This window comes from Balearica regulorum, chromosome Z (genome assembly GCF_011004875.1).
Source record: "Balearica regulorum gibbericeps isolate bBalReg1 chromosome Z, bBalReg1.pri, whole genome shotgun sequence".
NCBI lineage: Eukaryota > Metazoa > Chordata > Aves > Gruiformes > Gruidae > Balearica > Balearica regulorum.
This window is the reverse complement of record NC_046220.1, coordinates 65,226,458-65,370,636: the sequence shown is the minus strand read 5'-3', so window position 1 is coordinate 65,370,636 and position 144,179 is coordinate 65,226,458. Positions and strand designations below refer to the sequence as shown.

The 144,179-nt window shown below is 39.9% G+C and overlaps 2 protein-coding genes across 6 annotated transcripts; both read right to left on the bottom strand.

The window, feature by feature from the left end:
- Nucleotides 1–81,932: 81,932 nt before the first annotated feature.
- Nucleotides 81,933–106,014, bottom strand: DEPDC1B (DEP domain containing 1B). Of its 2 annotated transcripts, XM_075740437.1 has the most exons (12): nt 105,875–106,014; nt 104,990–105,255; nt 102,628–102,684; nt 99,828–99,963; nt 97,473–97,600; nt 92,543–92,673; nt 91,506–91,553; nt 90,934–91,074; nt 86,235–86,401; nt 84,628–84,804; nt 83,786–83,971; nt 81,933–83,465 (listed from the first exon to the last, which is right to left on the bottom strand). In XM_075740437.1, exons 1-12 carry the CDS (start codon nt 105,920–105,922, stop codon nt 83,304–83,306), a joined length of 1,647 nt encoding a protein of 548 aa, XP_075596552.1. In that variant the 5' UTR covers nt 105,923–106,014; the 3' UTR covers nt 81,933–83,303. The 2 variants fall into 2 exon arrangements, with proteins under 2 accessions (XP_075596552.1, XP_075596553.1); XM_075740438.1 differs by lacking the exon at nt 102,628–102,684.
- A 3,510-nt stretch (nt 106,015–109,524) lies between these two features.
- On the bottom strand, nt 109,525–142,498 carry ELOVL7 (ELOVL fatty acid elongase 7). Of its 4 annotated transcripts, none has more exons than XM_075740472.1 (8): nt 142,354–142,498; nt 121,270–121,363; nt 118,780–118,970; nt 116,375–116,455; nt 115,919–115,975; nt 114,086–114,191; nt 111,129–111,265; nt 109,525–109,896 (listed from the first exon to the last, which is right to left on the bottom strand). In XM_075740472.1, the coding sequence occupies exons 2-8, from the start codon at nt 121,331–121,333 to the stop codon at nt 109,693–109,695; spliced, it is 840 nt and encodes a 279-aa protein (XP_075596587.1). In that variant the 5' UTR covers nt 121,334–121,363; nt 142,354–142,498; the 3' UTR covers nt 109,525–109,692. The 4 variants fall into 4 exon arrangements, with proteins under 4 accessions (XP_075596587.1, XP_075596589.1, XP_075596590.1 ...); XM_075740474.1 differs by lacking the exon at nt 142,354–142,498 and adding an exon at nt 141,495–142,234; XM_075740475.1 differs by lacking the exon at nt 142,354–142,498 and adding an exon at nt 141,517–142,234.
- Nucleotides 142,499–144,179: the final 1,681 nt, after the last annotated feature.

Here is a 144,179-nt window from a genome sequence, read left to right as displayed (position 1 = left end):
CACTTATCTCTACTCAACACCTCTATCCACCAGGAATAAAAAGACTGCCTTTCGTACCCATATATTTTCTCTTGGCCTATCTGGACCCTAAATTCCAATTACAAAAGGCCAAACTCCAAGCACTAATTTCTGGATTTAAAAAAAAAAAAAAAAACAAAAACCAAAACCAAAACAAAACAAACCAAACCATCAAAATTTGATAAACAAAAAAGCCTTTGTAGTTTTCCATAATTCAAACTTGCAAAGGAAATCACCACATTGAATGATTCACAAGTAACTTCAAGATTCTTCCCTCAATATTTAACACAAATAATATTTAAAGTAAACGTAATTTAAATAGTTGAATGCCTTCCTTGCAAGACTATGACCAGTTTTGGAGCACTGAATTTAATCCATTTATTTCAGTAAGAAAGATAAAGATCTGATAATAGCTCAACTTTAACAGCAAAGAAGGCAGTGTAGTGAGATACGCTTCCTGGAAACACCATGGCCTCCTTCTTGGGAGGCCTCCTAGAAAAACTTCTGTTTTGAGTGGAAAAATAGGTATGTTTAACTGTGCCATGGGACAGCAGCAGAAGCCAACAAATTCTCTTCCAGCTCAGTGACTCCACCATCATACTGTGGGCTAGTTAAATCCCAGGCAGATAACTGCTCGGTGCAAACTCCTGCACTTAGAAGTTCCCTACACGTTAAGCACAGCCCAACAGATTCAGACAGAGAAATGAACTATGTTCAGCCTTAACACACAAAGTTTTTATTTCTATTCACCTCCAAATCACATGCAATTGCAGAGTGTCTCAAGAAAGTAGTGGAAACACTCAATGATAGCAGGTGAAGATCTGCCTCCCAGCCTACCTGAACAAGCAAGAACACTATATTGAAATTTATCCTATCTTCCTTAGGTTCACAACATAACTATGCAAAGCCCAACCTGCAAGCTGAATTGACTGTTCTTAGCACCTACAAGCTAATGAGATATCCGTTAACCTGTCTTTAAAGTAGGGGGACAGGGGCATACAACCCCAACCAAAAAAGCCAACCACACTGTGTCACTTCCAGGTGCCTCCATCCCTACCACTCAGCTAAGCTCAGACATCATTGCCACGTTTTGTCCTCAGAAGTAAGTGGTTAATAGTTTCCTTGCTCCTGAGCCGGCTAGGGGTTATTTTGACACTTCAGGCTGGTCCTCTGCTCCTACGCTGGTTTTAGCAACAGTCCTTTAACCTTGCATTATAATCATGCATATATTGAATATGCTCTTTGAGCCTCTGCAAGTGTAGATAGAAGTTAAGTCCATATTTTTCCTTTTTACAAGCTCCAAATGATCAACTTCTCGGTGAAGAGGCAGCTAAGTACGTTAGTTGAGTGAAGAAGCGATTGAGTTGTGCCGAGATAATGGTCTGGTACCATCCCATAATTCCTAAGCGTTGCATATTCCAAGTGCTTCCCACTCTACTGCCTACACCTGAAGACACTTTCTAGTTCATACACAGTCGGCATTTAACCCTTCATTTTATGCAGCACGCCTGCATTTTTCAAACGGCCCACTGCAATTCACTCAGCAAAAGCCTGCCAAGCAGGCTGCCAGCTGAGCAGGGACGCACAGGAACAGCCTGGGTTTGCACGCTTAGTTAGAGCCTCCTTGTTACAGTGCAAGCGTTAGCCGTAACTCACAGACTGTTCAAACAGCCTTGGCCCTCCATCCAGCCCTCTGAAGAGCATGGCATCTGAAATGAGTCAGCTGTCCTTGGGGAGGCTGAACTCCCCGTATGTGCAGTTCTTTGGACGGTGATTCACATCATCTGACATTTAATCACCAAGACCAATCTCTGTCCATGCGAGTGCTTTTCTTCCGTTTCAGCACAAAATCCAAGAGACTAACCTGTCTGACCATGCAGTGGAAGAGAGCAGAGCAGTATAAGCACCAGAGGGAGCAGTTATAACTAAAATACCTTAAATACCGTCCAGTCTGAAACTGTCTCAGAAAAGACAGTGAAAGTGGAGATGAAGCAGAGTACCTGTTATAGGTTAGGGGCAATAAAGAGCCAAGGTTAAGTTAATTTGATTTATTAAAGCAAGCGACAGCAAGCAAAACAGCGCTGGGCGGCCGGGGAAGTCTCTGCTCCCACCAACGGCTCGCACCTTCCCTCCCAGACCCCAGAGTTCTTATAGTCTTCTTAGTTCCGGCTGGTTGCACTCTGCGTCTAGGTGGCCTGTTGTTAGGTGGTCGTGATTTGCCCTCCGGTGGTCGGGGGGGGGGGGGGGGCGGGAAGGTGCTCCTTTTCCTAGCAACTGAGTCCTTGACCTAAAACTTCCATATTTGGTTATTACATTTGTTACATTTAAGCTAACTATACTGCTCAACAAAAGGCCTGCAAGCTAGGTATATTGCTGCAGTTTTGTTAGTTCTGCTTTATAAGTTCCTGTTATTTTACTTAACCCCTTTATTTCTTCATTTTATGAACAAACCTATATATATGTTTATTACAGTACCTTACAGCGTAAATAACACCTACCACAAATGTAAAGGTGGCAGCCAAAACTCCTTACCTGCCACTGTACTAAAAGGTTTGACCTTTTACTTCACCATTACCTTCTCAGTAGGAACTTTTTTATGCTTTTTTTTAATGCTTAAGTTTTTATGCTTTGAAACACTTAAGACTGAAACAGCAACAGAAAAGACAAAGAAATTAGATACAGATCACACTGTACAAAGTACCCCGAGGCTTTAGTGTCCTGGATGGGTAGGTGAACAGGAATCTTGCATTCATAGTCAGAAAATCTATTCAAGGCTAAACATGGAGAATCATTTATACAGCAGGCAAATGCTGCTGCTCCAGTGTTGCCAGAGGTACAGTTAAGTCGGAGCTACCATTTTCAATTTCTATTACAAGAAAACTTGCAATAAGTATGGGAGGAGTTTCCTGGTTTTAACCAACAAAAATTACTATTCTGGAGGGTGCTGCATGCAGTGAAATTATCTTTCATTATGAGGAAAAGAAAAATATATATTTGCAATGAAGTACCTAGGCCAGCACAATCTGTCATTCTCCGCGCAGTCTTTGAAACTCTGCTGCACCAATCAGTTGCAGTTTCTAGCACTGAAGCTTTGCTCCCGGCAACCTGCATTATATGGTCTTAGTGTTGTATCTTTTGAAAAAGAGGAAATTTTTTTTGTGATGTGTGTGCTTGCCTGCTCAGATTTATCTGTGGTGTGACGTTTGGGGAACAGCCGCAGTTCAGCTGTTAGCAGCTTTCTGCAACATTCCCCACACTGTCCCCATTGGTGACACATGCTGCTAAATTTGACTGCAGATAAACCTGAGATGCTTAAAGAGACTTTGTGGTGAGGGTATGGCTCCATAGCTTCAAGAAGAGAGTGGATGGAGCTGCTAGCAGCTCCATTAGTATTTATTTCATTTGACAGAAAGCAGGCCTTCTTTAGTTAAGCAGGTAAACAGCAGACCTCTTTGGCAAAAATGCTATCCCACACTTTCCCAGAGATTTCTGTGGTGGTGTTCATTTATCTGCCTTTGTGGTTGTTTGAGGTCTATCCAGAAGCTCTTGTGCCAAAAAACACACTACAAGTTTACCTTTCTTGTTCTCTGAATGCAAACGATAACTAAGAGATGTTCATCCTGTCCAGGATCCTACTCAGAGTCCATGTAAACCACTAAAGGTTCAGATTCAGGGTAGTTTTGCCAGATATCTAAAACCAGTGAAAAGAAAACCTGTATTTTTGTACACATGGGACCACAGATTGACACTTCCACTTGTCTTTCATTAAACCGTTAACACAGGTAACGGTTGCAAGACTGCTGCTTTCAGTAGAGAGATCCGCAAAGCAGAAATGTAAAACTATCAACTCATTTCAACGTGGCCTGCAAGTAGTTTTAAGGGGGCAATGATTTTCTGTAGCTATTGAATCAGGTTGTATTAAAGTAACTGACATGTTCTTATTCAACAGTATATTGCATCATCTTTTCCTGATGCATTCCTGCCCTGATTAAAAATTCCTCTGAAACTTCTGTAATCACTGTTTTTATTTCCTATGCAACAGGAAAATATGTAGAAAATAAGGTATACAGTTGTGGTGAATTGAAAAGATATGTCTTTAAAGGGAGCAAAAAGGAACATAGACATTTCAGTTATGAAACACAACCAGTACATTTCGGATGCTTTATCCCGGTCTTAGAGCACACACATACATGCTTCTATTCTCTGGTACAAATCTTTATAAGAATAGAATTTTAATCACACATCCTCAATATGATGCAGATCACGCCAACTTCATTACATCTCTGGTATGAGAATTGGCTGATTATCTGATAACAAGTCTTCTTTCACACTTAAAAAAAACACAATATGTTAATATAAGCCACATTTGCTTTCTGAATATTTTAGCTGTCTGGTGTGAGGGAAAGCCCAGGAAGAAGAGAGTCTGCATATCTCCAGAGACTCTACTTAGGGTTTTCAGTAGAAGTCTATTTTAGTAAAGTACATTGCTCATTATGATATGTCCAGATGTTCCCTTCTTCCTTGCCCTCACACCAAGTATTCTATATTCTTTTTGGATTAGGACACTTCAGGGGGCGTGTTCAAGGACAGAGGGCACTTGTGACATAACGAGGGCCACACAGCTGATTAGCACACTTGCAGCTCTACACCCACGTTCTGCCAGTATGTCTGCTACATAACAGCCTGGAGTGCCTTGGAGCAGCAGGGAGCTGCCAGAGAGAAACGACCAGAGAGAACTTGTGGGTGGTCAGAAGAAAAAGATAACTTGAAATAGACAACAGAGAAATATAGAGCAATTCCAGCTCAGACTAAATTCCAATTTCCACCTCACAAAAAAATCAAAGGTTACATGTAAAGGGGCACACACCCTGTGGAGATCATTTCTGAAGCATGTTAAAGCTTCCCAGTAGATGTAAACACTGAAATCTGCAATATTTTGTTTTATCACTACAGGCTCAGTAGATTTTAAAAGTGCAGATGGAGAAGACACCAAACTACATACTTTAGCTGCTGCTGTGAATGAAAAACTGAATATGAGCTGGCAATGTGCACTAGCAGCCCAGAAAGCCAACTGTATCCTGGGCTGCATCAAAAAGAAGTGTGACCAGCAGCTCGAGGGAGGTGATCCTGCCCCTCTGCTCTGCTCTCGTGAGACCCCACCTGGAGTACTGCATCCAGCTCTGGGGGCCTCAACATAGGGAAGACATGGAGGTGTTGGAGCAAGTCCAGAGGAGGGCCACGAGGCTGATCAGAGGGCTGGAGCACCTCTCCTGTGAGGACAGGCTGAGAGAGTTGGGGTTGTTCAGCCTGGAGAAGAGAAGGCTCCAGGGAGACCTTATAGCAGCCTTCCAGTACCTGAAAGGGGCCTACAGGAAAGCTGGTGAGGGACTGTTTACAAGGGCATGGAGTGACAGGATGAGGGGTAATGGGTTTAAGCTGAAGGAGGGTCAATTTAGATTAGATGTTAGAAAGAAATTCTTTACTGTGAGGGTGATGAGGCACTGGAACAGAGAGGTTCAGTTGTTGTCTCTCTCTCAACAACTGCCCAGAGAGGTTGTGGAGGCCCCATCCCTGGAAGTGTTCAAGGCCAGGTTGGATGGGGCTTTGGGCAACGTGGTCTAGTGGAAGGTGTCTCTGCCCATGGCAGAGGGGTTGGAACTAGATCATCCTTAAGGTCCCTTCCAACCCAAACCATTCTATGATTCTAAATGTAGATAAAGTGAATATGTTGAAAACCATTCACAGACTTACGAACATATTTGCAGTTCATACTTATGAGCCATGTTTTCTGTCACATGCATATTATTGATCTGGCTCGCCACCACAATACAGGTTTTATATCCCATTCTGCCAAGTTAAAAGGTTGAAAGCCTCAAGTAAGAACATTTTGCTGCTGACTGCTCCTGTAGGCACAGTAATAAATAAGCAAAAATACATTGGATATTGGAGACTCCAATGAAAAATCTAAAACTCATTCAGAAAACAGATTTTTCATGAATATTTTTATAGCAAAGATTCTGCTGATTTTGCATTAAATAAGCAAAGAGTTACTACCCAAAAATAGATGTGCCAAGTTCTATAGTTCTGCTATGGAACAAGTGTATTAAAATTATTTGATAAGGCAAGGTACAGAGACACAACCTGAAAGCATTTACAATAATGTCTCCTTTCTATTCAACCAGCTAATACAATGTTGTCTACTACACACTAACAAATACACACACACTCTACATAGACAACTATAGAGGACGTGAAAGTCCGCCCTTAACACATGTCTCTATTTATAGGTCTTTCTTGAATCTACCTGTGGAAGAGTAGTGAAGAGACACCTATACCATAACAAAACCCAAGAACAATGCATGTCATAGTTTTACAGCTATAAATAGAAAGTATAAATTCATACAATATTTTCAGAGATCTATGAATATCTGGAAGAATTGGTTGAACTCTATAAGAAATGTCAGTGCAAAGCAGAAACCACTTCCAACTGGTGTCTAAGGCTCCTTCTGAATTCGAGTGTTTTCAAATTTGAGTTACACAGTGACAAGCAAAGGGAACAAATCCAGCCAAAAGAGAACTAGAAAGAAAACCAAATTAATTTATAGCAAGATTTCCAATCCACAAGGCTCTGACATTAAGATTTGTGACCTTCACCACCGTGGCTAAGAGAAATCTTTCAGTGAATAGCAAGTTTCAGTGAACAGCAAGACCTTCAGTAGGATCAATATTATCTGTGAATTCTTATCAAATTCAGTCATCAGTTTCAGGTTAAAGAAATGGGGCATATCCTTTAATACAAGCAGAAACATGGATTATAGTGGTAAAATTCACTTTACATAAAGGTTCCATAGCATTTAAATAGGTTACACCCACCTGTTAAATCTAAAAATTGTATCAATACCATTGCTTCTGTTCCTCAGTTAATGAGTTTTTCAGGGACTAGATAGGAATCATTATGTGTAATGGATTTCCGTGATGTAGAAGGTTTAGAAACCTGCTAAAACAGCAGGACCCTGGTGCTAGTCAGCTCTCCTCACCATGCCCAGAAAACACGTAGAGGAAGCAGCAGGTCGTGTTGCCAGCTGCCTGTTTCCTCAGATATTAAACACTGCCTACTTGCTGCTGCCTCTTCAGTCACCTTCACCTGGGAATACACTCAATAAAACATGATTTCTGACAGTCTGACAAAATTAAACTGCATCATGATCTATTCACACTGAGGCAGCACGCAAGTAAATCCAAACTTTGGCCTGGGACATTACAATCACTTTAAATAGCAGCTTTCTACATTATTACTTCTGCCATAGTCCAACTACCCTGTTAATTTTCATAAAAATAATAGTATTTTCAATCTCAGTGTTAAGTGGTTTGCATAAAAATAGATTCAGAGTAGTGTCAACCTTGATTGACAGTAAATGGGACGCTGCACAGAGACTATTTTGGCTTAAGCCAGGAAGAGTGCAGGTTGCCACCTTAACTAGAACTGTAATCTCTTCTTCCCAGCTTCTTAGACACACAGCAGGGCTAGCTTTCCTATCTGAACACAAAATTCTGAGTTCATAACAAGAATTTTATCTCCCCATATTGGGTTTGCGTGGTAAGGTTTTGGTAGTGGGGGGCTAGAGGGGTGGCTTCTGTGAGAACCTGCCAGAAGCTTCCGCCAGGTCCAACAGAGCCAATGCCAGCTGGCTCCAAGATGGACCCACCACTGGCCAAGGCTGAGCCCATCAGCCATGGTGGTAGTGCCTCTGGGGTACCCTGTTTACAAAAGGGTAAAAACTGCTGTACAACAGCAGCCAGAGAGGAGTAACGCTGCAGACTCCCAGGTCAGTGCAGAAGGAGGGGGAGGAGGCGCTCCAGGGCCCCACACCAGAGCAGGTGGAGGCACCCAAAGGAGGCTGTGACCCTGTGGGAAGCCCACGCTGGAGCAGGTTTGCTGGCAGGACTTGTGACCCCGTGGGAGAGACCCACGCTGGAGCAGTCGGTGAAGAACTGCAGCCCGTGGGAAGGACTCACGTTGGAGAAGTTGGTGGAGGACTGTCTCCTGTGGGAGGGACCCCAGGCTGGAGCAGGGGCAGAGTGTGAGGAGTCCTCCCCCTGAGGAGGAAGGAGCAGCAGAGACACCGTGTGATGAACTGACCACAACCCCCAGTGCCCATCCCCCTGTGGTGCTGGGGGGGGAGGAGGGAGAGAAATGGGGAGTGAAGTTGAACCTGGGAAGAAGGGAGGGGTGGGGGGAGGTGGTTTAGGATTTGGTTTTATTTCTCATTGCTCTGATTTGATTGGTAATAAATTAAATTATTTTTCCCCGAGTTGAGCCTGTTTTGCCCATGACGGTATCTGGTGAGTGATCTCTCCCTGCCCTTACCTCGACCCAGGAGCCTTTCGTTCTATTTTCTCTCCCCTGTGCAGCTGAGGAGGGCAGTGATAGAGATACTTGGTGCAGTAGACCCAGCCAGAGTCACCCACCACACTCCTCATGACAGGAGATAACAGATGCAGCACTATTATAAAGGTTTGTCACACCCATCAATTTCAGATCACGAGGCCATTCCTCTCTACCCCGCAGAAAAGCTGTGTTTACTTCCAACCCCGCTCTGCACTAAAAGCACACAGAGTGCAAGCCAGAGCTTTCTAAATTCCTTTTTCTTAAAGGAGAGGAAGGTGGAGGAGAAAAGTGGTTCCTCCTGCCTGTCCCCCATAAAACAAGCTCTTAACCAGCTTTCATTTTTTTTTTTTTCCCCCAAGTTCTAGTGGTGCTTCTTAAAACAATCCAGAGGGAAAACATTTTTTGAAAATATCACCGCTCCCGTACATGGCTGTTACACATGATAGAGCATTTCCAAAGGGCTACCAAGTGCATCAGAGAAGGTGGCACCTGCCTTGAGGCCTGTGGGACAGGAGTTCTGGTTACTCCTTCGTTTGCCTATAGACACATGGGGTTGCATAAAGGCAGCTCCATCTGTTGTTAAGAGAGTAACTCACTGCCAGCAGTGATTGTCAGAAATGGGTCCCCTCGAGTGGTATCTTTTTTCCTCGTCACTTCAGAAAGAATTAAATGTGGGTTAACTAGCAATTTAAGCAGCATTGCATGCTTGTTGCTTGCAAACGTATATTGAAAACCTTGTAAAAATTGTTGCAGTTGCTATTATTAACTGTCCCAGAAAATGTTTGTTAATAAGGTGGAGCATTTGCAAACAAAACATATACCCCAAACAGGCCAGTGAAGGACACTACATTGAGTACATTTTATGTATTAATAGCCTTTTTAAACAGCTTTCCCCTTGCCCTTCCTTCATTCCCCAAGTCTCTATCACATCTCTGAGGGGAAGACGAAACAGTCATGAACAACTTTACACAAGCTGCTTGACTGAGATTGAAAGACACTATGCTGAACAGCACCAGCCATCAGAAGCAGTGGGCTGCTCTCCTAAACAAGGTTGATGTGCCAAAAACCTAACACAGTAGGAGTTGCATGAAATTGACGTGGCTTGTGTTTCAAGGACATGAGCATGGCTGGGTGCAAAGGCAGTTTGAAAGTGTGAATATCCCAGTTACATGGTTGAAGAGTCAGCACAGGATCAATACTGTAGAAAAGAAACAGAATTGGGTGGAGAATCGATAAGCAAGAAAATGAAATTTGTGCAAGGCAACATGGCAGAAGTTAAGGACTGCTTGCTATCATTGCCTTTTGTCTCAACTTGCGGGGTTTTTGGTCATTTTTGTCCAATATAAAAAGGACTTTGAAGCAGACTCCAAAAATGGCACATGCAAGCATAAATTATACACTACACTCTCCAGATGTGAACACAGCACAGGTCAAAAATGCTATAAACCTAAAGAAGCGTTAAGTGTTTCCTAGTGAATCAACACCCAGCTTAGCAAATACCAGTGCTAACTGAAAGTGTGACCTGTCCCTCAGCTCTTTTTTTACTATCTATGGTAAAACTGGCTTTGCCAGTGGAAGGGATGCATTAGGAGGCACTCACACAATTCAGGCCAATTAAGATAACTCAAACCATCTTCATCAGGTGTTTAATCTTGTCCAGCTGACTTTTCCTGAAGCAATATAAGAAGCAGTTTTACAACCCTTTCTTTCAGCAGTAGACTTGTAGGTCAATACTGGAGACAAGATGATGAGCAACACAGCAGGGTTGCCTTCAGCTGGCATAGCTGGATCCAAGGGAGGGCGTTTGTAGCCTTCTACAGACCTCTCAGCCTGAAGACAAGGGAGCTCATTAGAAGCTTAGCTTTGACACTACATGGGGTTGCACAGGGAGCTTTAATTTTCTTAGTAGTTCCTGGCATACTAAACCACAGAAAATCATTAATAACAGAGCGATAGTCTGTTGTGCCTCTGTATGTCATTTCACTCAGAGCGTACCCTCTTCCTCTCCTTAGGTTAGGTGCTAGGGATAACTGCTGTAAGAGGCAGCTGAGCATTTCTGCAAGTTCTTACAGTTTTTCTTCAAGAAATGTATTGAGAATTGGTATTAAATCCCATATAAGAAGATAATCCTAAATGCATACTTATTTTGGGACTAAGGAGGAATGAATCATTGGTCTTTACAAACAAATTCCAAACAAAACACTCCTCATTACAAGCAGACACAACTCTGTCATCCCTTTATTTTGGTTATATATTCCCATTCCTTGGACTACATTTCTTTTTCCCTTAACAGGTCAGTTCACATGCAAAGAGGTGTTTATTAGGCTTTTAAGTGGACTTATATGAGATATATGGTCTTTAAGCAAATATGCTTACAGAGGTGAATACTGCTATGAACAATGCACGTTACTTCACCTTCATATAACAAGAGAAAAAGAAATAAGAGGCTAAAAAAAAAAAAGATAAAATGGAATTACATTAATAAAAATCCAGGCCCAAAACCCAACATCAGCAGGGAGTCATACTAACCACTAGTCAAACACTATGTTTTATATAGAAAATATAGGGTCTGGTGTATTTCTATTGTTGATTAAGTCTCTATCTAGAGAATAATAACCAAGCCAGCCATGCAAAACCAGAGAATTATCCCTATGCAACAATTAATTAATCAGACATTCACTAAAATCTGCTAGCTGATTATCAGAAAGACCAAGTGAGAAAGTGAGTGTATTTCAGTCACATGCACTTCCTAGATGCATACAGCATTAGGTATACTCAGAATTCCTCCCCCAACCCCGCCCAAAATTTGAACTCTCCTATACCCTTAAAATTTCATCACACTAGGCATTTACTAATAAAACAGAGAAGAACAAAGAGTCCAGGAGTTCTTGAAGGAGCAAGTCTGGAATGAAAGCAAGAAAGCACACAGCTCCTAACAACTCTTCACTACCAGGGCTCTGAGGCTACTCAGCTTGGGTTGCCGCATTACACCAGCTATGGGTCTTTTCCAGCCTTGAAAAGACTGAAATGATTCAGGAGATTGGATTCTTTACTCCCGTTCCTCCTCCTTCTCTCTCTTTCTTCACTTATGTTTTTTTTGTTGTGTTTTTGTTGGTTTTTTTTTAGCTGTTACTGTTTTTTCTTCTTAGCATAGAAAAACACAAGGAATAAATAAGCAAGAGGAAAAAGAATGAGTAGAAAACAACAAATTTTTGATTTCAGAAAGTCAAGATTAAGGTTTGCATTTCTCCATATCCAGAAAAAGAATGTAAAAAGAAGCTACTGAAATGTCTTCTAAGAACCAGCCATTTTAAAGTTTTAACTGAAACTAGCTTTATCTGGCCAATTTTTACTACTCAGAGATAGCAGGAAGGCTACTTTCATACTTATCAGGTGGACAGTTAATAAATCTGTGGCATTTTTAAAGATTTTTCCTTCAACTTCCAGCACGTCTTGTTTGCAAATAGATGCTTGCTCATGAAACAGCTAATTTCTCCTTATTTTAATGGTTATTATGTTATAACAACTCAAGTTATGAAAAGCTTAGCATATTGCAATCATTAAGAGACATATTTCAGCCCAAACCTGCCAGAGAAGAAAGCCAAGAAGAAGCAAGTCTTCTTCCTGAGCAGGAAAAAAAGAGAAATCACAAACTTGTGTCTGGTTTGGTAGGGCAGAGGAACATGAATGCACTTTATTCCAATAAAGACTCTCCTAAAAGGAATAATTTTAAAAAGGTAACATTCATTTCACCAAAGAGGAGAAATTCAGATGGTGGGCACTTGACTGCAAAAGATTCATACTAATTATTTTCTGCATAAGATGCTAAGTTGTCACCATTAAAAATTATCAAAGGTTACAAGTATCCAGTTTTTCAACATGTGATAGTTTGTCATCTTCAATCTTTCAGGCATCCATTACTCATCTCTATGCCTGAATGGCTTTAAAATTGTAAGGACAAGTTGCTTATAAATATGTGTCAAGAATTAAAGCACCATGGCTTTAAAAACACATCTTGTGTGATTCCTTCTCATTCTCAACTAATTTTGCATTTTTTTTAATACTGTTTGTTTCAAAATACTGTTTTGACTCCATCACTGTGATCAGCAGAATCCATAAAAATATTCTCCTTGCCATCTTGTTCAGGAGGCAGACATGGCAAACAAATCTTATTTTACTGTCAATTCCAAAACTTGTCATTCTTCTGCAAGCTGTTTTCTAACAAAGGTGCTTCATCTGCAGCCAGACACTGGTAAAAGAGCTCACTCTGCAACTGGATGGTCAGTGTGAAAATAACTTGGAAATGGTGTAGGACAACAGATAACAAGAAGGAACGCTCTTTAATAGTTAGCTATACAACTGTAGCTGCATTTTCTGGATCAATAGCATTTCTTTTCCAAGTTGCAGCCTTTTCTGATTTCGGACAGCTTAGTGCTTTCTCCATTTTCTCAGCAAAAATTCGCTGAAAGATGACTTCCTCGTACTGAGGAGAAATGAGTCTGAATTGCTGCCATTCTTTTCTTCACCGGCTTTTCCAAAAAGTCAAATACTTCACGTTGACTTACTTAAACCACCACACAAGAAAGCTAAAATGTTACCAATGATTTTGTAAAGTCTATATGCTAGAATACACTTTTACTCCCCCAAAATTAGTGTTTATTCTGCGCATCATGTCACTTCTTTGAATATTAGCTGCCTGGAAACTATCACGCTTTTTTTTACCCTCCCTGAGTCCCCTGCTTCCCCCACACCGTTACCTTTAAAACTAGCTAACTTTTTTCTGGCAGAAGTAAATACTGCAATTTCCAGAAAGCACAACAATATCCAGCCATGACTTTCCAAATTTCCAACAATAAGCCATAAATCCTTTGGGGTTCTTTAGTCTTTTTCACCAAGTAGTTAGTTATTTTAAAGAGCATCAAGATTTTTGAGACATCTTCCAGTACAAATTTAGGAAGTTCACCACAGAGATTGAATAAAGAAAATGAAATGACATACTAACACTGTTTGATGGGGCAAGCTGTTTCCAGATATATACTATAGTTAACAAAAAGTCACTTTGACTCATCCTATTGAGCTGCCATGTATTTTTTTTTTTAAGAGGAATACACCCTATACAAGTTTTATATCCTTATTTATTAACATTTCAAAATAATTGTAGCCAAAATGAGGCTGCATTGCAGTTACATTACCAAAGAGTCTCACGACACTTTTTAATTTTGTAAATTCCTCAACAATGCATTTTCTCATGAGCTTTGGAAATAAACAGCTCTGGTAACTATATCAACACAGAACACTTTCTTTAAATGTGACAAAACATACATGTTAATCAAAGGCAAAAAGCTGAAGAAAACAGCAAGAGACTGGTATATTGATCACAGTGAATATTCAGGAACAGTACCACAGATTTTGTAAAAGTCAAGAAAGTACTTGACACTGCATATTTCCAATCAGTATTCATAGGCAACATTTAATACTCTTGATCTAATGGGTACAGAAATGCTACAGTGCTTCAGGCATCAAACACTGAGTGAGCAAATAAGGCCTGCAATCAACAGGCTAGCAAGCCTGCATTTGAAGCATGAAAAAATTAATGAGAACACAGGAAAAAAGGATGCAAGAAGGTATTAAACAAGAGCTGAAAGTCTTCTCAATGACATTGAAAATACTGAAGATGACATGTGCCAGACATGTCCTGGATGTGCTGAAACAGCTTCATTTAGCTGAGTTATTTTATATTACAGCAGAAACTCACTGATAACACATATAAGCTCTAAAATAGAGATACAGAAGAAATTTTCATATAAGCTATAAATTTTTTTAGGAATAAAAGGGGCATTCACCTGCTTCTGTTATCTCATGTTGGCAAGGCTAACTTTGCTACCATAGAGATCTCTTAATGAAATGGGAAATGCCCTCACTTTCTTTCCCCCTTACTGGAGTGATGATAACCGCAGACAGCTGAATAATTCTCATTTCATCAAATACAAAGCAATGCTATCTCCCACCAACACTTTGCTACCTTTCCTACAGTTGTTCTTACCTTGGTACCTTTATGCTCCATTCAGTAGAATTACAACAGCTGCTATTTCAACACTCTGTAATGTCTAATTGCTTGCAGCTGTTACAGGTTGATTGTTGAAGGAGCATGCAACATGTCATAAAGAAGCCTACCACATGTCAGCAGTAGGCTGACATCAGGCTGAAGGCCCTGCTGCATGAATTTTGACTATGTTATTCAAGTAGTATCCTTCATTCTTTTCAGTAGAAGTATAGACTACCAGGATTTTCCTCTCATCATTTTGTTAGAGCACTCAGTCAAATACATTAAATGTTGAAAGTACTTGGGGAGATGCTCAGAGAGTCATGTGTTCTCCCCTGTTGCTGAGCTCAGTTTTGCCTTCTCTACGGCGGGGGGGGCGGGGAGGAAGAATCCTCAGGCAGTAGAAATTATTTGGAGGACTTCTTGATCCTCCACTATCAAGAACTATGAAAAAATAAAATTATGGTCTTGATAGCACTTCCTTGGGCAAGTATTAACAGCACAAAACCATCCAACCTTTTCCACAAAAATCACGCAAATGTGGACTTACTGTGAATGATAAGTAGCTCCACTTCAGCAGCCTCTCAACAGCAAGGCAAAGATACAATGACAAAATAGAGTGAGGAAACAACAGCCGTTACTGCCACCACTGAAGTTCTCCTGTGGAGGAGAAAGGGATTTAATGCCACTCACTGAGTATTGTTTTTAAAGTACAGAAATACTATTTCTGGAGTACTTACTTCAGCTTAGAAATAGAAGCTTAAAATTTATCTTACTCTGTTTTAATGGTTCTCACACAAATTGGCTTGTGACTCATTTGGGAGGTTTCCTGTAGGTTTCAGCAATTACTGAGCCACACCTGCTGCCACAGAGAAACCCTCAAACCAGCCAGCAGCAAACTGGGACAGAGCCTGCGTCTGTGGCAGAAAACCATCATCACAAACCACAGCCACATGCAAGTTTCTTATTGCACATCCTCTCCCCCAGGAAAACTATGCCTTACAGCTTACTTTTTTTGTGTGACAAATGTCAGGTTGGATAAAGAAAAGGAACATCAGTAGACTTAAACCTCTGATGCTGAGGCATTCATTAAAATTCAGGGCTGCTCTCCCTCATGTAGACCATGACATTAGCTACCAGCTGCCCGAGGAAGGTTACTATATTCACATGCAGCCAAAATTAAACAAGGAGTCTCGGAAAACAAGCCATGATTTTCATTTAGCTTAGCCCTCCTTCAAAAGTATGTCCTTTAAATAATAGTTTAGTTAAAGTACATAAATGTCATATATACTAAACCAGCTTGGACATATCAAGTGATAGCAAGACAGCTAAAACCAAATCAATATTAAATGTTAGTATGTATAAATATACTAGTTGCAGTCCTATCTCTTTCTTCCTTGTGCAATTATATTGTCATTCTGTTTTGGAGAGGAGTGAGGAGTTGTTTGTTTTTAATGCAGAACGAGATGGATAAATGATTAGTCACATAATAAGACAATTTTGTTATATATCACTTGGCTTTAGGGTCTAATTCTGCATAGTTTTTCACATCCTTTACACTATCAAATAAAAGCTGTTTGGTGGCCTCTGAGAAATGTGTAGAATACCTAATCCAGTTCCTTGTTCTCTGCTTTTATAGTTGACACAAATTAGCTAGAATTCACAAAGACCAACCGGTTTTCATTCAAGAGCAGTGAAGACACAGGACTCAGCTCCAATCAAAATTACAAACCCCTTTAAAATCTGTTTCTTTGCCAAATACTAGAGTGGGGGGAAACAGAGATTGAGACAGACAGACTGACTTAAAAGTGATATAAAGAAAAGAGAACTTGGAAATTAGGCACTGAAGCTTATACTTCCTTATGAGGTTAGCCATCTGAATTCTCTGTTAAAGGTGATCATCAAAATCCCCAATTTAAATATCAGGTTTACACAAAAGGCAAGCATGCTTATCACGAAACTTAGATACTCCACACTACTTGCCTAGACAAACCAAGATATAGAAAGATATAGAAAGCTATATGAATAATAAGAACATGCACAGATATACTATATATGTGGATTTTCAGAACAATTTTTAAGCCAACTACTAATAAATTCATAAGGAAAAAACCAGACCTGTGAGTATTCATTACAAGGACTCCTGCCTTAGCAGGAATTTTGTTGATTTTCAAGTAAATATGCCCACAAAGATGACATTATATGAACTATTTTAGGACACATGTAAAATGATTACACTGTGTTCCACTGACAAGATGCCACAGGCGTAGTGCTATGGCAGCGTGCCTCAGCAATTGCTGTTATCGTACCTGTTCGAACACAGATTATTTCATCAAGCTGTTAATCCAGAGTCCATCTGAGTTGATTTCTTGCAAGTCTTGTGAAGAAATATGTATAATAAAGCTCAAAACTGTACATGTTTATTTGTATTCTAAATACAAGTTCTGGAAAAGTAGCATGAACTCGGATACTAGATAATAAGCAGCATGAAATTCCATATTTTAATAGGTATGGTATAACAAATAATTTTATTTTCATCCAGCAGAAATAAAGACCTCATTGTTCATATTGCATTCTCTAATCATATGAAGCACCAGGGAACTTATTCTGCAACCTGTGAAGCACTAACATAACTAACATTTTACTAATAAAAAAAAAATATTTATATTTGTTGTTCATTTTTATTGGAAAAGCCTGTGTTCTCCTGCAGATGATACCGTATTGAAACACACTATTAAGTGAAAGGATATTCACAACATTTAGAGGACTTCCTTGTAATGCCTGCAAAGCAACAATGCTTTACTTATCAAGAGGTGGAGACTGTTTTCATATTTAGAATTGTAAAAATCTACTCATTTGTTATTTTCCTTTTTGGGGCATTTCTGGAATTAATCCAAAACAAAGCAGATATTTGGAATTCAAACCACTAGTTTAATTTGCAATGCATATCACTATGCCAGAAGCTGTGAGGCTGTGTCAGAGAAAGCATTGTTCTATACATGCCTTCTTCTACTCTTCTGTAAGCATCAGCTTCAGGCCATCGTCAAATGGAGAATACAGCACTCAGTGTAGCTTTAGGGTGACCAAGACTTTTATGGTTAACAGGTAGCACCGCTGAGACAGGAGAGAAGAGGGAAAGAACAAATGGGTAAAAAGTAATATAAAAAGGAAACAGCAGAAAAAAGTAATATTGATTATTTTTGTCCCTGGAGTTCTTAATAGATTCCACAAAAGCACCTTTCAGAATCAGTTGGTCTAATCCAATTTTTTGCAGTGAGCTCAAAAAGGGACATTTATAAGGAGCAGTGACCCATACGCTTGCACCACTAAAACTGGAGAACAGATAAGAAAGACTTCTCCTCCCTCAGAAGCTGACAGTATCATGAGGTGAAACCTCCTAAAATGTTTCAAGTTTAAAGCTGAAGTTTTTCCACTTCTGTCATAAATAAATTCTACACAAACTGAGAGGCTAAACAGGGGCCGTTTCAAAATATAACTTCACTGTCACTAATTGGATTCGCCTCCACTTCATTACATTCATCCAACAACGAACAACATACCTTAAATGGAACTATATTGGCTTTTCTGCTCAGTCCTTGGTAAACCATGAAATTAAACTACCAAATTTAATAGCACAAGTAACACTTTTTCATCGAGCAGCAGAATGATAAAAGAGAAGCCCAAACAATGCCTGCCCAAGGAGAAGGAATACACACTACAGATACATCTAGGAATAGTTTTGAATTGCCTGTACTATGCCTGCCATATTTGTATCCATATGTGTATATATCATGGCTTTTTTATTTAAACCCTTGATCCCTCACAACCATTCACACTGGAACAGCAGCATTTAATGTAATCTTTAATGACCAAGAAGCACGTAATACAGAATTTTTGCATGTCCTGGATACTCGTGGACCATTGATCCTCAGGACTATGCCAGGAGGAATGCATTGGCCAAGACAGAGAAGTAGAAGAAAAGCAATCGCCTGGCAAGTACTGCAGAAGCCATCTGGTACTGCACCATGCTTAGACCAAGTCTGAAGTCATGAAAACACAAGAAGGTACCACCCCAGCTGAGAGAGTCCTTGTCCTTGCCTTGTATTCAATGTAAGTTTTTTCTCCAACCTGAACATGCTAATTGCATGTTGATTAAGAACTTTTTAGTCCATTTATTCTTTTCTTCTTAAACAGAGTTGCCCGGACTTCATTTGTTCCTGCTATTTTGCCCTCTTACTATTCTAATGTTCCAAAGCAAAACAGTATTTCTTCCGGAGGAATATGTATCAGTTACAAGCTGTTTCATGAAAACAAGACGGGGATGTACACAAAAGAGAGTAGTCAAAAAATTACCTCCCAACAGAATTTTTTCAGGGTTTCTATACTCAGCTGTTGAATTGTAAAATTATAAAAATGGCATAAATTCAGCATCAGAAAAAAATTTCCATGCTGATCTAGTAATCTTGAGACTAATAATTCCTAGTTATATATCAATTTCACAAAGAGTTCAGCGTGACACTCATAGCAGAGTGCCGTGCTGACAGGTGCTGTTTAGTAACTTCAGTGTAACACTGAGGTGGCAGTTGGGCACCCAACACCAAGAGGAAAAAGCTGTTCTATTGGAAAAGTTTACTTATTCATTAAACTCATTACTCTGATGGCTCTGAAGCTGTACCTGATTCTGTCGAGTTGAGCAGCTGAAGATAATCTGTCTGGGACAAGGACTTTCCCCTGACTATCTTCCATGTTATTCTTTCAAGATCCAATATACACCAGCATCTTAGCAACTCAAATATTTAATGAAATCTGAGCTGAGACTTTGGGGAATTAACTAAGTTCATTTCCTCTGGCAGTTTATAAGCTTTTATTTTCTCTTAAAGAAAACACACATGCCTTCCCTACACACATGATCTGGTTAATGCATCCCTTGTGCACCTACTTTTCAGTGTGAACTGATAATGAAATCCATTGCTATGAAGTGTGTAATGAAAGTAGTACAATTTAAAATCATCAATCCAATTAAAACATTTTAATAAAATATCTAGAGTTTAATAAATCTATCTTCCTAACTAAAGTATTCAGCAGTATTTGCATTTAAGTGACTGCCCAATTTTAGAGAAGTATCAGAATAGCTTTACCTTGTAGATTAAAAAAAAAAAAAAAAATCCAGAAATAGGCAACAGGAAGAAGTACTTGGAATTGGAGTTTCTCAGCTCTGATTCAACATTTGCATTAATTCTCCCTTAAACTGTCTGACTTACAGAAAGAGTACACAGACAGCACACATTTTCAAAAATAATATTTTTGTACAAATTGCTGAATTCAGAGAAGAGTCACCAACAAAAATACAGCATAAGAAAGAATAAATCCTTTAAATAAGCTAGCATAATAAGTGGGTAATTTGGGGCTTTCCCAAAAATCATGAAAAATTAGAGGAAAAAATGAGCAATTGCAGGAAAACAAAAAGGTGTTTCACAATTTCATGTCCTATGAAAAGTATAGCAGCAGGAAGCTGCTATTCTACATGTTAAAAAGAGTTTGCATTTTTAAATCAAAACAGCATTATCAATGCTAAGGACTTTATATCAGTGATAACACACACATGAGTGCCTATGAGTTACTGCTTTATCACCTCTTAGGTGGTAACATTTCTCAATGGAAGAAAGCAACTAAAGATGGTTCATGAAACACAGTTTAAAAATCCATTAATATAAGTATTGGCATATTTCATGTTCCATTTCAGACAACTCCTGCAATTTGGTCTATAGGGCATACATACTGATCTACTGGATGAAAGTAAAAACCAGAGATGAGGTACAGAATACAGTCCTTACCAAGCTAAATTCAAAAGGAAAGAGGATTCTGTACATTTTCTGAATATATATCAGAGCCATTGCACGTGAATCAGTGAAACTGAGTACAGCTTTACTTCTGTGCTATTTTCACTATTCTAGCATTTCTTTTTTCTTTTTAAACTAAATTAATCTAGTGATCATTGACCCTTCCAATTTAACAGTCTCGAAAAACAATGTTTTCAATTTATAAATCCAATTATTTAAGTTTCAGTTCTCTAATGAGGTTGCACTCTGAAGCGTCCTTCTGGCCTCACACTGCAAAGAGAATATTACCTTGGAAAGAAATTGGCACAAACTTTTACCCTTCCCACATTTGCATTGAGCTGAAGAATAATTTCTACAAAAGCTTGTCTGGTCATACCAAACGGTTGGTATTCAATATCCAAGCAATCAGCACAGGGATTTTATATACACCCCAACCACTATTTCGGTGGGCAAAGATCTTAACCTAACTCAGTAGAGTTGCATCTTATCTTCAATTCAAGCAGCTGCATGTGGCACATAGGACTGATGCATAATCCAGCAAAAATATATCTGCAGCTACCTGTAAATGAAATTTTTATACTCCATATTTTTCCTGAGTTTTACAAATAGTCTCTTATCCTTGTCTCAAAATCATTACAATGCTACACCCAGAGAGGAGGAAGGAAGAAAGCAGCCAGATACAGGTTTTAATTTAACTTTTGTTTCTTAGAATTTTATTTTTTTCAAATTCTTTTATCCCTTTATTATTGGCTGATTTTTATCCACTTTCTGTTCCATCAGTGATGATTCTGACAATAGTTCCTTCTTTAACAAAGCTTAATAAAAACAAAACAGGTCTCTACCTTTTCATGTTAGTAATGTGAAGACAATAGACATAGAGGATACTGCAGGCAGAAAAACATCCCAGCTGAAAGTTAAGTAGTACAGCAATGGAGCTTACAGAAGGCAACATTTCATGTGTGGCAATGCCTAACATTCACTGCTCAATGCAAATCAATGAATTTGAGTAAGGTTCCCTAGCAAAGATGCAAACAAGTGAACGCTGAGTTATATTACTGTATGTGTTACAGTAAAGCAACAGGTTGTTAGCCTTGTATATCCACTGCCCTTGTAGTCCTAAACTCGACTTCTCAGCTCACTGAGCTGGTCAAAAATGTCAGAAAACTGCTTGTGCACACAGCAGAAATTGCAGGCTTATGCTAGAACATGCCATAAGAAGCAATGCAAAGGATTTGAGAAAGAAGTGTCCCATCCCAAGTTGTCATGGAAATTGAGCAAGCAATGAATTAAGCTATACCGCGAATTGGTTGAGAAATGGGAACTTTCCCGAAGTTTCTAATGTAACAAAATAATTCTTATTCAAATGAAGTATAAGCCTGTTTTTCCCTTTCAATGGAAAACAAAAGGGGACAATGATAAGAAAGATACAGCAAGGCGAACAAGAGCACACTGTCATATGTGCACACAATATTTGGGGGGAGGGGGTACTTTATTAAATTATACTCGCAACAGCAAGTCCAACTTTGTCCTTTCCATCAGGCAAGTCTCAACACTAACCTGTGCTGCTGCCAGTGTTGTACCAGCTTTGTAAAGGATGAGGGGTAGGATGGATTACTGTGCTATCCATAGGCAGGGTACAGAGAGGTTAGATTAAAATCAGTTTTAAGACAGCCTGTCAGACACAGAAAGGAGCACGGTCATCCAAGAAAATGGGTGAGGGACAAAATTCATAAACAGGTTTTTAACAGAAAAAAAAAATTAAAAAATTGCAATTCAGATTTGAGGCTGTTTTTCAATGGCATCCACACTACATAGCCACAGCTTTCTGTCCAGGAATTCTCATCGAAAGCAATTCTATCCCTGCATTATGGAAGATGCCGTACTAATTTACTGTCAGCATGATCCCACACAGGGAAGCTTCCAATACATGACAGCAGAAGTCAGGACACAGCAACCATTTAAGAAAAAATGGGAAGAATCATATGGTCTAGGCATAGACAAGAAAGCCAGGGTCTTCTACTTTTGATTTCTATACCACCTCCAGAATGACTGTGCAATTTATCTCACAAAAACTTATAAAATCTAGTTGATTTAAGGAAGTTATTGCAATATTGAATGCCAATAGGGTGATATATACAATTTTGCTACCTAGTACCAGAGACTTCAAATTTCTACAAGATGGAGACAAGGCAAACTCAGTCCTAATGCCTACCATTGGGATGGTCACAACACAGAAAACCAGAAAACCTGGAATCAATGAAACCAGGTTTGTCCTCCCTTGTCTATAAGGACAAGAAGGGGCACAGGGAGGAGAGAAGTAGAATTTTCCTGGAAGGGCTGAAGTCTATGTATTTAGGAAATGGAAAAGGGACCCAGAAAAATGGAGGATAAAAAAAGGAAAATTCAGACACTGAGGAGGTCAAAGACGAATTATGTGATTTAGAGATGCTCGGCACACCAAAGGAGATCTGAAAATTTGAAAGGAACCTGATTCGAAGTCTGAAGGGCACACAGAAATATGAACTAACTAGCTACAAGGAATGGCAGACACGTACATTACTCCTTTACCCAGTCTAAAATGAATCTAAAATGTCTAAAATGAATCACTGTTCTTCAGTGCAAAGTCTCGATTTGGTTTAACAATCTTCTGTTCTTGGAAACCACACACCAGAATAACCTCAGTGGGGCCACCTATCCTCATAGAGGTATCTTTCAGGAATAACACATGCTCACTGCCACTGAGTCAGAAGGTCCCACTTCAGCAAGGGCTGTGACAAACTCTACTCGCAGGAGAGAAGAGGTCAGTGGCCACTGTACATTCAATAGCTATGGGGCTGATCCACAAACCAGAGTGAGTTTAAAAACCCAGGCACACAGCACACAGTCTGAACAGCAGCCTGTCAAAGTGCCATTGGGAGATTTTGAGCAGAGCGGCAAAAGAGCACAAATGATAGTTTGATTTGGATGTGGTCGAAGTGATAGCACAGGGGCCAAACTGCCTTGCTTAAAAAAAAATAACCCATTCAGCTCAATCTTTCCCCTCATCAGTAAGGAGGAGCTGATGTTTTGGAACATGTGTTAATCACCAGCTAAATAACCACTCCCAAACCTACACATGGCTACCTGCTCAGAGCCCAAAGAGCCTGATGCAGAGCAGAGAAAGGAGAAAGTTAGAGTCTTCATATCCCTGTGGCACACAATGTGTAGAAACTGGAGAGTACAAAATCTGTGATTCAGTTTCTGCAACTTGTCCACCCTGCACAAGTCACTGGAAGGTTCAACTAATCCTCACAAATGACTTTGGAAATGGGAAGGGGTTTTTTTGTTTGTTTTATTTTTTAAATGACTTTATAAAAAGTGCCAACAATGCCAATTCTTACTCCTCCTTTTTGAAAAAAAATTACCAAATGGAAAATGAGAGCTTATGAAATGCAAGGCAATCATGCAAATTCTGCATTGACAAGTTAGACATCTGATGGCCAGGGCTGAGAAAACCACCATTACTTATCAAGCTGATATCAGGCTTGCCCTGAAACTTGCCGTATTTCCCCTACAAAAAGAAAATGCGGATGTGAACAGTTTTAATGCTTCCTGAGCTCAAAGCAAACTTCTCTACTACTGAAAGCCCCTTCTAATGCCTAGGAAATAGACTCTATTTGTCATATTGTCTGAGAACAAGCATACAGGAGTGAATGAACTGTGCTAACAATCCCTTTCTGCTCGAAATATAGATGACAACCTTGAGTCATAAAAAATAGCTGTGAAGTTCATGCACATAAACCAATCTGGCTGAATTACCTGGACTTCTGCTAATGCTGTTGCATGTTACCAAGGGCTTATTATGTGAAAAACTCATGTTTTGTATTAGTTTTGGACCTTTATGCAAGAAAGCCTTCATATAGGACAGAAAGTCTCAAAATAGACGTCTGAAAGCTTCCAAACTGTATTATCATTATCCACCCACCATGTTAAATTACTAACAAAAGAAAAAAAAGATATAATACTCAGCAACATCCTAGACAGTTTCCATAATTTTACATATCATGGGATGAATCTGGCTTTGTGAATAACTGTTGTCATGGCAGCAGTGTCATGGTCCCAAAGGGAAATAAATCCTTCTAACAATTTATGACAAACCAGCCTAGCAAAGAACAAAATTACTTCAATCTTGCTAAAGGATTATTGATTTATTATTTGAAGCTCAGCATTGGTTATTGAAAAATCACTACCATCTCTTTTTTGGATGTGTTTCCAAGAGCAGGAAGGGAGAGAGCTAAAGATTTTCTTTAGGGGAGATTTTCTTTCAGAATATGCAATTTCTGCAAAACCAGACTTTGTTCCTGCAAAAAATTCAACTTTATTGCAGGAAAAAGAAAAAAAAAGAAAGAAAAAGAAAAAGCTTAAAATAGGTATTTAGTTCTAGGTGATTTGAACTAACAGAGCATATTCTGAACAACTGGAAAGAGGCAAAATTTTTCTCTTTAAAAGAATACAATTTTAAACTGAATTTCTCATTCATAGCTTGCAGAAGATGTGCTTGCGGTGAAGGAGGTGGATAAGACAAAGCTTATACCAAGTGTTTTTTCACATAAATAATTGACCTGTATGACTCCTACCTATGTGGAAACCACGCTAGTTCCGGAAATCCCACACCTATTTCAGCATAGGGACACCCTGGAGTGCATTGGAAGTTAGGAGAACGTTATGGGGAGGCACTGTCTATGCTTGCTCTATTTCTACATCCTTTTCAGTCACACTCCCACCAAAATTGAGATGGGATACGGGGAAGATGGACCTTTGCCATGACAGGCATTTCAATGAGATTCAGGCATCTGAATTGCTTACTGAGGTTATACTTTATTTTGCTAGATTAGCCTATCTGGGATGAATCAAGCTTCTCTGCTGGATGGTGTCTTCCGTGCTGCAACATAATCCTCTCTGACACTGAAGAATGGCCATCTCAAGATAGAGGTCATGAAAAGATGCAATTGCATAACTGGAAACCCAAACAAGAACTCAAACAGCCAGGAAAATCTGGTTTAATATGGAACTGATCCAATATTAAAGATTTGGGTTGTTCTGAAGCTGAAGCAGAATATTCCCAAATAATAAACATGTTGAATGCTCGAATTCTCTGTAAGGTGGAAAGCCTTCATTTTCCCAGTTGCACTTCTAATTTAAGTTACTCTCATGATCTCTCATTCCACTCAAAAGCCAGGCTGATTACCTAAAATTTTAAATTTCTTTTAACAATTAAGAGAAATTGGTTTCATTATAACTGGGGCTGATTTCAATTTTTAAAAAGTTAAATGCCTATTAGTCCAAATTGAAAAAGGAATTAGTTAGCAGTGACTAAATATCAGTATTATGCTTGCAAAGAAATCCAAATAATTATTTGTTCTAATTCATTAATTCACAACAATACAGGAAACTTTTATTCACTGTACCCTTGGATAATGTCTATTAATGTTCAAAATTATGCCTGTAGCATCATGCCAATAGTCTGGCTGGTCTTCTGGTTAAGGCTAAGCCAACCATTTCCTCCCTTCAGATACAGATCTCCTGTGACCATCTCTTCCTAAGCCACTCAAGCCCAGCTCTGTCACAGCTCCCTCTTCCTTGGGTGACCCACTCACCCTCAGGCTCTGGGCACTGCTGGCCCAAAGCTGAAACTTAGCCCCAGCAACAATTCTGTGAGATATACCTGCCACAGTTAACAGATGTTTTAGGCTTCTATTGCTTACTGCCAGAAAGGTAGATTTTTCATAGTTTACCTAGAAGACTCAGCAAATCATGTGCCCAGCTGATGCTGAGTAGAACTCGGCCACATCCCTATTTAAGGCTCCATTTCACTCAGTTCCCTGATCTGACGACACAGGGTTGAAGATGGAGGAGGAGACTTCTTCCTTGCCCAGCCCAAGGACAGTCACAGAACTGAGTCCCCACTGAGTCCCTCTAGGCTACAATAGACAGCACGTCACAACAGCTTTGCCTCCTGACTTCTTCATGAGTCACTGCATTGCCCAAACTTCCATGGACCCTTCAAAACCTTCCAAGACTTGAAACACCCTCCAGATGAGATAGGTATGATGAAGCAAGCAGCATTTAAGAAACAATCATTTTAAGAGACTTCTCAGCTTTGCTCCCATTCATCTGCGGCAGGTTTTTTTATTGATAACCTGAGTCAGAGAACCTAACATGCAATACAGAAAGAAAATAGCCATTGAGCACCTTTTGGGGAGGGAGTGAGCAGGAAGGGGAAAGGATGGCAGAGACAGGAACCATCCTAGTTGTAGAATGAGCTGGAAAAGGATAGAAGCTACCCAAAGGAGGACAGAGTGAGCATTATGGGGAAAAGAGGCAGATGTCTCATAATCAAGTGATAGCTTGGGATAGATGGACTGGGACACAAGATTAGACAAACAGGAAAGTGTCTGTTGTGGGAGAGAAAAGTTGCAGATGATAATTCTTAGCTACTATTTTACTGAAAGTTTTACATTCCTCATGTAGGGATGAGCATGATTTTCCTCCACACAGGAACAAGGAAATTCACCCTAAAAGAGTTTTGAATGAGCTTTGGCCCTCAGCAGAGCTGAAGCTGGCTTGTGAACTCCTATTCCCACTGTTTTCCAAGTGCTTTATGAGCTGTCATATATTGAAATGCAACATTTTACCCCAAGGCAGACATTTTCAGTCCCATGCAACAGATCACCCAGTCTCACAGGAAGGATCTGAGGAGGCTGGCAACAGTGATGTGGCACAATTTACTAGAAATTCAGGAAGTTTTGGCAGAGATTAGAGAAGGGCCTGAAATATTTCCTCCCAGGAGAGAGAAGGAGGGGGCAGAAAACAACATAGTTAAAAAAAAATTTAGACCTTGATAAAAGAATAAATGCATAAAGGAACTCAAGTAACGGGAAAGAATCTGCAGGAAGGGGAAGAATATTAAACTAACCAATGTGCACAAGTACAACTGAAGTGTCAGTACTTTTCATTTGGTTTCCAATGCCTTTGTGACAAAAGTTAACGCTCAGCATCTTAAAATGCGATAGTCTTCCCAGCCTAGACAATACACCAGCATGACACCAAACATCCCTATGTTTGTTTTTATCTATATCATGTTTTGGTAACTCATTCTCTGGGGTACTATTCCTGATTGCCACCAAATTGTTGTCATCTGAAAAGGTTATTGAACTGTACCCTGCATGAAACAGCAGCAGCTATACTTCACTGTGTATTGTGAAGCTTAATGACTGTTCTTAATGAGCTTTCAAAGATGATCAAAACAAAGTAACTACCTAATCAGCACATAGGAAAAGTGAAATTAAAATAGGGAATCAGTATGTGTGGGGGTGATTGTTCATATGCATTAATTTCATCTGCCATTTTTCTGTGTATTCCTTTCAGTTTTATAATGAAGCAATTTCAAACCAGACATTTAAGGTTACATCTGCAGCTACATTTTAAAACTACCAATTTAAAGTTCTACAGAGCCATGTCCATAATTTCCAAATTGAGTTAAGTATAAGAAATATGTATAGATACAGTTATTACTTCTACTATTACACTGTGGCAAATTGAATCATCTTCTAGAGATACTCCAGCTGATCAAAAGAATTAGAATCAATCACTCAGAAATAAGAGACTAAGAAACCTGCAGGCCTGCCATTCCAGCCTAGCAATGTTATGGTAAGATCACTATGTTTCTTTTGGAGTTTCTTAAACTCTTGTCAGGACTATTAGAAAACATCCTGTCTAAAGGTCATTTTCTTTTTTCCAGAATCTTCATATATCTACTCGCACTTCCATTTTCACTGTTCTTTTTTCCCTGCATTTTCTGCTGTGTACTTCCACCATGAGACTTCGATATCAAGAATCACAGTACTTGTTCAAATTGGATGCTGTCATGCCTCAGTTTCTGCTTCTGCAGAATGCACCTCACATCCTCAGCTCAGATGGTGACTTTCACTACAAAACCTTCTTACAGGCAACCCATCTACAAATTAACTGCACTCTTTTCTCTTGTGCATGGTCTTAAGCCTTTTTCCCACTTTGGCACCAGGCTTAACAGTCATTCTTGGCTTTTCTTCAGCACTTCATTAAAATGCCGTAAGACCCCTGCCAAACTTGTTTCTCAACTTCTGGCTGTGTTTGCTGCTGTACAGAAAATTTCTTGGTTATCCACATGGCCTGTGGTTGTACTTGCCTGGCACAGATGCTTGGCTGCTTTGTGCAGAGAACACCCCACCTGGGGTCCTTGTAGGTCTCAGCCCGGACTGAATGAAACTGCTGGCAACACATCATGCTACTGCATCAAAATCCGAACCCGAAGAATAAAATGTTTTTATTCTCATCACTGAAAGAACCAGGAGTGCGAACCTGAGGAGAATGCAGGGAGAGCTGAAAACAGCTTTCATCCAGAGGCCTGAGAATTATGAGCTACTACTGGGGCATTTCTCGAAGTAGTATCTAAAGAAAGTTAAAATTTTTCCAATTAGATATTTTGTTAAGGAAAAATGGCTATGTGGAAATTTATCTGTGGAATTTTATTTATTTCAAAATAAGTTTGCTTTGAAAAGGAACTTACGGAGATAAAAAACATTTGAATATAGCTGAAGAATTGCTTTGACCTTTTTAAAAAAGGAGCATTTCTATCTGCCATTTCAACAGAACTCTTCATGTTTTAGGTTTAGAGAACACAGTATCACCATCAAAATGGAAACAAAACATCTCATGTCAACTGAAATGAGTTTCCAGAGTTTGTTTCACTGTGAACACTGAAATGTATTGTTTTCATTAGATTTTGGGACAGATATGATTATTGTTTTTCCTAACTGTGGATTTGCAGATATAAACCAAGATCCCGCCCAGGTCAAGTCCTTATTGTGCCAAAGTACACTGCTGAGGGAAGCTGCAAATATTATGCCCATACCAGTAAACCAAGCATTAAGGATCTCCTCTTGCTCTCCAGAGAATGGAAAAGTAACAGACATCTACCGCTGCTTTAACAGGCAATGGCAGAAATCGTAAGGAAGGCTCCTAAACACAGCTACTCACTCGCATTCATTCCCTCAGCCACCCAGGAATGGCCACAGGTCAGACTGATGACAGCAACATAATCCTGACCTAGAACACCTCAAACAACTCTGTCTCACGTGAGTTGCTGAAGCAAAATGCCACACAGTTTACCTACGCATACACAAGACCATTGTTTTACTTTCTCTTAGATTTCTTTACCGTGGCTCACTTTTGCAATATTTAGTGTTTCTGGACAACACTAGTTTACTTGAATTTAACTCCTTGAACAGAAAAAGATGCAAGAAGCATGGGAGTATGTGAATTGAGTCTATGAAAAAGTGATGATTTCATGTAACAATTCTCAGTAATTTCTACCTGCTTGTTCTCAAGAGTGCATTTTCCCAGAAATATTCCTGGAATTTAGAAGACAAGGATGCTAGCCTATGCATATCTACTTCAAATAAGGCAATTGTTAAAGACTCTTACCTATTTTGTTGGTAGGAAGAAAGACGCAGGGTCAGAGGAATGGAAAATTCCCAAACGGTAAATAAAGAATCCAGCTAACAAAAGTGGCTTTTAAAGGCTAAAATACTAAGAAAATCAGGAAGGTATAAAGGCACATCATTCTTAGTAAGCAGGAGCTTTGACTCCCAGTGAAGCTGAAAGGCAGCTAGCACACAGGAAGGAGTCAAAGGAGCAGCCAGGAAAAACCTTGGTAGAGAGAACTTGCAAAAAACATGGAGCCAAATCCCCAGGAACACTCGAGCATACAGAGGAAACTGAGACCAGAAATGGCAAAGAAATGATTCACTGTGTGGCCCAGTAGTCAAACTGAGTTTGTGTACACAGTGTAACAAAGTGATACTCCAGACAGGCTTAACAGAAAAATGTGCTAATTACAGCAGCACAAAGCCAAGCCATGCTGGACTTTTATACCTAGATAGACTATTGCCTATTGTTATGCATTCTCTGTACTTTCTGAAGCAAAGAGCACTTGCTTTATAAATACATCAGGATAAACTATGTGCTACTTGCTTCCTCTAATTTGTCCTTGAAAGGATAAAAAGAATACTAATGCGGGGCAGGGGAAATGAGAAATGAGGCATATGTGCTTAAATCACTAGATGTTTGGGGAGATGTTCAATATTTACGGCTAAGCAGATCACAGTATCCTACTGCACAGCCCTTGTTTCTGAATGCTTTTTCACAACCAGTGTAGCTAGAACATTACTTTTTTTTTCATAAGTAAGACTCTGGAGGAATGATGGGCATCAGTATACCATGAGGAGGTACAAATTGCTCTGTTAATTTGTCCTGTGCTCCCCATGACAGGGGCTGTGCCAGAAGCTTTGACAACAGGTAGCTGCACGTGCTCCCAGGACAGTGTCTAAGCTTGTGAAGTCCACCTAACACTTGCCAAGAGGGGCATGCTAATGTGCCACAGTGTCTCAGAGGCTCTCGAAGTAGGGTCAGCTTATCTCCTGCTGGCCTATAATACATAAACCACATGATTTTGCTTTGGAGAGCTATGGTTTGCTTTCCACGTCCATCACGTGCCTGCTCTCATCATGGAAAAGGGAGGCAACTGCCCTTCTTGCTTGTTCTGAAGTAGGGCATCAGCTGATGTTTTTCTCCACGAAAGAAATAAACAGTAAAAAACAACCCGTAGAAGAGAGGACTGCAGGTCAGGATAATACTGAAAACTGAAGTGTGGGAATATAGCAATGGGAATGCTGCATTCCCAGAGCTGCACAGTGAGGGGGAAGGAGAAGCTGAACAGCTGCTTTACTTTAAGATATATGTTTATATCATTTGTCAAACTTCGCAGCTCCTTACTACCCAGTAGACACTGTGGGGGTGGATAGAAGAATGTCATGACCATCTTCATGAATCTCATAACCTTCTAGAGAGATGAATAATGATGTTCTGAGAAAGGGGCTGCAGTTCTGCCTGAGCTCTGCCTAACAGGACAAGAACTAATCTGCTCATGCAGAGGGGGTCAAACAACACAGACCCAGGCACAATTTACCCAGTAACTGTTTTACCACCGTGGAACAAAGGCCTCAGACTGTAACAAAACAAAACTGCAATTCTGCATTGAGAAGGAAAGCAAAAAGCCTTTTCTTCAGCCCCTTTGAAAAGCCAAATTTGGTGCCTGCAGCTTCCACTGCACAAGGCCATTCCAGGCCAAGAGAACATGGGACTTGAAAGCCAAAAAAACCCCAACACCACGACCACATTGAAGCGGGAAATTTCATCATTGCATTCTCACATATATACATAGGTCATGCCACTTCACATACATCAATTCAAATTAAAACAGAAACCTGTTTTTACCCACGAACATTGGATGGGGTTATATCAAGATCAAAGGTGTTCACAATGATATTTGTAAGTGTGGCTACTAAACATCAGCTTCCGAAAAGACACTGTTTAAAGCAAAAAAAAGAAGTTTATACAAGTTCTTAAATGGGCAATGTGAGAGATCATAATTAAAAAATGATGCTTCTATGTCTGTGTGTACACATGTATATTGTCAGGGTTTGTGATTTTTTTTTTAAATGAGCTAACGTGTTTCCTTTACAAATCTTGTTCCAACTAAGCAACTTTCTTAGGGCATTTCCTTTTATGTACAGCTTCTAAATAAAGCAGTCTTCTGTCCTTCATCTCCCTTGATTCTTATCAGATGCCTGCAAATGCCATGTACAGTCTGCACTGGACTTTCCAGGCGGAAAAGTACAAAAACCCTAACCATGACGTATTTTAAGTCATAAGGATCAGAACTACTCTTAGGAGAGGTAAGAAAAGCAAATAAACATATTTATAACATCAGACTGACGAAGTATCTGAAATCTTTTCCTGACCCATTTTACAATGAATAAAGGACACTACTGACACAAGCAATGATGACGAGAGAGAAAACTTGCTAGTATCTAAGATTAGAAATGCAGATTTCTACTTTTCCACATTTCTACACTGCATCAGAAAATTGCATTTGCTCTTATTGCTATCATTTAAAACTGTTGTGCTCCTATGAGCATCACGTTTGTATCACAGATTTATCTCTACCACTGTATTTCAATATAACCAATCGTCTCCTTTACTCCACCTTAACCTTTGGGTGTTGTCACATTACCATATGTCTCCCCTAGAGCAGAAGGGAACATTTTGGCTGCACTACCAGTTGCATGCCCAACTACACCTGGGAGCAAAGGCAAGACCTGCACTCTTGGTATGGAGGAAGGGAAAGAAACCAGTCTGAACTCAAATGCCATATGGTGTGCTTGTTTATTTTCCCAAGTAGTGGCCTCAGATGCCAATACAAAGATACAAATGGGCTCAAATACTGTTTTGCTAGACAACCTCAGGAAGCCTAAAATATACAATCAGTGATTATTATATAAATCAGTTATTTTGTTAACTCAGGCAGTAATTTAACCATGATGTACCTCAAGTTGGCTTGTTAACCTAGGACTAATAAAATACATATATGGACAGAACACTTAAAGAAGATTAGTTACTTGCAAGTCACAAGGCAACCTTAAATGAAGCAAACCTTGTAAGTGAACAGTCTTATTTTTGTTGATTATGTCAGAAATATAGATCTCTTCTGTTCAGAAAGATTTAATTTTTCTTTAATGCAATTTTTTTCATGCTATTTTTCCTCTTAATAGTAGTTTCATTTTTAATTTCCTACTGACAATATAAGATTATGCTTTGTGGGCTGGAAGATACATTCTATCAATTTGTGAGATTGGTCATACTTGGTTTTAAACAACCTGAGCATATTCCTTGAAAAAAGAGCAATTTTAAGTTACTGTGCGGCAAGGCATAAGAGTAAGTATAATTTTGCCAGCCACATGTTAGAAATTATTTTGTTATTGATACTTGCACTCCATTTGAATATATAGTTAATGAATGTGAAGGATACCACATAAAAGTAAATGAATATTTTTTCAAATTTTCTCTGCAGATTGCCAAGTTTACTTGAATTGTTCCTATTGATGTCTGTTATACTAAAAAGTCAGTGAGCAATACCAGCTATGCCAGACACTCTTGAAGATGCATTATTAATAAATTTCAGGGGTTTTCCTGTGAAAGATGTATAACAGAGACCTTGAACTGTCAGGAAGATAAATATCTTCAATTTAAGTGCACCTTTCCTATCTAGTTTCTTTTACGTCTTTTCCCAACATACATAGCCATTATGTCTGTCATAACAAAAACAAATTGAAAATTTAGCTAGGCACCTAACTGTGTATATAGGCAACTAGTAGGTTTTTCAAAGGAAACAGAAGCATAAATTCCCTATGTAGTTTTAATCTTCAGATATCTTGAAATGTTCAAAAGATAGCCTAAAATTTTCTTATGTGGGTGCCCATGTTTAGGCACTTAAAGTCATCCTTCAGTACTTAGCTAAAGCCAAGTTTAGAAAACTTCAAGAAAACTTGAAAATAAATCAACATGAAACATTAGTGAACACAAACGCTTCTCTCCCTGAATAGCTTTATATACCAGGCTCTCTTGTTTAACCCTACATGGCACCGTCTTGGCAGGCATCCCCACTCATAATAAAATTTCCTGGACAAAGTGTAGCTAAACTAAGAAATGCAAAGTCAGAGAACACAGACTGTACACAGTAACTTACACGTTCCCACTGCTCAAAGCTCCTCATCCTCATTTTTGGTCAACAAAATCCACAGCTATGTTTCAATGCAAATGTCATCCCTTCTTTAAAAGTGTTGAAACTGGCAACTGAATTGCCTCCATTAGCTTATGAGTCATCTTTGATTTCTAGCTTGCAATTAGTTTGAGACTATTTTTGTTTTCACTCTTTGCTTCCTCTAGTTTTCTCATACTTGAATTGGTCAAAAAAAGGGAAAATAAACCCCAAACAACAAGTAAGCAAACAAATAAAGACTTTTTTACATCACGGTTATATTTAAAGGAGTTATTTCCTCTAAGCTTCATCATACCATACCTCTAGGCTTGTTTCTTTAAGTCTGAATTGCATTTATGGAAAGTCATACTCAGTTTCTTACATACTGACCGTTCATTTTTTGAACGTTTGCCCCATATCATTAACTTCTGCTTACAGACTAAGCATCCCTAGATTTCTTTACGCTATGTCTTTCATCTTTACAAATACTCTCATCCAGTGTGAATGAATTGTATTGGATACTCTCTACTATCAGATTTACACTATTACTTGCAAGATTTATTCAGGCCATGACTGACAGATCCTTGAGGATCCTTCTGCAGCATAACTTTGAAGTTCTCACCTTTGACTGTACACCACAATTACTTGTATACAATCTTTAAAGGCAGCATCAGAAGAAGGCCCCATGCACATACCTATAGCATGTTTACAATATACGTAGAACATACAGTGCTGCTGTGTGTACTCACAGTAATCCCATTCTCTTTTCAGAAATAGGCTATTGCTCTCCTTTCTTGACCTATTGCCATTTTAGCTGTGTTTAACAGAAGCCTGAAAACCACATTCAGTTCCCACATTCAGTTCTCAGTCAACAGAACAATCACCTTTTTATAATCACATTTCCATCATGCCCTGTCAATTACTCTTTATCCCTGCAATACAGGATGGCACATGGCCATCACAAAGAGGCTGTTCTTCATTTTAAGCAGCTGACCTAACTACAGAATACATTTATTTCATTTTCCATCATGTAGCATTAGTTCTTCACCCACTGGTAACATGCCATACACTTTGTCTAGCTTTCACCCCACTCTTCAGCCTGTGGTATGAAAGCTGCCTTCAAGGCCAGGTTCTAGCATGAAATTAGGAAATTTACCAAGGATGAATTTCAGACATGTTGTATCAAAGAATGAGTTAGGGGTACAGTAACATCAAAAAATAAGTCTAAATACCTAAATACCTAGTCCTTGTAAAGAATGAGAAAATATGGATGATTCTATCAAGCAATTTCTTTAAGTGCTTTTTCTCCTCAGTACATTTTAAGTAGAAGGTGGTAGTGGAAAAAAATAATTAGTCCTGAGAGCACTTGAGTGACTTTGGAAGCTTCTTCATACCAAGTGAAGAAATCATGGATAGATGAAGACCCATATAGAATTCCCAGAGTACCACAGTCCTTGGCAAATCCTTTTCCTTTAGCAGATGACCTCACTCAACCCCATTCAATGCATTTATCAGGACCTGCAAGACCTTAAGCCCTCTACCTGCCAGGCAGCAAAACCTATGTTTGACAATTTTGAGGACAAACTCTCAATAGGGGTACCTGCAGTCCCCACTGAGACCTGAGTTTAACTCATTTAAATGCTAAGAAGTCTTCTTACAAATAGTCTCACTTTTGTTGCAATGATTAGCACCAGGTAACCTCATAAACCAGAACATCCTTCTCAATTTTCCCCCAAGCTAAGGGCTCCTGTACTTTTCAGAAATATCCCACTAACAGAAAAAGACAAATATGCTCTTCTCTCTCTGGCATATCTCTTTTACACAAAGCATCAACCTCAATTAGTGAGAGGGAGTCTCAGCTGGACCCTGGAGAAAAGGGGAAATCTCTGCCTCAGTTTCTTTCCTGAAGCAGATAAGAATAAAATGGCAAACAGCCCCCCCCAGTAAACCACAACCAGGATCAACACTGTTACCTGTAGCCAAAAACCTTTACAATACATTTATACATATTTACAAAATGTAATAATCAGAATTAATTCACAAGGACACCCTGTATATTAACTTAAAATTAATTTCTGCACTGATGGAATCTGACACCCAAAAGGAAAATGCTCCTCTAATTGTCAGTTCTGCTAGAGCCCGGTTTCATTTTTATAGGTGCTCTTGCTAAATAAATACCAGCTGAGATAGTTTCACACTTCAAGAGGACTCATAGAAAGCAGTGAGAGTTGCACTGGAGCACGCTACTTAGCCCTTTATTGCACCCTGTAGGTTGTGATCCTTTATAGAATTTAATAAAAATAGTTTGAGGCCTACCTCTGGCACAGGCCAAAGAAGGATACTTTCCTGAATATTTAATGGTGAGGACTAGAAGGGATGAGAAAAACAGAGGAAGAACTAATGATTCCAATTAAAATCACAGCCTGAAACTTCAGTGCTGATTTAATATTGTTATCCTAGTCACACCATTCAGAAAATGTAATTAATTATTCCACTTCATTCCTATCAAAAATCTTATTAGGTGATGAGATCAAGTTGTGATTTCCCTTATTGTTCCAATTATTTGAGATTTGACAAAACCCTCAAATAACTTTAAAACAAGGGTTTAAATACCTTTGTCAAACGCCTTGACAAAAAATGCAATGAAACACTGGATAGAGTCCAGCGGAGAGCCAGGAAGATGATGAAGGGACTGGAGCATCCCACATTGGAGCAAAAGCTGAGAGAGGTGGGACTGCTCAGCCTGGAAAAGAAGCTCTTCCCAGTGTTACCCAGTGACAAGAGAAGAGGTAATGGGCACAAACTGAAATACAAGTGGCCCCCTCTGAACATTAGGAAACACATTTTTTACTGTGAGGGAGACTGAGCACTGGAACAGGTTGCCCAAGGAGGTTGTGGAATCTCCTTCCTTGGACATACTCAGAAATACTCTGGATGTGGTCCTGAGGAACTTGCTGTAGGAGGCCCTGCCGGAGCACGTGGGTTGCACAAGATGACCTCCACAGGTCCATGCCAACCTCAACCATTCTATAATCTCTGGGGCTTTCTCAATGGAGACCACAGGTGAGTCCTTACCCCCTGACAGCCCTCAGAGGAGCTGATGTCAGGGCGCTCCATTGGCACTGAGGTCACCAGGATTCCCCACCTGCATTGCCAGGCCCTTGTGCTTGCAGGCACCAGTATCTCACCACAGGACCTGGCCTGAGGTTAAACCAGCCCCATAAGGCCACAAGAACATGGCCAACATCCTCCAAAGCAGGGGCTTCCCCCCTTTGGGGTGTCTGCCGTCCTCACTTGAATGGCAGCTGGTGTGCAGCCTCGGAGAATGCTGTGACATCTCTGGGGAGCGTCTATGATGGTGCCAACCTCACTGCTCTTGAGCAGCTACACACTCTGCCCTGCTGCCTTTGGTCCAGAGCTCTGGCGAGTGCACATGCACCATGTGGCAGCTGTGGCAGGACTGTGGACCTACACCAGGAGTGACACATTTGGGCAAAGCCTTGGCTGGCTGGGGCTGCTGTCCCTGACCGCCTCCTGCAGGTACCTTGTGCTAGCTCAGGTTGTGCTGAGTGGGGAAGAGCAGAATGGCAGGTGGGTGTGGAAGCAGTCCTCAGGGCTGGCTGGCCTCTTTCCAGCCTCCAAGGAGACCTTCACAGAGCCCCTTACCTCCCCTCTCCCACTGCCCTCTTGGGCTTTTTTTGCATTTGCACTGCTGGCACCAGAAAAGCTCAGGCACTTTGCACTTTGGCAGGACATGCCATGAGGTGCCAAGGAGGCTGGGGAACAGAGCAGCTCTGCCGCCATTGCCAACACCAGCCAGAGGCAGCAGGCAGCACAGTGGGAGGCAGCAGCATGCGGCCTGCGCACCATCTGCCTGGGCAAGGTGAACAACACAGTCTGTGTCAACACCTGCTGACACTGCTTCTGCTTGTCTGCATCCGGCAGTGGGCTGCCATGAGAGCTGCACGCCCCCTCTGCAGGTGGCCTTTCCACCGTGTCCTGCACATGGTGAAGGCAGATGATGGCTACCAGGAGTACGTGGTCAGCTCGTCCACCTGTTGGCAGAGGACCGCGGCCAGGGAGCGGGTGCACAGCACATCCCCGCAGCGGCACTACCACCTGCACCAAGGGCACACCAACACTGTCCCTGCAGCCAGGAGAGGTGGGGCTGCAGGGAGGGACCGAGTGGTGTGGGGCAACACAGCTCTGGGGCCCTCCAATGCCTCCACCCGGCAGGCTGCAGGGGAGCGCCTGGCCATGCCACCCCACCATGGTGGTTCTGCGGCCTCTGCGCATCGCGTGCTCCCAAAGGGGAGGCTCCAGTAAACATCCGGATGCCTCCAAGCACCAGTGCAGGCCTGTCCCAGCCCTCTGGCCAGCAACCAGGCTGTGGGTCCTGGAGACCTGCTAGTCCAGGTGCCATGAAGCCCTGTCCCTACTGTGTCCTCCTGAGCTCTGCTTCACCGTGCTTGAGCAGAAGAGAGGGATGAGAAGACCTCCAGAGGGCCCTTCCAACATACTCCATTCTGGAATTACTGTTTTAGAATAAAATTAAGGTTCTAACTTGACAAAGCAGGTGCCAGTTGTGGTCAGAAATACTTTATTTCAAAAAAGAGACATTTGATCAAGCTGTCCCCAAGATGTAATAGGTTTCCAAGCAAGCCAGCACCTCTGTATACCTTGGGCTTCAGCTGAACTGGAGCACTGATCCCTGTGGTGATTTTACTGAGACAGAGAGAAGCAATCCTATCTGTCCTCACAACGGCACCGCGCTGAGCCCTCCGAGACAGGCTGACAGGCAGAGAAGTGGTATTACCGAGCCCTCTGCTTCCTCCCCTGTCCAGTGGGACCCATCCCTTTCCGCAACCATGGTGCATTCTCTGAGACAGCCCATGAGGAGCCTCACACATGTCCATAAGCCCTTGAACAGCATCCCTTCGCAATGTTGGGGCACCCCGAAACACTCTCGCCCTGCTGCATGCAAGGACTGCCCTAGCCCTGCAGGCAGTGACCCCCCTGCAAGGCCCCCAGGCAGCGTCTCTGCAGCTGAGCCCCATCAGCTCTGCAGAAAAGACCCTGGGGGTCCTGGAGGACACCCACTTGAACATGAACCAGCACAATGTGCCCTTGCTGTAAAGGGGGCTTATGCGCTGGGGCACCCACCATAGGAGGAGGGTGGACTGAGAGATCTGGGACTGTTCAATCTGGAGAGGAGAAGGCTCAGGGGGATGTCATCAAGGTGTACAAATACATGATGGGAGGGTGCAAAGAGGGCAGAGCCAGGCTTTTTCCAGTGGCAGGACAAGAGGCAATGGACACAAACTGAAACACAGGTGGTTCCTCCTGAATGTCAGGAAACACTTCGTTACTGTGAGTGTGACTGTGCACAGGCACAGATGGCCCAGAGAGGTTGTGGAGACTATTCTACTGAGGGGAACAGCAACCATCTAAGCACGAAAGCAATCCTATCTATTATCGCAACAGCACTACAGCAAGCCCTCTGAGACACTTTGGCAGTGGGAGAAGTAATCTCATGTAAAAGAAAAAAATTCCTGCAAAACATTCTGGCAAAACACAGCTGAGACACAGACAGTGCCAAGTATTTACAGATTAACTCATAGGCTTTGGAGGAGACTACCCAATGATACGAGGCATTCCTGCAGGACATTGATTTGCTCCCAGCAATTGAGTTCTTTTCATGACAGAGGCATCTGGAAAGATCATGGTGTTCAGTAAAGTCCTCCATTTGATTTTCTATTTTACTCTACAGCAGATTCCAAATACCTGTAACTTTTAATAAAATCACATAAAGAATATTTTAATATATTTACATTACCTGCTACTGTACAAGAGATGTATTCCACACATTCCTCCCTTTAGATCCCCATTCATTTACATAGTCAAATATCTAGACAAAGGGCACATTGACATTAATCTGAAAGTTAGAAATGCCAACATCTATGCAATACACAAACATTCAATAAAGGAAGAAGAACGCAAGTAAAGAACAAACTAGGGTAAGCAGTACTCACACTCCACCATAGGTAAATACCCAAGTATGTACCACTGCATTCTTCTCAGTATGGCAATGTGTATTTTTACTATAGAAATATATACGAAGATCTGCAGGGCTTTTATCTTTTCGTCAACAAATAGTGCGTCTGCTCCTTCTACAGGTACATGCCTCAATGAAAATAACCTTTAATCTACAAACTGTTTGGGGACAAACTTGGACACATGTTCTTTTTCTTTCCTGTTTGCCCCAGTTCTTACTGGCCTGAGCCAAGACCCGCTGTTATTTGTTGTAAATCACCTTGTTTATTTTGTAGACATAATGCTGTTCTCAGGACAGTGTGTTTGTGATAACTGAAGAGCCTTGAGGCACTTCATTTCTTTCAAATTTACTTTTAAAAGAATTTTCAAACTTTCCCATTTCCATAGTCTGAGAGCTTTTTGTGTTCCTTATCTGAAACAGGGACAAGGTTTTTAGGGGAAAATCATCTGGAAAAATATTTTTCCACCAAAGGAAGTCTATCCTGAGCAAACAGACTATGATAGGCACTTTCATATGTTGTTTGATTTAAATGGAAAAAATGTTGTGATAATAGAAAAACAGCAAAAGAAGCTAAATAAAGTTTTCAGAAACATTATGGGAGCTACCTGACTGGACATGGTCCTGGGCAACCTGCTTACGTGACCCTGCTTTGAGCAAGGGATTGGGCTAAATGAGGTGCCATTCAGCCTCAACTACTCTGTGATTCTCTCTATTATAATTAAAAGGAAACAGAAGATTGCTAGGTACAGAATATGATGAAAAAAAATTTCCAATTATAAGTTGCACATACAACTTTACAGTGTTGTAAGCATTGGTCAGTTGTTCAACAAAAACAAAACCAGATATACTCTTAAGCAGCTGAAAGACCTCTATGCACTTTAAAATACATCTTTCAGCATCTCTGACATACATTTCAACAGGAAGATTCATTCCTGACTTTTCTTTGGAAAGGAGAGGCTGGATCTAGGGAACTATCTTTGTAAATCTGTTGTCATTTCACCAACTTATCTATAGAACTTCCTTTCACCATCCACTCGGTATTGAAGCAGGAAATAGAAAGTATTATCTTGGATTTTTCTTAGTTTTTTTTAACAAAACGAATTCAAGTATCAAACTAATGGTAGTTAACATAATATTTACATAATATATATAATATAATAATTTACATAACATTTGCAAAACTGCCTTAAAAGATTTGCTGTGAGAAATTAAAGCCATAAACCTAAATGTAAAACTTCTATTTCCTCTGAAAAGCTTGTGCATAGCTTTTAAAAATGCTTTTCAATTCACATCTGAGTTGGGAAAACCATGTTTTTATTTGAGCTTGTTGATCAAATCCTAAAAACAACATTTAGATTAAAAATAATGATAAAAATAGCTCTCTAAAATGGCTTTTTATTGAAGGTAAAAAATTTCCCGCTGTACAGAATCTGCCCTGTACATATCAGCAACATATTTCCCAAGAAAGAGAATTAAAACCAGATGAATATGGAGCAGAGGGGAATGCTAAGCCTGATTTGGAAAGAATACTTTAGAAATTCAGGGTCCAGATGGTCAGCTGCATCTCAAGCCGGGCTAATGCTGGTACGCAGACATGCTTTGTCAGACGACAACAAACACCCGCCTGTTCTGGTTTAGGGGCTACTGTGTAAACCAGCTCCCAGCTACAGGAGGAAGCAAGGCAGCAAATACTGCCACAACAACCATGGTTCCTTGCCATGGTGAAGCTGGGCACCATCGAGGCTAGCCCTGCCGTGTCTTTGAGCGGTACCCGAAGCTCCCCTTCCCTGCTGCTCTCTGAAGAGACCAACACCTGTCTTGTCATGCTTGTGGATACAACCACACAAGGCTCATGGGATAAGGACTGCTAACCACCCTCCAGCTACACCTCTTAGATACAATTCCTTTACTCTTCTTCTCAAGTGAACCTGTTTTCAGTTGCTGATAAATTTTGCTGAAGTTCATTTGTTTGGAGTTAAATTTCCCTTAACAGATGTTTACTTCAAACTGAATTTTTGGGACACAGGTTAGCCACAGAGTTCAGTGAATCTGGAGAAGGCAATGAAAGGAAAATTTGGATTAATGAAGCATATCAGCGATGTGCTTTCGGCTAAATATTCCTAATTAATAAAATCTCTGAGAGGAAGAGGAAAAAAAAAATCATCTGACACATGCACTACAGGGACCAAGTTCTGCAGCTCAGTTTTCAGAAGACTTGGAATAACTGATCATACTGTGTCCTGTCTCAGCTCCTGCAGGCATCACATCTATATTATGCTGGAGTACACAGAGACTGAAAAGGATAAACATTTGACATGTCTACAGCTGGAAGTAGGAATAGGAATCAACATGGCTAGTTAGCTAGGAGAGGGGAAAACGTACCGTAGACTGGCACAGAAAAATATAGGAGAGGCTGCCAAAGGTGTGGGCTGGATTGGTGTACAGGAAGAAAAGAGATACGTGGAGACACAGAGACAGCTGTAACCACCAGATTATAATCACAGAATCATAGCATGGTTTGGGTTGGAAGGGACCTCAAAGATCATCTAGTTCCAACCCCCCTGCCATGGGCAGGGACACCCTCCACTAGATCACGCTGCCCAAAGCCCCATCCAACCTGGCCATGAACACTTCCAGGGATGGGGCCTCCACAGCTTCTCTGGGCAACCTGTTCCAGTGCCTCACCACTCTAGCAGTAAAGAATTTCTTTCTAACATCTAATCTAAATCAATCTCCTTCATCTTAAGGCCATTACCCCTTATCCTGTCACTACAAGCTCTGCTAAAAATTGGCGCTCTCTTTCTTTTAAGCCACCTTTATATATTGAAAGACTGCAATAAGGTCTCCCCAGAGCCTTCTCTTCTCCAGGCTGAACAATAATCCCCCACAAAACCTGAAAACGAACCCAGAGTTCATGTCCCTAAAGAGGATGGCCCTGAGGCAGCAAACACAGCTGAAACCGCTGCCCACATCTGCTCCCTTTCCCTTACTGAATCATCTGCACAGGAGTAATCAGCAGCAGTAGTCCTAAAATTTTGCTACAGTTACATGTTTTCTGTGACCTGCATTTTGATTTCAAAGATCTGAATTGAAATTGGTGGGGACCAGCTGCACAACACATGTCACAATCCAATGCTGGTTTATATTTCTGCTTTCTTCTAATATAGTGCCATGTAAAGTCTTGCATGGAACTGGCTTTGTTTAAATCCAAGGCTTTTAGAATTACGAAGTTAAAATGTGATTTCATGAACGGATTAATATTATAAATGCTTTTAGCACTATGCTGCTTTTAAAATAGGCTATTTGCATTTTCATTATTTATATAGTCTTATATAAGCTATTTCACTGAATTTTATTAATAAAAGCATAACTGAATTCCAAAATTACTGTTTGACAGCTGATCACTTACAAATCTGAATGATGAGAAAATTAGTTTAAGTAGCAACTAGGGAAAAAAAAGGAATGATAATAAAACCAATAAAATACTATAAATTGTCATTCTATTGTAATTACATGATTTGCCTCTCAATTCAGCTGTCCTTTAATTCACTCACTAGTGAATATCTGATCATCACAGAGTATAGCCCACTAAAATATTTTGTGTGTGTCAGCAAGACTTTACACACAAAGTGGCACCTGTAAATGTCAGCTGTTCAATAGTAGCTTCAGGGTCAGATTTATTTCACCTGATGATATATTGGGGGAGGGTGGGAGTGTATGTGTGTGTATTTGTATTTTCACAGCCTGTCTGTTCATGGATTAACTCTCTCAAGCAACATCATTGTGTTACTTCAGATTTCCTAAGGTATCATCGATCCAGATTTTGGAATTTTGATTTTATGCGCATATCAACAAATTCCCTGAAGCAGCATGATAATTATTTTTTTCCCCCCACAGGAGAGGGCAACTTTATCCAAATTAAAGTACATGTGTAGTATTGGATAGTCAGACATATGATGGTGTAAAGGAAATCAATAAAAGCCTAAGCAAATACAAAGTGCTTAAAAAAATCCCTGCACACTAAGCTGCCCATGGATTATCCCTGTGATGAACAGCAAAAACTACAGGCTTTCATATAAAACAGCACAAGCTACAAAAGCAGGAAAAAGTTGCATTTTTCAACTGTTTCTTTGTGCTATCCTGATATATTGTAAACACCTCCATGAGCCCAGATACAGCTTCCCATGGCAAAGCCTCAATTCAGTGTTTTTAACTCAAAGTTTTCTTCAGTCTTTTTGCACAAAACACCCAGAGCAGTTGCGAGCAGCTGAAGCAGGAAAGGGGGTTGGTCTGTAGGCACACCCCTGGGGTTACTCACCTTAGTTGCAGCCCGTACCCCAAGCCATGGCAGCCCACAAATCCCTGTACAAAGGACGCAGCGGGTGCCTCAGGCAGAGTACATCCTGTGGGAGGTGAAGCACAAGCAGTGCCAGCTCTGCGGAGAGGAATTCCTCTTACCTGTAAGGTTTTCTTCAGGGAACTGCCCTTCATTAGGCAACTAGAGGGCTGTTGGCTGGGGGGGGCCTGCCTTCGCCGGCAGACAAAGAGCAGACCTAGAAACTGGTCGGCTGGTGTAGGAAGCAGGCTGAGAAGTTACCCAGACAAAAGACAACGCGGTAGCACAACGAGTAAACACAGCGGGTAGATCTGTAATCCTGAAAGCCAAACAAAATGTGGCTGGGGTGCAAGCTTGAACCCTGGACCACTGACGCCCCACGGGAACTGCAAACACGTTTTTTGGCACAGTAGTGGCTGCGGCAGCTAGCACGGGGAGACAATGCGTGCTAGCTGGCACAGTCTTGAAGGGTAGCACATTACAGGGGCCATTCCCAGTGGGAAGAACAGACAAGGTTTCTTAGGTTTGTCTCCCTCCACCCTTCACTGCCCTGAGCTGGCACTTTACCCTTAAATACCCCTACCATGCCAGGCTCCAGAGCCTGGATGTATCACATTTCATACCATGATAATTTCACCTACAGGAAATTTTCTGCAAAAAAGCATAATTTCAACCTTTTAGATACTTTCCACCCGGGCAGTGAGTGTGGGGGATAGAAAGAGAAAGAAAGGATAGAAGGAAGAAAGGGGGGAAGGAATGGGAAGGGATGGGAAGGGAAGGGAAAAGTTTAGGGCTATGGGACCCAGAGCTGCATAACTTGGGTAGGTGCATAGCCTCAAGTTCATAGTGAACTTCGTCCCTTCTTTATTAAGGATTCCAACACTGCAGTCTTGCAGACAGCTACCAGTTTAAAAAAAAAAAAAAAATCCAACCACAACACAGAGTTTGCTTACCATCAGGAAAGTACAGTTAGAACTTTTAGTGGTCAACTTGCAGCAAATAGTGATCAGGAAAGATCATGAAAGAGCAGATTCAGGGGAGAACAAGTGCAGAAGAAAATAGGTGCTTTTTTTCAGAACAGGCTATCTTAACACTAATACAATATATATGGTAAGTTGCTTAGTATCTCTGAAAGTGGAAACTGCAATGAGCCATGAAAACCTTCTGAGGATGAAAAGCATCCATATAGTTTAGGCGGATCAAGAGTATCTAAAACCAGGGATTATATTAAAAACTTTAGAATCTTAGCCAGGATTGGAAAGTATTTATCATGATTTTATCACACATTAGTAACAGACTTTGAAGGTGATATTTTGCTCTTAAGCTGCAATAAAACTTACTAAGAGCTAGAATTAAGAGTCAGTAGCTGAAGCTAGAGGAAATAATATCCAAAAGCAAGTAATTCTGCTTTCGTTAAAACAGCATGTAAGTGTAGCTTCAGAAAGAAGCTAGTGTAATACCTGCAGAAAAATCAAGTCTTCAAATGTCTCAGTCCAATGCATTTCAAAAGTAGACATTTCCTGGCTTTTCAACTAATGGCATCTGAAAGGGTTATTTCATACCTTTTTTCCATATTCTTTTCCCACCCTATGCACGCCAACAAATGTTGCTAAACGCCCTACAGAAAACTTTTTTCCCCTTCTACTATTGTCATATTTTCCTATTGCACTCCAAACCTGGACATAAAAGGCCATATAGTCACATTACATCGATGTAGCTCTTTTCTAGTGCTTTTTTTTTTTTTTAAATTTTACATACTATCTCTCATTATTTCACTTGCACAGAAAAATTGCTAGAAGACTGCCATTTGATGAGTCCATGTTGCACATTTTAGGAAACACCAGCATTATGACCATCTCTTCCCATGGGTTATACTATACATCAGTGTTCCCACAGCTAGGCACACGACAAGGCAATTCAATCTGAGTGTTTGAATAAAGGGCCTTAGTGTTATTTCTGTGAGAAGGCTTCAGGAAATGGCTGTAATGACTGGGGTTTATGTTCTCAAACTTTGTTTTGTCATCAGGAGTAGCTGGCTTCATCCAAAATAAACTTGAACAGATTATTCAGAGCAGCAGATGTTTTTCAGGGAGATTTATGTTTAAATTAAAAAAAAACCCATGATGTCAATTAGCAGGGCATTAGGTAGATGTTCCTATACCTTTTAATTTAAATTAAATGCACAGCAAATTGATAACTGGTCTTTTCACAGATTCACAGAATCACAGAATGGTGGGGGTTGGAAGGAACCTCTGGAGATCATCTAGTCCAACTCCCCTGCTAGAGCAGGATCACCTAGAGGTCTAAGCTAATTGTTTCATTTACTGTACACACACATGCTGTGCTATATCAACTATATGTGAATCTGTTATAAAAAAGGTTAGTGATTAACAGCTTCCTGTCTCTTCATAATTAAATATCTTGATAGGAAACATCCACATGGAGACATTAGAGGCAAGTAACAGATTTTATATCCCTGAAGTCTAAGGGCAGCACGCTGCTAGAAGTTTCATATACCAAAAGGCTGGAGCGAGGCCAGTCTTTTTAATGGTCAAAGATAGGTGGATGTATGAACACATTTGTGCCATACACCACGTTGCACTGCAAATGCCCAAGACATCACAGATCTTACCATCTGTTTAAAGGATGAGACACAGATGTTCAAACCTCCCTATGAGCTGAGCCCAGAATCTGCAGACAGTATTCAGACTCTGAAAAGTGCAAATATTTAAAATCCAGCCCTTGATTTAATTTTTAACTGTGGTTTCAAGTATAATTTGTATTTTATAGCTTTTCTCTGTGCAAATGATGATTTGTACACATAAATATCTACTCACCACAGTAATTTTATGTTGGTATATGTATTACTGAGAGTAAAGAAAATAGAAAACACATTCTCATACAAATGCATCTTCTCTTCTATATCACTTTACTCATGAGGCAGGAAAGAAGAGGCAGAAGTATAGAAATCAATGAAGACTCCTTGGCTGTAAATTCATGAAACTACAACCCTTCACATCAATGCCCAGATCTCAAAGAGCTTAGGGAGGATGAGATCCCTAGGTAATAAGATAAAGAATAGACAGGCTACATTTCACATTCTTAACTGCTAAATGTTGATTTAAAGAAAAGTTCAATATGGTTTGATACAGATTGAATGAAATCTTATATTTAAGATTTAAAAACAGCAAGCAAAATCAGCATCACCAAAATTCAACTTTTAATTGCTCATGTAAATTTTTATACATATACAACCACGCACTAACTCTGTTTTCAGAGTATATCATCATAAATATCATGTGCAAACCACCATATTTTTAATGCTGTAAAAATAACTACATTAAGGAGCTTAATGTTAAGTAAGGGCCTACATTTTCAAAATTCTAAGATAGAATGAGCAAAGTCAGTTTTTTATTTTTAATTGCATTTGCAAAAAGGTTGGACCCTAGGGGAAATACAGCTGTCACTAGAAACTGGTTGAGTCACATATTGAAATTCCGCTCAGCAAGATCAGCTGTATTCCTCTCCCCTACTGTGTCAGGTATTTATATACTGTGGTCAACTGCAATTTTTCTTAACAGTAACCAGGAAGCTTAAGATATAGGAGAGCTGTTTGGGATAACCACAACCATGGACAAACATAGATTTAATTAATAACATTTCATGGCCTGCACATTCCTTATGTTCTCAAAATTCTGGTTTTCCAGTGAAATTGAGTATAAAACAGCTTTCAAGCTTTGCGGGCTCCATTTATGCACCAGAGTCCCTTTAGTCCATCTAGATCCTTTTCTGTCACAGGCCATAAAGCCACCTTCCACCTTCTTCCACTTCATCTCCTAACTTGCCCGTAGACCACTTCCAAACACACATCAAACAAAAAAATACTTGTCATCTGCAATTAAAAAAAAAAAAAGTATACACAACTAATTCCATACATATAATACACAAAAGGCTGTTTCTCTCCCTTTATCATCTTTACTGAACTGGAATAATTTCATTTTTTAGTTTGGTAACTTACTATATTTGCAGTCCTTACCTGAGAGCCTCTGACCATGAAAATTCAAAAAAGTTTGGTGTGCATTTTTTTGGCAGAACTGGAGAGATAAATGAGATCATACTTCTCATGTATCAAAAAAGCTAACAGACTGTCCACGGACTGTAATTCTGATTCCAGGCTATAGCAAGGCTGAGCTTTGTTAGCTGTCAAAATCACTGTGACAGGTAAAACTTGCCAGCAAATTATTTAATGCAAAGGACACCATCATTTCTCATACAGCAAACAGCAAGTTCCAGCGAGCCCCTGAAGGAACAGCGTGTTCTCTGTACATGAGCCAGGAGCTATGCTACTTGGGGAGAATATTTGTGTTAATGCCTAAAAATTTAAATACATCTGTATTCTACTTGGGGTAACAATACTTTCATTCAAGGAAAGCAAGCTGGAACACAGGAACAGAGTATTACTTTTTCAGATGCATAAAACTCAAATCCTGACACGACAAAAACCAAAGCGATCCTGTCCTTGATACTGAGAATGCAAATACATGCAAACATCCAGTACTGGTTTTGTTTAAGGCCTTTTCCAGATACAAACAAATGTAAATGCTCACCTGCTATGAGCACCCACACATGCATCTTTGAAGTATGTTTTAGTATCCGTACAGTCACTGCACAACTCTTTACAGAAAGTGACTGCAAAGACAAAATTACACAAGCAACCCAAAAGCTGCTTCATTAATAATATGACTTGTAGGTTTTTTCTTTTTCCCTCTGGGCCAAATTGTGTCACACACTTTGTTTAACAGTATAAACCAACATTTTCAGGATATTTTGAAGATACTAATTTGAACAGCTAATTTTATCTTCAATATTCCCACTTATTCCCTTTAATTTCCTCCTACCTCCAAATATGATTGGAGTCACTTGCTTTTTCATCTAGATTTCTTTCTTTCTTCTCTCTCTCTGCCCCACACACTCCACACCTTTCAATCTGCTGAGGATCTACCAGGTATCACAGATATATGTTTATGCTGTTTTAAGAGGATATAATACAGTATGGTACTGATGAAATAACACTTTTTTTTGCTTTTTCACAAGACTGTTTAAACTGTTGATGATCAGCCAGTAAAAATGCAAAACTCCCTCCTTTTACAAAGAAAAGAAAAACTATTTTTTTGTTGATCTCAACTGAGTTATTTATTTTTCAGACTCTGGAATAATCTTTATATACTGCATACTTTATTCAGAAAATTAAATTGACCACTGTAAATGAAAGAAGAAAAAGTTCAGTGTACATTAGTTTAAATGAAATTCTTTTTTCTTTTTCTTGTGAACTCTAAATTTTTGGTTATAAGTTCTGTATTTTTTTGTGGGAAAGATTATAACATAAAACCATAACAATGCAGTCACATTGATACATTCTTCTGTGAAGCCAAAGTAGTTAAGATCTGTAAAACTGAGGAATGTAGAAGTATTTATTTCCATGATTAGCAGTGCCACACTCAAAGTCATTTAATGTTATAATTCAAGTAACATTGCATAGCAACAGTAACACAAGGTCTTGTCAGATCCTCTATTAATTTTGACCAATACTTAATTCTCAAGTCTGCCATGAATCCTTAGCAGAAGCAAGGGGAGGGGTTAACTGTCCTAATAAACAATGTTCGTGCCTTGCTGGGATCTTGTAGGACTGCTCCTCTCTGTTGTCTGCATGAAGAACCACTTGTACAAGATTAAGATGTGTCCAGTGGCTAAGGTGGGCACATTTTTTGTGGGTGTCCCCCCTGTTATTTTGTTTGTGGTTTGGGATGGGGGTTTCTTCACACAAATGACATCTGGCACAGGGAGACACAAAGGGAAGAAATGCTTCTACCATTTGCAAATGGCTTACCATTAACTGCCCATCAGGAGACTGTAACAGGAGTAAAAAGCAGGACACACCTGCAGCCAGTACTCCTGTGCTGTGCTGAGCAGACACAGTTTCAATATTTGCAAGCAAAATGTTTACAAAAATGTTTTCCAAACATGTTGGAGTTTTTATATAAATTATGTGGATACCTGAACTCATACTGAAAATTCACTAGCAAAGCATTAGACCTCCAAGTTTAAAGGTGAGTTTAGTTCTTTTTATAAGTTCTTACAAAGAATGTAAAGCATTTCTTCATGTCAGTCTTACATCTAAGCAAACACACACGAATTTTGTCTGCTTTGGTCAAACACCAATACATACAACTCAGCCAGCAGGACTCAAGGTAGGCGCTATATAAAAGCTATAACTTGGTCTATCTTTCCTGCAAAGTTAAGCTCCCTTGCATTTAGAGAAAAGCCTCTGGCATGTTTTAAACATGGATGCAAGTTTGAGACTCTCTACTAAACAATTGGGAAAATCTTTTCAAAGAGTTCTGAAAAAAACAGCTGTCTAGGCTTCCTAAAGTGGATGTTAAATATTGGAATAGTTACCTAATAATAGGACACAAAAAGTTTCTTTCAAGTAGCATCGGTATAGTCAAGGAGGCACTGAACGATGAATTAGGGGAACATCTATACAAGAAACAGTAAAATGTTCAATGCAAGCTAATTCTGCCCTAATTAGCCTTGGCACAAAGTACCTGTACTGTTTTTGGGATCATACAGGTGTCCTAACACAGACCTTCACTGCCCCAGCTCTTTGCTACAGATATCTCTAATACAACATCATATCACAGACGTATTCCAGGATTTCATTCCTTCTTTGGCTGCTGACTTGCTCTGACTTGCCCAAGGTTATGTTTAAATTGTGCGTATTTCCATCCTGTGCCTACCATCCTGTTTAGTTTAATCTCGTAAGGGCAGGGACTGCCTTTTACTACTTGTTTGAACAGCATCCAGCACAATAGGACTTTGATCCAGCCTGTAGGCACTGCTTGCAGTATGTTACATTCCAAATATCACCTATAGAATTCTGTATCAATACAGCTTCAGTTCCTGGAAACATGGTATTAACAGTATTGAAAAAGTGCATGTGCTAAGCTACAGCAGAGGACCGATTTTCCACGGTACGCCCTTTAAGATCACAGCAAACACAGTGCCTTAAGAAACTCACTTAAACTTGCAAGTTTTTTTTCCCATAGTCTCTCTTTTTTGCCGAGCACAGGAAAAGTAAAGTAGCGATATTCAGGGCTAAATAACCTGAATAGATTAAAAAAGTCATCACAGCAGAGATAACTTACATTCAAATGAGACGTGACAAGTCACATGGCTGTTCAGACCACAATACCACATTCTCCAAGTTTAATATCTCACCAAGTTATTTCCTTATATGTTTTGCATACGTCAGAGAAACTATGCTGAAACCAGCCTTTCACATCTAATCTGCTTTGGATTTATTATTTCAGAAATATCATAGAAACTAATAGTTTATACTGTAATTCACTGCCTCACTTATTGCATAGCATCTCAGTCAAATTAATTTCACTGTGGTTTAGATTTTATATTATATATATAATAACATACCTATTCACTGTACCTGACCACTAAGGTAAAGCCAGCAAAAGATATCTCAAATATTACCTGTGTGAGCAAAACACTTTTTTGTTTAACTTCATAAAGCAACTTAGAGGAATTAAGCAGTTTACTCTGCTGACCCACATCTGAAAAAATACTTTAGACAGTATCACCATAGTGTTGACTTTCAGTTTGTGGTGGTCACTTTAATCTTGCATGCTTCTTTGCATTACAATGCAAGATGCAAGCAGCAGTATTGTGTTCACCATAGGACACAGTAAGCATAGCTCACCATTTGAAGTAATACACGTGCACACTCCTCGAGAAAATTCAATAAATTTAATATGTGTAAGGCCACTAATACAAAAGAAATTCTTTGCTGCAATATTAACTATAAATTCAATAGCTTTTTTTTTTTAATTTTAGAAGTTTAAAATGTAGCCAACCACTGCATAAGAATTCAACAATTAAACATATAGCTAATATTACATTCCTGATTTTTATTACAGGTTCAAAAAATAATTTATTTGCTAGCAAAAAAAAAAAAAAAAAAGATTTTTACAGAAGTTTTACAAGGGCATTTTATATCCCCAGAAGCTATAATATTCATGAGAAAAAGCAAGTCAGCTGTCTGAAGAGCATTTATTATTTTAAAATTATTTACTCACACAAATCCATCTGAAAAGCTATGGCTTCAAGAAGGAAAGCTAGTAAGAAACAACATAGGCTTATATCCTGCTAGCAGAAAGTATGTACTTCTTGGTATAACTCGAGCTTATTTACCCACAAATGCTAGCTTTATTACACCACACAATGAAATTATGTTTCCAGTGGAAAAACAAGCAACGTGGAAAGTTCTTTGCATGAAGTAATGCATTTATAGCAATGAATATGACCTTGTAGCATTTACTAGAGAGGTGTAGAACACTAGCTTAGTAGCTTTCTAATTTCTGATTTCAATCTGCTGCTCTATTGTTTTAAACCTCAGTTGCACAGAGGTAACACCCGACAATCTCAGGAAACCAACAAGGGAGTCACTATGATAACTCCATCTGATTAAACCACAGATCCTGAACAGCATTTCCCACTGGTTTCTAATTCACTGTGAGTAGAATTTGTTTTTAAAGTGTGAACTCTAACATGCTGGCATTTCTCTTGCCACAAAAACAACCTCTATAAATTAAGGAAAGCATCATAGCACCACACACACACAGACAAAAAGGGTGAGGGGGAGAGGGTGTTATTTAAGCTTTGCAGTTGTTGAAAATACTATATGTTAACAGTGTCCTGCTTTTTACTGGTATGTCTGCTCTTAGAGAAGATGCAGGGGGAGGGTGTGAGAGGAGTGGGGGTTCTTTATCATACTGCAAGCTTAGAATTGTGTGCATTTCTTCAATAGTTCTACTGCAAATGCTAGTATACAATATACAAATTGCATGAAAATGTAAGACAAGCCACATGTCTTGATTAGACACAAATGAGGTGTAATGCAAATCAGTATATTTTATTATAGAAGAAAAAAAATTACAGGGATCAAACATAGCCCATTTCAGAAATGAATGAACCCCAAATGCACTGACTACATGCAACATCATGAAGCTATTTTAAGCTTCTAACAAGAGAAGAGCCACAAAGTTAACTGTACCTGATCTCACACAGCACAGAATCTCAAATGTTAGCTGCTAGTGAACTACTTCCTAAACACAAGCATTCTTGTTTACAGTATGTAATTAACAGAGTTGAAAAAGTCAAAATTACTCACAGAGTCCTGAAGATGCAATAGCAAACTATCTAAGACAGGAAATTCCAGTGCAATATTATAAAACAAGTAGGAAGAAACATGCATAAAGTCAGGAACTGACAGGCCTCTGGATTACTGCAACTGTAGGAATCACGCTCGTGCATGCTGGGCTATAATTTATGAAACGGAGCCCGGGAAATAACCAATCGCTTAGCTCCTCCTAACAAGTCCAACTGGCTATGAAAAGCTGGAAGTGCTGCACAGAACAATGAAGAGGAGCTATCCCACATATTAATCTGCTTATCTAGGATTGCTTTCTGTGGAGACAGAGGGAAGCATGTAACAAAGAGAGGAAGAAAACATAGAAAAATCACAGCTTTGCTGTTGAAACAACAGAATAAATTTCAATCAACAGGCAAATCTTCCAGCATAGTCAGATGGGAAGTACTATTGTCAAACATTTGTAGCATCAGCTAAAACACTTCCAAAGAGCACCATCCTCCTTAGTAGTGATTTTTTTTCACATTATTGACAGAAAGCTATGCAAACTGGATTCATATTTCCTATGCAATTGTTTTGGTGCTCTCCTGCTCTTAATTTAAATATAACGTTACTGCTTAATGTGAAACATCTGTCCATAAAATCTAATTAGAGTAAGATTTCTTTTTCTTTTTTTTTTTTTCCCCCCAGATCACAGGTGGCTGTTCAGTGCATTAACAAGCAGCCTTTCCTGGAAAGCCATCTGTATGGTCCTAGGGTTTAAGATTTAAAAGACCATCATTTACCAGAGAGATAAGAAGTGGAATAAGAAAGTGTGTCTTCAATTAATAACCAAAAAAGAAACATTTTAAACAATCTGGAACAGACCAGGATTTACATGCTAGACCATATGGAGCCAAAGTTGTCCCTCCTGGAAAATTCTATGGTTTTGAAATGTGAGTTTGACCAATTTGAAACTAACACCACTTTGATGTTTTCCGCTAAATAACTTTTCTGAAGTGCTTCAGACTAACAGAAAATGTTTTATTCTCAATTCTGGTTTATTTAATAAAAATTCATAAAACAAAATTTATAGTTTCATCCAGTGAAAAATACATAGAATTTGGCAAGATAAGAAATTTTGACCTTACAGAACTATCTTCCTGTACATGTGCCCACTGAATTATCCATGTTGATAAATTTCTATTTCCTCAAAAAAGAAGAAGCAAACTTTAATACATAAAAAGGTACAGTTATTGAAAAGAGCCGTTAACCTGTTTATACAGAACTCCTAGTAATATTTAATGAAAATATAGATACTTCGGGGTGAGTTAGCATGAATTTTACAAGGATGGAAATCACATAGGTTTGGTTACTTTATCTTTAAATTATTTTTACATATGGTCATTCGTCACATTCCTTCCCTTTTCTCCTTCCTCTTATAATCCATGCCTTAATAATTTCTGAAGTTTCCTTGGCAAAATGTATTTGATAAAACCCACTCCAGTATTTGCTGTCATGACACCTATATTCAACAGCTTCTACAGATACTTCACATGTTAGATACTTTCCCAGAAGACAGTAGCTGCGGATGACCATCTGGACCACCTTGTCCTGCTGGGCATCATTATTTGAATTAGAGAAACGGAAACCATTAATCTTGTGAACCAGGTCTTTTTGCATACCTAAGCAGTCTCCTCCCAGGTCTCCAGTCTATCACTACATGTAATAATAATGAGCTATTTCAGCACTGCATCCTTTTAAATGGCTCTTGATGAAAAATTACTATGCAAAAAGAAAGAACCCAATGTGCTTAAAATCAACGGTTTTATAACATTCAGTTACCTTGTTTCCATTAATTAGAAGAGATTCTCAACGTCCCTCAGATTTCTGAGCAACAGATAAAAGGAGTAATTATTCAAAGATTCTGCAATTCCACAATGACTGAAGAGCAGCCACCTCCAAAGAGGAGCTTTTGCTAACCAAACGGGGAAATGGAAGTGATAGCATACATAAAAATAAAATACAATATATTGTATATAAAATAATATATAAAATAAAATATATTTTAAAAGGGGTAATATTGTACAATTTAACCTAGAAATTTGAAAATATTCTAGTCATACTTATGGGATGCATACAAAATCTTCAGTTATCTATATCCAATGGCAACATTTTCACCAGCCCACGTTCTGTTTGACAAAATATGAGAAAGAAACAATGGCTTCTCAGACTTGGAATTTGAGTTCATTACCTTTGCAAGACACTTCTCCCAATTGAAAAAGGAAACCCTGTAAATTTCAACTTCTAAGGTGTTTACACTTGTAAGGTGGTTTTTTTTTCAGATTAATTCAAGTATGGTGCTGCCTTTCCCCCCAAAACAGGCTTCATAGTCCTCCCTACCATCCACTGAGGCTATGAGAGGGTCTGCAGGTAGGAGGAAGAATGCATACCCCACCTCCCTGCCAAAAACATCATTCTTACACCTCTGCTTCTTTTTATGACTTTCACAACTAAAATGTGAAAGTGCTAGCTCTAGTTTTCTCAACAATGAAACCTACTCTCAGCTACACCCTCAAAGAGTGGCAGTCTTTAGTTTTCCTTCTCAAGATCACAAAGAGCATTAGCTCCTACCATTTCCACCAGTGCAGGAGATGCACATAGCCTGACACCCACATTCAGTGTTTTGAAAACAAAATCCACTGCAGTACCATAAAAAATTGGTCCCATTCCCTTATTTGCTGTATAATTCTGGACAGTATCACATTGCCAGTTTACTGTAGTTAAATTTAAACCCAAATAATTTACTGAAACAAAATCCACAGTTAAGAAAAGCCTTCACTGAGTGACTGGAATGTCTGAGGTAAAGCAATACAGTTAATCCTTCAGTACTTAAGATATCATATCCTTGGCATTTCATTTTTTTTCTATCTTGTTAAATTATTCATCTCCATAATAGGAGTTTTCTGCATGTAATTTATTCTTTCTGTACTAGGCTGTCTTTCAGAACTCCCTGAGTTATTGTGTTGCTGGGTCTGCCACACTGGTATCAACTTCACATATACTAATAAAGTTAGCAACCTTAAAAGTCATGCATTTCTCTGCCAGTTACTTTTTTTTTTTTATGGTTCACCCACAAATGATTTCTCTTTGTCAATATTTGAAATACTTTTGTTAGCTGAAAACTTTTTAAGCTCTACAGCACACAGCTTAAAAGGAAAACATATCAAGCAGGAACTTCGCCACTTACCCGCCTGGAGGTTAGTCTTTCTGGCAGACTAAAGGGGAATCCCATTTTCATACATCAAAGTGTCTGGGCATAGTAGACTCTGAATGTTTAACTGATTGGAAGAGGCAGGCACAGCCTAGGTATGAGTGAGGCAGCTTGGTAGCTGCAGCTGGCTCTATGGGAAAGTGCTGATAGGGGCTACTTCCTTCCTCACGTCTCCGTAGCTAAGTTGGGACCTGTGAAAAAAGGGCTGCTCCTGTCAGTGGCAATTAGGTTGGCCAAAAGAAGAATGCAAGATTAAGTTACATTCGAATATATTTCAATTTTTTCAATGCACTTTCAACCCCATTGTAGGTTACACTGTTCATCCCTTAGGTTTCACATCCCTTTATTCCTGCAGTTTCAAGAGTGTTTTGTAGATGACCAGATATATATGAGCTGAAACATCTGCAGATTTACTTGATCCTGCAGAACATATTTGTGCTTAGCTTTCCTAGGATTACTTGCAATCCATGAACTTCATACAGAGGTGATTGTTAGCAATTTCTCTGCAGAGACTAACTGTATAAGCAGTATCTACAAAATCACCCCTTGCAACGTACACACAGAGAACATGTGGAAAGAAAGGCATATCGCTATTACACCCAGCTCTAAAAACAGCAGGAAAATCCTACATGCCAGGACAGCATTGAAAATAGCAGACATGAACAATGGAAGTAGAGATCTGCAAGCAAGCTACAAGAGAAATTCTGACTGTTTACGCATCTGATCAATCAGCAGGTATAATCCGCTAGCAAGCCTTAAATGAAGAATAAGGTTTCTCTGATTATAAAGGAAACAAGCACTGTGTGTTGAACTACTTGAGATATAAACAAAAATACAATAGTTTAATAAACAAGTTGTTCATGTCTCCAGATGCTGATTTGATTTTATACAGCAGCAATGCCAACAAATACCAGATCGTAAAAGATAATTGTACTCTGTATGATAGTTTTGTGAAGGAAATCTTTTGAACAGTGCACAGAGAAACATGGAAAATATGCAAGGAATGGAACATATGATCCATGAATACACATCCTACGTCAGAAGCAGAAGGACCTCATCCAGCATGTAACTATATAATGATTTAGCAAAACAATATGTAAAAGAATGTGAAACTCCTGCTTACAGTAAATAAGAACAATCTCTAGTTCAGGTTACATTGTGGGGCTACAAAAAACAAGCTGAAGAAACAAAGTATATGCATAGCAGATCTTCTTGGGGAAAAAAAAAAAGAAAAAAGAAAAAAGGAAAAAAAGAAAAAAGAAAAATCCTACATATATATTCACTCTAGGAACTCAAGGATTCATCTGTACTACTGATTCAGATGCACATAAAGAAGCTCAGGCAGTGCTAAAGTCAGTACTAGACGCACAGTTAACTGACAACTTCAATAGAAAAGCAGTATAAGCAATTTTCATAGCTACTCAGTTCTGCATGGAGGGAGAACAGTGTTGTACAGTCTGGCTGTATTACTTGCACACTTTAGTAGGTAAGCCTGCACAAAATTATGCTGTTTTATATGCATGTGTTTGTATTGTGCTCAGGATGGAGATGCTTCAAGACCCCAAAGAACTTCTAAGCCAACTTGATATTTAGTAAATATTCTTATTTCAGTAGCTAGAATAAGAACCTATTATTGATTTTGTTAATAGAACAGTTGCACTAAGTCAGACTGAAAATTAATTCAGCCCAAATTTGAAAGTGAGCTATATGGAATGCCTAGTGGAAGACATATCTACCACCACCAAAACAAAACAAACAAACAAAAAAAAACCCCAAAAAGGAAAAAAAAGATAGGTGTTATTATTAGTATCCTTTGCCAAGGAAGACTCAATATTAAGCAACTTTTCTTACGATCACTGACTCTGGAATGGAATCCAGTCTTCCAAGTCTTACTCCAGGATTTGAGTCACAAGGTACCCATCTTCATTACTATTTACTGTGCCAAGTTATAGCTTATAAACCTATGAGGCAGTGAGGTTATATAAACTGCTACTGTATGACTGAGCATCCTGCATACGTAGAATCAACTTCATGCTATCAAAGTTGTATTACCTATATCCCAGATCAGCAGTGATAGAAGATTGTTAAATCCCACTGGTCCTCTGGAAAGCAGAGTTGCATTTAGACTAAGGAGAGGCTGAAGCCAAGAGAAATCAGTCCACCCACACTGGCTGGTACATGAAGGGAGAAGGATAATAGAATTATTCCAGAAACAGCAGGAGATATGGGTACGTCACTAGGAGTTTCAGTAACTAGAGAGATATAGAAGAATTTATAGACTCTCACAGATACACAGGAAGCTTGGTAGAAGGTAGAGGATCACAGAAGACAAACATATTCAAAAAATGCATTCACTTGCACATATTCTCTCTCCCACAGAGGTAAGAAATTCAGATAAAGAGATGGAAGAGAAACTCCATGATCTAGAGAACCAATTTTCATAAGAAGGGGCTCCTTTTCTCCATAGTAACTACTAACATCTGGTCAGGAATGATGAAACTGTCTCTAAGAGCCTAAGACAGCATGTCTTTAAAAGAATGATAAACCTTATGCTCACATACATGACAGATAGGCTAGGCAAGCAGCCAAGTGAAGTTCAGCACCTGGCAGACCCAATGTGTTTGCAGCCCTGTCAATAAACCTAGTAAGTACCCATCTGGGGAAGCCCTACAAAGCTTCCGCTTTTTTGCTCCCAAAAAGAGTCTGATTGTATTAGAAGAACTTGTTTGTATTGAGAACGTAAGTACTACAAAATTTATAAATGACAGGTCTACAGTTGCACACAAAATTGATGCATTCAGTCCCAGCAATAAGAAAATTTGAAGTCCTTTGAGAATAGATAGCAATTGTATTAGAAACTAGCTATAAACCAATAAAACCTGGCATCTCCAAATTCTGAATACTAGATTTTAGAAACAGTGTAATATTTTGCAGAGAAATTGCAGGGGAGGCTTTTTTTTCTTTCTTTTTTTTGGGGGGGGGGGGGGGGGTCGGGGAGGTGATAGGTGATAGCTTCCTAGGTTTTATACTGAGAAAAACAGTATGCATTATATCTGCCACACTAAACCTTCAGTGGTGGTTGGGAGGAGCTGATAGTTGTTGGTCCACACAGCAGACAAAGCACTGAAGCATGAAGACATTACTGACAAGCCCAGGAACTTGGTAGCCTGCTGGCATGGATGGATTGGGGCCAAGCACTGGCTCTCAAGGAGTGAGAATGAGTACCGGAGAATAAACTCTCCCATTATCTCTCTCCCTATCCTAACCTGGGAGCATCAAGCTTTTATTTCATTACTCCCAGCTGGGAAAAGTAAAAATATTCAAACTATTTCTTGCATTTTGGTCTCCTGTAAATAGAACTAGGTACAAAACAGAGCGGGGAAGATTAAACCAGCATGTTTCCTGCTTAATGCAATTTCAGAGGTGCCGTGAGTCAGGAGATCCACGCAGAGGGATACTACCACCAGAAAAAAACACAAGAACTTTGTGAGACCCCCACCAAGTCACTGAGAGAGGGAAGGGAGAAGCACAAGGCTTTCAGGAGGAAATTAAAGTTACAAGGTCAAAGGAAAAGAGGGAGAAAACCAGCCTACACTTTACCTTTTTCGGGAGCCCCACAAGTTCAACGGTAGCGATGGATCTGTGTGAGGCTGGACTCTTGCCCCGATCTTCCCTCTTACCCCCTCTGGCAGTCTCAGATGTTCTTAGTGAAGCAGCAGCTGTCACTCTGGCAGCAGTAGTGTGAGCCCAGCTGAGTTCATATGTGGAGTTATTTTAGCACATTGCCTTTTTCTTTCTTCTCAGAAAAAAATTCTGGCAATTTAATACTTTAGATAGCTCAGCCAGACCTGCATAGGATTTGACTGGGTAGAGTGAAAAAAAAAGCCCTAAACAAAACAGTTCTTTCAGTCCTGATATACTTTTTCTGAAACAACTGTTGTGAACAAGGGCACAAGAGATTTAAGAGGAAGAGTTTTCTTTCTGGTGGGAAATATTAAGCAATCAAGTTATAAGTAGAGCAGGTCACATTTTTGGTTGCAAAATGCCAACTGAAATTCTCTTAAGAACATGAAATAGTTTTTTTTGAGAACTATCAGTGTCATCTCTAGACCACAGTCAAATTGTATAAGCCTGTGACAGGGAAAACCATGCTGGCTCTTGCTTTCACCCGCTCTCCTCTGTTGCTCTGCTCATAGCAAGCAGTAGCCTGGAAGCTGAGTCATGGTTTGAGTCACATTTCTGCCCAGTTCATCCTTCTCTACAGTCACAGTCTATCCACTGTCTAGACATAGATCATCCACAGATTTTCTGGTCAGAAGTTTTCCGTACAAAATATGAAAAGTTTGGAGAAGACACTTGAATATCCTGTGTCCTGTTACCCTTATTCCAAAGAGAGGCCATATTTTCTGTCATTATAAATAAGTGTAAAAAAATTCATAAATACCATTGTCTTGAGTACTGTGTGCAGTCCTGGGCCCCACCATTTAAGAAGGATGTGAAGGTCCTTGAATGCATCCAGAGGAGTGCAACAGAGCTGGTGGGAGGGCTGGAAGGCATGTCCTGTGAGGAGCGGCTAAGGGCTCTGGGTTTGTCCAGTTTCAAGACACATTTCCCTTTTTAATCTTTTTAAGCTTGGACTAAGTCATTTAAAATCTACATCATTATTGTTGCTGAATCTGATCTTTTATTACTTTTTCCTGTTAGCATAAATTGCTTTGGCAGGCAAGGCAGCAGGCTTAATAGTTGTCTTTCTTGTGCTATCAATCAGTTTTTCAACAACCCATGTGAACAGTTTTGTTTTCAAAGGTTATTAAATTCATCAAAGGTTATTAAGTTCCTGTATCTAGTGTTCATTTTTAGAGAAAGTGCACTTGTTAAACTCCTGGAAGAGTGTTACATTCTCTGAGATTTACTTACATCGTTGTTGGAACTAAAATCTGTTCATCCCATTTGAGAGACAGAATAATGACTAGTTTTGTTCTATTGTCACATACAGTGAGAACTTGACCTTTACATTTGAACACAGGTTGAGTGGGAGAAATTATTCTTCAGGGCATCTGTGTAATCAGGCCCTAAATGAAACCTGAAGCTTTAGTAGTAAGGGACACCATTGTCTAAGTCTGGTACTAAAGCTTTAACCCCATTTCACATCCAAATGCATGATAAGCTGTTTGGCAGCAGACACCAAAAGAGCAGACACCAGTTTGACCTTTATAGAGTGGGATGAGAGAAAGAATTACTAGTTCAGACTCTGTTATTGGAAGCTGATAAGTAAAAAAGATGAAAATCCTTTCAATTTCATGTAATTAATGCAAGGCATTCAACTCAATTTAAGACCATAAATTCACACACGTTCATTAAAAAAGCTAAGCTGCTAAGAATCAACTGCCACTTAAAATAATTCTTTGTTCTTTAAGACCATATATCCGTCTGACCTGTTTAAGATGGCATATCTCCATTGCAAGCTCTCTCTTCTAGGTAAATATATGTGAATAGTTTTCCTTCCTCAGAAAATTATGACACATTTGGAATTGTTACCATTTCCTTGTGCACATCTTTTAGCTTCATGTGATAAAAGTGCTCGAGACAATCTCCTGTGCAATTGTTGCTCATAATGTTATGCCAGATCTCTGTAGAAAAGATCAAACATTCTAGAAGACAAACTATAAATTCTAATTTAACGATGTCATGTTTCCTTGAAGTATTGTTACAGCTGGAGAAGAGGAAGAATCTTTATTTTCCTAAGTTATCACAATTCCAATAGAATTTTGGATTTTTTTTAAAAATCATTCCATACTGAGACATACATCTCAATCCACTACATACCTAAAGAACTGAAGAATGATGGAGCCAATAATTTTTGTATTGGCAAAGTAAGATGACCTAACCTCGAGGCTGAAAATATATTTCAGAGTCAAATCAAGTGCCCAGGATTTAAAAACAGTTCACCAGAGTTCTGCAGCTGTCACTCGCATATGGATATTCAGTCACTGAATGGGGAGGAGCAATAGACTAAAAATCAGACCCTGTGTAAAGTTGCAAACAAGCCAAAGCTTTAGGGTGGTCTTTTAGGTGACCTAAAGTTTCTGGATGTACTGCTTGGCAAGGTTTTAGTAGTGGGGGGGCTACAGGGGTGGCTTCTGTGAGAACCTGCCAGAAGCTTCCCCCATGTCCGACAAAGCCAATGCCAGCCGGCTCCAAGATGGACCCACCACTGGCCAAGGCTGAGCTAATCAGCCACGGTGGTAGTGCCTCTGGGGTAATGTGGCTAAGAAGGAAAAAAAACACCCAGAGCAATTGCAGCCAGAGAGAGGAGTGAGCAGATGTGAGAGGAACAACTCTGCAGACACCCAGGTCAGTGCAGAAGGAGGGGCAAGAGGTGCTCCAGGCACCAGAGCAGAGATTCCCCCTGCAGCCCATGGAGAAGACCACGGTGAGGCAGGCTGTCCCCCTGCAGCCCGTGGAGGAAGCATGGTGGGGTTTAGAGATTCCACCTGTAGCCCATGGAGGTCCATGGTGCAGCAGAGATTCCACCCACAGCCCATGGAGGACCCCACGCCAGAGCTGGTGGAGGCACCCAAAGGAGGCTGTGACCCCATGGGAAGCCCACGCTGGAGCAGGCTCCTGGCAGGACCTGTGGCCCCATGGAGAGAGGAGCCCAGGCTGGAGCAGGTTTGCTGGCAGGACTTGTGACCCCATGGGGGACCCATGCTGGAGCAGTCTGTTCCTGAAGGGCTGCACCCCGTGGGAGACCCCCACGCTGGAGCAGTCGGTGAAGAACTGCAGCCCGTGGGAAGGACTCACGTTGGAGAAGTTGGTGGAGGACTGTCTCCTGTGGGAGGGACCCCAGGCTGGAGCAGGGGCAGAGTGTGAGGAGTCCTCCCCCTGAGGAGGAAGGAGCGGCAGAGACACCGTGTGATGAACTGACCACAACCCCCAGTGCCCGTCCCCCTGTGGTGCTGGGGGGGAGGAGGGAGAGAAATGGGGAGTGAAGTTGAGCCTGGGAAGAAGGGAGGGGTGGGGGGAGGTGGTTTAGGATTTGGTTTTATTTCTCATTACTCTACTCTGATTTGATTGGTAATACATTAGATGAATTTTCCCTGAGTTGAGCTCGTTTTGCACCTGACTGAGTGATCACTTGGTGAGTGATCTCTCCCTGCCCTTACCTCGACCCAGGAGCCTTTCGTTCTGTTTTCTCTCCCCTGCCCAGCTGAGGAGGGCAGTGACAGAGCAGCTTTGGGGGGCACCTGGCCTCCTCTGGGTCAACCCACCACATTGGAGAACTATATGAACCAACAGAGAGTAACTTTATGCTCACAAGATGAGCAGCAGCCATATGTTCTTGTTACCAAAAGACTGCTTCCTTATCTTTCCCCCTAACAGAGGCAACATTATTGTATATACACACAGACACAGAAGTAATATAGGGTACTGTAATTTCCACGGTCTTAATATGAGGAGAATTGTTCATACTGTTCTATGAATGCTAATTATCTTATACTACAAAAACATAAATTTCAGTAATCACTAAAATACTTAACCATATTTCTGTGGCCAGCTTTGTATAGTAGCAAAAGGAAACAGAAGAATATTGCTATAGTGTCCTTAAGAATAAATGGATACAGTATGCAGAATGCCACTCAACTACCCTTAGGCAGTGCCTCAAGCACTTCAGCTACAATACCCACAGTGACTGTGGGACTAGATAAAAAGACTCCCTACTAATCTGACCACTCAAACTGAACATTTAAATTAAATGCAGAATTTATAATAGTTTTTAATCCACTGTCTGCCACAATGAAAGCTACTTAAATTTTGAACACATGTTCAAAAGCCTAGACAATATGTTTTTCCCATCTTCAGGCATTCATATTTTTTTGTTCCAAAAAGTCAAACTGTTTCCAATGACTCCTGAGAAATGACTTAGAGTTCTGTCATCTGCTAATTATTTCTTCAGTTTTCTTGCCATTAAGCTGCAAACTTTAATACTGAAACAGAGCAGTACTTGTAAATAGCCAGGCAATTATTTAGGCTGACTAGACACATCAAGTGGCATGCAGCAGTAGTCTGTAGCTTTTCTGTCATTTTAGTTATGTCACTGTTAAACAGTCCTGGGCATGAGGGGGCAGTGGGGAGGGATGGAGTGGAAGATTACAAAAGAAGGGTCAGGTTATAAAAAACACATGGGAGAGAAATCTATGGAAAATAAATCTATGGAAATCACACAGAAAATCTGTATGATCTAGATTTTTAAACAGATTCACACGTCACATAGATTTGTTTGATTAGTCAAGAAATAACAGACAAGTAGCCTTAGGCAACCAGTGTCCACTCCTTGAGCTAAGAGGAACAAGGCCATATATTTAAAAAACCCAAATACTATGACCACTTTTGAAATATACAGTTTCCAAAATAAGGAATTTAATTCACCGTTCTATGTTTCTAAGAAAGCTACATTTACAGAGCAAGCTCTGATAAATACTGCTGAAACACCACAAACCAGATTAAGTTTTGTGATAGTTTGTGAAAATTATCCAAGTTATCTGATGAATTTCCTATTAGAGTTCAAAGTGGTTCATTGGGGACCGCATTGCTCATGCAGTATTTTACAAATCACCGGTGAGGGCTTGCAAAACATCCACAAAGACCTCCCAGCATATTCTCCCCGCAAGGAAAGTAAGCAAATAATCTCACCCCAATGGAGAGCAGTATGTTACTGTGCCAACTGCATTCTATAGGCTCAGCCAGTCATGAACCAAAAGCAGCTCATGGTCACATCTATGTATCCTGAAAAGCTAACATCATGGCCACTTAATGAAATAATTGGCACAAAATGTGTAAGCTGCCAAGTGTCAGAAAAAATATTGTTTTTAGAAAAGAACAGAGCAAGAACTGACAATGTTATAATACCGCTTTATTTTCTCATCTCTTCAATTCTGGTAACTCAGTATTCAAGAGGATACAGCATAAATGGGAAATGGGAAAGGACTACCCAAGTGTCTAGAGTTGCTGAGAAACCTACGTATAAAAAGCAATTAAGAGAAATCATGACATGAGGTCTCTTTGGAAAAAGGAAACATGTTTGTGTCAAAAAAAACCCAGAACCATTGGACATCTACTGAAATTAAAAGGCAACAAGCTGACAAAATCTGTTTTGTGCTTTGCTGTTGCATATTCAAAGTACTTTATAAGTACTAAGTAAGTAAGTATATCAATAAAGTTATCCTATGTCCAAAGTAAAAGTTTATATGACTTTCCGTTTTTTGTGTTCAGGAAAATGGCCCTTCAAGCTACATCCAGGTAAGGAAGAAATGGCCTTTCCAGATATACCGCAATGTAATGAATAGGATTGGGAGTCTCTTTGGTATGGAGTACTAGCTTTTTTCTTTGACATTATCTGTTGTCTTAAAAAAAAAGAGCATGCAAGATCAGCAGTGTTTGATATGCTTCTGGATATTTACATGAGATGAATACTGTAACCTTTTTAGGTGTCGCAATGGAACAGCACTAATTCTTTTCATCTTTTAAAAAAAAATTGTTCAAGTCACTTGACAAAAAAAAAGTTAGACAGCCTGTATTCTAGCCAACTGACCTTTAAAATGTATTTGTTTGACTATCAAGTACTTTTTAATAAGTATGGATTTGGCACTAGACACATTCTTGCATAATTCCTGTTTTCTTAATACATATGATGGAGTTCAGGAGGTATTAAAGAAAAAAAAAAAAAAAACCACCTTACAAAGTAGTCTTTGTCAATAGCTGTACCATAGCTTTCCAATTACTGAGTTTCCTGCGTCCCACCTTAATGCTAGCAAACATCAGCACAAAGAAGTCCTTCATTTTCCCAAGCTAACCATGACCCGGAGAAGGCACCGCTTTTTTGAACCTGCTGTCTTTTCCCTCAAAAGGACTTAACAGCTCAAACCTGTCTTGCCCTGCTAAGCCAGGGTGAGCACACATTGGAGATAGAGTTTGGGAGATCAATAACATCTAAGTGATTAATATTCTAGGTGGTCTAAACAGATACTTATAAATAAAAAAAAAATCTATGAAAATTATCTACAAACTTTATAGACAAATATTTAAATGCTTTTATCAAGTATATTTGTCAATATCTTGATTGCTGCAGAATCTATAAAGATCCAATACGAGAGACTTTTGATACTGAATCTTACTAATGAGACATGCAGTAGGAGGGGGAAAGACATTTCATTAGAGTAAGGGCCCTAGCTGGTCCCAGTATAGACAGCAATTCCTAACCTAAGTAAAACAATTCTTGTTTTAATTAAGGAGAATGGCTGACCGTCTCCTGAACAGGAGAAAGTATGATGAGTTTCAGGAAGGAAAACTAAAACTTTTTGAGTACTACTCCATACCGATTTTAAGATTCTGACTGAAAATCCACTACAACCCCTTTGTAAGCAGTTTCAATAGTTTTTTTCTACTAGTTTAATAAATCAGTGGCTCCTAATTTTTAATCCAGATTTGTCTAAATTCAGTTTCTGGTTGCTTTTGTCTGTTATGTTTCATCTCATAGACAACGAGGCTCCTATTACTAAAATTTCTCTCTTCATAATGATGAAGTAATAAGTAATCTCTTAAAATACTCTGAATGTTATGCAGACCTTTTGCTAGGGACATCATTACAAACTACAGTGGTAAATTAAAAGGACATGTCCTGTAGGAAGCCACGACAATTAGGCAGAGTAGGTGAAAATTCTCAACTCTCATAACAGGAGACAAGCTTTTTTTTAAAGCTTCGGTTCAAAGAACACACAATTAAACCTTTTGGACAAGCTACCCAGGTTGAAGTCAAATGCCTGTAACTGTGTAAACATGACAGCCCTTACCTATGACAGTTTGTTGGGATTCCTAAATCTGCTTGCCAAGAATGGAGTTAAACGAGACAGCAATTAGGAAACGGTTATAAGGAAATACACTCACTAAAGACAAAAGTGTTCATAGGAAAAGCGGAAGGGTGAAATAATTCAAGAGATTGCAGTCAGAGAAGTAAAGTTTCAGCTTTTAAGATGAGGGAGGCACAGAATCCATGGGGTGGCAGGGGAACAGGAGACCTATCACAAGGCAACAGGTGAGGCACACTAAGGTTGATGCTGAACAGCTGGAGCTGATACAAGTTTTGATGCCTGGATATTAGCCTGGAAGAAGCGTAGATCTCACTGGTATAAGGCTCTGGGGAAAAGCTTACCTATTAACTGAAAGAAATGCAGTCAGAAACAGAACCTGGAGATACGTTCTTGTGCTTTTGAAGAGGCGTGGTGCAAGCTTGGCACATACCGGAGGGCTGGCAGCCCCATAAAGGCAATTGCAGCATGCTGCATGGTGCCAATTCAGTGAGATTCACGGGCAACTGGTCCAAGCAAAGGAAAACCAATGTCTCAGTGAAAACCAAGAAGATGATTAATGTGAGGCATTTTGAGCATTACTAGTAGGGTGTAAGATAAAAAACCATTATGCTTCTTTACTATCTAGGGCAATGCCTCTGAAGAACTTCCTGCAGCGCCAGGACAGCCTGCAGTGCAGCAAAATTATTATTTTCCCTGCCCTGTATCCAAATGCCAGGCCCCAAAGATACAGTGGCCCTCTTGAAGGGGAGCTGAAGGAAGCAGATACAACAAAACGGAATTCTGAACATAAGGTGTTTCTGACAGACTAGAACTGCACTAAATATTGGAAGCTTTCTAGGATCCTTCCAAAGCACAGACAATGCAATAGCCTCCCTCAGAGAAGCATCATCAAGGTCTGAGGGGGAAAGAGCAGGTGCAATAGAGTATGTAAAAAAAAAAAAAGAGAGAAAATCCACAATACTAACAGATTGCACCAGCTTTAGTAATAATATGGCATAATTTAAAGAATGACTAAAGCACTAAAGCATATGGACAAATCCTGTGCAGTTTATTATTCATATACAGATCATTCTAGTGATATTTTTTCATTAAAAAATGAAACAAAAATTACTGTTATGTCATACAGTTTGAACTCCTACCTGTAGTAAAACATCATCCTCACAAGTTCCCTGCAAAAGATAATACTCTGCTCAAATTCCAGGAACATACCTTGGATTATATACATTATAGCATATCTATTCTCCATGCCTTTTTTGAGACAGCTGTTGGAAAAACAGCAAAACATGCCCACATGCTCCCCTCAGATACCGATATACAACTATTTAAAAATTGATGGTGACAAAGTTCTTAATTTAACCTACCAGTTTGTACCTCACAAGAATATAATAAAAAAATGACTTTACAAAACCAAGATTACAATTAGCACAAGTTTTTAAGGCAATCTGAGGAAATATCAGTCCTATTACTCTGAAGACCCCTAAAATGGGGTCCAAAATAAAAGAGTATCTCTGTTTATGGAGGCATTGCAGATGCAGCAGCTTACCCATCAGTCTCCTCTTTGAAAACCACAGCAGTTAACCGCAATTTAAACTATGGCACAGTATTGTGAAGCAAGCATTCTTACAGAAAATGTTGTCTGCAATGTATATAGCGAAATACTAACAAGACTAAAAGCATTCTTGATGACATATTACTATTTCAATTTCCCTTGTGTTCTTTAGATAGGAAAATGCAGGTGATACTGGTGAGACCATAGCAAGTTTGTGACAGTGGAGATATGCCTTTCATCCTAAAAGGTAATACAGAAACTTTCAGTTTCAGCTTTGTTTCTGAAGATGCTTAGTGGTTCTTCTGTTTCTCTCTCCAAGTAAACTTACAAGGGGTTTTCTGAATACAGAACACTACATGGTTCTATTATTGTTTATTGCAAACTAACAATCCTTCAAAAAATCCTGAAAGATCCTTTTCTGCCTCCTGAGCGCATGTTAGCTTTCAGCATTTCTACAGAGAACTGTTGGACACCTTTTCCCTCTCACAGTTTTATATATTATTTTGGCAAAGATAGAAACATGTCATCAGTAGAAAACAACTCAGCCAACTGGAAGCCTTCAAAGCGATCTGCGGAAAGAAGTAGAAGACGACAGGCTTTCCTCCTCCTTGGTAAACTCCTAGCTACCCACAGGTAGCTGTTTCTACTTTCCAAGTCTTCTCTTAATTTAATTTTCATTAAGAGAATATCAGGCTCAGCTAGTCTCATTATAGAATCTTTTTGATTACCTTCTTGTGCATTATTTTAATTTCTGTTGTTCATACGTTCATGTATAAAGCTGAATGAAACCATATTAATTACTAACAGTGCCAGACAATTCCCACATGACTATAACAGGCATCTTGACAGCCAGAAAAGGTTCCACCTCCTTCCAATTACTCCATTGATTTTGTCCAAGTAGTATCTAATCTCATGGCTCACCTTTCTCCACGCACCTGTTTTTTGCCCCATCCTCTCTTTGTATTACTTTCAACAATTTAACTTACTGTGCCAAACTTGCATGATGGCCCTGTGCAGTGTTTACACTAAGAATGTCTTGCTATCAGAGGCAATCAAGTGCATTCATGACCATACTGGGAGAGGCTTCACCAGGCTCAAGTTTGGAGCTAGACTTATGCAGATCCTATACAGAACCTGGTGCTTATTCTGGTAACACAGAATGCCTAAGTGTTCAATATATCAGCATCAATAAATCAGTGAGAAAAGATGAGTCTCTGTGGATAGCATTCTGCCTCATCTGTTCAATGCTTGCCTCAAGACAGCTTCTACTCTGTGCTAAGCCTTTAGAATGGTATCAGTAGTGTTGCTTAAGCATACTTTTATCCAGTCATTGAGATAACCTACCTGTACCAATAGTGGTGGCCACTCTTCCCTGCTACACCCATGACATGCTGCAGCATCATTATCAAGGTACTTCACTCCCACAAGAATTAGCGCAATTCCTTTGTCCAGGCTGGATGGCAGCAGACAATATTCTTCTTTACCATCTAAATAAAAGTAAAAATGAAGTATGACAGAAATTCCTCAAGTCACACACCAGAGATAAGGCAAAAAATGAGAGGTGTACATGCTCTCTCTCTGTATTTAGTAATCAATGACATCAGGCACATGTCCCCACTATATGAACACTATGTAGAGTGCCCTCAAACAGCATCACACTTGTCTCTGCTACTCCTAGATGTCAGTGAGCCAAACTCCCATGAGCCAAAGCTTCAGGGCAAAATTTTAATTGTATACTATGAACCATTATTTGTACAGTTTTCATTTTTTAATTAATTTTTTGTCCATGCAGGGCAAGAAAATTAAAGTTCATACCATGTCACTGTCCTCTCAGTGTAAGTTATCCCTGTCTCTGCTCTGACCTTCAGTTTGTCAGGAATAATAAGCTAAAAAAAAAAAAAAATTCCCTTGCATGTTAACTTTACCATTGAAAAAGTTTTGAGGACAATGTCCCTCCTGCCTCCTTGACTGCTTAATGTCTCCTATTTAAACAGTTAGAGATTTTAGATAAATATTTATCCATTTTCTTTTTTTACTTCCCTTTGGTTACTTCATGGATGGTTACCCCTCTTATCATGATTCCTGTGTCAAGTTGTTTTTCCCTTATCTTGAAGAAAATCTCTTTATGCATGTATGTCACAGCATTTCTTTCACAGATAAACACTGAGAATCAGAGAAAATTTCAGAATACAAAATCTCTTTTCAAGCCTTTCATTTTCCCTAGATATATTTCTAAGGTTATCATTCATTATAACATATTTCTAAGGTTATCATTCATTATAACACTTTTTTAGATGAGAATATTTCTTCGTTTATCTCATAAGTCATGTAGGATTATCACTTCCTTTCTTTAAATATATGTTTACAGTTCAGTTTTACTAACATCTTTTGCAATTTAAATATACAAGCAAGCCCATCAAAATTGGTCAGATAGCCTCTGAAATCTCCTTTCCCCAAAATACATATTTCATATACCTACAATAAAGAGACAGCCATAGCTTTGAGTTAAGCTAGCCCTAATAACAGTCCTAGCAAAGATCATGAGAACAAGGACTTCTGAGCAGGCCAGACTACATCTCCATGGCTCCTGGCAGGCTTGCAAGCTTCATTGAAAGCTACGTTTCTTCACCATTACCACCCATGATACCACCTCAGATTAAACATAGCGTATTATAGAGTGCCGCAGTCTTACCTACATTTGGCTTCATAAACATGAGAAAAAATACCAGGCTGATTTTTTTGATGACAAAGTTTATCTACACTTTTGTTGCATCAACAGAGCAATACCAGCACTTTCTGAAAACAGCTCATTTCATCTCAAAAGGCAGGAGAGTAGTCGTCCCTGGAAATGGCAATAAAAAGGGATTCAGTTGGGAATCAGCTTTTACATGGCTGAAATTGCATATAATGTTTCCCACCTTAAATAAGAATAATGGGCCTGCAAGCTTTCTCAATCATTTCACCTCTGAATTTAAATTTCATTTTCTTGCTTTCAGGCAATAATTTTCTTCCTTAACAGGAATCTGAAAAATTGACGAAATTGGGTCAAAACTACAAAGAAGATTGCAATATTTGTCACTGATTTTGCCCTGATAGTGCAAGCTTGACTTCCAACTGAATTTAAAGGGGGCGGGGGAAGCATATTTTATGCCAATATTACAAAACTGATGTTACATCTAAGAATATCTTATTCCAACCTGGATTCAAGTGTCTAAACAAAGGTATTTCTTAATGGAAGTCAGGTAACAATAGTATTTCAATGTTGCAGTGTTTTTCAAAATAAAAGTGGAATACATGTGAATTTGATTAAATTAAACTTTCTGGATAGGTAAAGAAGATTTCTTCAGATGTTGTAAACCAAGTCTATTCTTGTCTTTACTTATGCATTTGACATTGAAATAGCATACAACTTTATTTTTTCTTTGATTTTACTTCCTGACATGATAGGAACCAAAAACCTACTATTTATGCTTTTAGATATCTGTGAAATGAACAAACAGGTTGTCTAGAATTAATTACTAGTAATTTTATATCAGTTAATATTTTGCAGTTATTTTGAGTGTATTCAGACACAATACCAACCAAATACACAGAATGGTTTGGGAACAGGATGCCCAGCACAAACCTTGACTCCTTTCTTTTTCTTTCCTAACTGTAAGAAAATGAGCACTATCATGGTAAGCACAAACATTACTTGTCCACACTCAGGTAATCTGCACATCATCACAGAGTAGTAGATGAACTTGGCTACAGAAAAACAACACTCATTATTGGAGAGAAATATGTGAGAGGAAGTCAATAAAGGAAAATTTGAGCCTATTTTACTCTAAGCAAGAAAAAAACCTCTTAGTAGTCTGTCCTGTAACAAGACTGGCTTAAGTTAAAAGAACAAACAGATGTTTCCCACATGGGCCTAAACAAGGACTTCACAGGCGGGCTTGTAGCTTCAGGAAGCCAAACCTGATTTGTATACTCCACTCCATGTTCCTAGTTTGTTAAAAAAAATTAGAGCCTTTACAAAATTTCAAGTGTGCACTAGTTGTACATCATCTGAATACGCAGTATTCCTTGCTCAGTTGCACGTGGTGCAACTTTGCCGTGCAGATATGCACAATTAGTCTTGTATTTTCTCAAGTTACTTAAGCCTCTCCTCACTCCAAACTGGGAAAAAAGAACATATGTTTTACCAGAATTAATTGTTTTCTAATAGCCATGTTGTTTATCTGCCTCATATCTATCATCCTCAGTTTGAAAGAACAAGTGGACAAATGGGCTGCTGTTGTTTCTGTTTAATGCAGATGTGTAGAAATTCAGGAGTAACACATCCTGGGAAAAAGCACGTAGATCTTTTGAGGATTTAGAACAAGCTTTGTAGACAGTATCCCAGAAGAATCTCAGGAGTGCTGTGTATTTCCGTTCACCTGAATTGTTTGAGCTAAGTTTATGGATGAGGTAAGCTTGTGCACTGCAAATGTCTAAAGTCTGAAGAGGTGACTAGCTGAGGCTTACATACCTATGTGACACCCTGAGAAGAAGGCTTCCCTGTCAAAACCAGACTAGGCATTTCTGCACTGTGTTATCAAAAGGAGGTGTTTTGCAGCACAGTGAAACTTCCCAGTGATTTTCTGTTTAGACAGTCTAAGTTCAGTTCGGTTGATTAGTTTCAGCACACCTGGACCCAAGCTGATTCATTTCAGAGCACCTGTCTCTGCACCTACTTTTGTTCCTCTTTGTTAAAGGAGGGCTTATTAAATTGAAGAGTTGCTCACAAATCTGGGGTTTCTACATAATAACTAAAGTGCCAGGCAAAAGCCATTGTGCTAAGGACAAAACATGCTTTTGAATAAGAGACTGTTAAGACAGCAGAGTCAAGTACTCAAGAGTTAGGAAGCACTGTAAAATGATAGTTACTTATGCAACATTAATTCCCAATATCTTTTCTTTTGCAAATCCATTAGGTTAGGGCCTAATTACATAAGCACATACTATTAAGTCCACAGGATGCCCAAAGCGTTCAACACTATTTTCATTTCAATAGAGTGAGTGGACAGGAACAAGGACAACATACACTGTTGCTGATTAACATCAAATAGGGTTCTTCGTCTTAATACCTTGGCTTTCCCATTCTCCAGCAAATAATAAACATTAAGTGTCCTCAATAACATATTCAAAAAGAATGTGTTACAGCTTTCTGGTCACAGCACACTAATAAAGGCTTTCATTTCAGAAAAGGCTTCCATTTAACAAAGTTCTTATTTTCTCTCTCTAATTGGAGAACTTGTTTATAAGATAATGCTTTGTCTAGGAGGTTTTCAGTGGTTTGTAACCATCTTTTGCAAAAAGATAAAGAAAAACATGGTAGCTGCTGTTACTCCAAGCTGATCTTGCCTCTGTGAAGGCAAATTAAAAAAAGAAAAAGAAGAAAAAGAGAAAGTTTAAAAGAAAAGCAAGCATTAGAAAGCACAGTCTGTATTCCTGAGGCTGATTTTGAGTTGCAGCCTTGCTGCTTCAAGAGACACAGAATACGTTTTCATTAGCTACTCCAAAACCTCAGAATACTGTTCTCATGACAGTGTGTTTTTAACGTCTCAAAACCAACTTCAGAGTACACAAAAAATGCAGTAACAATAAAGAATTAAAACATCTTTGCAAAGTTCAGAAAACAGACTGGCTGAACGAAAAAGGCAACATGTTTTCCCAGTTCCCAATGTCATGCTCAAGTCATTTAAGCATGTTCTATTGCAGAAAACTCAGCTGCAGCCTTTACAATGCTGTTGTTGCATATTCAGTTCTACTGTCTGACAGGAGAAAACTACTTTGGAGCTAGCTCAAGGTAGACAGAAGATTGCTTTCAAGCAGAGCAGAGCAATTACATCAGCTGCTGTTGAGTTTGCCCATTGAAACTGAACTTAGAAACCATGTAGCCAGCCCATTTAAGACAGGACTGCCTCTTGATGAGGATTAAAATCTGTATCACCACCTTCATATGTAATTAGAGTGCTACCCTTATTAGCATCAGAGAAACCACCACTGATCATTCTAGCATTGTGATGCAAGATAGGAATAACGTTTTACATTGTGAACAAATCATATGTGCTTCTGAGCTGATGTAGAGGATGAATATTGATTTCCCTTCACTCCCCATCTTTCATCTTTTTTTTAAGCACCACAAAGGAAATAAATGCTCTTTTACGGAAAGGTAAGAACACCTTTTATTCTCATAGACTCTTAGAAAGAAGTGAGAAGATACTTGCCTATTCTTCCCACCTCCCTCCCCGCTTTTTCTTGCCCTGCCCCAGTCATTAATGTTATACAGACACACTGCAGGTATATATTTTGTAAAACAGAACTCCAAAAGCTTTTATAATAAGAACTTTGTCTCTACTCCTTTGAGTTTAAGTTTTGAAAAATGTCACAAGGCTGACCTCTGCTGGGTCATAAATTACCAAACATCTAGACTGATACACAAAACACTAAATAATTATCAAGGAGGAGAAAAGAAAGGAATCTTTCATAGGATCCAAAAATATTTTGCATAGATTTCAACAGCAAAAGGACAAACTATTCTTCACACAGTCCTTTGCAACAAGAAAGTGAATATACTGCAAGTCATTATAACAAACAAGAAACTAATGATCTGACTACTCATCCTCTCACCAGTATTTGAATACAAAATTAGCTACAGGACTCAGAACTACTGCTTTTTATGAAATTAAATTTGAAAGCTAGCCCTGTGTATAAGCTTTGAAATCACAAAGCAAATCTTAGTCATGCACAAGGCCAGATCCTCACATGAATAAGCACTCAGATAAAACAAGGAAACAAAAGAAAGATTTGCAAACATGTAAATATATTACATTGTGCCTTTTATTCACCTTTGGAGTCTGTCTAGAAGTGCCAAGGTCAGTCCATCCTCTCTTCAGCAGGCAGGCTCAGGAATCATTGCCAGAAGCTTCTCTCTCAGTCACCGCTAAAGTTTCAGAGAGCCTTGCAGTGATTTCAAACCGCAATTACAGAGAAAACGTAAAAAATTCACAGGAAGAAGTACCTATAGACAGCCTTAAGTTCCTGCTAAGACAAGAGATACTTTAGGCTGCTTTGGATGTTTGAGAGTTGTCTTTCCTAGATATGAATACAATTAGTTTGGCACCACATAATCCCAGGTTAAAAAAACCCCAAGACTAAGTCATACATTTAAAAATACCTACTTAGATCTTAAAGCAGTAATGACTGTATTACTATAATTCATACCAGCCACCAGATCACATTTCTATGTATCTCAATCCCAGACAAAGCAACTGCAGCACACCAGACATACCTCACCCTCCCTAACCAGAGTGCTAGGCAGAGCAGAAATGATTTTCATTATCCCCAGAAGCAGCTATGCCTTGGCAACTCAAAAGGTGACCCCTCTTTGCCTATATTCATGGGGGCTTGGCTGAAGAACAAAAGCAGCAAATGCCATTTTCTTTAGTTGACTCAAAAATCAAGAGAGAAATGACAAATTCACTGTTTCATATCACATCCTGAATATCAAGTCACTGAGTGAAGCTAATGAATTTGAGCAGATGTGTGACTCACATGTGAAAATCCATAGCACGCAGAGTGAGGAGCCCTGAGATTTTGCCCAGTCTTCCACACATCACAAGTCATTATGCTTCCCCTCTGCTCACCCTGCCCTGAGCTCAATGACTTGGGTTTCAGTAAATATCCACCAGAGAGATCTTAATCTGAAGACACCAGGAGGAAAAGTTAAAATTCATCCCATTCCCATCATTCGGTACCCTCAACATAAAAAAACCCATATCCAGCTCAATCTTCCATCCACTGAGTATTGCTCTCTCCTCAAGTCTTTGCTGCTTACCAGTATAAGTACTTCTTTACGTGAATGTACTCCACAAGATAATCAAGTGACCTCTTGTTCTTGTTTCTCATAAATGAGAAAGACTGAAGTAATGCAACCTTTCAGTTTAAGGAAATAATTCCAAATAATCACTTTGCATCATCTACAGTTTTACAAAACTGCAAACCTGCAATGTTTCAGTGCCAGTCAGTCAGTACTGAGTGTAGAGGTCACACGAGATGAGTCAGCTGATTTTATGTAACCACCTCCAATTTAGACCTTCAAGAACCACTTTAGACCTTTGCCTCAGCATAATGGGGGAAGCCTTATTCACTATGGGAGTAAGCTTTTACAGAAATGTAGTTTCCAGAACACAGTCTTTCCTCCTCTTCTTTTTTTTTTTCTATTTTAAATGACCTACATATCTTGTTCTCAGACATATAACTTTGAAGTGACCATGTTTGAATTAATTGTCAAACTGTACTGTTCCATGTTTATGCTTCTATTATTACTGAACAGTCTGAAAACACTGATGAGATTAGCTAATAATGCTAACAGTGATTTTTATATTTATTTTCATATCCTCAAGGAAAACACTGCCCAATAAGAAAATCTAGTACAGATTTCCAGCAAAAAGCTATAAAGAGTATCTCCATCATGATTCCCTTATGCCTACATTTAGGCAGCTCTTAATTACTTAAACACTTACTGACATTATCTGGGAATGGTTTTATCACATGCTACTAAATGAAATGCCATAAAAAGCCTATTGTACCCACGATTTTCAGCCATATCCATGGCTCTACCAGAACTTCCAAGGAATCCATAAAAACAAAAAAAGAGCTAAGTCTATTGTCAGTTTACCTAAATCTGCTATATAAATATTCCACCTTCATAAAAAAATTTTCAGCAGTAAAAACCTGACACACATGATAAAATAGACTTGTAATCTCCACCACTAACAACAGCAAGTTTGCCATTCAAGACAGTGTACTCTCTATAAAGAATTAAAACAATACATTGACTAAGCTTTAACTCTATTACTATGCTCTAGGTTTTCCCACTAATATTCTGTATCAGTTTTTCCACTGTTTTGCCCAGGTTTGCCATCAGACCCATTTGCTGTTGGTTATTTGGAATATTCTCAGTTATCTTCTTGACTAAGGGTGTATTTGGCACTCTTCTGGTATTTTTCTGCTTTTGCCAGGACAAGCAAGAGATTTTTTTCAGGCAGCATTAGATACCTAAAGCTCCCAAAAAGCAATGAAATTGAAAATTACTGTCTTTAGCAAATACTGTTTAAATATCCTGCCTCTTTCAATTACTTCTAGAAAGCCTTTCACAAACATGTATCAGCTTCCTTCTTTTTAAACACAGACTTCAGCATCTCCTCTATGTTATTTAATTATCTTGGTAAAATTAAATGGGAGTTAGGCACCCAAATAGAAATTAATGAAGAGTGACTTACTTCACCTAATTTTATATTTTTATACTTACTAAAGTTGTCAACCACTTTTACAGACAAGAGAATGCAACACTCACTTCTCAACCGTAATTTATATAGAAAGAGGAGATAAATTGTGTCCTGGATGTGTAACTATTCTATAATCTGGGTTTATGGAAAAAAGTAAACAAACAAAAAACAACAGAACTGACATCTAACACAGAAAGAGATGTTGATAAATAAATACCATACAGCAGATACTTGAAAACAGAGCTAAAAACTTGTATAAATTCCAATCCCATTTTCAGGCTTTGTTTTCCTGAAAAGCTCATCACCTCACATTTCTGCTTCAAGCCTAATAAATTGACGAAAATAGTAATGTCAATACATTACAGCTAGTATAAAGTACACCAGCTGTTCCAAATTAATAAAATTAATTAAATTGCACTTATATGCCTACATAACGGCATCTATGGGAAATTAGTTTGTGAACTTAAAATCTAAGAAGTATGAGCTTACCTAGAGCTAAAATAACTAGAATCATAAGCTCTGAGGCATTAAGAGACTTAAAAAATGGTGATGAAGAGCTAAAGCAAGTCCTTTAAGTTAGAATAGTCTCTGTGAAAGAAAGAGACACTCTTACAATATAAAACATTGTTTTCGAAAAGAGGGGAAAAAAGCTCTGGCATATTACAGCAACAACTTAAAAAGCATAGTATGCTAGCATACTACTGTGCTGGGTTTGGTTGGAATAGAGTTAGTTTTTTTCGTAGCAGCTAGTATAAGGCTGTATTTTGGATTTGTGCTGGAAACAGTGTTGATCACACAGGGGTGTTTTAGTTACTGCTGAGCAGTGCTTACACAGAGCCAAGGCCTTTTCTGCTCCTCACCCCACCCCACCAGCGAGTGGGCTGGGGGTGCACAAGGAGTTGGGAGGGGACACAGCCGGGACAGCTGACCCCAACTGACCAAAGGGATATTCCATACCATATGATGTCATGCTCAGCTTATAAAGCTGGAAAAAGAGGAAGAAAAGGGGGTACGTTTGGAGTGATGGCATTTGTCTTCCCAAGTCACCGTTACGCGTGATGGAGCCCTGCTTTCCCGGGGATGGCTGAACACCTGCCTGCCCATGGGAAGTGGGGAATGAATCCCTTGTTTTACTTTGTTTGCATGTGTGGCTTTTACTTTACCTATTAAACTGTCTTTATCTCAACTCAGAAGTTTTCTCACTTTTACCCTTCCAATTCGCTCCCCCCATACTGCCAGCGGGGAGTGAGCAAGTGCTGTGTGGGGCTGAGATTCCAGCCGGGGCTAAACCATGACAACTACCTTCTTCACTTTAGTTCTTGTTTCCACTTAGCAGAACGATAAGATGAAATCACCCAGATTTTGCCTAAGCTTCCTCCAAAATAGTTAAGTAACAGCTGAAAAGAGTTTCAGAAAATAACATCAATCATTCTATGTAGTCATAAGTGTAGACAGCTGATATTACAATCCTGGTAAATCAGGTGAGTTAAACATACCTCATACAAAATATGAGCAATTAAATAATCTTTATGTTTTAGCAACTAACAATGGAAGCTATTACTCAAACATTGGAGGACTAGAGCAGAAACAGAGTCATGTGAACTAAAAGATTTTCCAGATGACTGTTAATTTAGGAGCCAGAGGAAGCTGTGTTTGTGTAAGGAAAGAAAGCAATGCAACAGAGATCAAGAGCGAGCAATGTTAAGCAAAGACACAGCTCCATTCCCAACAAAGGAAGATAAATACTGTTCTTCCCTCTGCCAGGAAATGCTGGAGCAAAGTAGTAGCAGATGTGTCACTAGGAACTCATAGGTCAGGAGAGAGGTTATGCTCAAGGTAGGGTGGGAGGGAAAAGAGATTGCTCTGCTGGGGGCAAAGAACTTAGCTAAGCCAACACCCCCCCCCCCACCCCCCCCCAAAAAAACCCAAACCCCAAACCAAACAAACACAATAAACCCACTGCAAAGCCAAACACCACCACCTACGTAAGTGGGTAGAAGTTTATACTCAAAACTTCTCAAATCAAAAGATCCCATCCAAAAAGCCTAACAGTACCATGACAACTAATGGCATTACACTACGTGTCTCAGTCCGGAGTTAAACAGCATTGTCCAAATTTAGCCAGAAATATCTCCTACTTACATACAAGCTGACAGGTATTTCAGGTGCTCCTCTTGGATGACAAACATTGGGCTAGGTAGACTGAAAAAGCAGCTGAAACAACATCTTCTACCTTTATTGAGTCTTCCACCTGATGTGCTTTAAAAGAATGTCAGATAGTACTCCATTTACCAAGTCTCTTCAGAAAACAGCCAATAGGTTAAGCAAAAATAACGTTTGGCTTATGGTCTTCAAAGTTCAAGGGAAATAAACCCAACAGAGCCCAGGTTGTTCAGTCTTGGCAACATCAAGACATTGCAGGGCTTTAATACAGAAGTAAAGGTTAAATTCCTGAGAAAGTTAATATCAAAACTGAAGTTTCTGTTGACTGTAGCTTAGGGATACAGAAACTGTGTTTTTTCTAAGACACTTCATCAAGCCCACAGTCTCCTCTGAAATAGCTTTCAGGTTTTCTTTTTCTAACCTCCACCCTGAAAGGAATAGGCAAACTTATTTTTGTGTTCATAACATATTTGTCTTGCATATTTGCAGTTGGTTCAGTTATGACTCAAGGAATAGCTGTAAGCAGCGGCTATAGTCACGTTATCTTCTATTACCAAGATAAGCTTTCTTAAGTGTCTCCCAAGATAGGGCATCAATTAAAACTCAGCCTGTGACATTATGATCTCAGATACAGTTCCCTTCCTAAAATCTCTTCAAGGTTTTAGGAGACAGTTTGTGGTGGTATTTTTCACAGGCTTGGGCATTGTGAGCAGACTTGCCACAGTCAGGGAAATAATTCTTTGAAACAAAAGTACAATTGATCCATAGAAATATATGACACATCTTCAAATTCTCCTTATGGAAACTAATGAGTAAACCCTAATTACTGTTTAAAATTGGCTCAGGAAGGCTACAAGTTTTAAAAAATAACAATGGGGAAAAAAATTCAACAGTAGAAGGCTTCTTGGCAGGCAGTGAGATTATTTTCAAAGGTAAATAGATTGGCTTCTACTTCGCAAGTTAGGAGCTCATGTCAGAGATCACTTAGGGTAGGTTTCCACTTTTATGCAAGACTTGCTTTCCAACTACCTTACTCTTCTTTATACTTCAGTGGATTAGTGTTGTAACCAAATTATTAGATATGAGCAGTCTAGTCACAGTCAAAGTTTGACTGCATGTAAGCATACACAGATTACTATGACACATCTAAAAGGTTATGCCACGCTTGAAGACATAGTACAAAAGGTAAGAAGTATCCACAGATTACTTTTAATATTTATTTTAATATTTCATTATTATTTGAAAAGTGTACCCTTTTGTATTACTTGTGCTTAAGAAATAGAGATTATTGATATGCAGTCCAAGTATAACCGATGTGTGAAAACAGATCATGGAAACATATACTGTTCAAAATCACATTGCCCAAGAAATATTACAATCTATTAAACCAACAACATAGTAATGTACACCTTAAAGCTTATTGACTGGTTATGAGGTTAGCAAAGTGAAAATACTGTCAATGTTGCATTAAGGAGAGTCACCATGTTGCTTACTAAACTGTCAGATAGAGATTTGTTGAGATGTCAGCTGTCTTTTCTCCTGCATAGACTACTCTGACATTCTATGAAGTATGAAATGGTGCTCTTTAAATCTCTAATGGATAACATGAAATCACCACTCTAAGTAAATAATGGGAAGTGGTAATGCTTTAATAGCTCAAAAGTGCTGTCAGAATAAAGTATGTTATATGCATAGTCAAGGTGTAGGTATGGTAGATTTCATAATACAAAACAAATGAAATTATTAAAGGCATGTATGCTTCACTATCACTTCAATATTTGAATTCCATTTCCAGAGGAAATGCAAGGCTTCAGATTTTTCTGATAAAATATGTTCTATTGTCAAGCATCCAATTTTGTATGGAAATATTTAGTTAGAGCATACAGGAAAAGACTTAAAAGACTGGGTTGCTTAAGAGAATGGGTCTGCACTACAGAAGTTAATGGAATTTCAACAGGAGTTGATTCAAGCCGTAATGCATCCTATGAATGAGAAAATGAAGAATGAGTTTTTCCAGTTTTCCAAAACAAATTTAACATATCAAGAACACTAATGTGTACAACAGCAAAACAAAATCCAGTGTTTCATACTTATTCAAGCATGTACAGCAAATTATTTCCTGAAGCTCTATGTGAACAAACATAGCCTTGTTTATACAATAGAGACTCATTTGCATGGGAAAAAAATGCTGTTGACTAGTTACCAACAATACATTACATACAAACACATTTAGACCTTGAAATGGTGATGCAATCAAATTACAGAAAGTGTACTTTATCACCTGTATAGATTAAGCAACTCAAATTTCTTGAGTTTTGGTTTGTTTGGGGTTTTTTTTGTTTGCTTTTTGTTTTTTTTAAATAACAGACTTTTAAAAACCCAATGATTTACAATAATACTGCTAATGACTCACATTTCTACCACCTCAATACTTTCCTCTTCTTTTGACCTTTTCTACCATCTTGACAGTATCTCCAGCAATTTGAGTAACTACATGCTGCTGCTCAGGTTCCTTGTACATAAGATCCGTTGATAATAGGCTCTGACTCAGTTCACTGATATGTTTCAAACCATTTACATCCGAAAGCTTCTGGTTCTGTGAAATGGTTGAAAAGGCTTTTTTAAGGCCCACATCAGTATTGGTGGTTTCTGTTTATTTTTTTCTGGAAATAGCACCGCTTCAGTTTCAGGGGTAGGAAATCGTACTTTATACACTTCAGGGTAAGATTTCTGAAACTAGAAAAATACATCAATTTAAATGAAGAATTCACTCAAACTTGTAAAATAAAAAACTACAAAAGTGCAACTTCCACCTCTGGAGCAAGAAAATGATTATTTCTCTAATGGACTTTCTAGAACCCTATATAGAAAATTAAGTGATATTTTCTAATATAGCTTGATTCATCACAGTACCCCTATTCTAAATGATAAAAGTTAGAAATCCCCGAGAGTACCTACTATTTCATATCTCAATATTTCTTTATAGGACTACATGTCTAAGGCTTGATAAAGCTTTTTAGGTTGAAATTAAAGACTGTGGAGGAATTTTTATTTACTTGCTTGAGCTGCTTCTTCTTATCTTTCACAGATATTTCTTTATTCATCACAATTTCTTCCAATAAAGCTGCCAGTGGTTCTTGAGAGCCACTTGCCCTTTGGTATTCAAATTCATCTGTACTGATTTGGTGACAAAATGACGGAGGAGGAAAAGTTGCATCAGTATCAGCTCCAGCATATTTTATCTGAATAGAGTGAAAAAAAGAGCAGCTATGTTTTCTGCAATAAATTTGCAAAAACTTGCTTAATCAAATTGACCACCTACAATCATTAAGTAGAGAAGATACGGAATAAAGACACAAAATTCTACCTCCTATCTCCTGCACTAATTGAATGAGTTCTAGTAGGTCAAAAAACAGGACACCAAGGAAGTCTGTTTAACTCTGAAGAAGTTAGAAGGTGGATTTTTTTCAGTAGGAATTAAAGGAAGAAATAAAAAGCAGCTTTGAACAAAACAAAATATGGTATCAGGAAACAGAAAAAGAGTTATGAAAAAGCTGAGCAAGTGAGGATTGCTCTAAAAGAAAATCAGAACATTAATGGAAGCACTTTATAATCACAGTTTTTCCTCACTGCCATACAGTTTGCTCATTACATGGAGAAAATAGTGCTGGCCAACAGGAAAACATATTTTAGAGTTCCTGTCTCTAAACCATTCAATATCTGTGTAGTTCCATTCAAATACATAGTTATGGTTGAATATCAGCAGTCAAAATTAATTAGTTCTTCATAAGTTAGCAGAGACAGAACAAAGCCTTTAAGAACTGTTGGACTTAGGAGCAGAAAGGATAAAATTGATCTAGAAGCAGAGACATAGGAGGCTTTTTCACTAGATACCTACTTGAACTCTCTGGAGATGCACAACATGTTCCTCTATACAAGATTTTAAGGCGGATGGAACACTTAAGATCTCTTGATAATTGTCCATGAGAAAAGACACTAGTTTAGCAGCAAGCAGTTCATCCAAGTCCATTTCATCCTTTGAGCAGAGAATACAACGGGAAAATGCCTGAACCATCTGAGGAAAAAAAAACCCAAAACATCATTATTGTATACTTTCCTGTTTGGGGGTGGAGGGTGGAGAATCAGACTGTATTTAAAAAGTGATCTTTTTGGAAAAACCTTTTATCAGCACAATACTTACTGTATTTCCAACACATCAATATATATATTAAAAAAAAAAAAAAGGATTATTGTGTACAACTACATTATCTGAGTGGACCAAAGATGGCTCTTGCCTCATATACATAATCTAACCCTGACTTTAGACTTAGGATGGCTGAGTTCCATTTTATTCTCAAGACTTTGTCAATGAGCCTATTCACATGGCTTTTCCAGTTAAACAGGGCACAAATATTTCAGAGATTTTTAAAAATAACACAGGAATTTAATAGAAGTTAAGCACCAGAGGGAAAACTTAATACCTTATTTTGAAATCATCAAACCAAATTTCAGGACCAGTTCACGTCATGTAGCCTTATGCTCAAGCAATCAGTTACAAGAGTTTTCTGTCTGTGCATCAGTCACTTTTAATGTTAAAAGTACAGAAGGCAATCAAGGTTCTGTCATGTACCATAGACCACACCACTAAATTAAAACTTAGTACAAGGATTCACTTCTAAAAATAACATTTAGTTTATAACATAATTATTTTAATCAAAGACCCTTTACAGTTAATTAAATTACCTTAGCAGTGAAGAATTTAATTATTTCACTCAAATACTATTCATAGTTAATTAAAAACTTAATTACTATGGAAAAAGATTAATGAATGCTACTATAGGATTTTTATGGAATGGCTCTAGAGATGAGTTTTCTGTTACTCTTGTTGCAAAAGGTTTGAAAATTAGCCAAGAAACACATGTTCTTGGCCAGTCAGAATTGCTAATAGTTATGCCTAATAACTTTGTAATAACATACTGTTGCAAACATCAGTAATAACTTTACAAGTAGCCCTACAGAAAGAACATTAGCAAAAAATAGGTCTTTGTCAAAATCTGATTAAAATTACTTTCAGAGATTTCTGTAGTTTAGTGATTAAAAAAAATAGTACTGAAATAAACTGGTAGGTATTTTTTTAAAGTGGCTGAAAACAGGTAAATCAAAACATTCAGCTGCATATGTCTAACTATGACTGAAACAGGCAGTCTTTCTCTCACTTTTTTATTTTTCTAGTCAATAGTGAAATCAGTGGTGATTTAACTTTGAAAGATAAGGAAACCTCCAAATTCTGAGCACATTCTTCATTTGCTCACAACTTACCAAGAAATCCCAATTTATTCAAATTCAGAGCAGCTTTCCACAAGCTAGAATAGACAAACTGTTCTTCAAACAAGCAAAATGTATTCTGTAAACACTCGCTGTTAAGAATCTTTTATCTGTGCTACTTCAAAAGCCTTGTTAAAAAAAAAAACAAAACTAAAAGCTTTTGCCTTACACTATACGTACCAAGGTTCTGGTCCTGACTGATTCAGAAAGAGGTGGCAAATCCTTGTTAAAGCTAATTTTTGCCATCATTCTCACCAACAGCTGTAGTCTTTTCCGATTTTCTGGTGGCAGCAGGAGACAAGATATCTGAAGAGCTTCTACAGCCTTGCTGTGCTTTTGCAGCAGACCTGGTTCATACAAGATCAGGATATTGGGCAACATCTCTCAGTTATATATCTCCATAACATTTAACATAACATTTCTAAATCTGTTTCCCCAAATTCCTTTCCTACTCATTCAAGACTGCCTTAGAACTCCACTCCCCAAAGAGTCTAGGAAGATATCTCTAGAACTGGACTCACTTCCCACTGGGCACCTTGTTTAAGTATTTACAATATTTCCTTCTGATGCATTGGGAGATATTAATAACTATAACCAACACCTCTAGCTATTAGTAGACATCAAAAACTACAACATTTTGGTTCGTGCTTTGCTCTTTTATAACCCTCGGCTCTATGCACAAATGTAGTAACCACATTAAAAAGTTGAGGCCACAATCAGAGAATCTAAAAAAACATTTGCTTAAGCATCAGTTACAGATATGACAATACTGGCATGTTCCTCACACCTATAGAAGTTAAATCTATGACTAATACTACTTACAAACTCTTGAGAAAACACAGAATGTGAGCATGGCAGAGAAATTTGAAGACTGGACAGGCACAGTAGAATCTGATAGTTTAGGTTCCTATAAGGAGGTCTCACCACCAAAATCATCCTCTTCTGGATTTCTAAGGCTCACTTGCCTAAATAGCACTAGTATCAGGACAAAAGAGAAGTCAGGAGCTAAATATCTGCATGACTGAAGTCGATGGAAGTCAGACAACAAAGAGACACACTTTTTTTTCCACAGGATTATAGAGGTTGGAGGAGATCTCTGGAGATTATCTGGACCTCTCCCCCTGCTCAAAGCAGGGTCATCTACAGCAAGATGCCCATGATTATGTCCAGTCAAGTTTTGAGTATCTCCAAAGATGGAGATTCCACAGCCTCTCTGGACAACCTCTTCCAGTGTTTGACCACCTTCCAATTAAAAAAAAAAGCTGGTTTTCTATGTATAAATGAAATTTCCTGTATTGCTGTTTGTGCCTATTGCCTCCTGTCCTGTTATTTGTTATCACTGATAGAAGTCTGGCTCCCTCCTCTTTACTCCTCCCACAGCCATCTTTTATGCACATTAATAAGATCCTCCCTGAACCTTCTCCTCTCCAGGCTAAACAGTCCTGGCTCTCAGCCTCTCCCCATATGACAGATGCTCCAAGCCCTTAATAATTTTTGTGGACCTCCACTGGACTCACTCACTAGTGCTGAGGAAAGATCTCCCTCAACCTGCTGGCAATGTTCTTAATGAAGCTAAGGATGCTGATGACCATCTTTGCCACAAGGACACACTGCTGGCTCATGGTTACATCAATGCCCACCAGGACTGCCAAATGCTTCTCAGTAAAGCTGCTTTCAAGTCAGTCACACCCAGCATGCACTGGTGCATGGGAGTATTCCTCCCCAGGAGAGGACTTGGCATTTCCCTTTGTTAAACATTATGAGATTCTTGTTTGCCCAGTTCTCCAGCCCCTCGAGGTCCCTCTGCATGGCAGTACAACCCTCTGCTGCATTAACCATTGCTCCTCATTTTCTATCACCTGCACACTTTTTCAGGGCAGTGTCCCACCATCCAGGTCATTAATGAAGTGTTAACTACTACTAGCCCCATTGTCAGCCCTCGGGTACTCCCAACTGATTGACCACCAGCTGGACATTGTACCACTGATCACAACCCCCGAGCCCAGCAATTCAGCCCATTTCTGGTCTACCTCACTACCCACTTATTTAGCCTGTACTTCCTGAGATTACCTATAATTATGTGATGAGAATGTGTTGAAAGCCTTACTACAGTCAACATAAACAGCATCCAATGCTGTCCCCTCATCCACCACACCAGTCAATTCCACACTGTGTAAAAAATGAAAGCTCTCTGTTACTAAAACAAAACAGAAAAAAACCCAAAACCAAACCACCAGTGTGCAGTAGTAAGTAGGGCAGCCAAAATAGACAGAATTCCAGGAAAAAAGTGGTAAAGCACTCTAGTCAATTTCATTTTCAAAGCAAAGCTTTTTCTAATTTTAAAGGAAGATTTGGCAAGTACACTGGTGTATATGTTTAGGAGAGGTCCTGAGAAATAATAATTAACCTTAATGAGATTTGTACATAAAGAATCATTATGACCTGTGCAAAAAGCAAGTTCAATCATACCAATTTGGTAAAATATCTGATGATCACTGACACCTTAGTCTTATTTTCTTAGCTATTCTGAAAACTAATTTCAGCCAATGTCTTGGAAGAGAAGTGAATCCAGACAGTCTTCATTCAAAAACAGAAGCAAGTGAGGCATCTTGATATGGTTACACAAGCCACCAATGATTTCTGCAAATATTTCTCAGGTTTTAAGATGGAGCTTTCAGACATATACAAATCACATCATGGCTGCCTCAAATGACTAAAAATATCATCTGTTAACACTTGCTTTGCTGTTTCCTGAAGTCTTCCACTAAATAGAAAGCTTGTCCACTGAAGGAAGAAAGAAGTCCTATAATCACTGTGAAAAGGTTATTATTCCCTGAGGGCAGCAATAGGAAAAGTCAAAGACTCAAAGACTGAAATCTTGATTTATAAATTTCTTAAGACTTAGAATTATTGCCAATTTAGCAAGCCATACTAAATTTAAAAAAACCAAAAAAAACACAGAAATGCAACTGCAGACATCGATATGCTTTTCCATATTTTGTAAATGCACAACTTGCTAATCAATTACTGCTTCATAGGCAGCATTCAGTACTAGCATTGACACTTACTACAAAATAGTATTCTATGGAGTGTGTATTACCCTCTACAGTTACAGCTTCATAATGGTCTGTATATTAGCCTCGTTGTTAAGACTGAATTACATATTGAGTAGAACCCAAAATTTTTCCTTTCTCAGCTGAACCCCCCAAAAATCCCTTCATCTTCCTCCTCTCCCCCCACGCCCAAGAATCACAGATTGAATCTCAGAAGAGCGTCTGAGTGGTTAGAGAAGATCTTGCTACTGAAACTACAAAACGGGCATCTTTGCCTTACATTTACTTGTTTATTTTCTTACTACTGGTTCTAAGTAGTTTTGAGTACAAAAAGAAGAGTTAGGCTTCACCACAAGTATGCTGAATTGTTGTCTTTAACTTCCTCCACTGGCTAGATAGGGAGCATGGTTTTGAATTATAAAAAAAAGTGGAAAAGACACCTGGAGATCATCTGGCCCAACACCATCCCACAGCCAGTGAGGGTGCCTAACTCAGGTATCCCAAATCATCCTACTAAGGCCAAATGCAGCTTTTCAGCCATTTGAATACCTGTGTCAGGTGTCTAGAGGAGGCTATTGAGGCAAGACTTCAAGCGAAACATGACATTTTCAAACATATATTTCCAGTACTTTGAAGTAAATTGTATAAGTATGAAGATGGAAAACAAACTAAGTAGTTCTTGAAAGGCTGTGTTCCCACGATTTTTTGTGTAAATCTATTTTTGTTAGTAAGAAAGGATTCCATATTAACAGCTCATTTTTTGTGAAAGATCACAAAAGGATTTTTACTTTTTTTTTTGAAACAGTGCACAATTTCATTTCCACATAAACATTGGCACAAAATCTTACTTCTCATTTTTACATCTGTGAAATACTGTATAATAAAACTCTCTTAAAAACTGTAAGACACAAAATACAATGGAAAAGCAAAGAGAAAGAGAGTATGAAAGGAAAGAATTTTAAAGATATTATCAAGAATATCTGTTGGCTAAGAAAAGAAAGTAAAAAAAGGAACTGTATTCAGTTGGAAGCAAGACTGACAACTAACAAAGTATAAAAATACTAAATTCTAGAAATAAAAGTGTTATTCTGAATTCCTTTTTCATCTCAATAGTTTATTAAAAGCAATGTTTTTCCCACTTAAAGAAGCTCAGAAAAAAGTGATATGCTACAAAGCATGTTTTTGAAAAGAACAACTCGGTTGTTCTTTTCTGAAATGTAACCATAAAATGTAATAAAATGTTTTCACATTTACTGTCTTTCAATGGGCCATCTATAGCTAAAGAATAGGTGACTTTGATGTAGTGTGAACCCTTAAAAAGTTATGGGTATTAAACTATTGTTTCTTTAAAGCATTAGATTAGTTAATGTCTATTCTAAGTCTAAGCAATGAAGGATTGACATTTTCTACAGATGTCATATTGCCAGGGTTGAAAAAAGTCCTTACAGCCCTAATCCTTTTTAGTCTAGACTTCGGTCAAGCAATTTCTAAAAGCTTAGGTGAGTTTAAGACACTTAGGCATTTGTAAAAAAAGAACCAAAACCAACCCTGTTAAAAATCCATCTGTTAGGTGTGGCAGTACTAAGCAATGAACAGATGCCTTTAAAAATTATAAAAACAAGCAATGGAAGACTTTTGGACTAACATGATCAAAAAGACAAGAAAAAAACTTTGTGATACGAAATACATTTAAATATTAAACTGTTCTCTGCGTAGAATGGACAGGACCTAAAGAAATGAGCTGTGATACTATTCAGGTATGGTAAATTAATTCCCAGAAGTTAATTCAAAAGAATAATTGTTTCATTACATCCCAAACTACTTACCTAACACACTAACGAAAACATCAAAAAAATGAAATGTGAGAAGAGGTTCTTTGATCTGGCCAAAGTAGTCCATTATAGTTTTGAAGACATCTCTTTCAAATCCTGAGTATGTAGGCTGCTTCAAATCTGAGCAGCTGGGCCCTACAAAGGAAAAAAAAAATATATTAATTTGCACCCACCACCATTATTTTCTAATTCAGCCAATAAAAATACAACTTCAAGCAGAAAAAAGAACAAAAAAACCCCCCAAAACTTAGACTCATTCTCATTCTTCAAATGTAAGTGAAATTGTATTGATCTATTGAATTGATCTATTTCCAATAGGTCTAGTGAAAACACAGTAGTGTGTTTTTTCTCTAGTAGAAGAAAAATATTAAACCTTTATATATTCAATTGATATAAGCTGCATGGTCAGGAGAACATATGCTGGCTGATCTTTTCCAACTCTGTTTAAAGCAATGATCAGAAAAAATACTGACTGTGAATATATACGGGATTTGATGAGATGGTAAAGGCAGTTCAATTGATTTTTACAGGGGTGGGGTTTTTTTCCCCCTCCTGAATTTACTTACAATTTGCTAGACATTTCATTGCTGATAATATCCAGTGAGGTAGTTCCTCTGCATAGGAGAGAAACAGACAGAAATTAGAAGGAAAAAAATGTTAACCTGTAAGATAAAGTGAAGCTGAAAATTCTTTAAGAAGTTCCTCCTATATAGTAGATCCATTAATTACAAAGGCAGGCTATACTTTTATGGAGGACCAAGCTTGAATTACATCTATACTTTAGTACTTCCAGTACTCAATATCAACCAGTTACACGTACTGCTCTTACAACTCAGTTAGCAAAACAGATCATATAGCAAATCCTTAACCTGCCCTGCAAAAATCAGCCAAACTAGTTCAAGCTACACTTTCACTAGTGCATTACAATGAAGTGTTTACTTTGCATTGAAGATGATGAAAAGCACTCATATGTTCAAATCTGTCATTTCTACAAGGAGTAAGTTAATATCTTGAGATGCTCCAATTGTCTTTAAAATGCACATGTGTATGCTCTAGAGGAGGTTTCATTCACAAACCAAAACCGGTTCCAGTCTCATATTGCACTTATCTACAAATCTTGTAGAAAACATGGTGGCAATAATACTGTAAGTATTATATTATATTATAAAGCAAAGATGCTTTATTTTCTCCCTGATGTGCAAAGCAGTTTTAAACTCAGTACTCATTTCTAAACACATTGACTGAAAACTGAGAAATTTTAAGCATCTCTCAGTGCACATTTTGATTCACAATTTTTAATACATATTTCCCTCATGTAAACACTCCAGTTCGGGCAGTTAAGGGCTGGGCTGACAAAGCTATCTTGAAGTGAATTATATCCCTATCTTTAAAAATGAAAAGCTGCTGCTCTTCACCTTTATCTTTCAACCTTGCTAAAGCAGTAATATGTTTAAGAGAGTAAATATGGAATAAACACCAATTCTTACTATTGCGATGTCAGAGGACAACAATGGCATACTTTGTAAAAATTCTAGTTAAGATAATATTTTTGTACTAGTAAACTACAATATGAAAATTAAATGAAAACTTCTAAAATACTCACTTGATTTGTCTTCTAAAATGACAATGCCTTGCTTAGTGACATTGTATGCATTTTGGACTATATGTTTTGAATTCACAAGTTTTGTGTCTAACACTTCATCCAGAGAATCCAAACCCAAGACCTTTTGTAATCTGTAAAAATATATAAACATATAGTTCATATACCATCTAATCTGAAAAAGGCAAATATGTAGTATTAGAATAGACACGATTCTGAAAAAGGGGCCTCTCCGTTTCATAGAATCAAGTTGGAAGGGATCCATTAGTATCATCGAGTCCAACTCCCTGCTCCTCGCAGGACTACCTAAAACCAAACCATATGACTAAACGTGTTGTCCAGACACTCCTTGAACTCTGACAGGCTTGGTGCCATGACCACTTCCCTGGGAGCCTGTTCCAGTGATTGACCACCCTCTCTGTGAAGAACCTTTTCCTAAGGTCCAATCTGAACTTCCCCTAATGCAGCTTCATTCCATCTCCTTGTGTCCTGTTTCTGGTCACCAGAGAGAGGAGAGCAGCATTTCCCCCTCTGCTGCCCCCCTGGAGGAAGTTATACACTGCGATGAGGTCACCCCTCAGCCTTCTTTTCTCCAAGCTGAGCAAACAAAGTGATCTCAGTTTCTCTTCCTAAGTCTTGCCCTCAAGACCTTTCACCATCTTGGGTGCGCTCTTCTGGACACACTCTAACAGTTTGATGTCCTTCTTATATTGAGGGGCTCAAAACTGCACACAGTACTTGATGTGGGGTCACACCAGTGCAGTGCAGAGTAGGACAATCACCTCCCTCAACCAGCTGGCTATCCTGTGCTTGATGTGCCCAAGGATACAGTTGGCCTTTTGGGGCTGCTAGGGCGCACTCTTTACACACATTCAACTTGCCATCAACCCAAACCCCCAGATCTCTTTCTGCAGAGCCACTCTCCAGCCTCTCATCCCCAGTTTGTACATGTAACCAGGATTACCCTGTCTGAGGCGCAGAACTGGTAACACTTGCTCTTGTTAAATTTCATACAGTTGGTGTTTGCCCAGCTCTCTAGTCTATCCAGATCTCTCTTTAATGCCTTTCTGCTTTTGAAGGAGTCCACAGCTCCTCCTAATTTAATATCATCAGCAAACGTACTTAATGTACATTCAATTGCTGTGTACAGATCACTTCTAAAAACATTAAAAAGCACTGGCTCTAAAATCAAGCCCTGGGAAACTCTACTGGTGATTGGCCATCAGCCTGATGTAACCCCATTTACTATAACCCTTTGAGCCTGACTCATCAGCCAGTTGCTCACCCAACACATTATGGCCTAGCTGTGTGCTGGACATTTTGTCCAGAAGGATACTGTGAAAGATAGTATCAAAACTTTGCAAACCCACCACATCTACTGGCTCCCCTTGGTCAACTGGATGGGTGATCTTGTCATAAAAGGAAATGAAGTTAGTTAAGGACTTTCCCCTTGTGAACCTGTGCTGGCTACGACCAATGACTGTGTTGTCTCTCAAGTGTTTTTCAGTAACTCACAGACTAACCTTTTCCATAATTTTAAGAGGCACTGAAGTGAGACTGACAGGCCTGTAATTACCAGGGTCTTTCTTCTTACCCTTCTTGAAAACTGGGACAACATTTGTCAGCTACTAGTTGACTGGGACCTCTCCAGCCTCCCAAGACTGTTGAAAAACAATGGACATAGGTCCTGAGATGATATCAGCCAGCTCTTTCAGTACCCTGTGATGAATCCTACCAGGCCCCATAGATTAATGCGCATCCAACTGGAGCAAGTCTCCAACAAATTCAGGGTCAGCTGGGAATTTATCATCCCCCCAGTCACAGTCTTCCAGCACAAGGCTCTGGGGGTCCCCGGGCCAGTAGCTATCTCTGTAGTTCTCCCATGTTGCCTGTCCTTGCTTCCAATGTCTGTACGCTCCTTTTCTGCCTAAGTTCTAGAAGATCCTTACTTAGCCAAGGTAGCCTTCTGCCCTGCTTGCTTGACTTCCAACACTTTAGAATCGCCTGCTCCTGCATTCTTAAGAAATGGCTCTTAAAAAGTGACCAGCATTCATGGACCCCAATGCCTTCAAAAGCAGATTCCCAGGGGACCTTACTAACTAGCTCCTTCAGCAGCCCAAAGTATGCTCTCCCCATATCCAGAGTCAATGTTTTGCTGGCAGTTTTTCTGCTATCACCAACGATTTGAAACTCAACTACTTTGTGACCACTGTGACCAAGACAGCCACCAATCACCACTTTGCCCATGAGTCCCTCTCTGTTTATAAACAAAAAATCTAGGAGGGCATCTTTCCTAGTCAACTCCCTTAGTACCTGCACAAAGAAATTATCTTCAACATGCTTCAGAAATTTCCTGGACCTGTTTGTGTCTGCTGTATGATTCTAGCTGATGTGTAGGAATTTAAAATCACCCATAAGGAAAAGGGCAGTTGATCTAGAGACATCCCTTAATTCTTTGTAGAATAACTCATTGGTGTCATTGTCCTGGCCAAGTGGTCAATAGTAGACCCACAACACCTGCTTTATTTGCTTTCCCCGTTATCCTTACCCAGAGGCTCTCAACTGTGTCATCATCAACTGTAAGCGCCATAAAATCCAAACCCTCCCTTACATAGTGCCACTCCCACACCACCACCCCCCAGCCTTCCCTGGTCTGGCTATCCCTCCTGAAGAGCCTATAACTGTCCATCATGGCACCCCAGTCACAGGACTCATCCCACCAGTTTTCAATTATGCCAGTGATTTCATAGCTCTGGGACTGGACCAAAGCTTCTAGATCCTCTTGCTTATTTCTCATGCTGAGCACATTAGTATCAAGACATTTCAAATGTGCTCCAGTGTACTCAACGCATTGTGAAGCGGACTGAAGGACCTCAATAGCATGCCATTCCTCAAACATTGGCATGCTGCCCCCAGGCTTATCTCTAGCAAGCCTGGTTCTATCTCTTTCCCCCTTCAAATCTAGTTTAAATCTCTTTCAATGAGCCCTGCTAACTCCTGTGAAAAGATCTTTTTTCCCCTTTAAGACAGGTCACCAGCAGGCCTGGTATCGTTTAGACTGACTCGTTATCAAAAACCCCGAAGTTCTGATGACATCAATCTTGGAGCCAGGTATTGATCTGCTGGGTGTTCCTGTTTCTTCCCTCATCATTCCCTGCAACTGGAAGGATAGAAGAGAATACTTCTTGTGCTCCTGATCCCTTAACCAGTCATCCCAAGGCCCTGAAGGTTCTCTTGATTGCCCTTGGACTTCTTATTGAAACTTTATCACTGCCTACATGAAAAAAAAAAAAATCTATAATGTATAATAATCTGTGTGCCATACCAGGGTAGGAAGCTTTCTCTTCACATCTTTAACCCGGGCACCAGGGATGCAGCAGACTTCCCTAAGAAGTGAGTCTGGTCTGCATATTGGGTCTTCTGTTGCCCTCAGAATAGAGTCTCTGATCACAATGATTTGCCTTTTTTCTGTATGGAAGTGGTTTTGACACAGGGTGTAGGCCAATTTAACCTTGGTTCCACTTGCATAGCCTTGTTATGCAAGGGCACCTGGGAAGGTTGGGTAGTCACAGAGATGCTTTTGCTGCGCCAGGCAGGAACTTGTTGCCATTGCCTCCTATCCTTTACATCACTGTATTCTGCCAGGTGGAGAGAGAACAGGGAATCCTCTGTATAATGTGTCCTGTCTGCCTGACAGGCCCTTCCCATGAAAGGTAGGGTGTAGTTCCAGTCACCTATCCCCCATCAGACTCCCGCATACTCCTCAACCTACTCACCTCCTCCCAGAGCTCTGCCACTTGAGTGGAGGAGGTTCTCTACCTGGGTGCACCTCCCACAGGTATACTCACTACAACCAGCTACTCACTACAACTGGTGTAAGAGCAGGGCACATCCTGCAGACTGACACCTGGGTGGCCAGCATGTTCTTATCAGAGCTCCGTCTATGAAGCTGTGTCAGTCATGGTGGGTGCAGAGCCTAGAGAGGCCATGGTTTTCTGCTGGATGGATACCATTGCTCCCTGATTGAGCTGGCAGAGCTACAGCACCCTCCCTGTGCACCCTTCCATGCAAAATGCCATGCCTCACCCTGTTTGCCCTCCCTGGTCACAGTGCTCCTGGTCACTAGTGCTCCGTAGGGGTTTCTTTCATACATGGGGGAGCCTTGGCCACCATTGCTCCTGGCCCTGCCAAGGTCTCCTCAGCTGCTGTTGTGCAAGCTGCAGACTCTTGGCGGGTTTCTCCACTCTCTGGAGGTTTTCTTAAATGGGGAACCCTGTGTACACCACTCCAGAGAGCTCCACTGCAGATCATGCTGGCAACGGAGCTGCTCGCCTCAGCATCAAGTTTATTACATGGAGATAATGTGCCAAGTTTAAATAAAAATAATCATTAGTAAGGCATCAACTGTGCTGTAAAAATAGCTAATGTATATTATTTTTTTTCCTACGTAAACAGACTAAAGGACTAACTTTACATAGGATATTCCTTTTGGAAATACTCAATATCTGAATCTCAAAGCCTTCTGCACTCAATTAACTGTTCCATTTCTTATCTCATACAAAGTATTGTACTTGACACTGAAAGGTTTCATGGTATTGCACTTCTTCATAAGTGCTTCTATTTCATAGCAACAAGTAAAAAAGAGAAAGACCGAGAAAAAGTGATTAAACAAGGCAAAGCCCACACAACAAAAGGCCCTGTATAACACAACATGGGAAAAAAAAGTCAAAAGGTATTAAGCACAATAAAGTTTCTTTGCGAAATTTATTTGGCTAATGAATTTAGCAAATTACAAGTGGTATAGTTAGTCTGGCCACTATGGCTTTGATGGCAGTGATGAAGGGTGAGTGGGTGAAATTACAAGCATTGCCAGAGAAGACTTACCTACTACACAGTCGTACTCTAACAGCAGATGACTCAGAAGTATACTCACCGTGACAAAGTCATGGATTTCCATATCTCTTCTATATTTGTTTGTGTTAGCTCTCTGCGGAACACAAGTTTGCATGCTGGTACTTCCCCTATAGCTATACTGTGTCGCTTGTACCACATCTCAGAGTTCTGAAATCAGAAAAAACACTCATTAACTGGTGACTTTTCAGATATTAAATAGTATAATATATTTATAGTATAGCATGCTCCCTATTGCAAGTACTATAAATATTCCTAAATTCCAGTAAAGTCTCGGGGATAGAAGTGAGTGTTTAGGTTTCACAGATGTGCAGCATATTTTCTCAGTTATGTAACGTCCAAAGCTGAAAAATTATGTGTGTCACAATAGCCATTAAAATTCAGGAGTTAAGGGCCTCCAGTCCTATGTTCAGATCCTTTCCATGACTGAAATAATCTCAACTCACTTGTTTTCAACTAGCACTCTAAGATTAAACATCTGCTTATGAAAAAAAATGGGAGAATTATTTGATATCAAAAACTGATATTCATCCTTGTTCAGCATATACTGATCATAACTAAACACGAAGTTAATTAGCAGGTTCTATACATGAAGAAAGCAAAAGCAAATAGATACAGCTGAAGACACCCATATATCTAGTCCACCATCATAACAGAATAAGTAAAACAGAGAATGCAAGACACTACTATCCTTTACGCAGCCTTCGTATCCAAACTTGATGCTTGAAGATTGTCATCAATGTGTCAATGGGTGGACATACAATACAGTTTGTGTAAGCAGCATACTTTTCAAGGCAAAATTCTTAATCACTCCCAGTTCTTTGATTGACATTGCAGAGCAGTCCTAAAGCACATTAAAAGTATTCCTTGTGATCACAACCAAACCACAAAATGCACTCCAGGAATGCAATTACTTACTCCAGACATTTGTCATTCCATGACACTAGACTAAGCTAGCTCGAAATAAATAGCACCCTCTGAAATTAGTATCTGGTCTTCCACATCAGTATTTCACTACACACACCCATGCCCATTGATCCACACACAGCCAATAAGTGCTCTCTCATTGATGCTGGGGCAATTTAAGGTGCCAACACTTCCAGCTACCTGTCTACTTCACCCTTCCAGTGGAAGCAACACCCTCCTATAAAAGAGCCAGCAGAAAGAAGCTTATTCCTTTGCCTCAGCTGCTTCGATTTATTGTCCATTCTATTAACCAAAACTGCCAATGAAAGAGATTTTGAGTTATGCCAGACTGTATGCTGTCGCATCTAAGTTTGATGTATATAGGCTAGTCTTTTGCTAACTCTTATCAAGCCATGATGCTTGTATGGAAATTTAGACCAGACAGTTGGAGGCTGTAACATCTTAAAACTGCAGCAGATACTTGCTCGGTAACTAAAATACTCAATTCTCTTTGCTTATCTTTTCTTTTTTCCCCTCTTAATCTTCTACCTACTACTGAAGTTCTAAGGACCACATTTTTTCCTCTTTCAAAGCCTGCTTTACGTGAAAGGTGCATTCAATAAGTGGATTAAAAATATGAAATAAGCATTCATTCAGGATTTCTAGATGTCCAGCAAAACGGCAGGAGATACTTTTCCAAACAGGCTATCAATCACCAAGAAATCCAAGGCTAGTGTCCTGCACTGACGAGCATTAATGAAAAGGCTGAAAATATTGAAGAAGTCCCAAGAGTTCACAAAATATGAGAACACTCACATACGAGATACATTGGAGAAAGGTTTAGAATATACATAACTCCAGAAGCCTAGGCTTTTAAGACATCCAGGTTTTGGTTTACTAATAAAAGGAACAGGGTTTTTTTCAACAACTTTACAAAGGCGGGATCAATCCAGGTAAGTATGGGGCAGGATGATTCTCCAAGCTCACAAAGGATAACAATGAAACCAGGACCACTTTTCCTCAGCAACAACGTATTCCTTATGAGAAAGGAAATGGAATCACTAACAACTTCATAGCAGCTAGGAAGGGAGTAAATACTGTATATAGTCTGCTACATGAAGTGTCTGGATAAGAGTTACAGTGTAAGTGACAGTAAAATAACTGTTTTGTCTTGTAGAATAATAAATGCCCTACTGAAATTTGAACAAACTGGCATGCAAGCATACTGGCAAAAACAGCCATGATGATCTTAGGGTGCTCAGGACACCATAATCTGTAGCAGAAAGAACACCTAAAGCCAGCATCCCCAGCAAATCATTAAGAACAACTTTAGATCACATAAGTTTAAAATAAAGGTATTTAGCATTTAATTTTATAACCAAGTATTTTGTGCCACAACAAAGAGATCATTAGTTCAGTTTTGCTTTCCAAATATGCTTACATCTGGAGAAATGAAAAGTGGGTATCTTACCATTGTGACTGATTTCACTGGGATGTGTTCTTGAGAAGTGCCAGCCTTCGGTTCATCCCAGCCTGGAAATTTAATGACTTCCTTGCCACCTGAAGGTTTCTTTGGATATGGTTTCAGTGGTGAGGAAGGAGGAAATCTACGATTAGAGAATATTTTTAAAGCCTCTGAACTCCACCCTATTCCATATATACCAATGCAAAACTGCAGCAGGCCTTCACATGCAAAATACAACAAATGCCTTGGACATTCACAGCACGACTTAGTTGCCTGAAGACTCCTGTTGAGTCACATGTAAAACATCCTAAGGTGTCTTGTTTGGCCTCCATCTGCTGTTCCAGAACAGTGCAGGTCCTTTGTACCTCCCATGACATAGCTGAGACTTGGGGAAATCTCTGACATCCCAATGTATCTCAAATAGCACCAGCTGCCTGTACATAGACAACTGACTCAGGTCTTCACTAGAAGACTCTGATTCTGCTGAAAAATCTGTGGTGAGATTTTCTGCATGTCAAGTGCACTGCTGGCATGCATCTCCTAAAGCAAAGCCACATACCTAAGTCACATGACTAATGTTTGGATTTAATTAGTGCGTATGCAAGTGTCCACACAACATTTTGCCCACATTACCATGTTATTCTGTGTTTACATGCTTTCTATGTGAAGATCATATCCTGCAGTTCTTTTCTGGAGTCTTTTTCCAGCTGGTTGTGCAGGAAACTCATTCTCTTTTTAAGGCATTTCAGGAAGTGCCTTGAAGAAATTAGCAGAAATAAACCCTACGCTAGCCCTTGCAAAAGACAAGGAAAACAAACTAGATCACATTCAGCTCAGTCACACCTCCAGCTTGACCAGAATTAAATTACTGCCAAACCTAGGTTGGAGCATTTACAAAGGAATTAATGGCAGCACATCAGAAAGACAAACCAGTTTGATGGCAACATTCAAACTGGCCCAGATCAGATCTTATTTACCTGCACTCCTAGGTTTTGGAAGCTGAGATTCCTAATGCTTCAAGAAATTGCTTCAGCCTCACTCACTCTTTTAATCAGAATGTAAAAGTTACATCTGTTACACAGTTACATCTGTGACCATGCAACAAGAGCTTGTACACCACTAGATAGCATGCATTTATATCCTACCAGAAAGATTCTCATGCTCAAGAAATCATCAAGTTTTCTCTAAAATTTCACCCCATCCTCTCAAGGTAGTTCCAGCATTTTATTAGTTTTGTATTGTAGTTTTGTTAGTCCAGTAGCGTTAAACATGTTCATGGACTAAACACGTTATGGTTTTGACTACACACGCTGAGACCCTTTGGTGCATTCCACAATGCTCTTCAACAGGTAGATACCACTTCCTTCAAATAAACCCTGAAAAGTAATAAGCACCTTGCACGAATCCTGCAACACTTACTCTGCCTTTTAAAAGTAACCCAGATTACACTGCAGATGTTCAGCTGTTGAGTGTTCTCAAATATTTTTTCAGCTACTTCTTAGAGTTTAATGTTATAACATTTGCAGTCTTTTTTGCTTTTGCCTTACAGTATTCTCAACAGTTCCCATTTCCCCTCCAGTTCTTCACAATTTTTAGCTTTATGTCATTTGCTGCCCTGATTCTCAACCAACCAATAAATTAATGAGTTCTTAAAAGCAGAAAAAGAAGATGCATTCCCCTTTCTCAGGTATCATTAGAGCAAGATAGAGCCAAGCTTTTGGATGAAAAATGAAAAGCCTCTTGATTTTATGATGAACAGAATAATGTTACCTAAAGCTAACAACTGAGGAGTATTCCAAAGTTGACATGTCAAGATCAGCATGGTTTATAGCCAGTAACACTAGTTTTAGGAGTTTATATAAGGAGGAAATAGAGATACCTGTTTGTGTCCAGGGCAATGGATAGAGAACAGGGTCAACTAACACTGGTATTAATGGTATAACAAGTACCACAGCTGAATTCCCAGAAGTTTACCAGCAATACAAGAGCACTAACCCTTTTGCTTTCAATAAAATTGCTTAGATTCCAAAAAATGTATACCCTGACAGTTTCCAAAACTGTAACTTCTCCTGTATTATTGTAGACTAAGCTAAGCCAGTAAGTCAGGACACACTGACAGATGGTCCTTGCTATTTCTAGAAACCACACTAGTTCTCACCTTCACATTTAATACTTGCCCAATACTCTCAGGCAAATCAACATTTGGCAACATCTCTTTTGTATACTCTGTGGGGTAAATAAGAGCAGACAACTATACTGACATGCGAAGTTAATAAATCATACAACTGTCCACCACAATGTACAGTTATAGTAAATAACATAGGAATTTATAGAAAAGGTTTGAAGCATATCCAGGTTTCCAGAGTAAGCACTGTCAGTGGAATTAAAAGCGACTTGTACTGATACCTGTATCAACACGGTGAGCAAAGTATTTACAAAGCAACATTTGGGAAGTCCACCAGAGGGAGCTGCCAGGACATTAAATACATGAATAAAGGCAGCCTGGAAAACACATGTTCAGCTCGGTGAATAGGAGAAAAGCATGTTTTAATATTTAAAGCCAAACACCAAGACCATAAGTAGCATACATAGCTTATTTGTGCACCAAGCCCACTAGGAAAAAGCTGGGTCCAGTCAAGAGGCATGAAAGCTATACAGTTTTAGTAAAAAACCTGTTCTATTAGTAACTTAGGTGGGAGGTAGAGAAAGAAGGTCATCAAGATAGCCATAATGAAAGAGCTCTCTTGTCCAATAGCAGATCATTAGGCAGAGCACATAGAAAATGAAAAACACAGAAATATTTCACCCAACCAACTTCCACAGCCTGCAGCTTCCCACAGCCTGCAGCTCAGTAATGTCATGGCTGAAAATACAAAGGAGAAAAGAACAAAGTAATTTGAATGTGTCACGTTGGCCAATGCAACACAAACAAACCAAAATCACAAGCACGCAAACATAACAAACCCAAACCAAATATATATAGCATAATACTAGTGGTTACCAAACCCTATATTTAATCTTTTGACTAAGAGTCAATGCCTAGAAAGACACAGAGCACTTAACATCTATGGCACCAGTGAAAAAACTGTGCAGGTAGTGCTGTCCTAAGAAAAACAGAGCAGGACTGGGCTAGGAACACATCAAACCAGTAATACACCCACCACCGTGTGCTGTACCAGCACATAACTGCTTTTCTAACTCTGTTTAAACAAGTGAAAAGCCCACACCACACCACTCCTTTACATTTACCCTTCTCCAGGTCAGCCTGGAGTCAAGATGTAAGATCCTCTGCAGCTCTTCTAGTCTTCCATGCCTGTTTTCCGACCTGAACTAGTCGATGATTAGGTAAACTATCCCAACATCTTGTCCTTCTATAGCAGCCATAAGGAGACAGCCAGAGAAAGAACAGAACAAGCATATATGATACTTCCTCAGCATTCTTTCCCAGCCTTTGGTCACACTCAGCTCACAGACTGCAGGGCCACATATTGAGATACTTAGCAACAGACTTTCTTGAGTGAACTTCTCAAAACATCTCCAGATACCAGTCCTTTGATATACTGGGTCCTTTGAACTTGAGTTCCAAATTCAAAAATTTAACATTTTCCTTGATTGTTATGTGGAATTTCCCTTTATGGATCTAAGTTTGGAGAGAACATTCATCTTTTATCGCTGCCAAATTATTTAAAATTTCTTCCATTAAACTTGATCGAAATTGGTTTGAATATTTAACTTATTTGGCAGGGATGCTGTAGCATTCAATGTCATTTCCTTGAGAAGGCAGGCTAAAAACCAGCTACCACTTTTACTGAAAGATATGCAGTACCATAAAGAGCAAGTTGAATCAGTGTTAATTTGTTACTGGAATTCAATACAAATCTGATCCAAACGGACTGTAAATCAACTGAATTGCAGTGGAACAACATAACCACAGTTAACATAAACCACAGTTCTTTTATAAGAACTTATCTTGATTCAAGTTTGTTTGTGATCAAGTAAAAGAATTACATCATACTTACCTCTTACCTTTAAAGTATTCCAAGTTAATAAATAATATTAGGAGAGTAATGAACAGCAGCACTTATAGCATAGGTGTGCAGACTAGACAGCAAAAAAGCTTAGGCACACTCTACAAACAAACTAGTTAGGATCACAGAGCAAAATGAAAAATTGACTACATCTACCTCAAGCGGAAATTACATACATTTTCACAAAGACAATATTAAGAAATCATTACAAAAAATTAATACATAAAATTTCTTTACATATATAATAATAGGTATAGTAAGTAGAAACATACCATTATTGTAACATATTTTACTTATTGCTCTGCGTGAAGATCACTCCCATTTCCTCAAAAGAAGACTCACCATGATATAAACTACAAATCCATACTTAAGGTAACAGTCATTTTTACACTACTTTTTCACCGAACAGGACACTACAAGATGGTACAAAGTCAGAACCTGCAACTTCTGGACTCCTAAACCTTAACGGAGGTCACAAGAGGTCAAAGAACCCACTCCAGTAATGCTAAGTTTTCATTACAAAGAAAATGTTTTCCTCTGTTAACAAGCCACCAGTTGAGAGGCTAAACAGGGATAAGTAAGCAAACATCCTGGAGGATGAGCAAATAAAATTTTGTCTCTTTTAGGACAATTTCAATCTACAACCCAAGAAGTATAGAAAAAGATTGTGTCATGAATTACTTCTAAAATTAGGAGTGGAAACAGGATCCAAAATAGTCAGGGAGTTGGGGGAGAGGGAGGACAACTGGAGCTGGATGGTCAATGGCATTTTCACTTATATCAATGTCTTCTTGATACACACTCTTTCAAAACTGACAAACCTGATGTCTACCAACAGCAAACAGAACTTGCTACCTTGTAAAAGCTGTAAAAGCTTTTCTTAGTATTTATAGAATGTAGTCAAGTTAAAGTGCCCTTCAAAAACATTTAAAAACAAACCAGCAAAAAACCCAAGCCAAACATTAAATCATGACTGTTGCCTACCACTAAAGAAAATAAATTCCTTTAAAAGGAAGGGGGGGAGACATGTTAACAGTTTTTCAAAGGCATTCTACAGAAAACATTTGTAAGACCAACACACAGGAGTTATTACTCCACTTCCAAAAAGCGATTTTTTTCAGTCACCATATAGAGGCTTACCTGTATAAATGTCCATCATCTTGAAAGTCCTCTTTGCCCCATCTTCCTTTAATATCTTCAATTACATGATTTTTCAGGAATTTTTTAAGCAGCTTAACCGTTTGATTACGAGTCACTTCTGGGCCAAAGTTTTGATTAGAGCCAAGCAGTTCATGTAAACAGTCCACTGCCTCCGAGGCTTTGAAGCAACGCTCGTAGCTTTTGAATCGACACCGATGCTTCCGCAAAGGCATCCCAGCACGAAAAAGTTCTATTATCTCGTTCCACTAGGGAAGAGGAACAAAGCAAACCGTTACGGGACCTCTTCTAGAAGCATTTTCGTCATACAAAGCGAGATCTGAACACAGAACTTTTTGGATCACTTGCATTTACAAGCACGCTGAAACCTAAAACTATGATTTAAACAGTTGAGATCTGAGAACAAACACCAGATTTAGGAAGCTGAAAGATCTAGAGTCCCATATTACCTACGGCTCTACGGATATAGCTTTGACCTCCCCTTCCTTGTGGCTTTTCACTTGACAAAAGGCCGGACTAAAGTTCCACTCTGCCAGGCCCTGCCGCCGCCCCGGTCAGGTGGGGCACACAGGTCCAGCCGCCCCGCACAGACTCAGCGTGGGGAGCACCAACACCCGGACAGCGGATGGGGTCCACCTCGCCGGGTCCCGACCGGGGACCGGCTGCCTGGGACAGGCCCAGGGCCTGCCCGGCCCTCAGGCCGCAAACAGCCGGCCAGCGCAGCAGGCTCAGGCGGCCAGATTACCTCGAGGCAGCCGGCCGGTACCCAGGAGTGGCTGTCGGGCACAGAGACCCAATCGGACGAGGTAAGGCTGCGCAAGAGGCAAAGCCGGGGAGGGGGCACCCCAGCCCAGGGGGGGCACTCACCAGCCGGGTGGCGCGGTAGGGCCCGGGGCCGACGAGCCTCGGCTCCATGGAGGCGGCCGGGCCTCACCGTCTCCACGGAAACCGGCAGCCGCACGCGCCGCGCCCGCCGTCCGTTTGAATCCGGGCCCCGAAAGGCGTCGCCTTCGCCTATTGGGTGGCGGCGGCGGCACGTGACGGGCCCACCGCCGCCCTCGATTGGCGGGGGAACTCCGCTGCCCCGCCCCGCGGCAGGCCGCGCGGAGGGCCGGGCCCCTCTCGCCGCTGCCCCGCCCCTCCGCCTGCCCGGCGAGGGGGGGCGCGGAGGTCCCTGTGCCCGCTGCCGCGCCCCGGCCCTCCCCCCGGCCCTGCCACAGGCCCCCGTGCCTCGGCCCCACGGGGCCGCGCTCCTCGGCCGCGGGACGAAGCGGGGGCGGGGGGGAAGGCAGAAAACGACGGCGCTGCGTGGGCCTGGGCGCAGGAGGAGTACCGGAGGAGAAAGGCGACTCCGGCCGCGCAGGCAGAGCGGGAACGGCTCCTCTGGGGCAATCGGCTTCCCAGGAGCTGCGTTACTTCGTTTTTAAAACGGACACTAACTACGTGTTGTTGTTTGTGCTTCCTGTCAGGAGGTGCGTCGGGACAATGAAATACCGTCTGGTGATTTGCCACCTTGATGAAGAGAACACAGCCTTTTCATTAACGTACCGAAACCAACCCAAAGCACCCAAACAACAACAACAAATCCCCAATTTTCAGGGCTCAGTGTCAGTAGCTAGTAATACTAGTGTTTCTGCTCCACCAAAGTTTATCAAATACAAAGAATACAAAATTTCAACCCCACTCGTGCCATTGCTAAACATTCACTAACGTTAACGATTTTGCTGACTCTTGCACTCCTCTTTCTAGCATCACGCTTAACGTGTAATACATTTCCACATGCAAGATGCACAACTTTTAGGAAGGAAAAAAATGAAACTGTGCAGATTCAGATTGTGAGATTCTCACAGGGTGCAACACTGTGCGCAGGAGGACGGGGTTTAATAACGTTCCGTACTGATGTCATTAGCATAGTTATGCTCTAGGCAACCTCTTAGGATACATCCATACAACTCACTGAAACAATGCATCCTTTTTCTCCAAACACTCCATAACTTACAGAAAACTAAACCAGTGTGCAAGAAATTATGCAGTAGGAATCTGAAATGGTACTTGCTGACAGCCCACTGAATGATTAGCATCTCCGGTTTCTGCTCCTACTTATTAATTCTTAATCTCCAACAACTGACTCCAGAGGCAGTTGGCTACCGTACAGCTGCTGGACTTGAAAGTTTTTCCTGGCTCCTTTCTGTTCAGCACCTGTCCATGTGCAGAGCTACTTAGTTTTGACCGTGTGTACTCTCAGCTCCTACTTACGCCCAAGTGAGTTTGAAGAACCAGTTGCACACCTCGGTCTCAAACCGACAAAAAAAGCATCCGGTCCCTCGCACACCGGACAGGATGCATTCATTCCTCCATGCATATTTATGGAGCGGGGGAAGTGGAGGGATAACTGCAAAATTGGAGACCAGAACTAGGACTTGCCCTACCAGCATAGGGGTCATCTGTAAGACTACAGCAATGCCTACTTCTCCCCAGAAGCAGCAGCATCTGGGTAGCATCGTCCAGCTTACACTACAGAGTAGCTATTACAGCCTTTCCCAGAAAGGCCTGCACTTCCCAAACACATTTGAACCCACAGGCTCAAGAAGGCCTAAACGAACCAAGTTGCCCCACTTTCTTCATCAGTACTTAGTTAAGAAATTATTTATATAAAAAATAGGCACCATTCAAACTTTAGAAATAAATCGGAGGCAAATCCTTTCCAGCTGTTTGAAAAAACAGCAATATGTCTCTGCCCTTCAGAGGTGACCCCTACTTTGGAAGCCAAGGGCATCCACACACACGCTGGAGGCTAGCAGGGTTTGAGACAGAGAGTCAGCGATTGCATTTCCCTCTGGAAACGTGTGTAGCCCCTGATCAGCACCCCGGCTATCTTGGATTCTTTGCTAAAGCACCTCCCTGCATGCACTGCCAGGGAGCTGAAACTCGGCACTGAGGATTCTAGGATCAAGCATCTAAAATTCAGGGGTCGCAATATACATCTCAAGCCATCCAAATCCTTTCTGGGATCTAATTTCAATCTGCCATGACAGTTGATAGCTACCGGGAGTAAATAGTGGAAATATAAATTTATTTGTTTTATAATGACGACTTGTATGTAATCTCATAAGAAATCATTTGCATCATCTGCATGTCCAAGATTAAATTTAAATTCTTTTAGCATTAACAATGCACCATAAATGTCATATTCACATAAAAATATTCATGTGGCAAGACTTACTTTCTTGGAATTGTATAACAGGGAGGCAATTAAAACCTGCCTTGAAGTTTTAGGTATTTGAAAATCGCACAGATCAGATCAAGCACAAAGCAAATATCTCAAGCTTCTTTTCTGTTAGTAGTGAACATAACGGAAAACAGTACTTTTAACCTTTAACTCTTCATTTACAGGTCGGTTACATGCACCAACTCCTTAAACTCATACAGTACAAATGAATACAAAATTGCATACAAATAGCTAGGTGCTTTGATTGCTATACATGTGTGACCCTAAGAATCTGCCTAACCAGTATGTTGTTTTCCATGGTTAATTCCACACAGACTGGAGTGATGCCCGGTCACCACTGCCTGCGCCACTCTCAGCAGCTCAGAGAACAGCACATATCTTTTTGCCTAGTTCCAGACAATGTAACTGGTGCTATTAATGGAGAAACTTTAACCCTGAGTTGTTGAAAACAGACAATAATAATCATGAAAAAAACAATATAAAATCTTTATAGGCATGTATTTCAATAGATAATGGAGATGGAAGAATATAGAGTACAGTACAATCATGCTAGGTGACATTTTGACTTCAATCAAAAAATGTTTTTTTAAAACTTATCCAAGGACTAAAATTTTGGCTATTGAATTACTAGATTTACCCTCCCCACCCCCCCCAACAGCCTAGGCTACCAAAATGAAAATATATCCATAGATACATTGGATAATAAGTACATTAGGCTACTTCGGTGAACAAATCAGTAACATGTTTTGATCATTACGCTACAAGACAGCTCAGATAATCCTCAAATTAGGTTTCCAACATTTAGAATAACGTTCAAGTGAGCAGAATGTGAAATGAATTAAGTTCTTAGTGAAAGACCTTATATCCAAAAATTTATGATCTTAAAATGAAACGCCATACCTTGACAGATTAACAGACATTCTTTTCTTTAAAGTAACATAGTTTGTAAACACATGTAAGAATGTTTATGTATTAACTATATTAATAATAAGCTTTAGATTCTATAAATGGTACTTATTGAAGATTCATTCTTTTAATAAAATGCAGTTGACAGTCTTAGCAACTTGTAACATTTAAGGTGAAGTAATTTTTCCCGCTCAGTGTTCAAAGTACTCAGTACTCGTCATACACATTTCAATTTTCCCAATATCTTCATTTTCATGCATCTTCTAGATAGAGATCATTTATCCATTGATTTCTTATAGAATAGATATGAACAAGTTGTTGAAAAAATGCCTTTTCTTTTTTCAGAGATTCATGGTGCTGCCCCCCACCCCCACCCCCCCAAAATTCTGAATCCCAAATAACTTACGGCAAAAATACAAATTCTGTTTTGGAAGAAAACGTACAAAATATACACCATGTAGTGTGTCCACCTAAATATCTTGATTGTCAAGTAGTGCAAGTTTCCACTTTGACATATACCCTTCTTTTGTTTTAGAGACAAGAGTTTGTTTCACTGATCTTTGCTGATCCCATTTCTTGCCATCTTTGGTAGTCTTTGTCCCTTCGTGTAAGCATGGTACCAGAAGTGGAGAAACAAGACTAAAAACGTAGAGCCATATAGCCATATAATAAACATGAAAATTGGATACTGGTATGGACAATCATCCATGATGTAGATTTGTCCTATATGGCCTGTAATCACAATAAACTGGACCTGGAGGAAAAAGGTGAAGAAAAATACTTTTAAAATAAATGACAAACTTACTACAGAAGTTTAAAGCGGCATGGGGAGGAGAGCTTTTTAAAACAACAGAGATGCATCTTTAAAGCCACTCTCCCAAAATGTTACTCTGCTGAAAAACACTTTCACATAGTAAAGCAAGAAAAGTCCGGGGACAAACTAAATTACAAGCAGCACTGAGAAACCTATACTAGGAGAGTGGGAGTCTGCCCTAGCCAGTTCAGAGAAGAAAGATGGAGGCATACAATGTTTGACCAGTGACAAATTGGACGCTCCTTTAGAAAAATAAGCCAGAAAAAAAAAGGGCAACCATTATAGGATTGGTGAACATTAATTCCCACCTTTCCTGCATGCTAGCCTGTGCCACAAAGGTCTGCAGGTCCCAAAAAACAATTTAATGGAGGATTTAAAAAAGAATTTCCACACGAACTCCAAGTTAATAATCCACTGGTAGTGCCTCTGAGACAAAAAGACTTTAAGTTATAAATATTCAAGCTAAATTGTTCAGAATTACACATGAACTATTCTACTAACACCAGACCTGGTGCAAGCAGCCAGCCATGGCTACCTCTCCCTGCTCCTTTCCCTCCTCCATCAGCATCCTTGCTCAGGTCAAACTAGCCAGAAGCTGAATTTTGAAAATTCAGCTCTTAAAAAAGCTGGGCCTGAAAAAGCACCCAGAGCAATAACCTTTTGAAAGTGATCTAAGGCTGATAAAACACCTAACATAATTACTGCAAGAGTGTTTTTTAATGCTCTAATTTAGACAGAGGTAAATTCTCTAAACATAACACTTTCTATGAAAGAATGGACATGAAATTCTAAAGAAAAACTTATTACCTTTCCTCACTACTAGTCCCATTGTGTATTCTGTACATTAATTATGTTTTCTTGTGGTAAATTTACATTTTAATCATTTTTGGGCAAGCAATGAGTTTTGTAAATATATTTACCAAGTGCTGTATAACTGAAAAGCTCCTGTGTCTAAATCTGTGATTATAGTGAACACTGAAGTCAGCAGTTTTAAGTATATAACTGAGGGGAGCTCACAACTTTTGTTTTACTCAACTAAAACATGAGTAAACCTTGTACCAACTGTAAGCTACACACGTGAACATAACTAGAAGTAGAAATGTATTGCATTAAGTCTGTCAGCCACAATCAGATGTCTGAGAGGTGTGTACGTCAAACAGAAAATTACTCACAAGTTGTATGGTTGTCATGTATTTTTTCCACCACAAATATTTATGATAGGCTGGTCCCAAAGAACAGATTCCATAATAAGTGTACATGACAACATGGACAATACAGTTCAGCAAAGCATGAAATGTTCCTAAACCACCTGTAGAAAAAAGAAAACATAGTAGTATTATTGCATCAGGTTATTTAAAAAGCCACCTCAGGTCCTAGTAGTTTGTTTTGAGTCAGGGTAGAAAAAACACATACCACAAAATCTACAGACTCTAATTAACCCTCAAGGTATTTAACCTGAACTGGGTTGTCATCAATTCTGAGGGATCATATCAGTTTCCTTTCTCAGGACTTATCTAAGCATTTCCAAAACAGCAATAAAACCTACCTGATCCAATTATCTGTAAAAGGTTTCCATGGAATTTTTTGTTCTTTGGGATTTTTTTGTTTTGTTTTGTTTTTAAATTAAAACACATACATGATGGAGATACAGAGAATTTAGTAGAAACCGTGCTCCTCCTGTTTTACACCTCTTTTCTAGCCATTATGACAAACTTTGCAAAGCTCTGGAGGATAAGTAATTATTCTCTCCCCAACACCGAATTCCAGATTCCCAGGGAAAGAATCACAGTTTCAGACAGTAAGTTTTTGGAATCAAGACCTAAGTGAGGGTCTCACAAATCCATAGTCCACCTCAAAAGCATGGTTACAGTGACAAGGAAATTTAAGGCCAAGTAAAACGCAAACTCATGACTGAAACGGTAAGATACGAATAGTTCACAAAGCAAGTAAGGAAATACTTCCTTTTCCATTGGATCAACTGTGTAGTTAGATGTTCCTGCTCAAAGTAATTTCATTTTTATGAACAGAAGAAATTATAGGTAAAAATGATCCAAGAAGTGGCAGACAGAAAGTATTTTTATAAGAAATATGAACATAAAAACCTGAGCATTGGGAAGAAAACAAGATGACATGAAAGCAGACATTTAGTGAGGGGGAAAAAAAATTTTCCATTAAGAATCATTCAAGTTAAAAATAAAACTTATTTTGTGAGTTTAGTAGCTTACACTAATCTTCCAGCTTGATAGATCATAAGTCCTTCAGCTGCAATTGCAAACTTACTTTGAAACTTAGCTATTTGTATTTTTAAAAATAATTTGAGTGTTCTTACAGTTCAAACATACATACTTTTTTTGGCTTGCACAGTGACTATTCAAAAGAAAAAATAAATAGTTAAAGCAGAGAAAAAAAACCCAACCTAATCAGCAGCACAAAAATATGCTCCGAAAAGCAACACCATACATAAGCACCATTTTACAATTCCCTGTTTATAATCAGCATCTCCATTCAAAGCCATTGGTTGTTGTTTGGGGTTTTGGTTTGTTTGTTTTTTTTTTTTTTCAAACAGGTTGAAAACTTGATCAATGCCACTATTTAGAAGGACAAACAGTGCTGAAACTGAATACAAGGTAATCAGCAGCAGGACTAAAATTCTTGGGAAAAAATAAGTTATCAAACAGAACAATATTTGAAAAGATTAGTATAAAGATAAGCAGTACAGTTGGAATAAACACAGCTCTCCATGAATATGGGGGACTATTATTAGCAGAGAACAAAACAGTTCTTGCACATTTTGCTGAAAGTATTTGTCAAATTATCACATGGGAAATTTGAATCTGATGCAAACTCAGAAGCCTGTAGCTGGTATACCGATCCGATGTCCAGATAAAAGGCAGAAAGTTAATCATCTATAAATGGAAAAAACTTTTCAAGGTTGAAGAGGAGGGACTGTTAGTTGCTGGGGTTTGTTTTTGCAAATCTATAAACACACCAAACTGTATGCTGAGAAAACTATTCACCATTTCATCATTAACTTAAAATACCAGCAACATTTGAGAAAGACATGATCAAGACACCAGCTTCCTAATAACAAAAACTCAACAAAAACAGCAGAAGTATATCCTTTTATACACTAGGAAAGTCTGCACACTGGACATGTTCAAAAGATGCCATCTACAAATTTTCTGGACTGCTTCCAGGTCTTATTTTTGAAATTTAACAAATTTCATTTGATAAGCAATGGTTCTCTTCATCAATTTGTCACCAATGTTCTGGGAGAAAAAAAACATACTAGAGAACGTGAGTGAAGAAACATACAAAACATCCCTATTTGTCAGTAGAAACTCCTGAAAAAAAACCCCATACCCTCCTAGAGATGGACTACTAAATGACTGGGCATTTCTCCACTCTGTGCTTATCAGGCTATTCTCACAGCAAGCTATATTTATTAGTGGTGCACACTAATAATATAGCATAGGAAGATGCATGCATAGACACACAAAGCAGGAAATGAGAAGTGAAGGTAAGCTAGAAATGGACACAGACTTTCAATTAGTACAATTCAGTTTCTATAGTAATTAAGGTCCAGAAAATATGTCTGTAGTTTTGTGAAAGCCAAAGTATTCGATGTAAATAAACCCCAGTTATGCTACCTAAAGCCAGTAAAAATAACTGTAACAAAGCCTGAGTAATTTCTTAAACAGGCAAAAAAAAGAGAACAGTCCTCGCCTCCAACTCATTTCCTATATTTCAAGATGACAAGTGGCTTTGAAGTAGTTTCAACAGTTGTCTGCCTCATACATCTCCCCTAGCACTTCTGATTTTTTCAGTCACATCTCCTTTTCACATAATAATGCTCTTTGCTTACATACAGCTCTCTCCTCTGCACCTTCCCCCCCCTCATGAGAAACCAACACTGCACAAAATGCTGTCAAATAGGGAAAATGAGTACTCCCCACCCATTATAAATAATTGTGGTGATCTCACTTGTTCCATGAAATACTGCAGACATCTAAATTTAAAAGCATTGATGTTTGCAAGATTTTTAATTCTGGTTTTTAAATATTTTTGTCTAGTGTAGTTAACTTTTACTACCCGAAGATATTTACAACTTAAACTCTCTCTCTACTACCTGCAGCAAATTTGACTCCAAACCACCAGGTCCATGGCATGATGGAATGATGAAAGACATGCAGGAATGTAACTTGGTTGTTTTTCTTACGCAGCACAAAAAATATCTGAAACAGATTTTTAATGAACAGAATGTTACAGGAGATAATCAAGCGCAACATACTTAGAGAAAACTGTATGCACCACTGCTGGTTGCTTACTACTATACATTTAAGAATTATTCACAGCTGCAGTCTGGGGAGAAGAAGGGAAACTGAGGCGCTGGAGATCCAGAATATTTTTAAAAACAAAAATTAAACTAGTATGTAAAATCCGCCTATGGAGTCTTAAAAGTCAGGGCAAGCTTTGAAAGCAAATGTCCATGGTTGAGACATCATCTATGTGTGCAACTGACAGTGTAAGATGGACTTGCTTGGACTGAGAAGTATCTAGAAGCATCAGATTTTAAGTCCCCTGAAATACTAATGCAAGGCCATTTGAGAAAATTAACCAAAGGATTAGCAACACATAGAAACAGTAGAAAATATTAAGTTGGAGAAATAGCACTTTAGTATGAGCACTGACTTAGATACCCTTGGAAAAAGGCAAAATTGGACAGAATGTATGTAGGTATTCTTAGTCAATATTAATGGGCCACATTTTAAAGGACAGACATTGAGAGAAGTGTCAAGGGAAAACAGAGCAAGAAAACTGTGTAAGGAGAAGTCAGGTCATGCAAAGGGTAGTATCAAATAGCAAGCAAATGAACACCCTGGTGTGCCAGGGAAAACATTTGGAAACAGCTGACTTTAATACAGCTGAGAAATTACTTTTGCAATAAAACCAAAAAGCTGCTGAGAAACAAGTACCTGATTAGGTGGATTCAAACAAAACAAATTTAAAAAAAATTTTTTTTCAAACCCAGGTCTAATTAAAAAGGAGCAGTCTAACCAATGGGTAGTAAAGGTAAATAGAGGGCTAAACTTGTCAGGCTGTTCCTGTTTTAGCATTCCTGGCCCTTCCATTACCATTCCATTTGGCTCAGTCAGTAAGATCTTCCGGTGCTGAATCATGAGTGTTTGCAGATGAAAGTTAGATGGCTAACTTTGCTCACAGGGTGTAGAACATCCTAACAACTCCTGAGTCAGCTCCTGAATCACCACTGTTGTGCACCAAACAATAGGGCAAATGAAAATCGCAGCTGATTCCAACACTCCGAAGGTGGTTTGAAAACAGCTAAACCAACCCTACCAGGTGTCAGTCTGGGAAAGAGAGGAAGGCAGATGGCTGCTGGTGGTGAGTGAGGTCTGCACTCTGCTTCAATGCATTGCTGCTCGGACTTTCTTTGAAACATGTTGGGAGTGCCAGCCTGATATCAAACACATCTATTGTCCTGACCCCCAATGCATACACAGGAATGCAGAGCAGGAAGGTATGGCAATGTATGCTGTATGCAGGGCTGCTGATGGAAATATTCCAAATGTGGAAGATAAATTCTGAAAATGACGTGGAAAAAAAAAATTCAGCGTGATCAACAATGTTTTTTTATCTGCAGTGTTGAGACAAGCATTGCCAGAGCACAACAGGTTAGTGTTAAACAGACAAGTTATCAGGGCTTCCTAAATTTTTAAAGGTGTGTTCCCTCATTAACGTTTTTCGTAATAATCAAGGAATTACAGTGTAATGGGAAAATAAGATGAGATAATAAGGGTAAACATCTTGACGGTATTCCAGTGATTGAAGATTGGAGGGTTAAATAAAAAACAATTTATGTCCCCAGCCCCCAACAGCACCAGTTCATCTACTGTGAAAAGGGAAACATCACTACTTCCTTTATTAGGCTACAAATACTTACAGTGTCTAGTAATTCAATGAACTTGGAAAAGTAGTAAAGCCAACAAGTTCGTACCATCTGCAAGAGTAAAAACCAGAATCATAATAGTTGTAAATAAAACTAAGCAGCTGCAGGAAAAAATAAGTAAAGAGGAAAGTATAGGGATGAGTAAGTGGTGTCATAAGGTTGACATACTTAAATGTATGCTTTGTTTGGTTTTTCTTTAAAAAACACAAAATATTTTTTTAATCCTGAAGGAATTTTAATACTAAGAAGAACATGCCAACACATACGTTGCCTCTTTCCTTCTCCCAAACAATCAACCCCTCCAGTTAACTCACATGCTCTACATTATACAAGAGGGCATTCCCATTTAGTGCATTCCACTCTATAGCAGCTCATTTGGTTGTTCAAAAAGCATGTCTAAAAATAAAGTCAGTGTAGCATAACAATTCGGCTTTGTGTTTGGAAACTTACTCTTAGAGCTGTAGGTGACCTCGAGTAGTCAACGATATCACACCGGAATGAGTACCCTGTGGCCCAGCCTGACATAAGAAACTATAGCAAAGAAAAGGGAAAAGGCAAAGATTTACTTTATGTCTTTTGAAAAATTCATTAATTTTGGATTACTTTTGCAATCAGGAGGGGAAAACAATATTAAAACCATGTTGCATCAGCAGTCTTGTCAATCATCTACCTCCGTGTAGGCTAGCTACCATAAAATCCTTTGTTGTTGCAGATTAATGAATTTCTAATTCTAGGACCATGCCTATAGACAAGAACTTTCTTCCTACATCCATTATTTCAGCATTAGTAGCCAAAAAGGAGAAACAGGTGCATCTCAAAACCAATGTTAAAAAAAGCAACTTGCTCTGTAAACCAGACCACAAAAGCAAATAATACATTTTGAAATTTTTTGAAAATTGCTATCACTGCCAACCATCTTAATACTGAAAATAAAACCAGCACAACAGAAAAATATGGCTTAATAGCATTAAAGACAAGGAATCAATATGCACTATATTTTTAGTATCTTAGTTTCTAAAATTTTGCTTAAACTGCATGATTCAATTAGACTTTCACTGATACGAGTGATGAGAAGATAGAGTTTTATAATTGAGAGCACACAAATGACAAAAGGACTCTGTGTAGCAAATGTAATTTAATCTTTTCTCTTGGAATATATTAAGGCTCGGACAAGAGCACTTGGGTCATTCCCCTGCCAGCCACTAGTACTACTGTGTCTTGCATCTGTTTGAAGAGTGCTTCTCATCCATCAATCATCATCATCCACTCATGCACGATAGAAGGTTGAGCTCTTTTAACAGATGGAGAGTTTTAGTCCGTTTATCTTCCTAAAAGAATCAGTTGCTTAAATAAAACGAGATTTGAAATACCACCAAGACAGCACAATACTAAAGCACCCACCAAATGGCTCAGTTCCAAAGAGGGAAAGAATCAGCTTTTTGCTGAGCACCAGACAATAGCAGAAATTCAGTCTGTTACACTCTATCCACATGTTCTTTAATGGAATTGTAACATGGAAGTCTTGACAGCAGATTAATTAAATACCGTGCCAGACACTAATAGAAGTTTAATATTTTAATTTTTTTTTTTTTTGTTATAACCAAAAATCAAACTTGGCATCAAATCACAAAAGGAAGTTTGGCAATTTTTCAAAACAAAGTCTAAATAGCAAATGTGTGCATCTTGCCCACCACTTTCCACACACCTGTCATGACACAAAGTAGCTGCTGCTGCACTGCCTTTACAGTGCCATTAAAAGAAAAGTCAAGCAGCTTACTGTAATTCATGATGAAATTTATGCAAATTGGCTAACAGAAGGGTATCCTGCCAATTCGGCACAATAATCTGACAACTTTTCATTACCAGTTTGCCAAACCTGAAATAGTCAGATTTAACACAAAGAGGGTCAGTACTAGCATAGCGATGCTTCACCAAGCACATATAAGGCTATCATTCATACAAAAGTATTGTTAAGTAGCTACAATTTAAAAAACAACCAAGGGAAAAAACCAACCACCAAACAACAAACCAAAATCCCAAAACCAAAAAACTAACAACAAAAACACCCAACCAACGACAACAACAACAACAAAAAAAGAAACTCAACAGACTTTAGCTATCTTATGGTTTAAGGTTCTAAATTAAAGCTTCTACATAGTCTATACCATTTATGGTTAAGGATTTTTAGGTCATTCAACCCATAACACTATACAACTCATCAGGCTTTCCAGTCTTAAAGTCTAATGTTTACTTCAGCTATGAACTACAGCAGAATCCCAACATACCTTCTGAGAGAAAAAGCATTTGCTATTTTGAGATTAGGGGGGAAAATCAATGCTAAAGATTTCTGTGGTTTGGGTTTTGGATGGTTTTGGTTCTTTTTTAAAGGATGAAGATCCTTAAATTAGATTTTATTAACTTCTATCATTTAAAAGGCAGATCTAACTGAAGATTATTCCATAGTAAACATATTCTATACAGTGTTTGAAACATCAGTGTTGACTATCACATAGTAGGACAGAAAATATTACAACAGACTACAAAAAACATGTAGTCTGCTTTACCTGCTACAGCCCAGGGAAATGAAATAAGTTATGAGAATTTTTTATTTTGTAAATTATATATAATGACACATAACATATTTCACAATCTTTCTTTCTAGGTATGACTTACTACATTTTCTCAAATATCAGCTCAATTTGTTTAGCATACTGGTTGGAGGCATATAATTGCAATTCTCAAAAAGCTATTATTCTGATTGTTGTAGAGTGGTAATTATATTAATACATTTATTAAAAGTTAGTTGTTAGAGAAACAAAATATATAAATGCATTAGAAATAAAAGTAGTACTTACTTCGTAAGTCATATATAAAGACAGGGCTACCACACTAAAATTATAAAATGCCATTATCTGCCTTAGTTCGAAAGGTTTTTTATTTTCCATGAGTTTGGGTCCCAAGGAAGTGACAAAATAAATGTAGGTTCCAATGATAAAGGTTGTTGGAAAAGGTGAAGACATGAGTGGCCAGCCTTCTAGTCTTGGATCTAGACGAGGGAAAGGAAGGAGAAAACCAAAAAAGAAATCAGATCTTTCCAGTGTTTACTAAATCCTAAAACATCTGCAGAAAGGTACTTAATTCTTAATGGTTTAAGTTTTGCTGTCACTGATCATGTTTCAGAGTCCATTTGCCTCAAATCCATACGGACTGGATAACAAGATTTAGCACCTGCTTCTTTCTGCATCAAGTCTTCACATGTAATGAATATGAGACATAGAACCATGAGTGATGCGCTTTTCTGTCTAGAGCTCTCCTTCCTGAAAAGTCTGTGTTTTCAGACATGAACAGGGCTCAGAGGGCAGCGCAGGAACGCAACACACAAGCAGAGATCACTGAGGCTGCATTTCCCTGTGAGACTTCATTCTTCTGGAAAAGCATGAACCTTATTTCACAGTTCATGTCACAGCCAGGGAGCAACCCCACTTTTCAAGATCGTTGAGCTTTATAAGCAGTACAACGTTACACATAGTAAGTACAGGGATTTTTAAAGTTAGACGACCTTCTGTCCCATCAGTTGGTATTCATAGCTTAGCACTTGAGGCTTGTGCCTGTTCAGCCCAGGCACATCACTACTTTCACAGCACCATAAAACACACACTTTCACATTACAAGCCTCCAAACAGCAAAAGCATTGCAAGCTCCTCTCCAGTTACCCCAGACAGAAGGATTGCAGAGACCTCCTCCTACCCATGCCCCACTCCCTCTCCCTGCAGCTGAGGCTGGCAGGTGCTCCCTCTGAGCTTCACCGTGATTCACCCTTCTGTGGTTCATCACCGAGTCCCAGCTCACCAAAGACTTCCACATTTCTACATAGGCAGGAGAACTGAGATGAATTCATTTACTTTTTTAAGTATTCTTTTTATAATCTGACTTTTGGAAGATTTGTTCCTGAGTGACCCCAAACTTAGCTATTGTTTCAGAAAACTGCTGCTTTCATGGTTTGCTGCTATATTTTGGGGGTGAAATTGTACCACTTCAGTTTTTGTTAAGTGTTTAATTCATGTCCAAAAGTCTTAAGTCAGCGATTTGCAACCCACAGCATTCAAGCAACCTATCACCCATGGGACCCTCTGATATTATTTACAGTTACTAGAAGTTTTAGAACAGATTGAGGAGGAAAGCGCATCATAATGCCGCTCACAGCCTGTAATGTGCCCAGTACTGCTGCCCACAGACCAACAGAGATTATGAACCAGAGCACTAGGCACCTGGATGTGTTGCACAGCAAGAGGATCACCAGGTCTTCACAACTGACTGCTTTTTCTGCATCCAGCACTGGTACTACCAAAACTTTCCCAGCTTGCTCCTGAGGAAACCATGTCCCATCACTAACAGTATGCTACGAAATGCCATATACAAGGACTGGTAGGCAGGGAGACGAGGAACTCTTAATTCTGAAGTCATGGACACTGCAGCAGAAACACTCCACCATCCAGCTCTATCCCAACCCACTTCACCCCACAGGTCATACTGATAAAAATCCCTTCTCACTTGAATGCTGTGGTTCTACAGAACAAGATAAATGGTTCTCAGCTATACTAGAAAAAGATAAATTAGTATTTTTATTGACCAAACCTTAACTGCTTCTCAAGTTTTCCCCAGGAGTCAGCTAAGCCCTGTCACTATGCGCCTACCACAGTGAGGAACACTCAGGGGTGCCACTGCAACAGATGGGTCTTAACCCCAAACTTGAAATCTTCTTTCTTATTTTTTGATAAGTATGCAGAACTAGAGAAGAACAACATTAAAGCCAAGTGTGTTTAATATCTTCATACCAGCTGCAACAAAAGACTAACATTCTTTTTCAAAAGAGAACCGTGACAGAATTAATTACTCTGAGGATTAATTTTAAGATACTGTAACTTTTCACTTTGCAAAAGCAAAATACAGTAACACCGTGCATCTAGCTCAATTAACTGATAAAACACCATTGTTTGGTAATGAAAAAGAGTTAAAGCTTTACATTCAGCAGCACAGGAAAAACGTAAACTATATATTCAGGCAAGCCAGAAACTCTTACAGAAGAATCACTGCCTGCACTTGATTTAGTCTGAGGTTATAAGCCAGCTGCATTTTCTTTTTTTTTTTTTTTTTTTCCTTTTTCAAAATGCAGACAGTAGCCTGTTCATTACAGTTAAAAATGTCAATAAGAAACCTGGCAAGTCTTAGAAACATTTACAGGAAGACAAAGCTACTTGAAATTGATAAACAGCACCCCTAGAATATCTACACATTGCTATTCAAAATTATTGAAAGTTAGTAAGTTTTAGATTTAAATGACTCACCGGCATCTTTAATCCATTCATCATACAGTAGTACAGCCTTTGATGTCAAATTGCTAAAGGCCATTTTCACTTGATTAAGATTTTATGATGCTGCCTGCAGGAAAACAAACCAGAACAGAAATATGGATATTTGTAATTAATAAAAAAAAGGTCAGTAAAGTGTTTTGGAAAAGATTTTCAGGAAACAGAATGGAAAAAATATAGAGCAGGCTAACAGAGCACCGCATGTGAAACACAGATCAGAGAGTGTTAGCTGACCACATCACATTATGCTTGGGGCTAATTTATAGCTGAGCTGTTATGCACAACAATATGATTTTGTAATCTCTACACACCAAACAAGGTGCTTCCATGCCATAAAGCATTATCTCAAGAAACCATGCTGTCGTTAACCGTTACAGTTAAGGGGAAAATACAAATAAGGAGCAGCTGCTTAAAGCCATTTTTATTACCATTTCTACTTAAAGTCTAAGTCACTGATATGTGAAGAAGTTCAGCTGTGCAACATTTACTGTTGAAAACTAAGAAGTATTTCTAAGGTAGGTGGCAAGGAGGAAAGGTGCCAATATGTCTGCGTACTTCTTTTAAATACAATAATTAGCGATGTTATAATTAGCACGCAAATCACACTTTGATGAATCAACTGTTTCCCCAGTAAGATCATGAAGTGTCATAGTACCACTGGTAATACCACTAACTCACAAAAATTACCCAGCACATCTAGTTTGCATGCAGCACCACCTACATATGTAAGATTTTTCAAAAAAGTATGCTTACGTGAACAGTGATTTTTGCTCCAAAATCAAGTACTCATCAGCCCTTTCCTTGCTTCATTCCTGCTAGAAAATAGGTTTTTTTAAATCCCAACACGTGTGAAGGGTATCTCTCCTATTCCCATTCAGTGTCTCACTTCACTATATGATTTCTCTCCATACCCCTGTGCAATCTTCACACCGCATTCACCTTTGTTAGTCCAGGCTGCAGCACACCTTGACAACCAGCCCCCTTCCTCTGGCTGCCCTTCTGCATCTCCTCCAGGCTAAGCTAGCTGCAGCTTTGGAGAGACAGTTCTGCCCTCATGATGGTAATGCATCTGCTTTCTCATTTGTCCTCACCTTAACACTCCTGAAAAATAATTTCACCCTTATCTCCACTTTTAGAAGTACCTCCTGTTCACTACTATTTCACAGGCGTTTTTAGGCACCTCAGAGTACACGACGCCCACCCTTCATCACAAGATGCAACACAGACCAGCCTGCTTTCATTAGAGTTCATCTGACCTACCTCTTCCCAATTCCCATTTTGCTACCCACTTGTTTTCCTGCTTGCATTTCTGTCCTGTGTGTCTGAACATTTGAAACCGGCAATTTCATGTTCAGAAATTATTCCTTCTGCAAGTCTCTTTTAAAGTTCACATTTTCCAGAAATACCATCAGCATTTCCCAATAAAATGTCACTTCCTTTATGCTGACCATTTTCCCAGGCCCTATGTTCATATTACAATGTTTGCTACAAAGGTCAATATTTATAAAGGTGCTGGCAAAATCAGAAGCAGCTGGGAACATTATCTTCCTTTTCTAATGGAAACTTAAGTGGCCTTCTTCCTTTTGGCACTAGCAATCACACAAGAGAAAAGATTTTATGGTTAGATACAAATTATAAATATCCCTGTCATCTTGCCTTATAAGCCAAACTATGGATGACATCAAACATACGTAAACCCAACCCTGTCTTGAACAGCAGGTATTTCAAACTGCCTATGACAGCCAAGCAATTCAGCTGTAAGTTACTGGTGCTGGAGGGAAGTGTTAAAAATTTGTATTTTATAAAGATTATTTTATTAAAGTAGTTAGATTAATTACAATAAGTATTCCTTAAAATCCAGTAATCTTCCCATTCCAATCTCACAAGAACAATCTGTCAAGAGACAAGGCATGGCAAACAGAACATACCTCATTCAGCAATTATAACAATAATCTAGCAAAGCCTACAGACACCTTGTGCACCGTGTGGCTCAATACCTGAATAAATGTATTCCCTGAATACAAATAATTACATTATATTTAATCAGTTCTTCAATACGAAAAATAGTTTACCGATTTCACTGCCCGTCAGTTTTCCTCCTCTCATCCTGATGAAGATGTTGCTGGAACTCAGACTGGTGACCTCAACATTCTGACCAAAACCTCAGTTAAACAAGTAACCTACTGCTTCAAAACATGCTCTCTCTCAAAAATCCAGAAAATTCTGTGTGGATGCTGGCTCAAAATGAATTGCCACTTATTATGGCCTTGGGGCTGTTGATTGACTTTTCTTCCCTTTCACAGTGCAAACCTCTTATCCTGACAACTGCAAGCTCACAAATAGACAATACTTCACTTTTATCCACTTGACTTGTCAACATAATTTTAATTTTGCATTCGGAGTCAGAGAAACATGCTGTCAGTGTTTACATGGCAACCCTTATGCCTGCTAGGCATTGGGACCAAAAGCAAGCTTTTTATCTGGAACCAGACTATTTCCAATAGATTATTTCTGCTCATAGTAGAAAGGCAGCAGATGAAAATAATGAATCCTCACACTTCCCAGCCCCTGCCGTAGTGACGCAGAGGCATATTTTGTCCCACCTCTCCTGACCCCAGCACTCGCAGCTCTTCTGCCTTTAAAACATTTCACAGGAGCTAAGACAGCAGAGGGTCTTTGCCTTCAAGATTGTTTTTTTCTGCTAATAACCAAACAAGCAAGATACAACTCCATAGCAGTTGCTAGACTTATTCTGAAAATTTTTGCAATTTAGTGAGTATCCTTGATAGAAGGATGTACCAGCCAGAGAGCTGCTGCAGCCTCACAACACAGACATACTGACTGATCTATTACTGTGAACCTGAAGGTAAGCAAAGTACAGTAAGTTAAAACTAATTATTTTATGACTAGGAGTAATGTCTGCAAGAAAGATAATGCTGTTCAGAACTTTTCTACAGCTAAAAGATTTATTTTTTAAAAAATCAACTTTCATATATAACACTACTACTTTACTCTCAATGTGCTTTACAATTCTACTTATTTTCTTAACTTAAGGAGCTACCTAGTTTTCCTTTGTAAGTCCATTTCTATAAACGATTTTTTGTATTAATATTACATTTTCAGGATTTTTTGTTTGTTAACGACCTACAAGTAGGGTCAATGTTAGCATGAAATGTATTTTGTCTTATCCTGTTACACTTATTTCACACACAAATTCATACATACTGGAAAATAATATAATCAAGGCTTGCTTTTTTTTTATTTTAAAATAGAAGAGCAAAAAACCTCACATATCCTCACACAAGATAAACAACTAGCTTGTGCTTCAGAAAAAAAAACCAAACCATTTTTGAAAGACTGCTTTTGTACAGTACAACCGTGTTGTTAAGAAGTAACCTGATAACGCTTTCACCATAATACAATCTTTCAAACTTCCATAAATGTATAGAACTTATCCTCTAATTGTGAGACTGGAAATATTTGGCCTGAAGGGACAGACTTGGAGAGCAGAGAAGGCCATTTGTTAAATACACAGCTTTAGTTCTTCATGCTATAAACTCATCTGCACATTAAGTATTTGTATAGCCATAGTTCAGTGCGGAAAATATACAGTACTTACAGAACCAGCACATCAGCATTTTTATTTCTAATGTTGCACTTTCTGCTTGTAGCAAAATTAAAAAATGCAACTAAAATGCACTAACAGCAGGGAATTTTCTTTTTCGTGTCTAGATTGTAGTAAACTGTCAAAATAAGAGGAGTCACATTTGCAGACTCATTTTCAAAATTAGGTTTTTTTACATGACATACTGGAAGCAATTTACATCAACAACAACAACAACAACAAAAACATCAGTCATATAACTTCAGTTCACCCAGCTTGAAAAGTCCTAAAGACTATAGAGGCAGTCCACTCAAGCACACACATTCAGAGAACAAGCACTGAAATCATCTCAAAAACATACACAAGGTACTCAGCTCTTAGAAAGAAATAAGCACTATTTTTCTATTTTTTTTCTTTTTATTTAAAAATGTCAGTGGAAGTAATATTGTTTCTGAATATATAATATATATAATTTATAATTAATATAATTTATAATATATAATATATATAATAATTAATATATAATAATATAATTTCTGAAGACATCTTTAAACAAATGTGTCTTCACCATTATAAAAATAGGGGGGGGGTAGGTGAAGCAAAGGAGGCAAAGGGCTGTGTTAAAAGAGCAAAGTAATTTGCTGGCCTGTGGTCCCCGGCAGCTCAGCAGACAGCTGAAAGAGCCCACTAACTGCAGGCTGGCACAACCAATTTCAAGTTGGACCATTACCTTCACTGGAGAAGAAAGGGTAGACGATAAGATCGTTTACACCAGCCAAAAATGCCACAAATACCACAGCAAGCCATATGAGAATGACAAGTAGTAGGTAACAAGTTGTTGGAAGTACTCAAGTTTGGTTAGCACACAAAACTATTGGTGATTCTCATAATGGGAATTACTGGTATGCCTCAAACATTCCTTATTTTTAAATAAGAACAAGAAGTTTCTCACATTCCTTTGCTTAGCCCACATGAAAGGTATTTGCCATTCTTGATGCTCATTTATTCCCCCCTACATAGTTTTTAAATATTAAAACAGATATCAAGATTTGCTTTTAAATAGTAATTTTACAACAAGTGTTTTATGTTGATGGCTACTGAACAAAACAAGCAAACAAAAGAACTTGACAGAAAACAAAGCAAAATAAAACATCTTATGTAAGCTGTCACTCCAGAAAACAAATTCTAAAACTCAGTGGGAGCTTAAAACACTTAAAGTTAAGAATTTGCATTAGAGAACAAAGCTAATTATTAGCAAGACAGACATGTGACTTTTACAGGGACCTTCCAGCCAAAGACTGGAAAAATATGACAATACAGTACAAACTTCAGTGGGATAATTTCCAGCCAAAAGCAAAGGTTCTGGAGTATCATCCCCTGGCCTGGCAAGCAGGTAATGAGGGAGGACCCTGCACCCCTGCAGAGCCCGCTGGAAGATGGGGAAATCCTGCAGACAGCATTGACCCACGCAGGTCTGATTTCAAAATGATAGCTTAAGAAGTGACAGTAATACTGGCTTATATATTCAGGCACAATTATGAAACTTTCATGTTTCAGAATCACTGGGTATACTGTTGTCAAGTTGCTCTTGAAGTTCAGAAGCAATTAAATCAAGATGTTTCACAGATGCTATCTTAAGCTTTACCTGGGAAATACCAGCTCTGCCCTTCCTATTTCCCAAGGCTGTGTGCTTACATAATTGCAGTTATTTTAACTACATTACTCCCTTATGCCTCATGGCAAACAAATACAAACTGCCTATTACATTAGATAGATTACTCACCTATATTCTGCAACAAAGTTTTAAACTTCAGCCAGGTGTCGCCTGTTGTTATGGATTTCCCCCGAGAGAAGTTTCCATCACCTTCCCCATCCTTTATGCCTTCTCTCAACCACCTAACACATTTTTGGGAAGATTCATCTCGCAGGCAGGTTGGCTACATCCTGCTTAGCATTAGGTGGCCTTTTCTTTTTTGGTAATACTGCTTGTAAACACTGTTCCTGTTGGATGACAGTTCTGCCCAAGCGAGTGACAGAAGGCAGGCAAGGCAACTCTATGCAACAGAGGTACTTCGAGAAATTTCCAGGTTTTGAGAGATGCATTAGTTGTTACCTTGATTAAATTTCCAACTTTGTCTTTGAAGCCAGCCCATTTTAAAACACAAATCCTAACTCCTTAGGGTGCATCAACAATCTCTGCACGTACATTTTAGAGTAGACATTGGGGAGAGAATAGCAAATTTCAAAATAAATACAAATTCCTTTTAAAAAAAGTGGACTTGCTAAAAGCAGATGAAAGAGGTTTAGAAACTGTATTAGAACACCTACTTATAAAATTCCCCATTGGCAGTATGCAATAAGAGATCTAATACTTACCCTGTGTAGTCACCCCTACTGAATTATTTACACAGTACCTCTTTATTTAACACTCTGCTTTTTAAACTAGCATCAAATCTGTCGTTCACCTACATGAATAAAGTAGTTTGTAAGCAGCAGAACTAGTGAAAATATGTTTTGGTTCCATCACACTTCAGACTGGTTTTCTGCCAGACTAATGGATTTTCCATTCTGATGCTGCGTAAAATAAAGACCAATTTATGTTTCCTTCCACACCTGCCTATAAATTGTTAAAAGACCTTTAACAAGCAAGGCTGAACACTGGCAACTGGCACAGTAAAGCCCCTTCCTATGGGAACTATTTCAGGGGCATAGCCCCATTTTGTGCCCAGCTCCCAGCCTGAAACATATGGGCATTCTCCCGGCCCACATACACTGATCGAATCACTAGCGACAGCTGAATGGGGAGGCCCCAGTGTGCAGTCTCACAGCATCACTGCTGGCGGACAGCAGCTCACTGACCCAACTGAAAGCTTAGTCTTTTGAGAAAAAAGTTATTTTTCAGTCAACTCAGACCTGAAAGGCTGAACAGGCTTGTGCAAAGGAAACATTGAGACACACAAACTGGGATGCCACAGGCAGGGAGAAAGGTGGGAATATCAGCTCTGTCGTAGATCTTTTGAAGCTGATAGTGAAATCATGTAGGGAGGACACAGGATTATCACATCACATCCTGCACGCTCTTAGGCAATCATGTACTAGAGCCACAGTCAAGTTCACACACTGCGACTCAGCAAGTCATCACTCTCTCTCACAAGCCACAAGGGACACATGACAACACAAGAACCAAAGCCACAAAAACTACATTGTGCTACAGTAAGGCAGGAAGAGATCTGGCATTGGCAATATCTTAAATATCTTAAATGCATCACCTGGGGTAGCAGCGATGCATGTGAAAGTGATCCTAGGGACTAATGTACCACGTCACATAGAAAGACACATCAAGTCCCAAGAGTCCCTGCAATCACAGCCTGGAAGGAAGTTTCTTTACCCATCTGAACCCAGGTACCAGTTTAATTCAAGTATGAGAAAGAGTCTAGGCAGGCCTCTCAAAAGATTCCCAGTTTTACTTGGGAAGTGAATACCACGGACATCAGTGTATCTTCCCCAGTTTTCTCTCACCGTATCCCCAGTGTTTCAGAGAAAAGCAAAAACACAAGAAGGGGGAAAAGCTCCTAGAGTTTTAGTTGTAATCAGTGCTCCCCTGCCTTCACCAAAAACTCTTTACTTGAGCATTTGCTCATGTCAGCCATCCTGCAGCCAGCTAGTCTCACCCACTTGCTACTCTGCTGCAGTGAGTGGCTCCTGCACCCAGCTCAGGACCTGGGTCCCCCAGTGCATGACTTGCTCTTGGCTCCTTCAAGTTTGATTCCAGCTCAGTGACGCCAGCTCACAAAGTCACCTAGCCCTGCCTACCTGGTGAGCCCTGTGGCACATATTTCATGACAACTTTCACCTACAAGTCAAAATAAGATTCACTTAGCACATAATTATAGTTATTAATGCAACCTCACTGCCATTAGATAATGATATATCATTACTTGTATCAAAGGCCTTTGACAAAGTATTGATTTAGTAATTGGGCCACATCTGACTCAGGTTAATCTCCTCCTTACCCGAAGGACTTAACAGATTCTCCTTTTTCCTCCTTGCTTACTATGTAACTAGAAAACTTTCTGCCGCATTTCAATTTTTTCTCTCAAGACCAGATCAACTAAGCTTTGGGTCACTTTTAACAGGCTTTCACAAAACAAGAACCAGGGGCTAGACAGCAGTAATACAATCTACTATTTTCAGCCACGCTACACAATCATGCTAACTCATACACCCAGTGCTCCCCACTCATTCTTCTACAAGCCAGCATCTTCTGAGATTCTACCCATTCTCAGTTTTTTCCTCTACAGAAGGGACACTTCTGATAAATATATGTAAGAATTATTTACAGCAGTGGTGTTTCTAAAGTGCATACCCATCATTAGTAACCAAGCAAACCAGAATATAAAACTCTGTACTGAACTAGAGGAGTAAGAAGTGGTATTTTCCTGCACTGTAAAGACAACGCAGTCTGGGTTTTGTAACCTCCATAGGAAATACATTATTTTTAAGACACAATTTATAAGTAAGCTCTAAAAAAAGTAGAGGGAATGCAAATGCTAATTAAATACTTTGAATGAAAAGGAGCAAAGATGTCTGATGACATCAAAAGTTTGCATTTTATAAGACTAAAAATGAAGGGCCTTTGTGGACACATCCACAAAATAGGACTAACGACATTTAATTTCTTCTCACTGCGGTGATGAAGACTGCTTGCTTTGAGTACACACTGTAGTTATTTAAATGCTTTGGTAAGACTCTTCAACTTTCTACCTGACACCTCTTTTAAGGTGAAGCATATGGAATGAGATAAGAACATCCTCATATCAGTTATCAGTACTTTCCCAATATATCCGACATAAGGCAGGCCACAAGCAAAACTGACTCAGCTACTGTTACCAAGATTTGTGATCAGTCTAAAACTCTCCATCCTCCTCTTCTGTGATACCATTACCTGAAGACTGTATCATTCTTGAACTTCCAGGCAGGATGGCTTAGAATTGACTCTGGTTTGAGGACTATTGCTTGTATCTACCTGCCTGATTAAAGTTGCTCATGTAAAAATATAAGAAGGAACATGAGTGAGACCATCCCCTTCCTTCAGAGGCAAGCTGAGTCATAGAGTTGGCTCCATCATATAATCTATCCTCATTAACTGCATATGAGAATCTCATACATCCAATTAATTACAATAGTAGCAGTTTGCTACCAAAGACCTGTAAAGAACTTAGTTTGTGTTTACCCATCACTTAACAAAGCAATGACGTAAATAGTCACAGTGGGAGGCACTCCATGGAAGCTAAACAAAAAGAGAAAAGCAGAGCTAGACTTCAGTTTCCAGAGAGGAGTCCTTAACACAAATGGGAACAAGACTTGTTACACAAATAAATCTTGCTAATCTAGCCAATACCAATGGAAAAAAGCAGACAAGCCTGCTCATTTCCAAAGACGTCTTGTAACAAAGTAGTCAATGGCAATGCACTTGTAGCTATTCAGCACTAGAGAAAAAAAATACAGAAAAATTAGACCATAAATTTGCACCTGTGGTAGACAGATAGTGCTGTCTTTCATACCATGAAAATACAGCAGAAAGGAGTTTCATAGGAAAGGCAGATTAAAAATATATATAATTACTTTAAGAACACAATATTCACCTTAAGAAAGAAGAGGTGAGCAAGTAAAGGGAAAAATATTCATCCTTACCAAAGGAAGAAGTGGTTTTCTACAGTCATATTTTGCCTATAGCATACACTCAACTCAGTTACTGTCACTGTAGTTGCCGTGGCAAAATGACATTGCAAAGTCAATGTCATTTTATGGAACTTTTATGGCATCAGCCATAATCTTATTGGGTTCAGAATATTAGCAAGTAGTAACACTGATAACACTGGTATGGAGTTGCAACACATTATTTTGTTCACTCTTTAATGCAGCAATTTACAAGAGCTGAACTGCTCCCACACCACTCTCTCATGCTGACATGGGCTAATTTCTTCACCATTGTTTCTCACCGCCTTGCACTTGCTCAACCTACCCACTCCCCGGGTCCTAGGCTGATATCCTAGGCAGCAAAATAATGCATTCTTTCTGCTCTGATTTTGCTTGCGTTGCATTAGGCAGGCATAAATTTTAAAGGCAGCTGACCTAGAACTGACATCATCCCTTCCCTCCCCTCCTTATTTTAAGCTACCACGCAGCATACCGGATACGCTGTTGAGCACTGTAAACACCAGCAACTGCACCCTCCCTAGAAGTCTCTTTCAAAAGAAAGCTGGAGCCAGCCCAGCACCTTCTACAACAACCCACACAGGGCAACCTGAACTTTGGGGAGGCGATGGCAGAGCTTTACCGTGACAAAAGCCATTTTAAAGGAAATATGTGCTAAGTGTTTTCAAACTAAAGTCTCAGAACACTCCCCCTCCTACCCAAGGAAGTGTGCTGACCATATCATAAAAAAAGCTGCTGCTCCCAAGTTCAGTGTTGGTACATCAGCTACTGTTGTGAATGTGCTTTTTTGGAATGCTCCAGGAAGATACTACACTACCGAATGCCTAAATCTTTCCAGTCTAGAGCTGGTAATTTGTACAGCTGCAGCTGGAGGTTTCAAATCACTGAGGGATATGCAATGAGATATAAAAGCCTTTGGGTTTTGGGGTTTTTTTGTTGCTGTTTAAATCAACATTCTTCAGCATCGCTACAAAATGTACTCATGAGTACTAGTGTCAGGCAACCCACAAAGGTACACTATATATTGTTCAGAGACTAAGGCTTCTCAGCCAGAACAAGTAAACAGAACGGCAAGAACATGAACAGACTTCTAATTTCTCCTGACACTCTTGGGTTTTTTTCTCCTGCATCCCAAAGAAGATGTCCACTTAAAAAAAGAGAAACAACCAGTTTATACTTGACTAGAGTTACTGCAGAAGTGAAATACAGTTTGAGAAATGGAGGTGAAGTGGAAGAGCCAGATGTTTCCCAGTAAGTGCCTGTTGTACTCTGTACCCAAATGAAGAATCGGAGGGAGGGAGAACAGAGGGCAAAGAGATGTTTGAACATTAGGGACAGCTGGAGGAAGTGACTCTGAAGACCCGTCCTGCAGTCAAAGCCACTTGTCAAGATTGCATTGCGTTTATACTTTGAGTGCCGACGTGAATGCATGGAAATTGATTCAAATACATTTGATTCTGTTTGAAATTTGAGCAAGCTTTTGCATACCACTCAAGCCATCTTGAACAGCATTTACACTACTTCACGGTCGGTAACTTTCCACAGCACCTTTGCCTTTTGAGGTGACTGCAACCCCTGGAGGGTGATCCAGTCTGACAGAGGTTGGTTCCGCAGTGTGAACATAAGAACAGAAGCACCTTTGCTTTGACTCAGTACTAATGGCAGTTCCAGAAACACTCTGTTCCACTTGCTGTGCAGGTACCCTTCTCTAAGGGCTACAGAAGTGCTGGACTTCGAAAGGGTTCCTGTGAAAGCCCTGGGGTCAGGGCTCAAAACCAGTATGGAATAGGAACATTCATAGCTGCCTACAAGCATTAGGGAGAAGAAACATCCAGTCAAGGTGACTCAGAGCATTTAAAGGCCTATGAAGACAAAAGCAGAAGGTTGCTCCAAGGGCAAAGCAATGCTGCACGGGACAGTATTCAGGTGACAACCTAGCCTCAAAAGCTTACATGAAAACAAAACTCTCCATCACCTAAAAACATTAACTAGCTTGATGAGAAAAAAAGCATCTTACAACATTTTTAAAACCAGATCTTGTTATAGAAATCCAAGTTTAAAAGTGTATCAATTGTTTGTTCAAAGCAATCAACATGCAGAAATTTTCATCACACAAAATGCAAAGTGGAGGCTGATATTATGGACAAAATATATTTAGGACATTACACAGCTGTGAAAGTTTACTTCTGCTCCAGATCTAGCTAGCTAGACCTTAGTTCTTTTGCTAAGAGAAATTTTTAAAAGTCTTCATTATTTTGCACTTTCAGGAAGCTCAAGAACAGTGTATAAAGCAGCATTATGCAGGCTGCGAGTTTGTAACAGTAGAGCTTTTTAAAATCAGCTTAAAACACCTAATGATAACTTCACAGAATGAAACACCGTATTAATGCACAGGTTTAATCACAAGTATGTTATAAGGATCTTCCATCTTCTGTCAGTGTTTTCCACTACTACAGTAGAATATAGTTTTAAACATCTTTTGAAGCATTCAGAGACCACCCAGGACCACAAGACATCTCTGCAGTTTAAAATAGATCAGCTCAGCCAGACAGCATGTAGGGATGAACCAGCTACCTCTGGCCAAGTCAACTCCACTTATTTTTTTTTCCCTTCTTTCTGATGCTGAAAGATTGCCAAATACAAATAGCTCAAAAAAAATGTATCCCATCAACAAAGTGCATTAGGCAATGGATGTGCCACATCAGAATAACACAGGAGACAACAATACTTCCAGCGCAGAAGCTTGGCAAGCAGCAGAGTACTCAGCCTAATACTAATGTTCCTGTAAAACACCAGTATACAAGAAACAGACAAGTGTCTAATAGTCTACTCAGCGTGCAATAGCAGTAAAAGAGAAGAAAACTGGACTGTCTCCAGTACAAGGAAAGATTAGGCTTATATATATAGTTATGCATTTAAGTTATCAAAAAAAGTCTTAGCATTTTTCACGTACAGGTTTCAGTGCTTTGCAGAAGAGGTCAGTGTGTTTGGTTCACTCTTTGAATGGAGCACTCAGTCACCAGAGAAAAAGGGGCACATTTTCCATCAGTTAGCACAGCAAAGTGGTGAACAAAACCAAAGTGTTGGGTATCAGTTCAATATTCCAGTTACTATGCAAAACTACCAGGCCACACACCACTTTCTGAACCTACAGCAATACCACAGCCCTCATCACTCAAGCAGGTTTCTAAGCGTAGTGGTTTGCCTCCACTCTTTCTCTTCCACGTCGCTTCAGGATGATTTTATTGTTCACACTCAAAGCAAGGAATTCATTTTCACCCACACTCACTTCTATATACATTATATAGCTGCAGGTTCACCCAGCTGAGTATATCCAAAAAGCATGATGCTTTCCCACTGACTGGAACGGAGGTCTGGACCTCTTCCTACTGCTGTTGTCTCAACAAGTGAGCCAGGTCATATAACCTCACTATCTGTAAAAGCAGCTCCCTTACTTATCACAAAAGTCTGTCCAGACTCAAGTAAGCTTTGTCTGATGCTCCAGCACCTTGGATGAAAGAACCGATGGCATGCAATCACACCTCACAAGGATATGTGTAAAGTCTCTACAGGATAAAAGCAAGAACACCAAATTCCACAATCTCCATAGCTCCAGAGACAATTTTTTAAGTGTAGCTCAAATGGGGTATCTAAGCTGTTCCGTTTGAACATACAGTAGCAGCCTCATTTCAACAGATTGGGAAAAACTCCAGATCAAACCAGAACTCAGCACAGTCCAGTCCATGTTCAGGAACCATTTTTTTTTCTGCAGTTTTCAGATAAGCTTCCGTAATTGACCAGGTGGATCACTTCAGTTTATGAGAAGCAGTTTCAGGATAATCTGAAATTCAGCTGGGGGATTTTTCCACTCCATAAGATTTCCAACACTTATTAAAAGACTTCCTGAAGGGAGGCAGAGAGTTCTAACAGCTCCTATGTTTTTCCTCCCTTCCCCCAGCCCCCTCCCTTCTCCAAAATTTGTCATGTTCATGGTTAGAAGTCAAGATGAGTAAAATTCATGAACACCAGAGCTATGCATAAAGCTATTTGCAGCCTCACTTTACAGTTTTATCATTTCCTCGCGTAAAAACAAACTCAGGCAGACTCCTCTAACAACCTAACTTAGTACAGAACAGAAAAAGTGCTACAGAAACAATGTTGTAACTGTAAACAGTAATAATTCAAGTGACCAAAGGAATTAATATCTGTAACAAAACTTCTGAGGAATACAGCTCAAGTAATTTTGTGAAAGGTTTAATTTCAAAGTTGACCATGAACACTGAGCTTACTCCATCAGCCTCTTTGGCTTCTGTACACAGTGTCTTCTACACATCTCAGTCACAAGAAACAAGGGTGGACAGGGCACTTCCAAAGTGCATTACAATAACTTCATCAAGCTTTTTCAGACCCATTTTGTATGGTTAAATTTTCAAAAGTGAAACTTTTATTTCAGTACTGAAAAGACAAGCCACAGAACTCTGGCTACAAAAGTAATTAAAAAATGTCTTTAATCCAGACACTTCCAACTGTACATCTAAACAAACAAAAAAGGGATTGTAATGGATGTTATAAATGCAAATTCTGTAAAATATACTAAAGTATTCACTTGCAATATACCTGAATCTAAGTAATTTTCACCTGTACAGAAGGCGGCAACATCACCAGCTACTACTCCTCTGAACAGACTATAGACATTTCCACACTGCCTGTCCCCATGTATTCATAATGCCACGTGGTGAACAGATACCTCAGTATTTAACTTAACAGAATAAATGAGTACATCTGATCAATAACCCTGATACTCTTGGCACTTCAGCTAATACCTTTTCATTAAAAACAATACAAAGAACTTTTTATCAAAAGAAAACAATTGAAAATATTTGCTGTAAAGTCTTTACAAAAAATTGAACACATTTGACAAACACTATTTTAAAACTTAACTAAACAGAAACACTCTCCCTCCCCCCCCCCCCCAAAAAAAATCTTTTCTCTTCCATCAGCGACAACATTTCTAAACCAAGAAGTTTCTCCTTCTCAGCCACCTTGGACTCTGCTGATGTGCACATCAAAAACCTTCGGCTTCAACTTTTAGTAACAATTTTCAGGCAATTTACTTTTCAATAGATCAGACAAAACCCAATTAAAAAAAAAAATCTACTTGTCACTTCAAATAACTTTCCTTAAAGAAAGGGCACGGTACCAATGTGAATGAAACCCATACTCTAAAACCATACAGAGAAGCACTGAATTAGGTTTTTGTGACTTTAAGTCATTTCAGGACGGATGATACTATGCAAATTATTTCCAAATCAACAAACTGATCTTTGTGTTTCAGAGTCCAGCAAGAGTTGTCCTCTTTTGTTAGAAAACAAAGAATAAAAGGAATAGTTATTCTTAGTAAGCTATATTTTTATTTCAGACATACACATAAACCCAGAATGCTGTCACTGGGATAGGAGCATTCTCTTGAACACCAGTCCAAGAGATGCCTGCAGACACTTAACAACTTTTTGCACTGTACGTACTATTCCTTTGTACAGGTTTTTGCAGTGCACCGTACAAAGTTACACTCATACTCACACACATTTGGCAAGGTACTGCTTAAAAAAAACAAAACCCAACCAACAAACCCACAACCCCCACACCCCCCCAGCTTTGAATAGAGGCTCCAGGCATGGGGCCCAGTGTGCAAGGCACCATATCAATATAAAAGATAATCCAAACTACAAAGAACTCACAATACAATTAAATGCACGCAGGCAGTGGGCAGGAATTCATAAAGCTGCTACAAGCAGCTTCTCATGAGCATAGCCTGCGCAAGCAGAGCAAGCCTGACGGTTTACAGGGTAAATTTGCAATTATAAGAGCACTTTTAATGGTAGCAATGTCACTTTAATCAAGGTCTCCCCCCATTAGTCATACCTGCTCCCATGTCACCCTTGACTTGTGCTGGAACAACCATTTTTCTGGCTGCATAATAAAATAGATTGGGAAACAGATGCAGGGCTGGGGACACAGCCTTGCAGAAAAAGAAAAGGTATTTTTAACCCAGACCAGATCCTAAGTGCACCAGCCTTCACAAAGGGTTATGCCAGAACAGAAAGGTGACACAAGGGCAAAAGCACTCGGGATAAAAGAAATGCTGGTGAAACTACATTAGCCTAAGTTGGTATCATGAGCAGAGCTGAGATAAAAGTCAGTGTTCACTGCTTTTACTGTGACGAGTAATACAGCCCTCACATAGTTAAGAAGGGCAATCTGAATACCATTGCTCCTGGCAAATAAGATGATTCATAGAGTTTACTGACACCTGTATCTATCCTCCTCGTGACATCCGTGCCACTCTGCAGGTGGAACCCAGAGCTTGCTTTGGGCTGGATAGGCTTTACAAGTGGTGTTTAAAAGATTAGTTTTGTGTGCTAGCTCAGGATTTCAAAGTTACAAAAGCTACTGAAATTTAGTTCTTCAGATTCTCATCCAGAACCAAAGATAACAAGTCTGCTGGGTTTGCATGGCAAGGTTTTGGTAGTGGGGGGGCTACAGGGGTGGCTTCTGTGAGAACCTGCCAGGAGCTTCCCCTGTGTCTGACAGAGCCAATGCCAGCCGGCTCCAAGACAGACCCAGTGCTGGCCAAGGCTGAGCCCATCAGCCACATTGGTGGTGCCTCTGTGATAACATATATAAGGAGGGGGGAAAACCTAAAAACAACCCTAGGAGCAGTTTTTGCAGGCAGAGAGAGGAGTGAGAAGATGTGAGAAACTCTGCAGACACCCAGGTCAGTGCAGAAGGAGGGGCAGGAGGTGCTCCAGGCGCCAGAGCAGAGATTCCCCTGCAGCCCATGGAGAAGACCATGGTGAGGCAGGCTGTCCCCCTGCAGCCCATGGAGGAAGGATGAGGGGGTGTGGAGATTCCACCTGCAGCCCGTGGGGGACCCCACGCCGGAGCAGGTGGAGGCACCCAAAGGAGGCTGTGACCCCATGGGAAGCCCACGCTGGAGCAGGCTCCTGGCAGGACCTGTGGCCCCGTGGAGAGAGGAGCCCAGGCTGGAGCAGGTTTGCTGGCAGGACTTGTGACCCCATGGGGGACCCATGCTGGAGCAGTCTGTTCCTGAAGGGCTGCACCCTGTGGAAGGGACCCACGCTGGAGCAGTTGGTGAAGAACTGCAGCCCGTGGGAAGGACTCACATTGGAGAAGTTGGTGGAGGACTGTCTCCTGTGGGAGGGACCCCAGGCTGGAGCAGGGGCAGAGTGTGAGGAGTCCTCCCCCTGAGGAGGAAGGAGCAGCAGAGACACCGTGTGATGAACTGACCACAACCCCCAGTGCCCGTCCCCCTGTGGTGCTGGGGGGGAGGAGGGAGAGAAATGGGGAGTGAAGTTGAGCCTGGGAAGAAGGGAGGGGTGGGGGGAGGTGGTTTAGGATTTGGTTTTATTTCTCATTGCTCTACTCTGATTTGATTGGTAATACATTAGATGAATTTTCCCGAGTTGAGCCTCTTTTGCCCATGACGGTATCTGGTGAATGATCTCTCCCTGCCCTTACCTTGACCCAGGAGCCTTTCCTTCTATTTTCTCTCCCCTGCCCAGCTGAGGAGGGCAGTGACAGAGCGGCTTTGGGGGGCACCTGGCCTCCAGCCTGGGTCAACCCACCATAACCACCAAGACACTTTCAAACCTGTACTGCATATTCTTCTCACATTACTTACTTTATGAAATACTTGTAGGGCTTTTCTAGTCAACATCTTCAGTGATAAAGTGTTTTGTGTAACCATCATAAGCAGACAGAACACAAATAGCAAGATACATGCAGAAAAAAAATTAAAAAGCAAGACATACATTAACAGACACATCAAAAGCATTTTACTACATGAATTCAGTAAAAAGAGACAAAAAATTAAAAAAAACCTATACAACATTTCCAGTTCAATGGAACACAGAAACCAAAGACAGGTTTAAAAAAAAAAAAAAAAAAAAAAAAAAAAGAGAGACACATCTGAGTTCCTCTGGTGTCTGCCATCAGCATAAACTTACATATTTAATTTCAGCTGAAATAATTTTTTTATTCTTTGGATTTCAACTAAGTATCAGAAGGATAGGAAAAAAAATCACTTGCAACCTTGCAAAACTTCTTGTAAATTGAACATGTGACAACAGGCTACAGAAAATAGAACTATTGCATGACCCTCTGGCTTTCATTTTCTTGCCTTTACAAGGAACTACATTTAAAAAGTAGCATCAAGCTTACAAAAGGAGTTATTTTGTTAGTGCTATGGTTTTATTCTTATAATGTGATATTTTGAAAGAGTAGAAGGTTTACTTTTCACCATTTAAGCTGCATTTGTTCTCTAGAAGCAGCACTGAGCCTGAGTACTGGAGGGAGGTCCCTGGGCAAGCACATGAGACCTGCTCCCTAGCACTGTCCAACAATGTAGACTAATTACCCAACTTTTAAATAACGTGTAAAGCAATTTTAAGTGAGCAGAAAGATCCTAAAATTAAACCTAAAACAACCATGAAGCTTTTGTGACATGCTTTAAACCTATTTTATGGCAACAATTATTCTTCATGTTGGAATAGCCTCTGGTCAAGTCCCCCCCACCACCCCCTTCCTGCTTTGTGGCCAGCTTCCAAGCACAGACCAGCTTCCTCCTGAAACACTCGGAAAGGCCTACCAGAACCGCTGTTTGAAACATCCATAAATTGCAATAGAGAAAACATAATAAAACCTGACAGTTCTCAAACTTAGTATGTACTTCGGCCACAGGGAAGCTGATAAAAACACTGCACCTGCGTGTCACCTGCTGTGACTTCAGGAAAGAAAACCAGAACAGCGAAGAGCTGCAGTGAGGGACAGAGGAGTAGTGAGAGAAACAGAGTGGTTCTTCCTTTTCAGCTCCCCAGGCTTTGGGAAGTAGCTTAAAGCTTCAGACATCCACTAGCCTGAAGTCATTAAGAGTGTTGAGCTATAAAATTATTTTTATAAAGTCATTCTGTGCGACTGAAGAATGACACCACCCCTTCTATCCATCCTTGCCCATGTGCCATTGCTTTACTAGCGTTAAAGGAGTAGTACTATGGTCCTTAATCCACTGCACACAAAGTGAGTCAGATCAGTTTAACCCATAGTTGGGAGCTACGCTGACTCATTTCGGCTGGGGCAGACCAGGGAGCTCACACCAGCCTTCACCAGGAGAACGACTGGGTGGCAGCCTCTGACAGCCATGCCAAGGCAGCGGGGCATCAGGGAGGGAGAGATGCCACCTGTAGCCCACCAAGTTAGATCCAGAACACGACAAACATGATTTCACATGCAGCTAACAAAGATCCAGGAAGGGATCCTGGCTCCCTTCCACCTCCTGCACCTGAACGCGGCGCAGAGGCGACGTCCTCCCACTTCCCCCCACCGCACATGCGCCTCCCGTGCCCACCCCATGCGCTGCTCACCCCTCTGCCTCACTCCGCAGCTGCCCACACCTCCAGAAATCTGCGTGTTAAGCAACCGGATAGGGGCAGGCCAGAGGAAGAGATAAGATAAGCACTAAACCAGAAGCACTGGGCAGAAGCAGATTCAAGAGGAAGAGCAGGAGTCCAAGGTAGGGAGGAAAAAAAAAAAGTTTCCCGTTTATTGCAGCAGAGTGAAACAAAGCCAGGAAGAACACAGCATGGCAAAGGGAGTACACTCAGCAAAGGCCATCAGGTCATGTCAGGATACAGAAACGTACCTGATTAGTTCTTTTACTGGTATGCAATTAGTTGATAGGTATTTCACGGTATTCAGTGAGCTTCATAACTAGTTAAATCCTATTTGGCATGTATTACTTAACTAATGCTGTGGCGTCTTTCCCAACACATTCCATGAATATTGCTTCCTGTACCATAACCTGCCTCACTCTACTTGTAAATAAATACTATTTAATAGAAAGTTGATTGACACATAATGAAATACCATAAAGTTGCGTTATTCCCCACACTTGCAACAGACGTGCTGCCTAGGAAGACTTTAAGCTTATGTTTGGCTAGGTTTTCATATCCTATGTCTTTGTACTTTTTCTTCAAACAAACGTGTAAGTACAAGTGCTCCCATTCCTCACTGAAGCATTTTCAGGGTACGTCCACACTGCCTAACGCCAGGTCGATAAACAAGGATGCTGCCTTTATCCGGGGCAGCCTGAGTGCTTCCCGGGCAGCACCCCAGACGCTGAGCAGCAGAATAAGTCAGGCAGCACGCTGTTCCCAGGCTGCTCCCGACAACCAGAAAAACTTGTTCAAACTTCTCCCACATGGCACTGCTCAGTACAGACCTACATATGGGTCTGAGAAGGACCGAGTTACAATGGAGTAAGGAAGAGGGTATCCATACATAGCAGTAAGGTTTCTGGTTTGTCCGAATAGCTTTAGTTAACTTATCTTGATTTCCTACACAAGCAAGCAAAGAGATCAGTAAGAGTTGGTCTGCAGCCTCACTACGCCTTTTCAAACATCTCCCAATTCTATCCCAGCGGCAGCAATGCCCAGAACCCACCCAAGTACAAACAAACTTAAAGTGCATTTACAAATTAAGTATAAACATAGTTATAATGCTCAAACAACATACACATCATCTACGGTTGCAAACGGCAAGTCCAAGAGACTGGCCCAACGTAGCCACGTCGGCCACACACACCGGCACCCACCTGCTTCCTCAGCTCATGGCCTCGCTGCTCCTGCCAGACCTTAGGGATGGACCCACCTCACACAGCAGCAGAGGAGGCCTGTCTCCGGGGAGGAGGAAGACAGCAAGCCCGACGGCCGCCCCGCTTGCAACTTGCTAGACAACCCCTGACTAGACATCATCCCTCCAGCCCTACATTTTAATATCATCATCTTAAGCACATGGGCCACACCTCTCCCCTGGCTGCCTCCAACCTTTGCCCCTGCAGAGAAAGAAGCCTCCGTTTCCCGACGCCTGGGACCACTCTTCTGTCTGGGGAGTGTGTGGGGGAAAAGGTGTTTTTCAAGAATAAAATTCCTGATGCAGTCTTCTGCGCAAGGTGGAGGCCATCCCCATGCCTGATCCTTGGTGTGACTTGCTCTTCAAGACAGGAAGATGAGGTCAGTGTGTGTGGGGCACAGCCAGAGGGCTTGGAGGGACAGGCACCGCAGCGCGCGGGGCGCAGCCAGAGGGTTTAGGGCAACAGGTACCGTGGGCTGTGCGGCACAGCCAGAAAGCTTGGGGGCCAGGCAGTGCAGGGTGCCGGGTACAGTCAGGGCGCTTGAGGGAATAGGTACCATAGAAAACAGCTTGAGGGTTTGGGGGTAAGGTACAGTGGGGTGCAGGTAGGGACAAGGGCTGGAGATGTGGGTGCTGCCTGCAGTTTTGGGGTGCAGCCAGAGGACGGAGGAGGGAACAGGCACAGCAGGGCACAGGCAGGGTTTGGGAGAGAGGCACTGGGGGTGCAACCAAGAAGCTTTGGGGGGAGAGCTGCAGGAAGCGCCACGGGGCCCAGCCCTGCGCGGACAAGCGCGGGAGGGACCCCGCGAAAGGACGCCGGAGGTGCCCATTCCCAGCACCACCCCGGACCCCGCGCTCGCCACACCACGCCACGCCACGCCACGCCACACCAAACCAAACCACGCCACACCACGCCACACCACACCACGCCAAAGCACGCCACGCGGCCGCGGAGGCCGGGAAGCGTCGAGCCCCCGGCACCTCCCCCGCCCCGCGCCCCGCAGTTTCCCGCGCCCGCCGGGACCACTCACGCGGCAGCCGCGCGGTGCCACCTCTCCCCGCAGCCGCCGGGCACCAACTGCACGGCGGGGTGGCGCGGCGCCGCGCGGCAGGCGGGAAGGAGGGCGCGCGGGCGGGGTCGGCCGGCCCCCGCTCCGCCCCGCCCGGCCCCCGCGGCCCCGCCCCCCCGCCGCGCTCACACCCGCGCTCACACCCGCGCCCGAGGCCGATCCGGGGGCCCTGAGTCACCGGCCCCGGCGCTGCCTCTCCCGGCCCATCCCGAGAGGCGGGGGCGGGGGGGGGGGGGGGGGGAGGTCGGGCGTCTTTTGACACCGCCGCCGAGGGGTGGGCGAGCATCCCGCGGCGGGAGGCCGTGCCTTCCCCCGCGGCCGGGCTCCCCGGTGTGCCGGGGCGACGAATGAGGAAAAGACAACTGGTTTTCTACCTGTTGCGATATCCGCTACTGTCGCGTTCAGGGGCTTCTCCGGACGCCCCTAGATCCCTCTCGCTGGCGCTTGCTGCCCGCGCGGAGAAGCGCGGATTGCAGCGCGGCGTCTGGACGCTGCGCCGGGAGTCACCCAAGGCACCACTAGGAAGACGTAATAATTCCTTGTTTTAAAAAAACAAAGCGCAAGGGGTCAGCTGCAGCTCAGTGCTCTAGGGCACGCTCTCGCCCCGCAGCAGACTGCGGTACTCCTCTCTTAGAAGCTATTTAGGATGGAGATAGCACTCGCCAATGGCTCCCCTCCAGAGAAATACGGGGCACAAAGAAAAGTGGTGGCGAACTCCTGGCGTGTAAATAGGTGATCCGGTTTACCCTGTCACTTTTGTCCACAGGAAGCTACAAATTACAGCTTTTTGAGATGGTTGGCATGGAAATGACAGCTTGAGTCAAAAGAAGAGGCAAAAACAAAGAGCAGGGAGAGGGTATGAAGGCAAATTGAAGAGGGAAGCTCCTTTTATGATGTGCAGAAAAGCACAAGACGAAGGGACTGTGAGCTGATGCTATGGAATGATAACATAGTCAATGAGAAAATGCAGAAGGGGCCTTGGAGCTGGAGAGTAGTGAGAAGCTCAAACCAGAAGTTTGAGTCCACAAGAGGCAGAACCAGCATGGAAAGCTTGTTATCAGTGTTGAAACATAACGAGAGGCTGAAAAACAGGTGTTGGGATGGGGATGGAGAAACATAGCGTGTAACAGGTCCTGCAGAAACTCCACATCACTGAGCAATTGATTAGACTAGAGATTAGGAGAAAGACCTTGAGTTTTTGGATTTGCTTCACAGTCCTGTTGGAATTGTTAGGATTATGACAGCTGAAGAAATCCTGGGGCTTTTGAAAGAACATCTTAATAAGATCACTGGGTTTGGCCAAAAGGGATATGTAGAAATATGATAATCCATTGAACAATACTGTATGTCTCACCTAGGAGGGGAAAATGACATAACAAAACTAAAACACCCGATTCCCCCACCCCCTTAATTTTCAGAAGTTGGAGCCTTTTCTTTGATTTCTTGGTCCAAAACCATTTTTTCTAAGACATCAGCCAAGAAAAACTATAAACAGACCTTAGGAATGAGCACATCCCTGCTCAGGTAGAGGCTTTGGGAACCTTAAGACTAATAAGTCTTGACTTGTCCAGAGGGATGTGGCTATGTGGCTCAGCAAGCAACTAGTATTCCTCATGTGTTGTAATACCTATTTTGCCATGCCTGATAGGACTGCCTTGGCTGAGACAAAATGGGACACCGCACTGCATAACAATAAAAAGTAAGTAAGTAGGTCACTTGTAGACTTCAAAATGCAAGGCTGTTTTCATTAATGGAAAAAAATAACAACAATTACCACGTACAAGCTA

Coding starts and splice junctions, on each gene's coding strand:
- DEPDC1B (XM_075740437.1), bottom strand. CDS start 105,922: ATGGAGCCGAGGCTCGTCGGCCCCGGGCCCTACCGCGCCACCCGGCTG. Junction 91,075..91,505: donor AATGAAATGTCTAGCAAATT/GTAAGTAAATTC, acceptor TTTCCTTTGTAG/GGCCCAGCTGCTCAGATTTG. Junction 84,805..86,234: donor CAGTCAGGACCAGAACCTTG/GTACGTATAGTG, acceptor TTTTTTCCTCAG/ATGGTTCAGGCATTTTCCCG.
- ELOVL7 (XM_075740472.1), bottom strand. CDS start 121,333: ATGGCCTTTAGCAATTTGACATCAAAGGCTGTACTACTGTATGATGAA. Junction 115,976..116,374: donor GGTCACCTACAGCTCTAAGA/GTAAGTTTCCAA, acceptor TTACTCTTGCAG/ATGGTACGAACTTGTTGGCT. Junction 114,192..115,918: donor TCATTGAATTACTAGACACT/GTAAGTATTTGT, acceptor AATCTGTTTCAG/ATATTTTTTGTGCTGCGTAA.